At 46.8% G+C, this 144179-nt stretch overlaps 1 protein-coding gene, 1 long non-coding RNA gene and 1 other non-coding gene across 3 annotated transcripts; 1 reads left to right on the top strand and 2 right to left on the bottom strand.

The window, feature by feature from the left end:
• Positions 1-30406: 30406 nt before the first annotated feature.
• On the bottom strand, positions 30407-118405 carry LOC147090042 (uncharacterized). The gene is made up of 3 exons (XR_015075311.1): positions 118283-118405; positions 117556-117657; positions 30407-30511 (listed from the first exon to the last, which is right to left on the bottom strand). It is a non-coding gene; the product is annotated as an uncharacterized LOC147090042 (long non-coding RNA).
• On the top strand, positions 72593-74573 carry LOC147090043 (putative G protein-coupled receptor 139). Its single transcript, XM_085977124.1, has one exon. The coding sequence runs from the start codon at positions 73124-73126 to the stop codon at positions 73940-73942; it is 819 nt and encodes a 272-aa protein (XP_085833250.1). The 5' UTR covers positions 72593-73123; the 3' UTR covers positions 73943-74573.
• Positions 118406-123398: 4993 nt separating the features above from the next.
• On the bottom strand, positions 123399-123471 carry trnav-uac (transfer RNA valine (anticodon UAC)). Its single transcript has one exon. It is a non-coding gene; the product is annotated as a tRNA-Val (tRNA).
• Between the last annotated feature and the right edge of the window lie 20708 nt (positions 123472-144179).

Below are 144179 nucleotides of genomic sequence, written 5' to 3'. Positions count from 1 at the left end.
CAGAATTGTTTTGGATTGGTGGAGTTTTCAATTTCTTCGAGTATTTTGTGGGTATAGTTTTGTGTTTTGTTCCTAATGGTGTGTTTATATCTTTTGAGGGTTTCATTGTATCTAGTACGTAGGTCCGGATTGTTTGGTTGGCGATGCTTTTGGTTTGATATTTTTCTCAGGTCTTTTCTGGCATTTTTGCATTCGTGGTCAAACCATTTCTTATTTTTATTTTGTCTTTTGTGACGCTTCCTCTTCTGTTTCACAAGGTCGGCTTTTACAGCTGCCTCATGGAAGATCATATTTATATCCTCTATGGCCATGTTTACACCATCTCTGGTGATCTCGTATGGGTTTTCTTTAAATTTTGATATTTTACTTGTGAGATCAGGTGACTTTAGTGCTGTGATGAATTTTTCTCCACTGTCTGGGGCCCATCTGTATGTCTGGTTTATTTTATGGAGCTTACTGGGTTCTTTTTTTGTGTCTGTAGTTTGGGCAGAAAGTTTAAGGTACATATTTATTTGGTTATGGTCTGAGAGGGGGGATTGCTGCCTGACAGTGAATGAGTTGATATCGCAGGGGTCCAGGTCAGTGATTGTATAGTCCACCACACTAGACCCAAGAGTTGAGGAGCATGTGAGTCTCCCTAGGGAGTCCCCTCTGAACCTACCGTTAACTATGTACAGGCCTAAGGCTCGGCAGAGTTGCACTACCTCCCTACCGCTTTTATTTATTTCACGATCAAGGTTGTTCCGATTTGCGATGGCTGGTGTGACATCTAAAGGGGTCTGGCCAAACACATGGTTGTTTCCCTGTGGGTCTATGAAGTCAGGTTCACAACCGGTCCTTGCATTTAGGTCCCCACATATTATCACCTTTCCTTGGGCCTGGAAATGGCTGATTTCCATGTGGAGAGTATCAAATAACTCCTCTTCGAAATATGGCGATTCTATTGGAGGTATGTAGATCGCACATAAGTAAACGTCTTTTTTTGCTATTCCTATATTTTTATCTAGTTTTAGCCATACGTGTGATTTTCCCTGTTTTATCGGTGAGATGTGTTTGTCCAGTTCTCCCTTATACCACACCAATATTCCCCCGGAGGTTCTGCCCTTGCGTGTTTTAGTGTTCTTTACTGAGGGCACAATGATTTCATGGTACATTGGAGGACAGTGGGTCGGCACGTCCTTTTGGCACCATTTTTCTGTTAACACAATTATATCAATGTCTTTTATAGCTTTTAGGAATTCAGGGTCTGTACTCTTCATCCCAAAAGTTGAGGAGCGGAGGCCCTGGATATTCCAGCAGCTTATGTGGAAAGAACGCATTTATATAGACTCTCTCTCTGTGAATGTCTCTCTCTCTCTGTGTGAATGTCTCTCTCTCTCTGTGAATGTCTCTGTCTCTCTGTGAATGTCATCTCTCTGTCTTTCAGTGCATGTCTCTCTCTCTGTCTCTGTGTATGTCTCTCTCTCTCTGTCACTCTCAGTGAATGTCTCTCTCTCTCTGTCTCTCTTTGATTGCCTCTCTCTGTCTCCCTCTGAATGTCTCTCTCTGTCTCTCTGTGAATTTCTCTCTGTCTCTGAATTTCTCTCTCTCTGTCTCTGTGAATGTCTCTCTATCTGTCTTTCAGTGAATCTTCTCTCTCATTGTTCTCTGTAAATGTCACACTGTCTCTCTGTAAATGTCTCTCTCTGTCGCTCTATTTATGTCTCTGTCTCTCTGTTTATGTCTCTCTCTCTCTCTGTCTTTCAGTGAATGTCTCTCTCTGTCTCTGTGAATGTCTCGCTCTCTCTGCCTCTCAGTGAATATCTCTCTCTCTCTGCCTCTCAGTGAATGTCTCTCTCTCTCTGTCTCTGTGAATGTCTCTCTCTCTCTGTGAATGTCTCTCTCTCTGTCTCGCTGTGTATGTCTGTCTCTCTCTGTGTCTGTGTATGTCTGACTCTGTCTCTCTGTATGTCTCCCTTTCTGTCTCTTTGTGAATGTCTCTGTCTCTGTCTCTGTCTAGCGGTGTATGTCTCTCTGTCTCTCTGTGTAGTGCTGAGGTTGGGGATGGCATTAAATGGGAAATTAGAGACGTGTACAATTAGGACAGAGCAGTTATCATGGGTGAGTTTTATCTACATATACATTGGTCCAACCAAATTGGTATCAATACTGTGGAGGAGGAATTCCTAGAGTGTATATGGGATGGTTTCTTGGACCAATATGTCGTGGAACAAACTAGAGATCCGGCCATCTTAGACTGGGTATTATGTAATGAGAAACGAATAATTAGCAATCTTATTGTGCGAGGCCCCTTGGGGAGGAGTGATCATAATATGATGGAATTCTTCATTAAGATGGAGAGTGAAGTACTTCACTCAGAGACTAGGGTCCTGAATTTAAATAAAGGAAACTACGCTGGTATGAGGCACGAGTTGTCTAGGATGGATTGTGGAATGTTACTTAAAGGGTTGACGGTGGATAGGCAATGGCAAACATTTAAAGTTCGCATGGATGAAGTACAGCATTTGTTCATCCCTGATTGGCATAAAAATAAAACAAAAAAGGTGACTAAACCGTGGCTAACAAGGGAAATTAGGGATAGCATAATATCCAAGGAGAAGACATATAAATTGGCCAGAAAAAAAAGCAAACCTGTGGATTGGGAGCAGTTTAGGATTCAGCAATGGAGGACAAAGGGATTAATTAAGAGGGGGAAAATAGAGTATGAGATTAAGCTTTCAGGGTACATAAATTCTGACTGTAAAAGCTTTTATAGATATGTGAAGAGAAAAAGATTGGTGAAGTCAAGCGTAGGTCCCTTACAGTCAGAATCAGGGGAATTTATAATGGGGAACACAGAAATGGCAGACCAATTAAATACATACTTTGGTTCTGTCTTCCCAAAGGAGGACACAAATAACCTCCCAGAGATGTCGGGGAAAATAGGGTCAAATAAGAGGGAGGAACTGAACAAAATCAGTATTTGTAGGGAAATGGTGTTAGGGAAATTGACGGGATTGAAGGCCGATAAATCACAGGGCCTGATCCACATCCTGGGGTTCTTGAGGAAGTGGCACTCAAAATTGTAGATGCACTGCTGGTCATCTTCCAAAATTCTATAGACTCTGGAACAGTTCCCATGAATTGGAGGGTAGCTAATGTAACCAAACTATTTTAAAAAAGGAGGTAGAGACAAAAGGGGGAATTATAGACCAGTAAGCCTGACATCGGTAGTGGGGAAAATGCTAGAGTCCATTATAAAAGATGGAATAGCAGAGCACTTGGAAAACAGTGACAGGACCGGACAAAGTCAACATGGATTTACAAAAGGTAAATCATGCTTGACTAATCTACTGGAATTTTTTGAGGATGTAACTGGCCAAATAAATAAGGGAGAACCAGTGGATGTGGTGTATATGGCCTTTCAGAAGGATTTCGATAAGGTCCCACATAAGAGATTAGCATGCAAAGGTAACGCACGTGGGATTGGGTTAAGCTACTGACTTGGATAGAGAACTGGTTGGCAGACAGGAAGCAAAGAGTTGGAATAAATGGGTCTTTTTCCGAGTGGCAGGCAGTGACTAGTGGGGTACCGCAGGGATTAGTGCTAGGACCCCAGCTATTCACAATATATATTAATGATTCAGACGAGGGAACTAGATGTAATATCTCCAAGTTTGCAGATGACACAAAACTGGATGGGCGTGTGTGCTGTGAGGAGGATGCCGAGAAACTCCAGAATGATTTAGACAGGTTGGGTGATTGGGCAGATTCATGGCAGATGCAATTTAATGTGGATAAATGCGAGCTTATCCACTTTGGTGGCAAAAACAGGAAGACACATTATTATCTGAACGGCAATAGATTGGGAAAAGGGGAAGTGCAATGAGACCTGGGTGTTCTTGTGCACCAGTCGCTGAAGGTAAGCATGCAGGTGCAGCAGGCGGTTAAGAAGGTGTGGTAAACCACTGTATTGTATATTGCCACCTCTGGGTGGCGCTGTGTACGGCTGAACCTAACGTACAATAAGGAAAAATGTATGTTTCACACCAAGCGCCTGGCCATCCTCGGCTGCGTGGTGGAGAACGGAGTCATCGGGCCCGACCCCGACAGAATGCGCCCCCTAATGGAGCTACCCCTTCCCCACTGCCAAAAAGCACTGAAGAGATGCCTGGGGTTTTTCTCCTACTACGCCCAGTGGGTGCCCCTCTATGCAGACAAAGCCAGGCCCCTCATCAAAGCCACCTCCTTCCCCCTGACACCAGAGGCGTGTGCAGCCTTCACTCTTATCAAGAACGATATCGCGAAGGCCGCAATGCACGCGGTGGATGAGTCCATCCCCTTCCAAGTGGAGAGCGATGCCTCCGACTTCGCCCTAGCCGCGACCCTTAACCAGGCGGGCAGACCCGTGGCCTTTTTCTCAAGGACCCTCCAGGGCCCCGAGACGAGACACTCCTCCGTCGAAAAGGAGGCCCAGGCTATTGTAGAAGCGGTGCGTCACTGGAGGCATTACCTGGCCGGGAAACGATTTACCCTGCTCACTGACCAGCGTTCAGTAGCTTTTATGTTTAATAATAAGCAGAGGGGTAAAATCAAGAACGACAAGATCTTGAGGTGGAGAATCGAAATCTCCACCTACAATTATGATATCTTGTATCGGCCAGGGAAACTCAATGAGCCCCCAGATGCCCTATCACGTGGTACATGCGCCAACGCGCAGAGTGATAGGCTGCAGTCCCTCCACAATGACCTCTGCCACCCGGGGGTCACCAGGTTTTTCCATTTTATCAAATCCCGTAACCTGCCCTACTCCATCGAGGAGGTCAGGACCATGACCAAGAGCTGCCAAATCTGCGCCGAGTGCAAACCGCACTTCTATAGGCCGGACAGAGCAAGCCTGATCAAGGCCACCCGCCCCTTCGAACGCCTGAGCGTCGATTTTAAAGGGCCCCTCCCCTCCGCTGACCGCAATGTGTACTTCCTCAACATAGTTGATGAGTACACCCGTTTCCCCTTTGCCATCCCTTGCCCAGACATGACCAGTACCACGGTCATCAAGTGTCTGAATGACATCTTCGCTCTGTTCGGGTTCCCCAGCTATATACATAGCGACAGGGGCTCATCGTTCATGAGCGACGAACTTCGGCAGTACCTGCTAACAAGAGGTATCGCCACGAGCAGGACCACCAGTTACAACCCCCGGGGGAACGGCCAGGTGGAAAGGGAGAACGCGACGGTTTGGAAGGCAGTCCTCTTAGCACTAAAATCTAAGGGCCTTCCGACCTCCCGCTGGCAGGAGGTCCTCCCTGCAGCGCTTCACTCCATTCGGTCACTGCTTTGTACTGCCACTAATGCGACCCCTCATGAGAAAATGTTCGTTTTCCCCCGGAAGTCTACATCGGGAACCTCGCTACCGGCATGGTTGACTTCTCCTGGGCCCGTCCTACTGCGGAGGCACGTGAGGACGCATAAAACGGACCCCCTGGTCGAGCGGGTGCACCTCCTGCACGCCAACCCCCAGTATGCCTGGGTAACATACCCAGACGGGCGGGAGGACACGGTCTCCATACGAGATCTCGCACCCTCGGGTACCCCTGAATTACCACCGTTATCCCCCTTACCACCGTTATCCCCCTTACCACTGTTATCCCCCACCACCCCTCCCAACCCAACCCCTGCAGACGGCATGCCAAAGCCCCAGGAATCTTCGCCAACCACCCAGACACCAGACCCGACGTCGGATGCTGCAACACCACCGCCGCCACCACGACGATCAGGACGTCAGACAAGGCCTCCTGATAGACTTAACTTGTAGTACCCTTCACCCCGCCGGACTTCACATTAAACAAGGGGTGAATGTGGTAAACCACTGTATTGTATATTGCCACCTCTGGGTGGCGCTGTGTATGGAGGCATGCCTCAGCTGACTCCACCCACCACTGTGTGGGTTTCGTTCAGACTTGTTCAGTCACTCACGAAGAAGCATGGTCTCTTCTTAGCTAATAAAAGCCTTATTCATCTCTTCTTTCGACTCATCATCTCTTCTTCGACTCATCACCTTTTATGAAGTAATTGATAAGCGTATCAGAAGGCAAATGGTATGTTGGCCTTCGTAGCGAGAGGGTTCGAGTACAGAAACAAGGGTGTCTTGCTGCAGTTGTACAGGGCCTTGGTGAGACCACAGCTTGAGTATTGTGTGCAGTTTTGGTCGCCTTATCTGAGGAAGGATGTTCTTGCCATGGAGAGAGTGCAGCGAAGATTCACCAGACTGATACCTGGGATGGCAGGAATGACGTATGAGGAGAGATTGGGTCAATTAGACTTATATTTGCTAGAGTTTAGAAGAATGAGAGGGGATCTCATTGAAACTTATAAAATTTTAACAGGACTAGACAGACTAGATGCAGGAAGGATGTTCCCGATGGCGGGGGAGTCCAGAACCAAGGGTCACAGTCTAGGGATAGGGGGTAAGCCATTCAGGACAGAGATGGGGAGGAATTTCTTCACCCAAAGAGTAGTGAACCTTTGGAATTCTCAACCACAGAAGGCAGTGGATGCCAATTAATTAAATATATTCAAGAAGGAGTTAGGTATATTTCTTAAGGGTAAAGGGATCAAGGGATAATCGGAGAAAGCAGGGACCGGGTACTGAATTTGGATGATCAGCCATGATCTCATTAAATGGTGGAACAGGCTCAAGGGGCCGAATGGCCTACTCCTGCTCCTACCTTCTATGTTTCTATGTTTCTATGTTTCTATGTCTCTCTCTCTGTATATGTCTCTCTCTATCTGTCTCTTTGTCTATTGCTCTCTGTCTCTGTTTAATGTGAATGTCTCTCTCTCTGTCTCTCTGAATGTCTCTCTCTCTCTCTCTCTCTCTCTGTCTGTCTCTCTTTGAATATCTTTCACTCTGTTTCTCTGTGAATGTCTCTCATAGAGCCATAGAGTCAGATTTATACAGCACAGAAAGAGGCCCTTCGGCCCATCATATCCATGCCGGCCATCAAGCCCTGTCTTTTCTAATCTCATTTTCCAGCACTTGCTCCGTAGCCTTGTATGCTATGGCATTTCAAGTGCTCATCTAAACGCTCCTACTACCTGACTGTCTTGTGCAATCTACTACCTCCACTCCATGGTTCCGCATTGCTTTGAAATCCAGGGTCATCACCGCCTTCAAGCTATGCTCATGGTCTACAAGATCTAAAACGGTGGATTCCTCAGCTCTCTCCATCTTTTAGTTGCCATCCTTGGCTTAGTGGCAACAATCTCATGGGTGCAAATCCCACTCAAGTGACTTGAGCACATAATCCAGGCTGGAAATACTGGGCCCTACTGAGGCAGTGCCGCACTGTCAGAGGTGATTTATTTCGGATAAAACATTAAACCGAGGCCCGTCTGCCCTCGTGCTGGTCATTATGAAGAAGAACATCGGAGTTTCCCCGGTGTCCTGGTTAATTATTTAATAATTATCCAATGAAGAATAAACGTTATCTTTAGGAATAAAAACTCCAATGGAAAAGTGGTGTAACTGTAACTAACAAGAGACGTTAAAGATAAAATTGGATTAAAGGCGCAAGCTGATAATGTTGCCAAAAGGAATATCAAGCCTAGGGATTGGTAGAATTTTAGACTTCAGAAAAGCATGACCAAGAAATTGATAAAGAAAGAGAGATAGAATGAAAGTAAACTTGCGTGAGACATATTAACAGATTGTAAAAGCTTCCAAAGATATGTAAAAAGAGAGAAATTAGTGAAAGTAAACGTGGGTCCCTTACAGGCAGGGCAGGACAAATTATAATGGGGAATAAGGAATTGCTTATTAGTAATTAATAAGTAATTAAAGAAATAATATGTAACTATCTTCACGGAAGAGGACACAAAAAGTACGGAAATAGTGGGGATCTAAGATTCTAGTGACAATGAGAAACTTAAAGAAATTAGTATTAACAACAAAGTAGTACTGGAGAAATTAGTGAGACGAAAAGCTGACAAATTCCTGGACTTGATGGCCGATATCCGTGGGTTTTAAAAGAGATGGCTACAGAGTTACTGGATGCATTGTTTGTGATCTTCCAGAAATCTCTCAATTCTAGAACGTTCCCCACCAATTGGAAGGTAGCAAATATAAGCACGCTATTCAAGAAAGGAGGGAGAGAGAAAACAGGGATCTACAGGCCACCCAGCCTGACATCACTAGTAGAGAAAATGTTAGAATCCATTATTAGGGAAGTGGTAACAGGGCACTTAGAAAATCATAATATAATTGGGCAGATTCAACACAGTATTATGAAAAGGGAAATCGTGTTTGACAAATCTGTTAGAGGTTTTGGGGTTTTATCTAAAAAGCCAGATAAAGGGAGCCAGTGGATTTAGTTTATTTGCATTTTCAAAAAACATTCGATTAAGTGTCACACAAGAGGTTATTAAACAAAATTAGGGCTCATGGAGTGGGAGTTAACGGCCCAGTAATTCTGGTCCCAACGTGTGAGTACGGACGGGGTACTCACGCGTGGGCCCGTTGGAAGTGCCGGATTTCAACATGCACAGCGCATGTGTGGGAAACCGGCATTTCCTTTCCTCTGAACCAAGGGGTTCAGAGGACGAACGCGTGCACGCAGGAGTCTGCGCGTGCGCGCTGAAATTCCTTTTTTCCCCCACAGGTAAGGACTTCATTCTTTAAGGTAAGTGGTCTATTACTTAAAATTATAACATTGTTTCCACAGCTTTATTGTTTTTAAGGACTTTACAGTAAGGTAAGTGTAGTTTTAGACCCGATTTTTAAAAAAATTATTTTTTTCAAAAATTTGATTAATTGTTTAAAATAGTTTTTTAAAGTTATTTATAGTTTATTTAATTATTAGGATGTTTTTAAAAATTTTATTTAAAGTTAAACTAGTCTTTTGGGCGCCCGTACTTTTCATGAGTTTGACAGTTCTTACTATCAAACTCATGAATGAAGTTTCCCCTCCCCTGATTGGCTGCACAGTGCTCACCTGCTCCCAGCCGGCACATCGCACTAACTACGCCGCTGGATCAGGTAAGCACATCGCGCCGACAGCTGAACCGGGCCAGTGACAGGAATTCCAAGCAGGCCCAGGCTTCAGATGTCGGCGCGCCGGGTGAGTGCACATCGGGGGCTTGCACGCGCGGCAAGCCCCCGATCCTAATTTCTGGGCCTATATCGTAGCGTGGATTTTGGTCAATGGACAGAAAACAGAGAGTAGGAATAAATGAGTCATTTAAGGGTTGGCAGGCTGTAACTAGTGGAGTGATGCAATGTTCAGTGCTTGGGCCTCAGCTATTCACAATCTATATCAAGGGGACCGAGAGTAATGTATCCAATTTTGCTGACGATAAGTGGAAAAGTAAGTTGTGAGGAGGATGCAAAGAGGCTGCAAAGGGATAGATACAGTTGAAGTGATTGGGAAAAATACATGGCAGATGGAATATAACGTGGAGAAATGTGAAGTTATCCACTTTGGTAGGAAAGGTGGCAAAGCAGAATATTTTTGTTAAATGGTAGCGATTCCCTCCAGCTGGGTGTATTTAAATCGGGGCTTTGAGAGTTGGACAGAATACCGTGATGTGTAACTCCAAGCAGTGCTAATGGAGATCAGGAGCTACAAGTGGCGTCATGCAATGCTGCCATGTTATTTGTTTCAAATAACAGCGTGCCTGGGGAGAATGAGCGACTTTGATTAACTTCGCGCATTTAAGCAACATTTGTGCATCAACTATGTATTACAAGGTCAGTTGTAAATCAGACATTACTGTGGTTTTTGGCACCCGATTGAAATTAAAGTTTACATATGGGCAATAACAAAACTCATCAGATGCTACAGTTCATTTTAACCTAAGCAGTCAGCGGTAAACTGGCGGGATCGGGTGAAACGCTGGTTTTACACCCTGCTCAATTTTCCGTCGCTGGAGTAATCAGTGGAAAGTAAAATCTGGTGGGCTGCAAACCCAGCATTCGGTTTACAATTACCCTGTAATCCCAGCTGTGATTCACAGCAGTCTGTTGGCTGGCTTTAGAAAGATGAAAACCGATTTCGGGCAGCAATGTCTTATTTACTACAATAAGGATGGCGGATTGCATGCAGCAAGATTCAATGTTATTCACAATCTGACTAACGCGAACACTGTCTGGTTCTCAGGTGAGAAGGCGGTGTGAAGCCATTTTAATTAGGATTTGCCTGAAGCACCAAGCATTAGATAAATTAATCGCATCACCAAAAGCAAGTTACACAGTGATGCCTCCTGCGTTTGTTTGTGGTCTTGGGTGTGGCGGTTTACTTTGTCAATCTATAATCAAACCTGTTGGAATCTACTTTCTAATATTTCCCAAGGAATATGTGGAATTATTTCCAAAAGATATGCCCCCTCTGAATCTGTCTTCACCTTTATTTTCCTCTTCTTTTTCATTCATGGGATGTGGGTGACTCTTACACAGAACCTAATTAAATGAGTAGAGAGTATAAACATTGTACATAGAAGTAAATAGAAGTCACAACATGGAAAAACCGGGATGCAGAATCGGTATGGGTGGAGCTAAGTAATAACAAACGGCAGAATGCACTGATGGGAGTAATGGACAGGCCAACTAACAGTAATGATAGTGTTGGACAGAGTAGAACTGAGGAAATTAGAGCAGCATGTAACAATGGTAATGAAATAATCGTGGCGGACTTTAATCTTCAGATAACTGGGCAAAACAAATTGGCAAAAATAGTTTGGAGGACGAATTCATGCAATGCATTCAAGACAGTTTTCCAGAACAATATTTCGAGGAACCAACGAGGGAACAGTCTACTTTAGATTTTTACCATGTAATGTGACAGGTTTTATATGTAATCTTATGGTAAAGGATCCTCTAGGGTGAATGATCATTTCATATTAAGTTTGAGAGTTATCTGATTTAAGTCTAAACTAGGGTCATAAATTTACAAAGCCACATTTTGACATATGGGTGGGGTGAGTTTGCTATGTTAGATTGTGAAATTTGAATTAAAAAATAATGGTAGAGAAGCAACTGCACAAATTTTTAAAAATCATAATTCTCAACAAATATACAGTCCCTTTAGGAATAAAAATTCCACTGGAAAAGTGGTAGAATCGTAGCTAACTAAAGAAGTTAAGGATAGTATCAGATGAAAAGAAGACGCTTAGAGTGATGACAAAAGGAGTAGTAAGCCTGAGCATTTGGAGCATTTTAACAACCTGCTAAAGTTGACCAAGAAATTTGTACAGAAAGAGAAAAGCGAATAAGAGATTTAAATAGCAAGAACTATAAAAACAGATAGTTAGAGCTTTTACAAATATGTTAAAAGGAAGATGTTAGTGAAAGTAACCGTGGGGCACTGAAGAGGCAGAGACAGGACACATTGCAATGGGGAATAAGGAAATGGCAGGGACATTAAACACATATTTGTGATGTAATAAAACTCACTACTCACTTGGTTTGAGTATAATGCAAGGCTTTAATCAACTTGTTCCAGAACATGGAGGTCTAGTTGTACTTCACTAGTTCCTGTCTTACAAAATGTCCTTGGGCAAGCTGGGCCCACGCCCGAGTATTTATACTCCTTGGACAGCGCCACCAGCTGGCCGTCCAGCGTTATTTCATGAGTAGTTTCTTTATGATGATGAGATTTATAACATTTTGTATCTGTCTTCACATTAGAAGATGCAAAGAACATACCAGAAATTGTGGAGGACCAAGGCTCTAATGAGAGTAAGGAAGTTAAAGTAATTAATATCAGGAAAGGAAAAGCACTGGACAAATTAATAGGACTAAAAGTCAACAAATCACCTGGATCTGATGGCCTACATCTTAGAGTTTTAAAAGAGGTGGGTGCAGAGATAGTTGATGCACTGGTTTTGATTTTCCTGTATTCGTTAGATTCTAGAACAATTCCCGTGGATTAGAAGGTAGCAAATGTAACCCCGCTGTTCAAGAAACGGAGAGCGAAAACAGGAAACTATAGGCTAGTTAGCATGATTTCAGTAGTAGGAAAAATGTCAACATCTATTATTAAGAACATGGTAACAGGGCACTTGGAAAATCAAAATAAGATTAGGCCGAATCAACACGGTTTTATGAAAGGGAAATCATGTTTGACAAACCTATTAGAAATTGTTGAGGGTGTAACTAGCAGTGTCGATCAGGGGGAACCAGTGAATGTAGAATAATTGGATATTCAGAAGGCGTTCGATAAGGTGCGACACAAGAAATTGCCGCAAAATATTAGGGCTCATGGGATTCGGGGTAATATATTAGCACGGATTGAGGATGGTTAACGGACAGAAAACAGAGAGTAGGAATAAACGGGTCATTTTCGGGATGGCAGGATGTAACTAATGGATTGTCAGAAGGATCACTGCTAGGAACTCATCTATTTGCAATCTATATCAATGACTTGGCTGAAGTGACCGAGCTAACATATCCACTTTCGCTGACAGTAAAAAGTTAGGTGAGATAGTGAGCTTTGAGGATGATGCAAAGAGGCTGCAAAGGGATATAGATTAAGTGATTGGGCAGGAAGGTGGCAGATGGAGTATAACGTGGGGACGTGTGAAATTAACCACTTTTTTAGGAAGAATGGAAAAGCATATTTTTTTAAAGGGAAGTGACGAGTAGCAGTTGATATTCAAAGGGTTCGTCTGTCATTGTACACAAATCAAAGAAAGTTAGCATGCAGGTATGGAAGGCATAGAAACATAGAAACATAGAAGATAGGAGCAAGAGTAGGCCATTCGGCCCCTCGAGCCTGCTCCGCCATTCAATGCGATCATGGCTCATCATCCAAATTCAGTACCCTGTCCCTGCCTTCTCCCCATATCCCTTGATCCCTTTAGCCTTGAGAAATATATCCAACTCCTTCTTGAATATATTTAATGAATTGGCCTCAACTGCCTTCTGTGGTAGAGAATTCCACAGGTTCACCACTCTCTGGGTGAAGAAATTCCTCCTCATCTCTGTCCAAAATGGCTCACCCCTTATCCTTAGACTGTGACCCCTCTTTCTGGACTCCCCGACCATCGGGAACATCCTTTCTGCATCTAGTCTGTCTAGTCCTGTTAGAATTTTATAAGTTTCAAAGAGATCCCCTCTCATTCTTCTAAACTCCAGCGAGTACAAGCCCAATCGACCCAATCTCTCCTCATAAGTCATTCCTGCCATCCCAGGTATCAACCTGGTGAATCTTCGCTGCACTCCCTCCATGGCAAGGACATCCTTCCTCAGGTAAGATGACCAAAACTGCACACAACACTCAAGATGTGGTCTCACCAAGGCCCTGTACAACTGCAGCAAGACATCCTTGTTCCTGTACTCAAACCCTCTCGCTACGAAGGCCAACATACCATTTGCCTTCTTAACTGCCTGCTGCACCTGCATGCTTACCTTCAGCGACTGGTGCACAAGGACACCCAAGTCTCGTTGCACTTCCCCTTCTCCCAATCTATTGCCATTCAGATAATAATCTGCCGCCTTGTTTTTGACACCAAAGTGGATAACCTTGCATTTATCCACGTTATATTGCATCTGCCATGCTTCTGCCCAATTACCCAACGTGTCCAAATCATACTGGAGTTTCTCGGCATCCTCCTCACAGCACACATGCCCACCCAGCTTTGTGTCATCTGCAAACTTGGAGACATTACACCTAGTTCCCTCGTCCAGATCATGAATATATATTTTGATTAGCTGGGGTCCAAGGAAGATCCCTGTGGTGCCCCACTAGTCGCTGCCTGCCACTCAGAAAAAGAGCCGTTTATTCCAACTCTTTGCTTTCTGTCTGCCAACCAGTTCTCTATCCAAGTTAATACCTTGCCCCCAATCCCATGTGCCTTAACTTTACATGCTGATCTCTTATGTGGGACCTTATCGAAAGCCTTTTGAAAGTCCAAATACACCACATCCACTGGTTCTCCCTTATCTATTTTACCAGTTACATCGTCAAAAAATTCCAGTAGATTAATCAAACATGATTTACCTTTTGTAAATCCATGTTGACTTTGTCCGATCCGGTCGCTGTTTTCCAAGACCTCTGCTATTACATCTTTTATAATGGACTCTAGCCTTTTCCCCACTACCGATGTCAGGCTTACCGGTCTGTAATTCCCCGCTTTTTCTCTACCACCTTTTTTGAACAGTGGGGTAACATTAGCTACCCACCAATCCATGGGTACTGTTCCGGAGTCTATCGAATTATTGTAACGGGGTTTGGAGTAAAAGAGAAAGGATGTCTTCATGAAATTATACATGGCTTGGTGACCACATCTGGAGTACTGTGTGCAGATTAGGTCTCCGTACCTAATGAAGGTTATACTTGCCTTGGAGCGGGTGCAACAATGTTTAGTAGATTGTTCTCTGGGTTGATGGGATTGCCCTACGAGGAGATAGTGAGTAGAATGTGCATATATTCTCTGGAATTTAGAAGAATGCGAGGTGATCTCAATGAAACATACAACATTCTTACAGGGCTTCACACTGTAAATGCTGTGAGGTTGTTCACAATGGCTGGAAAGTCAACAACTAAAGGGTCATCCTCTCCCAATAAGGTTCGGCCAGCTGGGACTGAGATACGGAGACATTTCTTTACTCAAAGGGTTGTGAACATTTGGAATTCTCTACCCTAGAGGGCGGAGGTTGCTCAGTCGTTGGGTATGTTCAAGACTGAGATTGATACATTGTTGTACACTAAACCAATCAAGGGAGATGGGGATCGGCAGGAAAGAGGAATTGACGTGAAAGTTCAGCAATAATCTTATTGAATGGTGAAGGAGGCTCGAGAGCCCATATGGTCTACTCCTGCTTCTCTTTCTTATGTCATTTTGCCTTTCGGCACAACCCAGTCCCTATTGGTAATTACCCTCCACATTTTGCGGCCCATTGCTCACATTTCTTAACCCGGTTTCCTTCATGTATCACCCATTCTAATCTGGCGAATTGACACAGTTTATTCGCAAACACTAACCCTGGAAATGGATTAAAGTTTTCAGGAGTGAAATTCAACCTCAGAGGGAACGGGCAGAATTGCATCTGCCATTCGTACACGAACATCTCTTCTCAGTTTCTGCCCCATCAATTTCAAACACTCCTTAATCACCGCCTCCTCAAAGAACCCATCTGTGACTCCGTTGTTCTTCCAAACTAGCACGCCATATCCAATCTCACTTTCCTCTCTGAGGTCCTGCAATGTGTTGTCACTTCCTAAATCCGTGCCCATCGCTTCTGTTTTGCACCCTGCTCCGGCACTGACATGGACCCAATCTCGGTGCATCTTCTGTGACTCTGAGACTGATGCAATATCCCTCCTCGTCCTTCTTGAACTCTCTTCGACACAGTCGACCAAACTATCCTCCTCCAACTCCTTCTTTGTTGTTCAGCTCAGTAGGACTGTGCTCCTGTGGTTCCCCTCTCACCTATCCAATGGTCGCCAGTCTCCTGCTCCTAATCCCGGCCTGGACCGTTACCTCTGGAGTTCCCAAAGTGTCTGTCATCGGCCGCTCCAATTCTTCAGTTACATGTTGCGGCTCAGCGACGTCATCTTTTTCTCCACCACTTTTCTCCACCCCTACATTGCCTCTGGTTGTCAGCCTATTTGTTCAACATGCAGTCCTGGATGAGATGCATTTTCCTCCCAGTAAACTGTGGGAAAACCCTTCTAACTTGTATGATAGCCTCTGACATAATCCCGCTCCCTGGCCATTGTATCATGCTGGACATGAACCTCCTATTAAACCCCAGAACAGATGCTTGAGACACCAGATCCCCTCCATCAACTCCACCAGAATCTATCCCTCCTTCATCCTGCTCTCTTTCCCATCGTTCTCCCCTTTCTTCTTCCCTTCCATTCTTTCTTCTGTAATAACAGTGAATGTCAATGGAAGATTGTGGCCTCTGAAGTTATTATTCATAATAATAGTGTCAAAAGGTTATAAAAACAGTTGGTTGTTCCCAGAGGACTGGATGTTGACTCGGGTTTCATTTATTGTGCGGATCCGCAGTATTAGAGGAGTGAACGATCGGAAAATTTGAGAAACTTCAGTTCTTCAGGCATAAAAGGTGATATTATTCAGGTATATAACATGCTAATGGAATGTAAATCGTAATTCCTGAATACTACTTGATGTAATAAAACTCACTACACACTTGGTTCGAGTATAAAGCAAGGCTTTAATCAACTTGTTTCAAAACATGGAGGTCTAGTTGTACTTCACTAGCTCCTTGTCTTACAAAATGTCCCTGGTCAAGCTGGGGCCGCGCCCGAGTATTTATACTCCTTGGATGGCGCCACCAGCTGGCCGTCCAGCGTTTTTTCATGAGTAGTTTCTTGATGAATGATGAGATTTATAACACTACTTTCAACAACATTTCATGTGTATGAGCTGGACTCACAAGTTCAAACTAGTTAAGGCAAATTTAACCTTGCTATCAAGAACATTTTCTTCACAACATGTTCGAATTTAACTTTGATGGCCTGCCATTAATCACCAACAACACCAACTTATATTCTTATAGCACCGTTAGCATAGTAAAATGACCCAAGGCACTTCATAGCACTGTTATGAAACACAATTTGACAACGAGCTACATAAGGACATATTAGGGGAGTTGACCAAATGCTTGATGAAAGAGGTAGATTTTACAGAGCGTCTTAAAGAAGGGAATAGAGGCGGAGAGTTTTCAGGAATTTCAGAGCTTAGGACCTTGGCAGCTGAAGGCACAACCACTAATTGTGCAGCGATTAAAATAGGAGATGCTCATGAGGTCAGAATTAGAGAAGTGCACATATCTCGGATGTTGCATATTGTGGTGAAATTCAATTCTGCTGATTCTTCTTCTTATCGTGTCCACGGACAGCCTATACATAGCCCAGCCAGAACTGGACACATTTTTGCGCCTTGTTGTTGAATTCGGCAAGATCTGCAACAGTGCAGGGTTCCTCTAACGATGGGCATTGCAGGAGATGTTGCATAGTCTGTGCCTCAGTTCCACATTCACAAGTTGTCGGGCTGGTTGAATATCCCCATTTGCTTAGTGACAAATTTGAGCAACCTACACCAGTCCTAAGTCTGTTAAGGCACTTCCAGGTTGCCCAGTTGCAATTAGCTCCTGGGGGAAGGCTTTCGTCAAGTAAAATTTCCATCGCTGTGGGTTGTTCAAGACTGGTGAGCCGGTCTTTCCACAAGGTGATGTGGGCTTCAGATGAGGTTGATTGTAATGGAACAACACTGTTCATGAAGCTCTTTCTTGACTTTAGGCGGCTGGGTGTAGGTGTATGACAATGCAGAGGGTGTCTTTCATCTGATGTTTGACGGAGTCGTTCTTTCTTGCTGGCTACCATTCTTCTTATATCAGGGGGAGCGATACCCGCCAGGATATATAGGCTGTTGGTGTTTGTTGGTTTTAAGCAACCTGTGATAAATCGGCAGCTTGTATTCAGAACGGCATCCATCTTCTTGGCATGAGTAGACCTTTCCCATGCAGGGCAGGCGTATTTGGCAGTGGAATAGCAAAGAGCAAGTGCACTGGTTCGCAATGTTTTCGGGCTTGTTCCCCATCTTGTGTTAGTGAGCTTATTCAGGATGTTGTTTCGTGCGCTCACTTTTGCCTTTGTCTTCTCGATGTGGTTCTTGAAGGTGAGGCATCGGTCAAGGGTGACTCCTAAGTAGATAGGGTGCTCGCAATGCGTCAGTGTTGCTCCACACCAGGTTACTTTCAGCTGGCGTTTGGCTTCACGGTTTCTGAGGTGGAATGCACAATCTTGCGTCTTTGATGGGTTTGCGCGAAGGTGGTTTTCTTCATAGTAGGATTTTAGTCCCTCCAAGGCCTCAGAAAGCGTTTTCTCCACGGTGTTAAAATCAGTGCTTTGGGCAGTGACACATAAGTCATCAGCATATATAAAACGGCGTGTAACACCGTCTATAGGTTGGTCATTCGTGTAGATGTTGTACAGCAGCGGTACAAGCACGCTGCCCTGAGGAAGACCATTCTTCTGAATACGCCACCTGCTGCGCTTCCCACCTAGTTCAACATAGAACCGGCGATTCTGAAGCATGCTTTCTAACAGCTCTGTTAAGTGAATATCTTTTGTCATCTCTAGAATCTTGCAAAGGAGACGTCTATGGTTCACTGTATCGTATGCTGCTGACAGGTCTACAGAAACAGCACCTGTTACCATCCCTTGCTCAAAACCATCTTCGATGTGTTGTGTGAGGTTGAGCAGTTGGCTTGTTGTTGATTTGCCGGGGCGGAAACCTGCTTGCTCTGGAATGATCTTCTCATCTACAGTTGGTGCTATCCTATTGAGTATCAGGCGTTCAAACAGCTTATAGGTGTGGCAAAGCAGTGAAATTGGCCAAAAACTCTTAGGATCTGAGGGATCTTTTCCAGGCTTTAATAGTGCTATTACATGTGCCTTCTGCCAGATATTAGGTAGCTTGTGTGTTGCCAGACAGTGGTTGAACAATTGTAGGAGCCATTTCTTTGCTTTCTGTCCAAAATGCTTTATCTGCTCCGTTGCTATATTGTCAAGACCAACTGCTTTCCCGTGTTTTAGACTAGATATACCAGTTTCCAGCTCTTCCATGGTAAATGGTCTAGTGAAGCCAGGATCATCGCTGTACTTCTTCCTATCTAGTTGTGCTCTTGGTTGTTTCTTGTTGATTTTTCCATTTAGGAGCAACTGGTGTGCAACTTGGTTAGCAGACACATTTGGATGTTGGGCAGCTTTCTTGGGATCACCTCCAAGTTTGTGTATGAGAGACCATGCCTTCTTGCTGTTTTTTGTAAGATCTGTTGTCTCTATCAAGGTGTTCCAGGTGTTTTGACGTTCTTGAGAGATACTTAACATCACCCTCTCACCGGTAGATATTGTTTCCTCTGAGAAGGGGTCAGGTTCAAACATTGAGACATACTCCCAGTAGAGTTCAGCATTCTCTTTGGTGAGACCAGGGATGTAGTGTACTCTGCAGCCTCAGGGGATCTTCCTTCTAGCTGTTTTTGGACAGCTTTTGCAAAGAGGTTGTAGTGCTCAGGTAGTGGTTTAATGCGTTTAACCTTGCGGTCAAGTGCCTGTGTAAAACCATTCCAATCGGCCTTCTTGAAGTTGAAGCGCCTTTTGAATGGTACGACGGTTGGTAACACTGCTGCATTTACCTGGATACCAATAGGACGGTGTTGTGTCTGTGGTATTGGGTCTGTGACAAGCTTCTTACAGAGGCCAGCGATGTCATTGCTGGCAATGGCAAGATCTGGATTATATCTACACTTCCAGCGGGCACTGTGGAAGGAGGCTGGCAATTTAGGATCGTGGATGAGACTAAGCTGGTTAGCGTCCATCCATTCGTCAACTGCTTCTCCATCGTTGTTAGTCTTCTTGTACCCCCCATTGGGTACTGTGGCTATTAAAGTCTCCAATGATGATCTGTGGTTTATTGTGCAGGTTGGGCACAGGGTTAGAGAAGCTGAAATCTGTGCCAGGTGGCTTGTACACTGAGGTCACTACTACTTTGCTCAGCTCTACGGTTAGAATTTCGATGTTGTCCTCCTGAACCAGCTCTAACAAATACAGCACTGCCATATTGTCGATGAGGTCTTTCAATAGCCAGGACCATTCCTGGTATTTTTGGGCGGTTGTTCTCACTTCCTCTATGCGTCTCCTGCAGGCAGAGGACATCACACTCCAACTCATTGCATAATGTAGTGAGGATGTTTTGTTTAGCTACAGAGAACCCTTCAACGTTAGCAGATATAACAGTCAATGCCGGTCTTGAAAAAGACCCGTGTTTCTGACATCGACGACTACTTCCGAATTCTGCTGATGATGATGATCCACAGTGCTACTTGAATACCCAGTTATGAGCTGCTATATATTTTAGTAATTTATCCGACTTAGGACGTTGGTAATCCCATACAACTCGATGGAGGGATTCCTCAGTGTGAAGATGAGACTTCAACCTAGAAATGTGTCTCGGGCGGTGAAACAAAACGGGCGGTTTCGGATCATCCGCCCATAATACGCAGTGCCTGATATTCGGTTCCACTGTCTCTAATAACGCCCACTTGGCACCATTGCGTCAGATGAATTTCTAGGCCTTGGTATCCACAAGGACTTTGCGGTGGTCACTGCTACGAATATTGGCATGAAGCGATGCATCTGCGACAGGTAGATTGGTGAGGGCCAGGCCAATCAGATTGTTTCCTCATGTTCATTCTCTTGCTACCTCGTGCAAAACCATTCTGGCAGCTGTTTCCTTCAGGATGCAACTAGCTCGGTCAGTTGTGGTTCTACCGAGCCACCCTTAGTCATAGAGTCATAGAGTTATACAGCACAGAAAGAGGCCCTTCGGCCCATCGCGTCCGCACCGGCCATCAAGCCCTGCCTAAGCTAATCCCATTTTCCAGCATTTGGTCTGTAGCCTTGTATGCTATGGCATTTCAAGTGCTCATCCAAATGCTTCTTGAATGTTGTGAGGGTTCCTGCCTCTACCACCCTTTCTGGCAGTGAGTTCCAGATTCCAACCACCCTCTGGGTGAAAAAGGTTTTCCTCAAATCCCCTCTAAACCTCCTGCCCCTTACCTTGAAACTATGCCCCCTGGTTATTGACCCCTCTACTAAGGGGAAAAGTTCCTTTCTATCCACCCTATCTATGCCCCTCATAATTTTGTACACCTCAATCAGGTCCCCCCTCAGCCTTCTCTGCTCCAAGGAAAACAACCCCAGCCTGTCCAGTCTTTCTTCATAGCTGAAGCGCTCCAGCCCAGGTAACATCCTGGTAAATCTCCTCTGCACCCTCTCCAAAGCAACCACATCCTTCCTATAGTGTGGCGACCAGAACTGCACACAGTATTCCAGCTGTGGCCTTACCAGCGTTTTGTACAGCTCCATCATAACCTCCCTGCTCTTATATTCTATGCCTCGGCTAATGAAGGCAAGTATCCTATATGCCTTTTTTACCACCTTATCCACCTGTTCTGCTGCCTTCAGGGATCTATGTACATGTACACCAAGGTCCCTCTGACCCTCTGTCTTTCCTAGGGTCCTACCATTCATTGTGTATTCCCTTGCCTTGTTAGTCCGTCCAAAATGCATCACCTTGATGCGCCATCAATTACTCAAAAGACTGAGGTTAAGCGAGTAACAACCAGGCTTTTATTAACTAAAGAATGAAGGTCTAGTCTCGAGTGGTCGACCCGTCCAGAATACTAAGGGACTGGGAGGTAGTCACTTATATACCTGGAATAGTGGGAGGATTCAGCCGAGGCATGTCCAGACCTGTACCTAGTGGAATACACATACACATACAGACAGGTAGAACAGTGGTTTACTACATTCACCCCTTGTTTAAAAATGAGTCCGGCGGGGTGAAGTGTATTTAAAAGTTCGTGTATTGGAGTCTCTCCGGAGGTCTTGTCTGCCGCTGTGATCGACGTGGCGACGGCAGGGGTGGTGGAGCTTCCGGCGTCGCGTCCCGTGTAGGCTGGGGCACTGGAGTGTAGTCCTCGTGGGTGACGGTCCAAGGCGAGCCGGCTGCTGGGGTTGGATATCGGGTCGTGGGGGGGGGTGGTAATGGGTAGTGGGTTACAGTGGTCCCCGAGGGTGTCGTTGGGGGGGGGTGGTAATGGGTAGTGGGTTACAGCGGTCCCCGAGGGTGCGAGGTCTCGTATGGAGACTGTGTCCTCCCTCCCGTCCGGGTACGCAATGTAAGCGTACTGGGGGTTGGCGTGGAGGAGGTCGACCCTCTCGACCAGGGGGTCCATTTTATTGGTCCTCACATGCCTTCTCAGTAGTACCGGCCCTGGGGACGTCAGCCATGGCGGTAACGCTGTCCCCGATGTGGACTTCCTTGGGAGGACAAACATTTTCTCGTGAGGGGTGGCATTGGTGGCAGTGCAGAGCAGTGACCGAATCGAGTGGAGCGCATCGGGGAGCACCTCCTGCCAGCGGGAGGTCGGAAGGCCCCTGGACTTTAAGGCTAGTAGGGCGGCCTTCCAAACTGTTGCATTCTCTCTTTCCACCTGTCCGTTCCCCCGGGGGTTGTAACTGGTGGTCCTGCTTGTGGCTATACCCCTAGCGAGCAGGTACTGGCGGAGTTCGTCGCTCATAAACGATGAGCCCCGGTCGCTATGGATATAGCTGGGGAAACCGAACAGGGTGAAGAGGCTGTTCAGACATTTAATGACCGTGGCACTGGTCATGTCCAGGCAGGGGATAGCGAACGGGAAACGGGAGTACTCGTCAATGATGTTGAGGAAGTACACATTGCGGTCGGAGGAGGGGAGAGGCCCTTTAAAATCGACGCTCAGGCGTTCGAAAGGGTGAGTGGCTTTTATCAGGTGGGCTCTGTCTGGTCTATAAAAGTGCGGTTTGCACTCAGCGCAGACTTGGCAGTTCTTGGTCATTGTCCTGACCTCCTCAATGGAGTAAGGCAGGTTGCGGGCCTTGATGAAGTGGAAGAACCTGTTGACCCCCGGGTGGCAGAGGTCATTGTGGAGGGCCCTCAGCCTATCGACCTGCGTGCTGGTGCAGGTGCCGCGCGATAGGGCATCTGGGGGTTCATTGAGCTTCCCAGGCCGGTACAAGATCTCGTAATTGTAGGTGGAAAGTTCGATTCTCCACCTCAAGATCTTATCATTTTTGATTTTGCCCCTCTGCTTGTTGTTGAACATAAAATCAACTGAACGCTGATCAGTGAGCAGGGTAAATCGTTTTCCGGCCAGGTAGTGCCTCCAATGACGCACAGCCTCCACAATAGCCTGGGCCTCCTTCTCGACCGCGGAGTGTCTGGTCTCCGGGCCCTGGAGGGTCCGTGAGAAGAACGCCACAGGTCTCCCTGCCTGATTAAGGGTGGTGGCCAGAGCGAAGTCGGACGCATCGCTTTCCACCTGGAAGGGGATGGATTCGTCCACTGCGTGCATGGTGGCTTTGGCAATGTCCTCCTTGATACGGTGAAAGGCCGAGCGGGCCTCTGCCAACAGGGGAAAAGAGGTGGATTTGATCAGCGGACGGGCTTTGTCTGCATAGTAGGGGACCCACTGGGCGTAGTAGGAAAAAAACCCGAGGCACCTCTTCAGAGCTTTTAGGCAGTGGGGCAGTGGGAGTTCCATAAGGGGACGCATCCGGTCCGGGTCGGGACCGATGACCCCGTGTTCCACAACACAGCCAAGGATGGCGAGGCGGTCTGTGCGGAATATGCACTTCTCCTTGTTATATGTCAGGTTCAGGAGTTGGGCGGTGCGGAGGAATTTCTCGAGGTTTGCGTCATGGTCCTGCAAGTCATGGCCGCAGATGGTCACATTGTCTAGGTAAGGGAAAGTGGCCTGCAGCGCATTTTGATCGACCATCCGGTCCATCTCCCTTTGGAAGACGGAGACCCCGTTGGTAACGCCAAAGGTAACCCTAAGGAAGTGATAGAGGCGGCCGTTTGCCTCAAAAGCAGTATACTGGCGGTCTTCGGGGCGGATGGGGAGCTGGTGGTACGCTGATTTCAGGTCAATGGTCGAAAAGACGCGGTACTGTGCGATCTGGTTGACCATGTCAGCTATGCGGGGGAGTGGGTAAGCGTCCAGCAGGGTGTAGCGGTTTATTGTTTGGCTGTAGTCGATGACCGGGCGTTGTTTCTCGCCGGTCTTAACGACCACAACCTGGGCTCGCCAGGGGCTGGAGCTGCCCTCAATAATCCCCTCCTTCAGGAGCCGCTCCACTTCGGTTTTGATGAAAACCCTGTCCCCGGCACTGTATCGCCTGCTCTTTGTGGCAATGGGCTTACAGTCGGGGGTGAGGTTAGCAAACAGTGGCGGGGGGTGGGACTCTGAGTGTGGAGAGGTTGCATCTGGTGCGCGGCGGACAATTTGGAGGCTGCTGGCTGCGGACTGTGAGTGGGGGGAGGGGGCCACCGTACGCCATCGTAACGCTTTTGAGGTGGCACTGGAAATCCAACCCCAGCGCAAAGTTGGGGCAGGACCAGGAGTTTAAAATTATTGAACACAGTCCCGTCTACTACTAGTGTCACCACGCAGTAGCCGCCAATGTCCGCTGACTGGGACTCGGCGGCCATAGAAATCTGCTGGTGCGCAGGCAGGACTGGGAGAGAGCAACGCCGCACCGTGTCAGGGTGGATGAAGCTCTCTGCGCTCCCGGAGTCAAAAAGGCAGTTTATTGCATGGCCGTTTACCTTAACGTCCATTTTGGACCAAGCTAGTTGGTGCGGTCTCGTTTGGTCCAGCGTAACAGAGGCCAGCGTAGGGGTCGGTGTGTCGCTGCGGGTATCAGATGGGGGGGGGTTGGCGGCCTGCTGCGTCCCGGCTGGTGTCCAAGATGGCGGCGTCCATGATTCCCATGTGGCTGGAGTCGTCCAAGATGGCTGCTGCTGCGGTGGTTCGCACATGGCTGGGGAGGCCCAAGATGGCGGCCCGCACGGCCCACACGCGGCGCTGTTGGGGGCCCAAGATGGCGGCTCGCACGGCCCACACGCGGCGCTGCTGGCGTTCGGGGTGGCTTTGGCCTTGCAGACGCTAGCGTAGTGTCCCTTTTTCCCGCAGCCCGAGCAGGTCGCATTCTTCGCCGGGCAGCGTGTTCTGGGGTGTTTGGCCTGGCCACAGAAGTAGCATTTCTGGCCTTGGGATACTGCTGTCTGGCTTTGGGACACTGCTGCGGTGGTTGGGCCATTGTTGGGCTGTGGCTGGGGTGGCACGGTGCTATGGGGCTGTCCTACCGTGTCCCAGGTTGTCGTTCCCCGCGGCGTCCATGGTGCAGAGGAGTAGGCATCCATGCCCCGGTAGGCTGCGTCCAGCGTTAGTGCGATTTCGGAGGCTTTGTCGAGGGTGAGGTCACTCTGCTCCAGCAGTCGCTGTCAGGTGTAGTTGGGCCTGTGGCCCGCTACGAAGGCGTCCCGGATCAGTTCCTCCGTGTACTTAGTGGACGTTACCGCCTTACACCCACAGGCCCGGCCAAGCACGGACAGTGCTTGGAGGTATTCCTCAGTCGATTCCCCAGGTTGTTGCTTGCGACTCCCCAGGAGGTGCCTGGCATAAACTTCGTTCACAGGGCGCGTGTACTGGGTCTTGAGGAGCTGGAGGGCGGCTGTGTACGAGGTCGCGTCCCGGATGACTGAGTACACTCGGTGCTTCACCTTGGAGATCAGGACAGACAGTTTGTTCGCATCCGTTACGACCGCAGTGGAGGCAGTCAGGAATGCCTCGAAGCACATGAGCCAGTGAGCAAACTTGGTGGAAGCGTCCGCTTCCCGACTGTCCAGGTCCAGGCATGCTGGTGTGAGGATCTTCTCCATTATAAAAAATTTAGTTAATAAAATTGATGCACCATCAATTACTCAAAAGACTGAGGTTAAGCGAGTAACAATCAGGCTTTTATTAACTAAAGAATGAAGGCCTAGTCTCGAGTGGTCGACCCGTCCAGAATACTAACGGACTGGGAGGTAGTCACTTATATACCTGGAATAGTGGGAGGAGTCAGCCGAGGCATGTCCAGACCTGTACACATACACACACAGACAGGTATAACAGTGGTTTACCACACACCTCACACTTTTCAGGGTTAAATTCCACCCATCTGACCTACCCATCTATATCGTCCTGTAGCCAGAGGCTTCCCGCCTCGCTATTTACCACCCCACCAATTTTCGTGTCATCTACGAACTTACTGATCATACCTTTTACATTCACATCCAAATCATTAATGTAGACCACAAACAGCAAGGGACCCAGCACCAATCCCTGTGGTACCCCACTGGACACAGGCTTCCAGTAACAAAAACAACCTTCGACCATCACCCTCTGCCTTCTGCCACTCAGCCAGTTTTGTATCCAATGTGCCAAGGCACCCTGGATCCCATGGGCTCTTACCTTCCTGACAAGTCTCCTATGCGGGACTTTATCAAAAGCCTTACTGAAATCCATGTAAACCACATCCACTGCACTACCCTCATCCACACACCTAGTCACCCCCTCGAAAAATTCAATCAAATTGGTCAGACATGATCTTCCCTTGACAAAGCCATGCTGGCTATCCCTAATTAATCCCTGCCTCGCCAAGTGGAGACCAATTCTGTCCCTCAGAATTTTTTCCAATAATTTCCCTACCGCTGATGTTAGGCTCACTGGCCTGTAATTCCCTGGTTTATCCCTACTATCCTTCTTGAATAATGGTACTACATTAGCTGTTCTCCAGTCCTCTGGCACATCCCCTGTGGCCAGAGAGGTTCTGAAAATTTGTGTCAGAGCCCCTGCAATCTCCTCCTTTGCCTCCCACAGCAGCCTGGGATACATCTCGTCCGGGCCTGGGGATTGATCCACTTTTACGCCTGCTAAAACCGCTAGTACCTCCTCCCTCTCGATGCTAATATGTTCAAGTATGTCACAAGCGTCCCAGTTTATCCAGGGACATTTTGTAAGACAGGAACTAGTGAAGTACAACTAGACCTCCATGTTCTGAAACAAGTTGATTAAAGCCTTGCTTTATACTCAAACCAAGTGTGTAGCGAGTTTTATTATGTCACTTCCTCTAAGTTTTATTCAAGATGGAAGAATATTAATTCATCAGCTGAGTGAGGATGGTAGGTGGTCATCAGCAACAGGTTTGATTGTCCATATTTGATTTAAAGCCATCAGACTTCATGTGCGCCAGAGTCACTGTTGAGGACGTCCATGGCCACTCCCGCCCGGCTGTATACCCACTTCAGGTGGTTCAAACCTGCCGGTGAGACAGGACGTACCCCCGGATGATGATGGGTCATTGGCTGACAGTTGTCAGTCTGTAAGCTTGATTAGCCCATCGGACAGCTCTCCTTACTTTGGCACCAGTCGCCAGATGTCGGATGAGTTTGCACGGTCTGCTGGACTGGGTGAACTTTTTCGTGTCCGAATTCAAAGCCTCGGTCCATCCGGTTTCTCATTCGCCTTTTCTTTAGCGGTTTAATACAACTGAGTGGGTTGCTGGGCCATTTCAGAGGGCAGTTAAGAGTCAATCACTGGCCAGAGTGAACCAGTTACGACAATACGACAGGTTCGTGGTCATTTTTTTATTCCAGACATTTAGTTTTCTTTTTTATGAGTTGCCATGGTGACATTTGAACTCTCATTCACCGGGTTTGAATGTTAAACCTGTGGATTACGTGTAACATAGGTACTCTGCTATCATAGCCGTGATTTAAAAAGGAACATATAAATGAACAATAATAATGAGAAGATTGATTTTGCAGTACTTTTACATCTTTAATATAGTTCACGCACCGGCTTAAAAACAATTATTACTCATTCTTTTTCTGCCAGTTCAATGGAATTTCCATTGCCGTCTGGCTTATATTCGTACATCAGAGAAACACAGAGACAGGCACAGATCTAGAAGCCTTTGGTCTACTGACTGCTGCTATGGTACACATCATTTGGAACACACCTCAAAACAGTACCGGCACTTCCCCTAATCGGTCTCTCAACATATGTCGAGATTGGAAACCTGATGTTGATTTCTGGTACTGTAACTTCAACCTCCAGCTTAAGCTGGTTCAGTTAGTGACCAAATGAGTGATGAGCAAAGTAAAGCACCGCCCAATAAAAAGATAGATTTCAAACCGGGCCAGAGAACTGTCTCCTAAACGATAGCAAAATACTGCGGATGCTGGAAATCCGAAATAACTACAGAAAACGATGGAAAAACTCAGCAGGCCAGGCAACATCCGTGGAGAGAGAAACAGAGTTGACGTTTCAGGTTGATGACCCTTCATCAGGACTGAGAAAAAAGCAGGAAATGAAACAGATTAAAAGGCCAGTTTGGGGGCTGGGAAATGGGGGAGGGGATGAAAGAACAAAAGGGAAGGCCTGAGAGGTGAAGAGACATTAAGAGATATTCAAGGCGAGACGAGATGGTAATAGGACAGGTAAAGAGACAAAAGATGGCTCTAGATGAAGTGTGAAATGCACTGGCAGAGTGAGAGACAGCTGCCATGTGGGAGAGAGAGGAAAAGGGACAAACCGAAGGTGTGGATAAAAAATATATAAACATGTAATAGGGGCCGAGGTTATGATCTGTGTCCTAAAAGTGGCTAGAAAAGATGAATGGTCTTGACATCAACAGAAGGCTCACACGTGTTTTTACAGAGACACAGCTGTCAACCTGGACACACATATTTGGGAGATAAGATCCATGGAGGTTCTGAAATTGATCCAGAAGGCCAAATACTTGGAAAAATCTGTCAGTCGGAGACACGACACACCGCAGCAGCAGGCAGAGGACGAGTAGCAAACATTTTCAGCCGATGCCTGTCTCTGCCTTTCTCTGAGGTGCAAAGTTTATCCAGAATGTGATGTAAATTCCATTCAGCTGGCACAAGAAGTAAGAGAAGCACCAAAAGAAAATACTGCAGAAGCTGGAAATCTGAAATAAAAACAGAAAATGCTGGAGACATTCAGCAGGTCAGGCAGCATCTGTGAAGACAGCAACAAAGTTAACGTTTCAGGTCGATGACCTTTCGTCAGAACTGGAAAAAAAGCAGGAAATGGAAGAGATTTTAAAGCAAGTTTAGCGGCTGGGAAATGGGGGAGGGGATGAAAGAACAAAAGAGAAGGTCTGTGATAGGATAGAAGGCAGGAGAAGTTAAGAGACATTAAGAGATGTTCAAGGCGAGACGAGATGGTAATAGGACAGGTAAAGAGACAAAGGATGGCTCTGGATGAAGTGTGAATTGTGCTGGCAGAATGAAGGACAGCTGCCATGTGGGAGAGAAGAACAAAAGGCACAAACAAAATGTGTGGATAAAAAATATATATATATGGTAGGGGCCGAGGTTATGGTCTGAAATTGTTACCCAGTTATACTGGAGCAGGTTACAGAATTACATTCCTTGACACATTGTCTCATAATTCATTCACATTACTCCACTGGAAACCTAATTGAATTAATTACTAACTGAAAACAGGCACCAACTCCATACCGTGCTCGTGTTTCCAATGTATTTCCAAAACTCAAAGGGTCTGATATTGTGTGGGTCAAACATTCGTATTTTCCGTATCATGTTTCAAGCCAGATTTAGTTTCCTAATCTGTACTTCCTGTTTTAACTCATCTTTCGCCTTTTGCTTTCAAATTTGGTGGTTTCCCGTCCCGCGGACCTCGCAGTGTCCGAATCTGCTCAGTAAACTTAATTTCAAGGCTCACAAGTGAAGATTCAGCTGTCGGGTGAGGGGTCACGGAGCCACTGTCACCAGAAATGAAACCCCAGCATGAGCTGCCCCATCGGCAGAGGAGACAAGGGACAAAATAACTAAATAGACCCATTCACAGCCCCTGTACATTGGCTAACCTGATAGGCCAATCCTCAGTCTGGTTAGTGATTTTACTGATTTGTTATCTCTGCTTCTCACAGTGACGGTGGCATAGTGGTTAGCACTGTTGCCTCACAGCGCCAGGGACCCGGGTTCGAATCCGGCCTCGGGTGACTGTCTGTGTGGAGTTTGCACATTCTCCCCGTGTTTGCGTGGGTTTCCTCCGGGTGCTCCGGTTTCCTCCCACAGTCCAAAGATGTGCGGGTTAGGTTGATTGGCTATGATAAATTGACCCTTAGTGTTAGGGGGATTAAATACGTGGGGCTACGGGGATAGGGTGGGATATGTGTCGGTGCAGGCTCGATGGGCCGAAATGGCCTCTATCTGCATTGTGGGGTTTCTGTGATTCTGAACTTGGCGGCGATTGTGATCCTGTCCTGTGGAAAGTGCGCTCTCTCCAAATGCATCACCCACTACCTGGTGGCCATGGCGACGGCGGATCTCACGGTGATTGTCTGGAATGTGATATTACATCAGATCGCTGTGCTTTATTGGATGGACTCTTTCCTGCTCTACACTCCAGTGTGCAGATTCATTCCCTTCCTGGCCCCTACTGCCATAGATGTTTCTGAAAACCGAGGCTGTGGTGACAGTGACTTTTGTATTGATTTCTTTGTGGGTTCAATGACGAGACATTTATGAAAGAGAATGTCTTTTAATCTAAAGTCTGTTCAACTCTTTATACAGCATTTACAGGAGACACCATGCTAGTGATGCATCTTGAACAAAACTGAAACTAAACCAAACTGCTTGTCTCTGTCACATGACCTCTGCTGGTCAGGCACAAGCAATCAATACATGCAAACATGCTGGTAGGCATCATAATCAAACAGGCAAATACCATGTCTATTTGCTGATATCATTACATCTCCTTTTCTTAAAACAAAAGTATTTTACTTTTAACTAACAACATGTTTTCTTTGTATTAATCTGCATTTTAACTGTAACACTTAATGAACTTACATTATCATTACCATGATCAAGGTTTTTTAACCTTGCTTTGTGTGTTCACATGAAATATGTCAATACACTAGAACTTGAAGAAAGAATAAGATAACATTACTTCCTTCTATAACAATAGTCCTTAAATTTGCTCAATGAGTCTCTCAGGAGGCTTCACGTGTCTTGAGGATTTTCTGATTGATTGTCCTTGAATCTGAGTTGTTGCCTCAGATGATTGGTTCTGTTGGGGTGAAAATAAATTCACATCTAAACCATGTAAAAGTAAAAAGATGCAGTTTATTATCAGAGCTCTGGGAGAAGCGCCTTAGACCCCGCGGTCTGTGTGAGCACCTTCTCGTTCTCTCTTGGTTGGTACAGCTTTTTATTCTATTTTCATCCAATCACATTGCATTACAATAATCACCTGATCACATTGTATTGCAATAATCACCTGATCACATATGGATTCTTTTCAGTATTAATAAAGGTTAGTTACATCTTACTATGCCTTTGGTCACAGGTCAAATTCCCATGACCCCTATATTCTGCTGTGTCTACAATTTTTAGCTAATGCAGCATATTCCTTATCACTTACGCAAAACGCACATATTCTGTCTGGTCCCACAACTGCGTCTTATCTTGGTTTTTCGAAGCTTCTCACATTGTTCTTTGTTGTAGTTTCGCCTCTTTACGTAAGTCAATTTTTATTGTGATATTTCTTATCTTATTCACTTTCACATGACCCCACTCCTTTGTTCTGAGTTTAATTTTGCTGGCATCACTTAAGTAGTGGTCACCTCGGCTGTCCGAACGCTGAGAGGTTCAATTTAACCCCTTCAATACAATAGCTAATTAATCCTCCCCTGCAATGATTCTGGCAGCTAGGCCCTCGTGACCCTTCTTGGTCTGCAATACTGGGCTGCAGGTCATAGGTTACAGTATCAACAACTCGTTTGTAACTGAGCCCATTCTTTCTGTTCTGTTCCTTATCTCTGCCACCTGTGTTATGACGTCTGGTTCGACAGTTGCTAGGCTGAGGTTTCTTTAATAATCTACGCAAGCCATTTTGTTTCTTTATGTTACTACTTTAAGTTTAGCTGATTTTATTAAATCTTTCTCACAGTTCAGCATTAGCTGTGTGTAGCTTGGTGGCTATGCCTTATCTTATTCTTGTAAGGCTCCAATGTGCAAAGTCCTTGAGCTGTGCAGACTTTTTATCACCACCTGGCTTCTCCTCAGCTCTAGTGAATTCGCACATAACCTCTTTCTCTTTCTCTGTAATTTGTTTGCTTTGCATTTTAAACACTGAGAGGATTTGCTTTTAACCCTTTCAATCCCTCCTGTTGGTCCCGCACCAAATTTAAACTTTGGCTCGGGATACCAACTTCTCTTCCACTTTTATCATCCCCAGGATTACTCCTATACTGATGGCTTAAACTTAGTACCTAAGTTCGTCCTTCCCCTCTGTCTATCTTGTTGTGCTAGGCGTGGTAGTCTGTGAAAATGAACAAAGAACATTACATGTATGTTACTATCGCTATCAGTCATTATCCAGCATTAGCTGCTCGGTTTCTGGCTCAATATTGATTATATCAACTGTAGCAACCGGCACTATTCGGGACGCAGCTGCCCTACAGCATGCTTTCAGAACCGTCATTATAACACAAAATAATACTACAACTATAATGTCAATTATAAGTCCTTATCATTTCTATTTGTCTTTTGATGCTTGATATTCGACCTTGCTGGCATTTATGCTATCTTTTTCCGCTTGCCTGTTGTCGGTCCCTGGTCTAAGAATTAAAACCCATCTTTGAATCTAATAGCTATTTCTTTATTGACTTCTCACAATCGGCTCTTGACTAATCTAGCCAGCTCTTATTGCTCTCTCAACTTGGGCGTTAGTTAGTAGGGAGTCTTGAAGATTTCTCCCTTCCTTACAGTCCATTCCTTTGAGGAGAAGGAGCAACCTCTGACCCCTTACTCAAATTCAATTCACTGTTCCGGTGTTCCAATTCTGCCCCGCCTGGGGTATCCTCTGTTTCTTCTATCTTTCCTGATGTTACCCCGCCTGGGGTCTCCTCTACATCGCTTCGGATCTTCTCTTTTGGTGTGCTCAATTAATTTGTTAGTGCTTGTCAGTCATGGGCATGAGTACCCAATTGGCTTATGTATCAAAGTCTTATTACACACGTTACATATATCAAATACACTATCATTACAAGTTGGATAACTACCAGAGCATGTGAAATAATACAAACCTAAGGGTGTGCTGATGTATTAAGCCCAATATCCCACCAATGTGAGTTGTCCCCTATGCTGTCAATTTCAATATCTATTCTCGAGTTGTCTTGCTCCAAAACATAAAAATGCTTTAGGGAGGAGTTCAGTCGCATCATGAGCTCACTGAAACCCACAAACAACAGGGGAATGTCGTATCCGAGTATCCGAATTGTGCCACATAATTGTGTAGCTCATACTTAAAAACGTGTTGGTTGATGGGACAGGTCCTGTTAGACCCGTAAAGCATGGTAATTGCAGTAGTAGTGACACAGGAGGCACCACTAAAATCACCTCATACTGGATTCGTACTGGTTTTACCCCACGCTCTGTTACCTACAAAACACAATTAATACAGTCACAGTTAAATTCAGTCTTACGATCATATCAAATACATTACAGTTCAACATCTAATCAACAAATCATGGATTTAAAAGATTCTCCAGATCTCTTTTTTGCTCGTATCCATCTTGTCGATAATTCTTACTAAACATGATTTCTCCTTGGCCCTCAATTGTCCCAATCCAGATTCCATGTAACTCTCCACTTCAACTTCAATTTCAATCCCTCTAACAGGCCTTTTGCGTAGCGGTAAGCATCCCCGCCGCTGGGCCAGAAGGAGTAGGGTTTCGAATCCTGCTCCAGACAGTCCCGGCAAGTGGAGTCGGAGCTCCAACTATAAATTCTGGGTGGACATCCAGCGGGATACTTGCGTCCGCGGGTGTGGGTGCCCCCCCCCGTCAGATGAGTTGTGGGAGCCCGTAAAACCCTCACGCCATAGGACTAACCACCCTAATGGCTGGTATGAAGATGGTTATGGTCACGGAAGGAGCGTTAGCGTGGCCAGAAATCCTTCCACCACTTCATACAGTTCCTGAAAGGGAACAGTGTGAGGAAACGTACGACGAGGACCTCTTGCGCAATGCACCTCCTTGGACCCTCAGTCGCAGATGCGAGGGGGCAAATCGTGCAATTGTTAAATTTTTCATTTTATTGACATGTAAAATGTTGGCCCAGTAATTCCGTTCCAAACGCGTGAGTACGGTCGGGGTACTCACGCGTCTGGCCGGAGGAAATGCCGGTTTTCAGCATGCACAGCGCATGCGGGGAAAACCGGCATTTCCTGTCCTCTGAACGAAGGGGTTCAGAGGCAGAACGCGTGCGACTGCACAGGCAGCGCGTGCGCAGTAAAATTCACCGGTTTCATTCATGCTTTCAGTGAGGTTAAGTCCTTACAACTTACACATGAAAAAAGCATGAGTACAGTTGCTCCAGAGGCTGCGGAGGAAGATATATTTTATCCTGGAGCTTCTGAAAGGCAATATTTTTGTTTGGGAAAGGGAGGAAAGTTATTTTAAGAAATGCTGAGGTAAATTTTAAAGTTTATTTTTGTTTTTTAAAACGGGTTTTCAGTACTGTAGGTAGAAGGAGCAATTGTGGCTATGTGAATTGAATTTGCTGTGTTTATTAAATGTGAAAATGACTCCAACATTTTTAAGAAAGAAACTTTTCATTAGTAATATATTCTTTTAAGTAATTATGTATGTATGTTTGTATATATTCCTTTGCGTATATGTATGTATGTATATATTCCTTTACTTATGTGTATGAATGTATGTATTTAATTATGACTTTCAGAGAAAGTAACTTATTGGAAAATCATAATGAAATACATACATTCATACACATAAGTAAAGGAATATATACATACATATACGTAAAGGAATATATACAGACATACATACATAATTACTTAAAAGAATATATTACTGATGAAAAGTTTCGTTCTTAAAAATGTTGGAAATGTTACATTACTCATTTTAGAACAGTCATTTTCACATTTAATAAACACAGCAAATTCAATTCACACAGCCACAATTGCTCCTTCTACCTACAGTACTGAAAACCCGTTTTAAAAAAAATTGAACTTTAAAACTTACCTCAGCATTTCTTAAAATAACTTTCCTCCCTTTCCCAAACAAAAATATTCCTTTCAGAAGCTCCACGATAAAATATATCTTCCTCCGCAGCCTCTGGAGCAACTTTACACATGCTTTTTCATGTGTAAGTTGTAAAGACTTAACCTCACTGAATCCATGAATGAAATCGACGAAGTTCACTGCGCACGCGCTGCCTGTGCAGTCGCACGCTCTGTGCCTCTGAACCCCTTCGTTCAGAGGACAGGAAATGCCGGTTTTCCCCACATGCGCTGTGCATGCTGAAAACCGGCATTTCCTCCGGCCAGACGCGCGAGTACCCCGACCGTACTCACGCATTTGGAACGGAATTACTTAAATGTGAAAATGACTCCAACATTTTTAAGAAAGAAACTTTTCATCAGTAATATATTCTTTTAAGTAATTATGTATGTATGTCTGTATATATTCCTTTGCGTATATGTATGTATGTATATATTCCTTTACTTATGTGTATGAATGTATGTATTTAATTATGACTTTCAGAGAAAGTAACTTTGCATCGGTCCGCTTTTATATTGCCCTCACATGGAGAGCGTTTTCTTGGATTGAACAGCTGTTGACACCATTGCTTCCATGCTCTTTGATTTTATTGTTTAACGCCCTCACCATCAGACGCATTTTAGTGGCCAGTCGGATCCGGAGGAGCCTCCGGGACCGCAGCCATTGTGAGAATGACAAGGACCCTGAGATGAGGAACCGCAGAAGATCCATCCTTTTACTTGTTTCCATATCCGCCAGTTTTATCCTGCTGTGGGTGACCACGGTCGCATATTTCTTATATTATAGAATTATTGCCGCCTTTTACCACAGATCTTTGCGTAGCCCTTTTGCAGCCTTCCAACAAGCGGGGAATTTGTTTCAGCTCCCGAGTCCCTGCACCCACACGGCCATTTACACAGTGAACCAGAGTAAGGTCAGAGAGGAGTTGCTCAATGCGCTCAAATGTCCGTTTACTTTGATTGGAAAATTGGTTAAATAAGGAAAAAGATGAACTGAAGCACAATCTGACTTCAAAATGTCACAACTGAACTCCATCTCACAGCATCCCCATAGTCAGCAATGGGCCTCAGTAACGGGTCCAACAATATGTTTTGCAAATGCATTTGTCTGAATGTTTTACGTCAAAATTAAATTTAACAGCTTGTGGAAAAATGACCCAATGTAATAGTCTGTAATATTGGGCCAACAATTGCGAGCAGAGGCTTCCCGCGGGCAGACGCTCCCCGTCTATTTTAACATCTGCTACATTCAAAATTATATCTGCTCGTTAGTTTAAGGAAATTGTTTAAATAAAGTTGATGAAAAATGCATTTTGCAATTTGGTTTATGAAATATTTCCCCGTAGAATGGAGAAACCTGTTCAACTTTGCATTTTTAATAAATTGTATGTTCGGCTGTTTGGTTTGTCTTTAATACTTATTTGTGCTGAAATGAAATGCCGAAGTTGCTTTTGAGAGCTCATGATTAATTCTGTCCACCGAGGAAGCGAGATTTACTCTGGTTGCAACTGCTAGAAATAGAGCAGATCAACTATCCTAGGTGTTAATTGAGGGCTACATATCCATCAGAGCAAGGGGAAGAACTCCCCTGCTCTCCTCTAAACAATGTCTAGTGAAGTGTTAAATCGCAACATGTCCCACTTAACCATCACCCCAGCGTTCGCTGACCTACATTGGCTCCCTGTTAAGCAACGGCTCAATTGTTAAATGTCAGCCTTGTTTTCAATCCCTCCAGGACGTCACCCCTCCCAATCTATGTAATCTCCTACATCCCTCGGATTTAGCTGCATTCCTCCAATTCTGCCCTTCTGCATGATGTGCCAAATAACAGCCTGAATCCAAGAGGTTAAAGTTTAAAACTAAAGGCTTTTATTAAGTAAGAACAGGGCAACCATCATTCATCACCGACCCAGCCCTTATGAGTAAGACCCAGCTCTTATAAGTAAGACTCACACCAATCTGGAGGATCCAGAGGGGCGGGGCTAGGGAGGAGCATTAATGGTTACACCTGTAGAACATTCCAGACATTAACAAGTACAACAACAACAGACAATACAAATGCCAGAACACAGAGTTATTTCACAACACTGCACAACTCCGGTTTTAATCACTCCACCATTGGCGACTGTGCCTTCAGGAGCAAAGGCACTAAACTCTGAAAATACCCCCTCCCTCCCAAACCTTTCTGCCTCCCCATCTCACTTTCCTTCTTTAAGGCACTCCTTAAAACTAACACTTTGACACAATTTTGGTCACATGACCTAACATCTCTATGAGTTGAATTTCCTCCAGATGGAAGTAATTACTTCAAACATGGCTGTACGATAATAGTCTTGGTCACAGCGCTAAAACCACTGCTCATTGGGTCCACTCTAATCCCCAGTCATGTGTGGCTCAGGCTTTATTCAGTACTTAAAGGGGAGGAGCATTGATGCCACAGCACATTATTGTCAAGCCACCCTCAACTTCAGCTGGAAGAAGACTGCCGTGCAAACACATGCCAGAGCCTCCGCACAGGGAGAGAGCCAGCAGATTTCCCAATGCGGCTCTTTATGCATTGGTCATGGCTGTGGAGAGGAGGCAAAATGTCCTCTTCCCATAAACTGGCAAGACGCCCTCGCCACACACCTTTCGAAGGCCCTGGCAGGAGATAGGCGCCCAAGCGACGGCCAGCACTGTAGTCGCAAGGTCATCCATGAGTTGCCAAAAGACATTTAATGGTGATTGAAGGCTTCAGCAAATGCTATATCCCACCATCTGCACCACAAGCCTCACACACTGCTCAATGCACCACACCCCCAACATCCATCTACCAACTTTCTAAACATATCACCACTCATACATCACAATCATGGTTTCACTTCACCCTCACAACATTACCACTTGCTGCAACACTCACACCCACATCTCACACCTTGCACACACTGACAGCTATTCAACTATGACAGACACATCACCCAACCACATTGCAGCACACTCACTCACACAATTCCCTTTCTCTTCCAGGACACGGTGGTGCATAATTGGAGCGAGTGAGGGGGGAGAAGAAGACGACGACAGAGTGTCACTGAATCTGTCACTCGCAGACACTGGCGAGTATTTTACAGGCTAGTGTAGAAGCAGGATTTGCACAGGGTGAGGCGCCGGGCACAAGTGGTTTGCAGCAAGGGCAGGAGGAAAAGATTGCTCTGGGGCCAGTTCCCCGGAGGAAGAGTTCAGGTGCAAGTTTAGCTGCACACAACTCAGATGAGGATCTCGATGGGGCAGCCTTCAGAAGAAGGGTGATGGACATAGAACATAAGAATATAAGAACATAAGAAATAGGAGCAGGAGCAGGCCATTTGGGCGCTCGAGGCTGCTCTGCCATTTAATGAGATCAGGGCTGATCCGATTTTGGCCTCAACTGCACTTACCTACCCACTCCCGATAACCATTGACTCCCCATTGCTCAAAAATCTCTCTATCTCAGCCTTGAATATATTCAGTGAATCAGCTTCCACAGCTGTCTGGGGTAAAGAATTCAAAAGAATCACGACCCTCTGAGAGAAGAAATTGCTCCTCACCTCCGTTTGAAATGGACCACCCCTAATTCTGTGACTATGCTTCCTCATTCTAGACGCCCCCACGAGGGGAAACATCCTCTCAGCATCTACCCTGTCCAACCCCCTCAGAATCTTAAAGTCAATCACCTCACATTCTTCTAAACTCAATGAGTATAGGCCCAACCTGCTCAAACATTCCTCATAAAACTACCCTCCCATCCCAGGAATCAACCTAATGAACCTTCTCTGATTTGCCTCCAATGCAAATATATCTTTCCTTAAATAAGTGGGACAAAATTGTACGCAGTACTCTAGGTGTGGTCTCACCAGCGCCCTGTTCTGTTGTAGCAAGTCTTCCCTACTTTTATATTCTATCCCCGTTGAAATAAAGGCCAACATAAAGGCAGCACGGTGGCATAGTGGTTAGCACTGTTGCCTCACAGCGCCAGGGACCAGGGTTCGAATCCGGCCTCGGGTGACTGTCTGTGTGGAGTTTGCACATTCTCCCCGTGTTTGCGTGGGCTTCCTCCCGGTGCTCTGGTTTCCTCCCACAGTCCAAAGATGTGCGGGTTAGGTTGATTGGCTATGATAAAAAAAAATTGACCCTTAGTGTTAGGGGGATTAAATAAGTGGGGTTACGGGGATCGGGTGGGATATGTGTCGGTGCAGGCTCGATGGGCCGAAATGGCCTCTATCTGCACTGTGGGGTTTCTGTGATTCCATTTGCCCTCCTAATTACTTGCATGTACACGACTTGCTCGGTGCAATGGCAAGCCTGGCAGAGAGCCTCTTGGCAATGTCAAGGAGAATGGAGGAGTCCGCCTCCAACATTGGCTGTAGCTCTGCTCAGACCTTGGAGCCCAGGATTTCCAGACCAGAAATGTTGGAGAATGCCGAAGAGACAGTGCCAACCCAGACATGATGCAGCGTGTGATGGGCAATGTCGCGGCTGCCGTTGCAGCACAGGCTGAAGTGACTCAATGTGTTAGTGCTGCCACACAAGCTCAGACTGCTGTCATGGAGTCTCTGCTTGCTGCCACCCAAGCTCTGATTGCTCCGATGCAATGTGTCAAGTTGGATTCAAAACTGGCTCGGACAGGAAGCAGAGGGTAATGGTTGATGTGTGTTTTTGTGATTGGAAGGCTGTTTCCAGTGAGGTTCCACAGGGCACAGTACTAGGTCCCTTGCTTTTTTTGTATATATGAAAGATCTTGACTTGAATATAGGGGGTATGATTAAGAAGTTCGCAGATGATACTAAAATCGGCTGTGTGGTTTGTAAGAATTCACAATAATTTACAGTTCTGAAGTTGATTAAAGAATCCCTGGGCGTTGTGCTTTTAAATTTCCAGGGATAAAAATGGCTGTCACCACATGGCCGAAGACAAAGGACAATGCTTTGTTTACAAAGCAATTGAATGCTATTAGCATTTGTTTGTATATCGAGTGGATACATCTAAACTGCAGAAGAGACTTTTGGATCTTGAATGGGAATCCGTTTAAGAACTGAATGGGCTTAAATCACCCAGCACTGGACAATAGAGCAGTTGTATTTCCCTTTTGTTTCAGCCCAGGGAGCTCCAGAAGACACATTAACCCAGTCCAACCACTCTGAGTTAGCCAATCACAGCTTTCTCTTGTGTATTGGACCCTTTGGGTGGGGAATTCTGCACACAGCCCTGGCAGGGCAGAACAGCAGGAGCTCACCAGGTATATAAGATAGCTGCTGAGAAGCTATCACTCTCTTTACTTCGCTGGACCACAGGTGAGCAGGGTGTTCTGACTCCTCGGCAAGGCAACCTAGCAGGAGTTAGGGGGTGGTGATTTAAGGGTAATTGCTAAGATTGTTTAAGTAACATTGGAGCCATTTTATCCCTCGTTTTCACCGTCTGCAACCCCCTGTTATATAGTTTTACTGTAATTACTGTGTTCATGTGGTATAGTTTATTCTTTTGATTGTAGTTTATTTAGGTAATAAAACTTGATTTTTCTCTCATCCAAACCACTTGTCCATTTTAATATAATTAATTATAAGTTCCTCCACTCAGAACTGAAGGAGGGGAAGCGATTCGAAACCGCTGTTTGTAAATTGGTTTAGAGTGCAGCAGCAAAAGCCTGCTGACCAGGTGAATTACCGTAAACCAGGTAAAAGGTTGGAATTGGTCAGAGCTCAGAGGCAAAGGCTGCTGGCCAGGTAAATTACCATCAACCAGTTAAAAGATGCCCCCCCTTACAGGTTGATACTGAAGAATGACGCTGTAGACTTCAGGAAGATATCAATAAATTGGTCAGGTGGGCAGAACAGTGGCAAATGGAATTAAATCCGGAGAAGTGTGAGGTAATGCATTTGGGGAGGGCTAACAAGGAAAGGGAATACACATTAAATTGTAGGAAACTGAGTAGTGTAGAGTAACAAAGAGAACTTGGAGTGCATGTCCACAGATCCCTAATGGTAGCAGGCCAAGTAGATAAGGTGTTTAGAAGGCATACGGAATGCTTGCCTTTATTAGCCGTGGCATAGAATACAAGAGCAGGGGGGTGTTATGCTTCAACTGTATAAAACGATAGTTATGCCTGAGCTAGAGTACTGCGTGCAGTTCTGGTCACCACATTACAGGAAAGATGTGATTGCACTAGAGAGGGTACAGAGGAGATTTACAAAGATTGTCCAGATGTAGAGAATCTTAGCTATGAGGAATGACTGGATAGGCTGTTTTTTTCCCTTGGAACAGAGGAGGCTGATGGCAGAGCTTATTGAGGTGTATAAAGTTATGAGGGGCATAGAAAAAGTGGATAGAAAGGGCCTATTTCCCTTAGCAGAAGGATCAAAAACCAGGGGGCACAGATTTGAAGTAATTGGGGGAAGGTTTAGAGGGGATTTGAGGGGAAATTTCTTCACCCAGAGGGTTGTGGGGGTCTGGAACTCACTGCCTGAAAGGGTGGTAGAGGCAGGAACCCGAACCACATTTAAAAAGTACTTGGATGTGCACTTGGGATGCTGTAACCTGCAGGGCTACGGACCAAGAGCTGGGAAGTGGGATTAGGCTGGATAGCTCTTTGTTGGCCGGCGCGGACACGATGGGCCGAAACAGCCTCCTTCCGTGCTGTAACTTGCTATGATTCTATGCTTTGTTATTAGCTCCCCGGAGGACAAGACAGAACCAGTTTGTCTGGAAGCTGTAATTTGATACTTGCTGCTGGAGAGAAATCAGGATCTCTGTTCTGTCTAATTATACCCAGTCATTGTCACAGCGAGGCTCCAGAAATCACAGTGCTAACCATACTGCATATGACAAGAGACAGGGCCCCCCCTCCCGGGATGGAGCACTCACAGCACTCGTACTGATGAGTTCAGATAGCAAGGGGTGAATTCATGGAGGGATTTCAACATGAGGAGGAGAAATGTAAAATCAAGGTGTTCATGGACCATGAGGCACTATCGGTGACCGAGTACAGGGGTGATGGGTGAATGGGACACGGTGTGTCTGGATACGGGCAGATGAATTTTGGATGAGCTCAAGTTCATTGAGGGTGGAATATGAAAGTCTGGCCAGGAGAACATTGGAATAGTCGGTTCCGGCAAATAACATATCAATGTCAAGTCATGCATGTTGGTAGGACCAACACAGAATACACTCTCTTTCTTAAATATTCATTTACTTATTGCCCATCCCTAGATGCCGTTGAAAGAGTGGCAATGAGCTGTCTTCTTGAGCTGCTGCGGTCTCAGGGCGGGAGGTGGTGGGGTATGTGCAGTGAGTAGAGGGACAATGCGCTGCAAGTGTTGGGGCTGGAAGAACACGATCCAGGCCTAGCGGAGAGAGGGAGAACGTGATCCATCTTCCAATCTGGATGACGTTCTTTCTCTCATTCCCCCGCTTTAGACCTGGTTCACGTTCTTCTCCCTCTCCCCACTGTTCTCACCGGGCGCCCCTCAAGAAGTTCCTGAGCTTCCCCGGCCCCATGAGTTGCTGACCTTCTGCCCCCATGATGCCACCGACCCCCGCCCCCCTCTCCGCCACTGCCATTTTCGGTTTTCTGTTGCTTTGCTAATTTCGTATTCACAAAACCACTGTTCCTTTAATCCCACGGGCTTCAACTTTGATTTTTAAAAACTTTATTACGTTATATTATGTTGAAAGTCCATATATACGCCATCAACCGCAATACGTTCATCCACACTTGCCCTTACTTCATCAAATAATTCAATCAAGTTGTACAAACTCGATTTGTTCTCCTCTCTGACGCTGCATCCTGTTGCCCCACACCCTGCCAAATATATAGGAATGCATCTCTGATATTTATGAATGCATTTGTGTGTAGCTGTGCTAGTTCTAAAGGTAACTGCATGTTGCTGATAAATACATTGGTGCCTGTTTCAGTTATGTTTAAATGTACTTACATGTAATTTAAAAGTAACACATACAGAAATAAATGCCCAGAAAATGCTTTCACAATTAAGATAAATGCATTCACAATAAATGAATAAATAATACAGATACATCTAAGCACACTTGTAACTTGAAGAAGTAAAAATATAGCATTTGCATCTAATAGAAGTCAGAAAAACATGTTTATCTACCACAGATACAAACTGTATGTTTGCAGCAATCACAGCTGCCAGATGTAGCGTTGTTTGATGGTTCAGTGGTTGGAATTCGGTGCAACCGTAGTTCGGGTTTCATTTCCATTCTGATTTTATACAACAGCTGTGTAGCTTATTAAGTGACTTACACTAAAATATAAGCTAACGCCGTGACATGATGAATAATTGTTTTAATCAACATTAATAGGCCGGTAACTTTCTTTTGCAGATTGAAGGAAATGTTAACATATTTCCCGAATGACAGTCAAAACCTTAATATGATTTCTGATTTGTGTGTGACAATATTGCAGACTGTATTAAAAGAATATTAATTTAAAATGTTGATGCGTATCATACCTTGGATCTTATGCAGCCATTGTTAAAAATGAAAGAATAATTGCACTTGCAGAAGAGAAGAAACTCACCCCTGGAGGTTCATATGAAGAGAGATTGAGCCAATACTCGCTGGCATTTAGAAGAATGATAGGTGATCTCATTGAAACATATAAGATTCTGAGGGGCATTGACATGGTAGATGGTGAATGATTGTTTCCCTTGGCTATTGAGTCTAGAACTAGGGTGCATAGACTCAGGATAAGGGGTCGGCCATTTATGATTAAGATGAGGAGGAATTTCTTCACTCAGTTTTGTGAATTATCTATCCCAAAGGGTATTGATTGGTGAGCAATTGTTTATATTCAAGGCTGAGCTATATAGATTTTTGGATTCTAGTCTAATCAAGGAATATGGGGATCGGCGGGAAAGTGGAGTTGAGGTCGAAGATCAGTCATGATCTTCATGAATGGCGGAGCAGGCTCAAAGGGCCCCATGGCCTACTCCTGATCCGATATCTTATGATCTTGCAAATTAATTCTTACGTTCCTGAATACGAAGGCCCCAGTGGGAATTGAAACCAGAATCTCCCTATTTATCCCGCAAATGTTTTGACCACCGAAGCCGCGGAGCCACATCAGGGCTCAAGCAAGTGCTTCCTCTCACTGACCTGTCACTGCCTGTTGGAGCCTGAGCCAGTTTTGCATTTATCCATTTCACTTGTCTATTCCACCATGTGTCCCGATGCTGACTGTGTCTCTGACTGATACCTGGGATGGCAGGAATGACGTATGAGGAGAGATTGGGTCGATTGGGCTTATACTCGCTGGAGTTTAGAAGATTGAGAGGGGATCTCATTGAAACATAAAATTCTAACAGGACGAGACAGACTAGATGCAGGAAGGATGTTCCCGATGGCGGGGGAGTCCAGAACCAGGGGTCACAGTCTAAAGATAAGGGGTAAGCCATTTAGGACAGAGATGAGGAGGAATTTCTTCACCCAGAGAGTGGTGAACCTGTGGAATTCTCTACCACAGAAGGCAGTTCATTAAATATATTCAAGAAGGAGTTAGATATATTTCTTAAAGCTAAAGGGATCAAGGGACATGGGGAGAAGACAGGGACAGGGTACTGAGTTTGGATGATCAGCCATGATTGCATTGAATGGCAGAGCAGGAGCAAGGGTCCGAATGCTCCTATCTTCTATGCTTCTATATGTTGATCTCTGTGACAATCCACAGAGCCAAATAACGCCTAAAATCTGCCTCCTGCTCTCACTCATATCTGCTGCCTGTGGTGCCACGTTCCATATACTAACCACTCTTTGTGTAAATAATTTTCTCCTGAACGCCATATTGGATTTATCAGTGAATGTCTTATATTTGTGACCTACTTAGTGTGGCACAAGAAGACAGGCTGTTGGTGTTGCTTACAGCCCACTGTCAAATAATCGCACTCACTCTCTGTACATGCACATCTGAGGTTGTGTAATAGTTTGGGAGGGGACTAGTGAGGATTGTTTCAATTAGGGGGCAATGGTTGGGTTGAGATGATAGAGTGCCGTTGTGCGGTACTGAGGTGTGGAATATTTGGTGAATTTGTCTGGAGGGAATTTTTCGGCCCAGTTGATTTGCTCCTTCCAGAAAACCAACCCGCCCACCATCGAGGGCAGGTTTTCACTTCTATCGGTTCGTCCCGAGAACCCCAGCTTTAAACAGCAATAAACTTACAGGAAACACACGGCAGGTCATTCAACATTTGTGGAGACAACAGACTTTAGGTTTCTGGACCATTGGCAGGAATATAGGAACCATGTCAAAGGGAATGAAGCATCAAGAAAGGCGAAGGAACTGGTCAACATTTTTTGACGGAAAAGGTCGGAGCGGCAGATTTCTTTTCCATGAAAGGCATCAATGAACGAGTTTCGGTTTTGCTGAAAATATTTGCTGGCCAGCACCAGAACCCATGAACCCGGCTCTGAAACTCCATTTTCGTAGATCTAGAACCTACAAAGTTTCCATTGCAGCCTCAGCTCAATAGAAGTCCAACCCACTCACCATTGCACAAAAGAGTGGATTGGCAGAATGAATATGGAGCGTTTCTGATGATGTGGGACAAGCGTTTTGAAAATTCACTGGGAGTACTGGACTTGAGGAGCTAAAATAAGCTCCTGAGAAATGTACACAGATAGAGTTTAATTTCGTTAAACACAGTATGCTCTCACTCTCTCTCTTTCATTCTCTGTCTTTTCTCTTTGTCTGTCTTTCTTACTCTCGCTCTCACTTCCTTTCTCTCTCTCTATCTCTCTGTCGCACTCCTGATCTCTATCTCTCCATCTCCCTGTAGGGATATAGGCCTAGAAATTCATTGTAGCCACTTTTGGGGCGTTAAAGTCGGGCGGCCGCTAAAGTTTGTGCCCGCCGCCAAATCGAGGCCACTTCTGCGATATTCATTAGCTTCGCCCTAAGAGTTTGCTCGAGCGCTAAAACTGGTGCTGGATGCCTCTCTTTAGGCGCTAAGCCGGAGGTGCTGAGCAAGAGCGCCCAGGCCGGGCGCAGCGCAGGTGCGGCCATCTCGTGATTGACAGCAGACATCCTGGCGCCGGCCAGCTCTTAAGGGGGAAGGGTCGACTTTGTCTGCTGCCACGCCCTGGATAGTGGAGCCCTCCAGCTAGGCCTGAACACTCCTGCTGGACCCAAATAGCGCCTGAAGCCATGCAGAGGGCCCGTGAACGAGCGCAGCGCTTCTCAGAGCGTGATCTGAGTGTGCTGGTTGGTGGTGTGGAGAAGAGGCGCCATATTTTGTACCCGGACAATGGCAGGAAGGCGCCGGTCCGCGCCTACCGGAGAGCCTGGAGGCATGTCGCCAGCAAGGTGTCAGCCAACAGCGAGGTCCCCAGGACCGGTGTCCAATGCCGCAAAAAGTTTAATGACCTCACGCGGATTGTCAGGGTGAGTACCCTTTCCAGTGACGACCTCATCCTTGCATGTGCACCTCACATTATGGGCAAAGGGACCTGAAAGCCCTAATGGCCAGCCCTCATCCAGCAGCTATGGGACAGGCATGAACATCAATTGCACATTCTGCACTTAACACACTGGCCAAGCTATTCCACCATGGGAGGCAGTGCACACAAGATCAGGGCGACACACTGGCCAGGCTATTCCACCATGGGAGGCAGTGCACACAAGATCAGGGCGACACACTGGCCAGGCTATTCCACCATGGGAGGCAGTGCACACAAGATCAGGGTGACACACTGGCCAGGCTATTCCACAATGGGAGGCAGTGCACACAAGATCAGGGCTACACACTGTACTTAGAGGCCATCCTTTCTCTTGCAGGCCAAGCTGGCCAATAATAAGAAGAGCCGGACTGCGACCGGGGGAGGCCGACCCCAGATCCAGCCGCTCACCGAGCTGCAACATCGCGTGGAGCGCATCATGGGTGGCCGGGTGATTGGCCCAGTTGCATGTGGAGATGCCGACCCTGTTCTGGGCACCAATGGTAAGGACATCAATGTTTGGACCTCTCTCGTCCCACTTGCGCATCAGATCTACATCCTTTGCCACTGTCCGACCAATGCGCTGAATGCCACCACTCATGCATCCCTCGCTGACGCCCTCTCCTCACTCTAAAGCTACTCTTGTGCCTTCCTGCTTTCAGATGGTGAGGAGGAGGTCCCTGAACTTGCCAGTGACAGCCCCTCAGAGGAGGAGGAGGAGGAGGAGCAAGAGGAAGGCGGCCCATCAGGGGAACCCTCAGCCGTGGCAACCCATGCCAATGTAGGGGACACATCTTCCCTGGAGGGGAGCGTCGCGGAAGTGTTGGAGGGGAGGGGAGCTCATGGGACCTGCGGCCTGCAGAAATGCGGGAGGGGGGTGCCAGCTCGGCGGCCTTCTCCCCAGAGGGGGGAAGGGTCAGAGGGGAGTCCAATTGCTGGGCCCAGCGGCCTCCAGCAACGCAGGAAGGGTCGGCCAGCTTGGCGGCCTTCTCCCCAGAGGGACAGTCCGGCCTCCAGTCCGGAGATGGTCTTTGCCGAGGAGATGGAACGCCTCGAGGACTTGTCCGCGGACTCGGAGCGCCGGCACACGGAGCTCATGGGGGTAATGGCACGGTTGCCTGAGGCCATCGAGTCCCTCTCTCGGAGTGTCACCGACGTCGGGGCCTCACAGGCCATCAGTTTGGTGGAATTCGGGGCAGAGCAGGCAGCGAGTCGGGCGGCATTCGGGGCAGATCAGGCAGCGAGTCGTGCGGCATTCGGGGCAGCTCAGGCAGCGAGTGGGCAGCTGATCAGTGGTGCCGTGCAGTCACTGGGTGCTCTGATGAGGTCACTGAACAGGTCAACACGGGCACTCACTGCTGCCACACTCGCTGTGTCAGCCAGGCATCGCCAGGGCACCCGGCGCGCTGCAGCAGCACAGCGGTCTGTCCCTCAGCAGATTGGTGCGCATGCTGCAGTGCTGGCCCGGGCGAGTGCCAGTGTCTCAGGTGACCAGCGAGTACCTGCCATCCGCCAGCTTGCTGCCATTCCTCCAGCCGCCACTGCCACTCCCCCAGTGGAGCTGCCAGGAGCTGCTGCAGCGACTGATGCTGGCCAGCCACAGCTGCAGCATTCAACAGCCGCCCGCTCGACGGCCAGACCTCAACTAGGCCGACCCCCAAGGGCATCTGCCGTCATGACATGTGCCCCTCTGGAGCCTGCCCCCAGCCTTGCAGCAGCCAATGGCCTTACTTTAAGGAGGAGCAGCAGGGCGGGCAGGGGCCACACAAAGATGGCCAAGGCATCCACCTAGCGGGCCAAACAGTCGAATGTGTGGCCAGTTGTGTTTGTTTTTTGAGGCCGAGAATTGGATGTTTGTTTTTTGAAGGCCGAGGAAGTGATGTTTGTTTTTTACGAAGGCCGAGGATGACGGCCATTTTAGTTGCACTGTTTTGTTAATCCTCTCCAGGTTGTGGGAGCGAGTAATGTGTTTGAGTGTTTTTTGGGGGTTTCGTCTGTTTTTGGTTTTCATGTGGGAAGGGCCCTGAGTTTGTACAATAAAGCATTTTATTTATTAACATTGTCCATGTTTGATCTTTGAAGTGTTTGTTGCCTTAACCGGCTGAGGGTTTGCGGAGCGGCTGCAATCATGTTCTTTCATTGGCACAAGCCATTCCCTGACAGGGGGCCTAGAAGTGACGTTCAATAAGCCGCCGACGGGCGGCCCTTGGACCTTGTGCCTCCCTCCTGGGCTGGTACTCCTCGTCCTCCTCCTCCTCATGCTCCTCCTGCTCCTCCTCCTGAGGTGGGGGTCCAACGTGAGGTGGCAGTGCCTGAGTCCTGCGGATAGCCAGGTTGTGCAGCATGCAGCAAACGACGACGAATTGGGAGACTCGGTCCTGCGAATACTGGAGGGCACCCCCGGAGCGATCAAGACAGCGGAACCGTTGCTTGAGGATGCCGATTGTTTGTTCTATGATGTTCCTAGTCGCTTGATGGCTCTCGTTGTATGCCTCTTCAGCAGGGGTCGTGGGCGCGCGGAGCGGGGTCATGAGCCAGGTACACAAAGGATAGCCTTTGTCCCCGATAAGCCATCCTCTTGGGGGAGGCTGTGCCTGGAACATGTCAGCCACAGTTGTCTGCCGCAGGATAAAGGCATCGTGGCTGCTGCCTGGAAAGCGGGCATTGACAGCTAGGATGCGCTGCCTGTGGTCACACACCAGCTGTACATTGAGGGAATGGTAGCCCTTCCGGTTGCGGTAATCCTCGGCATGCTCCAGAGGTGCCCGCAAAGCCACATGCGTGCAGTCAATGGCGCCCTGCACCATGGGGAAGCCCGCTATTCTTGCAAATCCCACTGCACACTGCTGCTGCTTGTCCAGGGTCATGGGGAAGGAGATGAATTGATGTCTCCTTCTGAAAAGGGCTTCGGTCACCTGGTGGATGCAGCAATGCACGGCGAACTGGGAGATGTTAGCGATGTCCCCAGCAGCGGATTGGAAGGAGCCGGTGGCATAGAAGTTGAGGGCCACCGTCACCTTCACTGCCACCGACAGAGACGTCCTGCGCATCAGCTGTGACTGCAGATCTCTCTGAAGCAGCTGGCAGATGTCTGCAACCACCTCCCTTCTGAATCGCAGCCTCTTTACACACATCGCGGCAGACATGGTCAGATAGGAGGACTGCTGGAGGTATACCCTGGGTGGGTAAGGCCTCAGTTGGCGACGCCTGTTGCCCCCTCTGCGTCTAGCCAGGGCTGCCACTCTCTCACGGCGTCTGTAAGCCCTTCTGGCATAAGGCTGAAAGTCAGCGTTGGCACCCAATGCAGCCCCCATTATATGCTGGCAAACAATGAGCTCTCAATGAAGGCAAAGATAATTGCTAAGCTCTGGCCTGAGCCAAAAATACCTGTCCTAGTGTTGGTCCAAACCAGTAAGCTCTCCTCCTTGGTCTCTCTCCAAAAAACAGTTGCACAAGAGTGAATGCTGCAAAATGGCTGGCCTTTATAGTGCAGGGTAAGTGCCCTTTAATTAGCGCTCCCCGCGGCCCGCCTCGGCTGTGTACCATTCCACTTCGCAGTCGTTCGGGCCGCCCGGCGCACAATGGGGCGGCGCGAGTGAAGTTCCGGTTCGGGGCGCACAAAGGGCGTTGCACTAGTAAATGACGTCATGATCTGCGCGCGCAGCAGGAAGCGCGCTAAGACTTTGCGCCGGTGCTAAATGTGTACTGAAGTTGGGGCGAGGCGCAGATCGCGCTGCGCCTGGGCGCTAAGCGCCTAGCGCTCGAGATCTACTCCTCCTAAGGCGCTAACGGCTGGCGTGCCCAACTGAATTTCTAGGCCATACACCCTCAACGAAGCCTTGAGATCCGCACCGCCTTTTGGGAAGACCCAAGGCTTGGTGGCCCAGAGTGTCTGCAGAGGGAGGACTGCAGTTTAACAAACTTAAAGCCCCGCAGCAACCAGCGCACAGCACAGGTCATCCTGGAATGTGGAAGTTGCTACCACGTGCAGCGGTTGACAGGAGTACAATAGATGCTGACGTAATAAAACTCACTACACACTTGGCTTGAGTATAAAGCAAGGCTTTAATCAACTTGTTTCAGAACATGGAGGTCTAGTTGTACTTCACTACATAGAAACATAGAAACATAGAAGATAGGAGCAGGAGTAGGACTTTCGGCCCCTCGAGCCTGCTCCACCATTCAATGAGATCATGGCTGATCATCTAATTTCAGTACCCTGTCCCTGCCTTCTCCCCATATCCCTTGATCCCTTTAGCCTTAAGAAATATATCCAACTCCTTCTTGAATATATTTAAAGAATTGGAATTTACTGCCTTCTGTGGTAGAGAATTCCACAGGTTCAACGTTCTCTGGGTGAAGAAATTCCTCCTCATCTCTGTCCTAAATGGCTTGCCCCTTATCCTTAGACTGTGACCCCTGGTTCTGGACTCCCCGACCATCGGGAACATCCTTCCTGTATCTAGTCTGTCTAGTCGTATTAGAATTTTATAAGTTTCAATGAGATCCCTCTCATTCTTCTAAACTCCAGCGAGTATAAGCCCAATCGACCCAATCTCTCCTCATACGTCATTCCTGCCATCCCAGGTATCAGCCTGGTGAATCTTCACTGCACTCCCTCCATGGCAAGAACATCCTTCCTCAGATAAGGCGACCAAAACTGCACACAATACTCAAGATGTGGTCTCACCAAGGCCCTGTACAATTGCAGCAAGACATCCTTGTTCCTGTACTCAAACCCTCTCGCTACGAAGGCCAACATACCATTTCCCTTCTTAACCGCCTGCTGCACCTGCATGCTTACCTTCAGCGACTGGTGCACAAGGACACCCAAGTCTTGTTGCACTTCCCCTTCTCCCATTGCCATTCAGATAATCTGCCTTCATGTTTTTGACACCAAAGTGGATAACCTCGCATTTATCCACGTTATATTGCATCTGCCATGCTTCTGCCCAATCACCCAACCTGTCAAAATCATACTGGAGTTTCTTGGCATCCTCCTCACAGCACACACGCCCACCCAGCTATGTGTTGTCTGCAAACTTGGAGATATTCCATCTAGTTCCCTCGTCCAGATCATTAATATATATTGTGAATAGCTGGGGTCCTAGGACCGATCCCTGCGGTACCCCACTCGCCACTGCCTGCCACTCGGAAAAAGAGCCGTTTATTCCAACTCTTTGCTTTCTGTCTGCCAACCAGTTCTCTATCCAAGTCAATACCTTGCCCCCAATCCCATGTGCCTTAATTTTACACGATAATCTCTTAGTTCCTTGTCTTAGAAAATGTCCCTGGCAAGCTGGGGCCGACGCCCGAGTATTTATACTCCTTGGACGGCGCCACCAGCTGGCCGTCCAGCGTTATTTCCCGAGTAGTTTCTTGATGAATGATGAGATTTATAACAGATGCTTTTGAGGGGACGCTAGATAAACACATGAGGGAGGAAGGAATAGAAGGTTATGTTGATTGGATGAGGTGAAGTAGGGTTCTTACTCTCTCTCCTATATTTCCATTGTTTGTTGCCATATAATGAACTTCCAATAATACTCTATTTCATCTTTTCAATCATTCTGACAGCAGAATTACAATGGCCTTCCTGTATATTGAAGCAACAAAATCAGGAGTGATCTGAGAATCTGTTTTAGTGATACATGTTGACCAGGACACGAGGCGTTTATGGGTTGCCCGTTGAACAACATGTCAAAAATTGCCACTTTTATTTTGCTGCTAAAATTCACAAATGAGGAAAATATCACAAAAACTTCAAAACAAAACGCCCGGCCCCGAATTCAACCCAGAATATCCAGCATTCAAAACAAAACCAGAAACAGTTTAAGCACAGAGCCAAACTTCAGCGATGACCTGGATGACAGGATTTAGAATCTGCCTGTTACAGCGTTCTGACAGGAAACTGCTTTTCTCTTTCTTCCTCTTTTTGTTTCTCTGTGCTTTTCCTTCTTTGTTTACTCGATGTCTCAGCTTCCAGAATCACAACAGGCTCGGGGATATCTCTGAGATGTAGAGTCATAGAGTCATAGAGTTTTACAGCACAGAAAGAGGCCCTTCGGCCCATCGTGTCTGCGCCGCCCATCCATCCCTGTCCAGTCTAATCCCATTTTCCAGCATTTGGTCCATGGCCTTGTATGCCATGGCATTTCAAGTGCTCATCCAAATGCTTCTTGAATGTTGTGAGGGTTCCTGCCTCTACCACCCTTTTAGGCATTGAGTTCCACATTCCAACCACCCTCTGGGTGAAAAAGTTCCTCCTCAAATCCCCTCTAAATCTCCTGCCCCTTACCCTGAATCTATGCCCCCTTGTTATTGACCCCCCTACTAAGGGGAAAAGTTCCTCTTTATCTACCCTATCTATGCCCCTCATCATTTTGTACACCTCAATCAGGTCCCCCCTCAGCCTTCTTTGCTCCAAGGAAAACAACCCCAGCCTGTTTAGTCTTTCTTCATAGCTGAGGCGCTCCATCCCAGGTAACACCCTGGTGAATCTTCTCTGCACCCTCTCCAAAGCAATCACATCCTTCCTATAGTGAGGTGACCAGAACTGCACACAATACTCCAGCTGTGGCCTCACCAGCGTTTTGTACAGCTCCATCATAACCTCCCTGCTCTTATATTCTATGCCTCGGCTAATGAAGGCAAGTATCCCATATGCCTTTTTAGCCACCTTATCTACCTGTTCCGCTGCCTTCAGGGATCTATGTACATGTACACCAAGGTCCCTCTGACCCTCTGTACTTCCTAGGGTCCTACCACTCATTGTGTATTCCCTTGCCTTATTTGTCCGTCCAAAATGCATCACCTCGCACTTTTCAGGGTTAAATTCCATTTGCCACTTTTCCGCCCATCTGACCAACCCGTTTATATCGTCCTGTAGCCTGAGGCTTTCCTCCTCGCAATTTACCACCCCACCAATTTTCGTGTCATCTGCGAACTTACTGATCATACCTTTTACATTCTCATCCAAATCATCTATGTAGATCACAAACAACAAGGGACCCAGCACCGATCCCTGAGGTACCCCACTGGGCACAGGCTTCCAGTCACAAAAGCAACCTTCGACCATCACCCTCTGCCTCCTGCCACTCAGCCAGTTTAGGATCCAACGCGCCAAGGCACCCTGGATCCCATGGGCTCTTACCTTCTTGACCAGTCTCCTATGCGGGACTTTGTCAAAAGCTTTACTGAAGTCCATGTAAACCATGTAGATTCTTTGTTACTTATTAAAAGGACACCCAGGCGGTCCGATTAAAATGATAGGTTTTGCTCCACGAAGCTTGACCCCTATCATTGACCCTGAGTCTTTCTATTGTTCTATTGTCTTGTTCTTCTAAAATCTCGATGCTAATGTTCTGAGCCTCGATTTTAAATATAATATCGCCCAGGTCCAGATGCCTTGCATCCCAGGTTGCTTATTGATTTGGGGGAGGAGATAGCGGAAGGGCTTGCCATAATTTTCCAATCTTCCCTAGATGCGGGTGAGGGGCCTGAGGATTGGAAAGTGGCAAATGTGACAACTTTGTTCAAGAAAGCGTGTAAGGACAATCCTGGATAGGCTGGTTAGTTTAACATCAGTGGTGGGTTAAGTTTTAGAAACAATAATCAAGTAAAAAATTAACGGGCACTTGGAGAGTTTCTGCTAATTAAGGAGAGCCAACATGGATTTGAAAAAGCCAGATCGTGTTTGACTAATCTAATTGAATTTTGGTGAAGTAACAGAGAGGCTTGTTGAAGGGAATGCAATGGATGTTTTTACATGTATTTTCAGAAGGCGTTTGACAAGGTACAACATAGAAGGCTGGTTAACAAAATTGTGGATCTTGGAATAGGTGGATAAGGAATTGGCTTAAGTACAGAAAACAATGAGTTGTGGTAAATGGCTGTTTTGAGACTGGAGGACTGTAGACAGTGGTGTTCCCCAAGTGACAGTGCTGGGGCCATTGCTTTTTTGATATATATATAAAAAACCTGGATTTTGGAATACAGTGTAAAATTTCTAATTTTGCCAATGACACCAAACTTGGGGGTGTGGCAAACAGTGACGATGATACCAATCGATTGCAACAGGACATAGAAAGGCTAGCAGAATGGGCAGACAAGTGGCAGATGAAATTTAATGCCGAGAAGTGTGAGGTGATTCATTTTGACAGGAGGAACAGGGAGAGGCAATATACACTTAATGGCACAGTTTTAAAGAATGTGCAGGGACAGAGGGACCTGGGAGATAATGTGCATAGGTCCCTAAACGTGGCAGGACATATTGAGAGAGTGGTTAACAAAGCTTATGGGATCTTGGGCTTCATAAATAGAGGTATTGTGTAGGAAAGTAGTGTACTTACGCTGAACATTTATAAAACACTGGTTAGGCCACAGCTGGAGTATTGTGTCCAGTTCTGGTCACCACAATTTAGGAACGATGTGAAGGCCCTTGAGAGGGTGCAGAGGAGATTTACCAGATTGGTTCCGGGGATGGGGGATCTTAGCTACAAGGACAGGTTGGAGAAGCTGGATTTGTTTTCATTAGAGAAAAGGAGGTTGAGGGGTGATTTGATAGAGGTGTACAAGATTATAACGGGTTTGGAAATGCTAGACGGGGTAAGGCTGTTCCCACTAGTGGATGTTACAAGGACTAGGGGACACAGATTTAATGTTTTAGGCAAGAGATATAGGGGGGATGCGAGGAAATGCTTTTTTACGCATTCAGTCGTGATGACCTGGAATTCACTGCCGATAGAAGTGGTGGAAGCGGAGACACTCAATCTTTTCAAGGGGAGACTAGATAGGCACTTGAGGGAAATAAACTTGCAGGACTACGGGGATAGAGCGGGGGAATGTGTCTCACTGGATTCCTCCACAGAGTGATGGCACGGACTCGATGGGCCGAATGGCCTCCTTCTGTTTCGTTATTACTCTATGACTCTATGACCTCTTCACGTGTGAGATTTCCTCAGTGTCAGGACCACTTTCCCCACATCCGTTTTGAATTATCATGAAGAAAAATGTGTCCTTGCATTAACGTGTTACAGACACATTCTACTGGAGAGCCGTCGGTACAATGAAGGGACAATTTCGAACGGCCTTTCGGAAATCCTTTGCTCGCTGGCTCCTAAACAAATACAGATTCCAGCCTGTGTTTTATTGCTGCTTAAATTCACGAATCATAAATAAAAGAAAGGCACATCTTGGAGTCGATCTAAACTCCTCTTCATTAGACAGAGGAATAACCCAACTAATCCACGGAACCAAGCCAGGGAACCAAATTACGTCGATTCCTGTTCCCTGAGCTGCAGTTATTGCAGGTCCCTCTGGTTGTGTTTGCCATTGATTCTCCATCTATGGGTTGGTTCTGAATCCGTGAATTTGTGCTGCTTGGTGGGTGAGCGGCAGACGTGAAGATACGTCCTGCCCATGCTCCCAGGTTGAATTGTGGCAGATAATCCAGGCTAATGTGAACAAATGTATTCACATATTTACCTCCCAGTTTCGGCTCATATGGGACTGGATTCCCGCTCTTGCTATTCACTAGACACATGCTCCACACAGAAATGTTGGCAGTTATTTTAAGTGTTGTGCAGTGTCGCCAAGCTGAGAGAATTGGTATTTTTTGTCTAAAAAGCAAGGGCTCGTCCGGGAGATTTGAACCCGGGACATCTCACATTTCAATCCGTGAGTTTCTCTAAGTGATAATATTTGGACCTAAAAAGAGTAATAGATGCTAACTCAAATATCAATTTTAAAACAGCGATCGATAGATTTTTGCTCGTTTAATGTATAAAAGAACTAGCTGGGGTGTCCGGCGTTGCCCAGGCTTTTTTGTAAAACTGGTTATGAGACTGGTGGGCTGGTCACTCTCCTCTCCCCTCCCTCCCCCTCTCCTCTCCCTCCCCCTCTCCTCTCCCTCCCTCCCCCTCTCCTCTCCCTCCCTCCCTCCCCCTCTCCTCTCCCTCCCTCCCCCTCTCCTCTCCCTCCCTCCCTCCCGCTCTCCTCTCCCTCCCTCCCTCCCCCTCTCTCTCTCCCTCCACCTGTCTCTCCCTCCTTTCCTCTGTCTCCCTCCCGCCCCTCTCCCTGCCTAGCGCCTCAGGCCCGGCCCGACTCACCTCGGTACCAGAACGGAGTCAGTCCGACAACGGGAGGTCGGGTGCCCATTGCTCCGAAGCGAGCCCGGGGTTCCTCATGGTTAACGCGGTGGGCCTTTGGACTCGGTTGGCCGGGCGGCAGACAAACGCCTTTCGCTGCAGATTCCCGTGTCCGATTGCGGTCGGGGATGGCTCGTTGGAAAGCCGCGGTTTTCCCAGTCCCGCTCTCAAGGCAAGAGAGAGAGGGGGAAGGAGAGAGAGAGAGAGAGAGGGAAGAGGAGAGGGAAGAGGAGAGAGAGAGAGAGCGTGAGGGAAGGAGATAGTTTTCCTGCGGCCGCCATTTTGTGAGGCACTAACGGGACTTTGAAGGTTTAGGCCCTGCCCACACACACCATGAAATGCCCCCGTGATGCAGCGCACTCCCCCCATAGGATTGGTCAACCTTCACGTCACTCAATGCTAATGAGCAGATTTCCCCCGTATGATTGGCCAACCACTAATGATCGGATGTTTGAACTTTTTTGCATACTGTCGGAACAATTTTTGTCTGACCAAAAAGTAAATATGCATATGACACTCCCCTAATCATAAGCTTTCTTTTGATATAACATATGTGTAGGTACACTCTATAACGTTTGAGAGTATAGCGGACAGACAGACAAGACGGATGGATCCTTTTATATATATAGACTAGCTGGGGGGGGCCGGCGTTGCCAGGGCTTTTTTGGGCCCCGCTCTGTGTCACTCTTTCCCTCCCTGACCCTCTCTCTCTCTCCCTCCCCTTCTCTCTCCCTGCCCCTCTCTCTCCCTGCCCCTCTCTCTCCCTGTCCCTCTCTCTCCCTGCCCCTCTCACTCTCTCTGCCCCCTCTCACTCTCTCTGCCCCCTCTCTCTCTCTCTGCCCCCACTCTCTCTCCCTGCCCCTCTCTCTGTCCCCTCTCTCTCCCCCCCCCTCTCCGCCCTCCTGATCTACGGGGCCAGGCCTGGGCCTGAGTGGCTTGAGACGGCCGATTGCGGCTGGCCGAGCCCGGTTGCCGGGGTAATCCTCTCCGCTCCCCCCTCCCGAGCCCCACCCCCCCACTAACCTGCTCGTTTCCCTCTGCCCGCAATCTGTGGGCCCTGTGTGGAGGTGCGCGTGCGCCATGCAGCGCGAGCGCGAATCAAGCGCGAGCAGCTGCAGTGAGCCCAGCTGTGCGCCCGGCCAGCCTTTACCAAGATGGCTGGCTGCTGGTTCGGAATCAGGCCCAGCGGGACGGCCAGTGCGTAGCTCGGGTGTGGCTGGCAAGGAGAGGCCCAGGCTTCAAGGCCTGAGGCCTGCAGGCAGCAGACCTGGAGAAATTAAACAGATAATGGACTCATTTATTACACACAAATTATATAATGAGTTAGTTGGGCTCCTAAGTACCAAATTTGTGGTGGATAAAATGCCCTCCACACACAGACAAACTGGGGAAAAAAAATCGAGGGAGGAATCAAGATGGCGGCAGCTCAGCTCGGGTCAGAAGCATTAGGCCCGCCCACACACGCAATGTGACGCACCGATTGGTCAACCATCAAGTCACTGAAGTGTAGGATTGGTCAATCATCATGTCACTCAACTGTAGGATGGCCCACCTGCACACGCAATGAACCCGCCCCGTGATGCAGTGATTGGTCGACCGTCGGGTCGCTCGACTATACGATTGGTCAACTTTCATGTCACTCAATGCTAATGAGCGGATAATGAGCAGAATTTTGAAAGTTTTGTGGATACCGTCGGCACAATTTTTGTCTCACCGAAAAGTAAATATGCTTATGACCGTTCCGGAAACGTAAGCTTTCTTTTGATGTAACACACGTGTAGGTACGCTCTATAACTTTTGAGTGTATAGAGGACGGACGGACAGACCTGGCGGTGCCGAGGCTTTTTTGAGGGCATGTTGTTGTTGGAAGAGAGAGAGAGCAACTGGGGGGAAGAGAGAGAGCGAGAGACTGGGGGGAAGAGAGAGAGCGAGACACTGGGGGGAAGAGAGAGAGCGAGAGACTGGTGGGAAGAGAGAGAGCGAGAGACTGGGGGGAAGAGAGAGAGCGAGAGACTGAGGGGAAGAGAGAGAGCGAGAGACTGGGGGGAAGAGAGAAAGCGAGCGACGGGGAAGAGAGAACGAGAGACTGGGGGGAAGAGAGAGAGCTAGAGGCTGGGGGAAGAGAGAGAGCGAGAGACTGGGGGAGAGAGAGAGCGAGAGACTGGGGGGAAGAGAGAGAGCGAGAGACTGGGGGGAAGAGAGAGAGTGAGAGACTGGGGGGAAGAGAGAGAGCGAGAGACTGTGGGGAAGAGAGAGAGAGCGCAAGACTAGGGGGAAGAGAGAGAGCGAGAGACTGGGGGAAGAGAGAGAGCGAGAGACTGGGGGAAGAGAGAGAGCGACTGGGGGAGGGGGAAGGGGAAGGGGGAAGGGGAAGGGTGGGGTGAAGGGGATGTGGGAAGGGGGATGGGGCAGGAGGGGGGAGTGGGAGGGGGGAAGGGGGGAAGGGGGGAGGGAAAGGGGGGAGGGGAGGGGGTGAGGGGGGAGGGAAGGGGAGGGGGGGGAGCGGGGTGGAGGGAGGGGGAGGGAGGGGGGAAGGGGGGAAGGGGGTGTAGGGAAGCGAGAGGGAGGGAAGGGGTTAGGGTAGGGAGGGGGGAGGGCAGGGGAGGTGGGAGAGGGAGGAGGGAGGGAGCGGAGGGAGAGGGGAGGGAGAGGGGGAGGGGGGAGAGAGGGGTGAGGGGGAGAGAGAGAGATGGAGGAGAGAGGGGGAGGGGAGAGAGTGAGGGGGGAGGGGGGAGAGAGAGAGGGGGGAGAGGCTGGGTTGCCGGAGTAACCCTCCTACCCCTCCCGCGGCCCGCCCCTCCTGAGCCCCGGCCTGAGGCGACTTAAGACGGCCGATTGTGGGTGGCCTGGCTGGGTTGCCGGGGTAACCCTCCTCCCCCTCCCAAGCCCCGCCCCCCTGACAATCCCGAGCCCCGCCCCCTCCCCTTACAAGGCCGGGCCTGAGTGGCTTGAGACGGCCGATTGCGGCTGGCCGAGCCCGGTTGCCGGGTTAACCCCCTCCCCCTCCCCCTCCCCTCCCGAGCCCCGCCCCCCTCGAGCCCCGCCCCCCAGCGGGACAGCCGGTGCGTAAGACATGAAACAGATAATAAGAACATAAGAAATAGGAGCAGGAGTAGGCCAATCGGCCCCTCGAGCCTGCTCCGCCATTCAATAAGATCATGGCTGATCTGATGCTAGCCGCCAATCTACTATCACAGAACCATCTCCTGAATCTAACAGAATTAGACACACGAAATAGGAGCAGGATCAGGCTACACGGCCCCTGGGCCCGCTCCGCTACCCACAGGGCCATGACCGATCCGAACCTAGACTCATGTCCAAATTCCTGCCCGCTCCCCGTAACCCTTAATTCCCTTTACTTCTAGGAAACTGTCTATTTCTGTTTTAAATTTATGCAATGATGTAGCTTCTACAGCTTTTTGGGGCAGCATATTCCATGGACCTACCACCCTCTGAGTGAAGTAGTTCCTCCTCACCTCAGTTTTGAAAGAGCAGCCCCTTATTCTAAGACTATGCCCCCTAGTTCTAGTTTCACCCATCATCGGGAACATCCTCCCCGCATCCACCCGATCCAACCCCTTCACAATCTTATATGTTTCAATAAGATCGCCTCTCATTCTTCTGAACTCCAATCAGTAGAGTCCCAATCTACTCAACCTCTCCTCATATGTCCATCCCCTCATCCCCGGGATTAACCGAGTGAACCTTCTTTGTACTGACTCGAGAGCAAGTATGTCTTTTCTTAAGTATGGACATCAAAACTGTATGAAGTATTCCAGGTGCGGTCTCACCAATACCTTGTACAACTGAAGCAATACCTCCCTATTTTTATATTCTATCCCCCTAGCAATGAAAGCCAACATTCCATTGGCCTTCTTAATCACTTGCTGCACCTGCATACTAACCTTTTGAGTTTCGTGCACCAGGACCCCCAGGTCCCTTTGTACTTCAGTACTTTCCAGTTTCTTGCCATTAAGATAATAACTTGCTCTACGATTTTTCCTGCCAAAGTGCATAACCTCACACTTTCCAGTATTGTATTCCATCTGCCAAATCTCTGCCCACTTACTTAGCCTGTCTATGTCCCCTTGCAGGTTTTTAATGTCCTCCTCACTCACTACTTTCCCTCCCATCTTAGTATCATCTGCAAACTTTGATATGTTACACTCGGTCCCCTCCTCCAAATTGTTAATATAGATTGTAAAGAGTTGGGGACCCAGCACTGACCCCTGCAGAACACCACTAGTTACTGATTGCCAGTCTGAGAATGAACCATTTATCCCAACTCTCTGCCTTCTGTTAGATAGCCAATCCTCTATCCATGCCAGAATTTTACCCACAATCCCGTGATTTTTTATCTTAAGCAATAATCTTTTGTGTGGCACCTTGTCAAATGCCTTTTGGAAGTCTAAATACACTACGTCCACTGGTTCCCCTTTATCCACCCTATATGTTACTTCCTCAAAGAACTCCAGCAAATTTGTCAAACATGACTTCCCCTTCATAAAACCATGCTGACTTCATCCTATTAAATTATGATTATCCAAATGTCCTGTTACTGTCTCCTTAATAATGGACTCCAAAATTTTACCTACCACAGATGTTAGGCTAACCAGTCTATAGTTTCCAGCCTTCTGTCTACTGCCCTTTTTAAATAAGGGTGTTACATTAGCAGTTTTCCAGTCTGCCAGGACCATTGCTGAGTCCAGGAAGTTTTGGAAATTTATTACTAATGCATCCACAATCCCTACCGTCACTTCCCTCAAGACCCTAGGATGTAAGCCAACAGGTCCAGGTGATTTATTTGCCTTGAGTCCCATTATTTTACCGAGTACCACTTCCTTAGTGATTTTGATCGTGTTTAGCTCCTCCCCCCCCCTATAGTCCCCTGTTTGTCCAATGTTGGGATATTCTTAGTGTCTTCTACTGTAAAGACTGCTACAAAATATTCATTCAGTGTTTTTGCCATCTCCATATTTCCCACCATTAATTTCCTGGTCTCATCCTCTAAGGGACCAACATTTACTTTAGCCACCCTTTTTATTTTTATATAACTATAATAACTCTTACTATCTGTTTTTATATTTTTTGCTAATTTACTTTCATAATCTATTTCATAATCTATCTTCGCTTTCTTAATCAATCTTTTTGTTATTTTTTGCTGCCTTTTAAAGTTTTCCCAATCCTCTATCCTCCCACTAGATTTGGCTACCTTATATGCCCTTGTTTTTAGTCGAATACTATCCTTAATTTCTTTACTTAGCCATGGATGGCTGTCTTTTCTTTTACACCCTTTTCTTCTCAGTGGAATATATATTTTTTGGAAGTTGTAAAATAACTCCTTAAATGTACACCACTGACCATGTATCGTCTTACCCTTTAATCTATTTTCCCAATCCACTCCTTTATTCAAGCTTAGCACGCTTGTTTGAGATCCAACCTTCTCACCCTCTAATTGAATATGGAATTCAACCAAGTTATGGTCACTCATTCCAAGGGGATCCTTTACTAGGACATTTTTAATTAATCCTGTCTCGTTACACAGGACCAGATCTAAGGTTGCTTGCCCCCTGGTCGGTTCAGTTACATACTGCTCAAGAAACTCATCCCTAATACACTCAATGAACTCATTTATTACACACAAATTATATAATGAGTTAGTTGGGCTCCTAAGTACCAAATTTGTGGTGGATAAAATCCCCTCCACACGTAAAGAAAGTGGGAAAAAAAAATAAACTTACGAATCTAGATGGCTGACACTCAATTCACAATTCACAATTCAAATCGCTTTATTGGCATGATAAGTTACATCTTATGTTGCCAAAGCATCAAAATACATTTATGGTTTAGCACATAAACGCAGTTCTATTCATACAGTGTATGAACAGGTATATCCCTGAGTGTATAAATATACATTCGCATTGTTTATATATATTCTTTTCTTAGTTTACTGGTTGTCCCTCTGTTCATGGCAAGCTGTAACATAGTGTGCCGCCAGTGTTATACAGCTTCTCTCCTCTCCCAGTAGGAATGGGAGTTTTTGGTTGTCATTCAGATTTCTGAAATCAGGGCATATTTGTGAGAATTTTTGGTAGAAATTCTCCCTGATGCCCTGATATTTTCCGCAGGCTGTGAGGAAGTGCATCTCTGTCTCCACTACTCCCTGACTGCAGTGAGAGCATATCCTGTCTTCTCTTGGTAGCCTGGTCTGCCTGTGTCTGCCTTTTTCGATCGCTAGGCTATGTTCGCTAAGTCTGTACCTTGTCAAGGTTCTTCTCAGTTTGTTATCCTTTACCATGGTCACCTCAGTTCAGAATGATAAGGCCCGCCCACACATGCACCGATTGGTCAACCGTCAGGTCACTGAACTGTAGGATTGGTCAATCATCACGTCACTCAACTGTAGGATGGCCCGCCTGCACATGCAATGAACCCGCCCCCGTGATGCAGCAATTGGTCAACCGTCAGGTCGCTCGACTGTACGATTGGTCAACCTTCACATCACTCAATACTAATGAGGGGATAATGAGCGGAATTTTGAACGTTTTTTGGATACCGCCGGCACAATTTTTGTCTCACCGAAAAGTAAATATGCTTATGACCGTTCCGGAATCGTAAGCTTTCTTTTGATGTAAAACACGTGTAGGTACGCTCTATAACTTTTGAGTCTATAGAGGATGGACAGACAGACAGACAGAAGAGCAATTATATATATATAGATAGATCGATAGATAGATAGATATGGAGCCAAGGCCGGTGGATGGAGTTAAGGAACAAATCAGTCAGAACCTCATTGAAAGGCAGAACAGGCTCGAGGGACTGAAGGGTCTACACCTGTTCCTATGTTCAGAAATATTATTGGAAGATTATAGGTTTGAGTCTCGCTGCAGTGGTTTCATACACAGCATGAAAACGTCTCCTAAATGGGCCGCAAATGTTTCACATCCCCCAGTTGAGTGTTCTCATATTTGAATGTTTCTTGATCTTTTCCATTTCTATACAAACCTAATGATATTGCGATCTCTATTTCCCAAACGCTCTCCCACTGAAATATACCCTACTTGCGCCAGCTCATTCACCACTGACGAGCGCCACTACAGAACGATATCCAGCACTGCTCCCTTCCTCGTTGGGCTGGAAACATACAGGTAAAAAAAGCTCTCGTTCACATTTCACCAAATATTCCTCTGCTTTGCCCTTTTCCCTGCTACTTTCCCAGTCTATTTTTGGATAATTGAAACCCCCCATTATATCTACTGTAGAGTTCTTGCATGTTTCTCCAATTGGCCTGTAAATTTGCTCCTCCGTCTTCTGCCCACTATTTGGTGGCTTATAGTAAAAGTGCCAGCAGTGTAATAGCTCCTCTATTATTTGTTAATGATAAACAAAAAGAAAAACGGCAGCGAAAAGTTGGTGAGAGTGAATCAGCTGTCCGTTCTGCACCCCACCTTATTGTATTTAAAATCAATCAATGGGAAATAAATTGGGGTGAGGTGGTATTGGAGATGTGTCACGATGACTCATACCAATGCCATGATTTTTTAAATACTGGTTGACAGCTGGTTAGTTACTTGGAGACAGAGCTGGGTGAATCGCAATCGGATTGGATCATAAGCAGAATGGATGCTGGGAATTTGGTGATAGTGGGATTTCACTGGTCGGTATAAGGTTACTGGACAAAAGATTGGAATTTAGCTTGGTCTTGTAACATAAATTGGGTCTGTGGTGGAACCGTTGGTCAGGATCACAGCTTGCATGTCGTCGTGAAGCAGGTGGAGGTTGGTGACAAACTTTTGAGGGCAGCCGAACATCCCCATCGACACCTGGGAATCCCTGGCACAAGACTGCACAAAGTGGAGGAGAAGAATCTGGGAAGGCGCCGAACACCTTGAGTCTCTTCGCCAGGAGCAAGCGGAAGCCAAGCGCAGGCAGCGCAAGGAGCGCACGTCAACCCAAGCACCCCACCCACCCGCCCCTTCAACCCAAGCACCCCACCCACCCGCCCCTTCAACCCAAGCACCCCACCCACCCGCCCCTTCAACCCCGGCACCCCACCCACCCGCCCCTTCAACCCAAGCACCCCACCCACCCGCCCCTTCAACCCAAGCACCCCACCCACCCGCCCCTTCAACCCCGGCACCCCACCCACCCGCCCCTTCAACCCAAGCACCCCACCCACCCGTCCCTTCAACCACCGTCTGCCCCACCTGTGACAGAGACTGTAGGTCCCGCATTGGACTCATCAGTCACCTGAGAACTCATTTTTAATGTGGAAGCAAGAGAAGCAACATAAAACAAACTGTAAGGTCAGTGGCAGTTAGCAGTTAACACACAATCAGCTGTATATTGTTGCTTGATTACGTGGTAAAAGTCCCGAGCTAGAAGCTGATTAAGCAATAGCAACTTATTTGATTCTGAGAAGGTATATATCAGGCACTAATTTGGATAAGCACAGAGCTTAAGCACAGATCTTGGAGACAGAGCTGGGTAAATCGCAATCAGAGTGGATCACAAGCAAAGTCGAAGCTGGGAATTTGGTGATTGTATGAATTCGGTGGAGATGATGAAGGCGGTTTCTCATGTCCAAATCAAAAGAAGGAGTGAAGCCACAGAACACGAGGATTCAAAGTTAGCAGCTAATATTTAGGATCTTTTTATTTGGTATCGCAATGATTCTTGTTAAGCTTCAGTAGTTTGCATTGAGGAACAAATAAAAACATTGCAGTGTAGTTTATAACTAGATAAAAGCAATTATATAAATCACCTTGAGGCTTACTATTTTATGTTAAGTTTCTTATTAGAATGGAAGGACAGCTGAGACCCATAGGCTGCAATTCCTGCACAATGTAGCAACTTTAGGACAGTTCATGTGAGCCGAAGGCCCATGTTTTCAGGAAGTGAACTCACGCAGAGGGTTACTGAGCTTGGGTGGCAGCTGGATTCACCGCAGGGCAGACGTGTGTCGTGGATCACTGGTTCCAGGACTAGGTCACCCCATAGCCAGATAGAGTTCAGAATAGCCAGTGGGTGGCAATCCAGACAGGTAGGAAGAGTCAGGCAGGGCAGAAATCCTTCGGGGGAGTGGCACACTCAAACAGATATTCAGCATTGAATACTGGTGAGGTTGCCCACACATCAAAGGAGTGCAGACCAGAGACTGGCACCATGAGGCGAGGACTGCACAGGGAGCTACAGAAAGTGTAGGACTGCAGTAGTAAATGGCAATTCATAGTTAGGGGAAAGAGAGGTAGTTCTGCTACTGTGTCCGTGAGGCCCATAAGCTATGTTACTTCCCTGATGAAAGGGTAAGGGACATCACCGAGAGGTTGCAGACTATAATGCAGGGGGGAAGGGAAAGAGACTGAAGTCGTGGTCCATGTCGGAACCAAAGACATATGGAGGAAGAGGGATGAAGTCCTGCAGCCAGAGTTTAAGGAGCTCAGGAGGAAGTGGTTAAGCAGGACCGCAAAGATAATAATCTCGGTATTACTCCATGCGCTAGTAGAAGTACTAATAGGAAGCTATGGCAGGTTAATGCGTGGCTAGTGACGTAGTTCAGCAGGGAGCGCTTCAGATTCCTGGGGTATTGGGACCAATTCTGTGGCAGGAGGGATCTTTTCAACATGGACGAGCTCCATCTGAACAGAGCTGGGATCAATATCATTGTGGGCAGGTTAATCTGTGCTGTGGGGGTGGGTTTAATATAATTCGCCATGGGGTTGGGCACCAGGATGTAATATTAACAAGTAGAAAGAATGCACACAGAGGTTGGGAGAGAGAGTTAGAGTGAGAAATAATACAGAATTAGATGGGGTCATGGAAAATACAACAAGCTCTACGTTAGATTTTGACTGCATATGTGTAAATGTGAAAAGTTTGGTTGAAAATGTTGGTGAGCTGCAGGCACAAGTAGCCACGTGGGAATATGATCTAGTGGTGATAATTAAGATCCGGCTCAAACGGGGGAGGATTGTGGGTGCCTAATATTCTTGGGTATAATGTATTCAGGAAAGATAGGAAATGAATAGAAAGATAAGTGGTAGCAGTTTTGAGGAAGGAAAAAATTGCTGAGCTGGAAAGAGAGAATATGCTCGAGGGATCCAAAACAGAATCTATTTGGTTGGATTTGAGAAACGATAAATGAGCTATTACGCTACTTGGTGTATTTTATAGACCACAAATAGTGGGAAGGAGAGAGAGGAGCAGATTTGCAAATAAATTACATAGAGGCGTATGAGCTACAGAGTAGTGTAAATGGGAGAATTTAATAACCCCGATATTGAATGGGACAGTGATTGTGTTAAGGGCAGAGAAGGGGAGGAATATTTCAAGTGTGTTCAGGAGAATTTTCTTAATCAGTATGTTTCCTGCCCAATGTTGAAGGAGGCATTGCTGGATCTAATCCTAGTGAATGAAATGGGTCAAGTTAAGAATGTTACCGTTGGAGAGCATCTCGGGAATAGTGATCAAAGATCGGGAAGGTTTAGATTATTTCTGGAAAAGGACATTGAGAAATCTAGAATAAAAGTACATATCTGGAGGAGGGCTATATTCAGCGAATTCAGGAGGGATCTATCCCGGATAAACTGGAGTCAAAGACTGGCAGGCAATAATGCAGAGGAGCAATGGTCGGTATTCAAAGAGGAGACGGTTCGATTACAGTCTAGGTGCATTTCCACAAGGAGGAAAACTAAAGCTAGAGCTACCTGGGTGACGAAGGAGTTGGAGAGTTGCATGAAACAGAAAAAGGGGGTGTATGACAGATGTCAGCTGGATAATACAAGGGAGAATCAGTCTGAATGCACAAAGTACAGAGGAGAAGTGGAAAAGGAAATAAGAGGGACAAAGAAACAGCACGGCAAGTGATTGGGGGCTAACATAAATGAGAATCCAACGGTCATCATCAGGCATATTAAAATTAAAGGTTTTGTCAGAGGACTATTTACAACCTATTTTAATGACATGGATGAAGGGACCGAGTGTAATTTAAACAAATTTGCTGATGTTGCAAAGATGTGAGTGAAAGCAAGTTGTGAGGACACGAAGAACCTGCAAAGGGATCTCGACAGGCTCAGTGAATGGACACACATGTGGCAGATGGAGCATAATGTGGGAAAATGTGAGGTTATCCACTTTGTTAGGAAGAATCAAAAAGCTAAATATTATTTAATTTGAGAGAGACTACAAAATGCTGAGGTACAGAGGGATCCGGGGGTCCTTGTAAATGAAACACAAAAAGTTAGCATGCAGGTACGGCAAGTAATTAGGAAGGCAAATGGAATGTTGGCCTTTATTGCAAAGGGAATGGAATATAAAAGTCTTGCTAAAACTGTACAGGGCGTTGGTGAGACCACACCTGGAGCACTGCGTACAGTTTTGGTCTCCTTATTTAAGGAAGGATATACTTGCATTGGAGGCAGTTCAGAGAAGGTTCACTAGGTGGATTCCTGAGATGAAGGGGTTGTCTTCTGAAGAAAGGTTGAGCAGGTTGGGCCTATACTCATTGGAGTTTAGGAGAATGAGAGGTGCTCTTATTGAAACATATACGATTCTGAGGAGGCTTTACAGGGTAGCTGCAGAGAGGATGTTTCCACTCGTTGGGGAATGTAGAAGTAGGGGGCATAGTTTCAGAATAAGGGCTCGCCCATTAAAAACGGAGTATAGCAGGAATTTCTTCTCTCAGATGTTCATGAATCTTTGGAATTCTCTACCCAAGAGAACTGTGGAGACTGGGTCATTGAATATATTTAATTTGGAGATAGACAGATTTTTGAAATAAAGAGGAGTCAAGAGTTATGGGGAGCGGGCAGGAAAGTGGAGTTGAGGCCAGGACCAGATCAGCCATGATATAATTAAATGGCGGAGCAGGCTCGAGGGGCCAAATGGCCTAATCCTGCTGCATTCACAACTCTTCAGATAATGAAGCAGTCCAGGCCCACAGGCAACTAGTCCTGGACAACGTTCTGGCTTAGACTTATAAGTGAAGGTAACATTCATGCCACACAAGTGCCAGGCAATGACTATCTCCAACAAGCGAGATTCTAACCACCGCCATTTGACATTCAAAGGCTTTACCATCGCCGAATCCCCCACCATCAACATCCCGGGGGGCACAATTGACCAGAAACTTAACTGGACCAGCCATATAAATATTGTGTCAACAGGAGCAGGTCAGAGGCTAGGTATTCTGCGGCGGGTGCCTCACCTTCTGACTCCCCAAAGCCTTTCCACTTTCTTCAAGGCACAAGTAAGGAGTTTGATGGAATACTCTCTGGATGAGTGCAGCTCCAACAGTACACAAGAAGCTTGACACCATCCAGCACAGAGCAGCCAGCTTGATTGGCACCCCATCCACCACCTTAAACATTCATTCCCTCCACCACCGGCGTACCGTGGCTGCAGTGTGTACCATCTACAAGATGCACTGCAGCAACTCACCAAGTCTTCTTCGGCAGCACCTCCCAAACCCGCGACCTCTTCCACCTAGAAGGTCAAAATCCTTGAACTCCCTATCTAACAGCACTGTGTGAGTACCTTCACACACGGACTGCAGCGGTTCAAGAAGGTGGCTCACCACCACCTTCTCAAGGGCACTTCGAGATTGGCAATAAATGCTGGCCTTGCCAGCGACGCCCACATCCCAGAAAAATAATTTGAAAATTCCTATTTTCTGATGTTGGTGCTATGGGGACGATTAGGGATCAAAATAGATAGCTATTGTTGTAGGCAGAAGGCATGGCTGAGGGACTAAATGCATACATTTCATGAGTGTTCCCCAAGGAAGATGACTTCTCTGAAGCTATGTTAATCGAGCAGGTTATAGTTGTGTTAATAAATGTTTACAGGGATCACTACCCTATATTTATGGCTTTATAATGGTTTACTTGTTCTACCAGCCTATATAGCTGTGTTTATAGTGGTTTACTGGGATCACTAGCGTATATGTATTATTTTGTAATGGTCTACTGGGATAAACAGCCTGCGTTTATCGTTGATTACTGGGTTTTCCAGCCTATAGTGGTTTACTTCTTTCACCAACATATATAGCGTTGTTTATCTGGTTTACTGGGATTACTCGCCTATATATGTGGCTTTATAGTGGCTTACATGGATCACCAACTTATATATCTGGGTTTATTGGGGACATTCTCCTGTCTAACAGGCTCGGTCTGTAATATAACACGTTCTGCTGTGGTTCCTATATAAGCAGTGTGTATTGGGGTCTGCGGCTCTCAAACACAAGCCTTTATTGCTCAATTAATGAATTTAATTTGGAATAAATGGGATCACTCTTCAAATATAAAAGAGGTGATTAATTCCAAGAGAATCAGCTTTATTCGGTCCACTCTAGTGAATGACTATGCTTATTGTAATCAGAGACCCCGGGATAGGTCATTCTTACATAGACGTCATCCTCCTGTTCATGGTTATTTTTTCAACAAGTGAGAGAAGCTCATGCAATTTCTCCGTCAGTCAGGTAATTAAGCATCCGTTGAACCGTCTTTGCTGCATTCCCCTTATAATTACCCACTAATCCAAACATCCCAATTCTCCTGTCCCACAATCTGCAGCGGAACCTCCTTCATCTCTCCAGTTTCACCCTTCTGTCTCCATCTCGTATCTGATCCCATCCCGTCAATGACACTGAGGAGCAGGACGATCAGGAAATATGCCCCTTTCCATCTAGGGAACATGACCTGCCTCAATCCTGACCTCATCCTATCCATCACTAAAACTCTCATCCTGTCTTGTCCACCTCCCTGATATTGAGCCCATTCCATTTCTGCTGTTCATATCGTATCAGAGAACTAGTCCCACTCTCACACAAACCTTGGCCAATACTACAAAACATAAAGATTATAAATGATATCATCAATTGGAATAGATGTGGCCGGTGGTCATTTTATGTTATTAAACACGGAGCCCAGACTAAACGGTCTGACTGTGTGTTTTAAATTATGGTTACAATTGTGGGGCTTGTATGAGTGTATGAAGGTATAGCTTTAAGCTGGTCTTCGGGGCTTTATCTGGCTGGTAATTGCACTGATCTTATTAAAAGTATTGGAGTGAAAATTGTTGATGTCATCTGTTTGTTCAGTGACTGCAATTAAACCCAGTCAGCAGGGGACCCGATTTTCTGACCGGATGGATTCTCACTCCTATTAATAAGGAGAATCCTCTCAATGTGTCAATCGGAGAATTTTCACCAGCATCAGGACCAAGCAGTTAGTCATCTATTCTTACCGAAAGGGAAATAATGGGTCTTGGTTTTCTGATCAAGCTCAAGATTCTATGGGCAATTTACGGTATACAACCGATTTACTTCCCCGTCCTCGCTGCGGTCGGTGTCCCGGGTAAGTTCCTATCTGCAGCCGGTACATCAGTACTCGGAGGTGACAGCACATGGCGTCTTAGTCCGTGTTTCCAGCTCTTTGTGTTGCTTTGTTTCGTTGCATTACGTTATATAAATGCAAGTTAATGTTACTATTACAACAGTGACTACACGTCAAAAATAATTAATTGGCTGTAAGGATTTTTGAGATGTCCCGAGGTCGTGAACGGCGCTGGATATGTGAGATCCTTCTTCCATTGTCTGTCTTTCTCTCTTTCTTTCTAGTGTTTGTTTGAAGGTGGCCCGTGCTCCACTGATGTGAACTCCCACTCCTTTGACCAGTTCAATGATTGGTCTGTCCTTACTGGTCATTATTACTTAAAGTTCAGGCATTTGTATTAAGATACCATTGTTCATTCAGTCGGCAGCACACGCCATGTCATTCTCTTCATTAAAATGTGAACTTTGTTGTAAATACGTAGTCCGAATATCGGGAGAGAAATTGTTTTCTGACCTCACATGATCTCTTTCTGCAGGATTAGTAATTTAGTTGTACAAATCAATCCGATCAGACCAACCACAAATGCATCGATGGTCCAATCTGTTCAGCTGTCTCACTTTCCAACGCTTCCTGTTCTACGTTAGTGTCAATGTTTCTGAAACGTTACCTTTGAATTCTAAGTTTGCGTTACTGTTTAATATTATTTTGCTCATTTAATGTTCTTATGTAGAATAATGAATTGAATTAACAATTTAATTCCATGATCCTTTGGTAAAGTCCGCCCTATCTCTGATTTGGATCCACAGTGATTGAAAGCGGAGTGTTCTGATAGTGAACTCACTCGATCATGGATTGTGTCGTATTCCCTATCTGAATTAGAAGCCTACTGACTTCACACCATCTGAGTAAATGAACAAGATTAACACCATTTGACTAGAATACAGATAGTTTCTGAAATGCCAGGATGGTATATTATATTGTCAGTCATATTATCCCAACACTTACAGTAAATGGCCATTGCTAATAGTGTTTCCTCTAATAAAATTCAAAGGCTTGCCTGTTAAATGAACTACATTAAATGTTAATTCTCTGCCTTTGTAGTTTTGGTGACCCAGAATATCCGAGCATGGAGCCTAGCGTGTCTGTAACTCGACTCATCCAATGATTGACTATTGGAAATTCAGGAGCAGAGGACCCCGACTGTGCCTCACTTCTCATTTCCAAAACAAGCAGGATTGCACGATTTAATATATAAGACCAGGGGTAGACAGGTGTAAAAATGACATTACGAGCATTGGAGGGGAAGTTTGATTTGTGCAATTTTGCAGAGGAGCTCAAGCCTTGAACTAACGACCATAGTCAATGTATGAGAACAGACACTGGGTTTTATTAACTCAATATTATATTTAGAGGACTCCATCCATTCACACATTCTTCTTACTACCATGCCATTTTTATTAACACATCCCCATCTCAGGAGATTAAGGTGAATTCTAACAGCCCAACAACTAACTCACACACACTGCAATTCAAACTGCAATGTCCCAACTATTCCTTCCCCGCTGGCTCAGTTGCAATTGAGGCTCCCACTTCCCGATTGGTTACTTACTTATTCTAAACTCAGTTTCTGTTTTTAACCGTTTTTCATTTAGGAACATAGGGAATAGACTATTGGAATGTTGGAATAGGCCAATGGAATGTTGGCATTCATTGCTAGGGGGATAGAATATAAAAATAGGGAGGTATTGCTTCAGTTGTACAAGGTATTGGTGAGACCGCACCTGGAATACTGCGTACAGTTTTGGTGTCCATACTGAAGAAAGGACATACTTGCTCTCGAGTCAGTACAAAGAAGGTTCACTCGATTAATCCCGGGGATGAGGGGATGGACATATGAGGAGAGGTTGAGTAGATTGGGACTCTACTCATTGGAGTTCAGAAGAATGAGAGGCGATCTTATTGAAACATATAAGATTGTGAAGGGTTGGATCGGGTGGATGCGGGGAAGATGTTCCCGATGATGGGTGAAACTAGAACTAGGGGGCATAGTCTTAGAATAAGGGGCTGCTCTTTCAAAACTGAGATGAGGAGGAACTACTTCACTCAGAGGGTGGTAGGTCCATGGAATATGCTGCCCCAAAAAGCTGTAGAAGCTACATCATTACATAAATTTAAAACAGAAATAGGCATTGTCCTAGAAGTAAAGGGAATTAAGGGTTACGGGGAGCGGGCAGGAATTTGGACATGAGTCTAGGTTCGGATCGGTCATGGCCCTGTGGGTAGCGGAGCGGGCCCAGGGGCCGTGTAGCCTGATCCTGCTCCTATTTCGTGTATCTAATTCTGTTAGATTCAGGAGATGGTTCTGTGATAGTGGATTGGTGGTTAGGATCAGATCAGCCATGATCTTATTGAATGGCGGAGCAGGCTCGAGGGGCCGATTGGCCTTCTCCTGCTCCTATTTCTTATGTTCTTATGTTCTTATGTACTATTCAGCACCTCGAACCTGAAAACGCATAAAATACGGTTATTGCCCTTTCCCGGTGAGTGGTCTCTCTAGTTTATTCTTGCTCACAGTTAACGTGGTGACGATTGTGATCCTGTCTCGGGGAAAGTGCGGTCTCTCCAAATGTGTCACTCGCTACCTGGTGGCCATGGCAGCGGCAGATCTACTGGTCGTGATCATCGATCTGATATTGAGGCAGATTCCTATTGTTTATCGGGAACAGTTTATCTTTTTGCGGAACGTTGGTGCGTGTAATATCCACGCCATCCTGCTTTATGCAGTCACAGACTGTTCTGTCTGGTTCACAGTCACTTTCACCTTTGATCGATTTGTGGCCATTTGTTGCGACAAGCTGAAATCGAAATATTGCACCGACAAAACGGCGGATGTGGTTCTCGGAACAGTGACGGTGCTGAGCTGTTTGAAGAACATTTTCTGGTACTTTCTTTATACAAGTGAATATTGGCTTTCTAACAGTTCCTGGTTTTGCCGCGTGTCATACGGTGTGTCTCGTTCTCTGGCCTGGGCCATTGTTGAATTAATGCATTACATTTTAACGCCATTTCTTCCATTTCTTTTGATTCTACTGTTCAATGCATTGACGGTCAGACACATTTTAGTGGCCAGCAGAGCCCGCAGGAGACTCCGGGGTCGGAGCAGTGGCGAGAGTCCCAGTGACCCAGAGATGGAGAACCGAAGGAAATCCATGATTGTACTGTTTGTTATATCGGGGAATTTCATAGTGTTATGGGTGGTATTTATGGTCTGTTCTATATTGAGACGATTGGATTATTTGGGATATCCTGTTTCTGTGCCCACATTTCTTCGGGAAATCGGCTTCATGTTCCAACTCCTGAGTTGCTGCACAAACACTTTTATTTATGCAGTGACCCAGAGGAAATTCAGAGAGGAGTTGAGGAACGGAGTGAAATATCCCCTCACAATGATGGTCAAATTAAAAAGATGAGAAGACATAACATTTTCTAACATTTCATGTACTGTAGATTCCACTGTTGGGCTTATTTATGTCTTTATATTTTTTGAAATATTTCACAATCTGGTCCAGTGTTAAAAGTAAGTTAATGTCATAGTTCGGGACCCTGTAGCCATTTGTTACCAAGGACAGGACGCAGACACGACTCAACCACAGATGAAGTTTGAACAAATATCGCCCAGGAGCGATTAGCTGCTTTGGTCATTCCCATGCTGAGCTCGCAGTCCAAATGTACTTTCGGAATGAGACCTTGTTGTGGTTATTTCTTACAATAGTCCAATCTGGAGCGATATCTGGTCAGTCAGTCAGGTGTCTGTTACCTCCATGTTGAACTGTTTATCCGACCTCTGATAACCTTTGAAGGAACACTTTGTGAAAATCGAGACAGACACCAGAAAAATATCAAGGCAGCAGGAAGACTGCGAATCTCTGCACCGTAACTCTGACAGATAGTGAAAAGGAATCAATGTTTGTACATTAAATTGGAATCACACACATGCATTCGTCTAATTCTGTTCTTTATGTTTGGAAACTTCTGGGCAATTGTTGTACTGATGACCCCCAACAAATTATATCGTACTCAGTGATCTGTATGTTTTACCTATTATTGATTAATGCAGTTTAAGAATCGAACTAAAATTCACTTTGCCCATTAAAACTTGGTCCATCATTAGCATGATTTTAAGGGGACACTTAGAGATCTGGGCCAGATGAGAACAGAATTCCTTTGCCACATTCCAGGCTCCGTGTACAGCAACCTCCCGGTCGAGGTACAGTACACAGCCAGATACCGGTACAGAAAACTCTCTGGTCCATTTACAGCAAACTTCTTGGTCGTAGCCCCCTCCCTGGTATCGGTACAACACACTCCCGGCTTCCGGTACAGTACACTCCGAGTCCCGGTACACCATACTCGTGGGTCCTGGAACAGACCGTTCCCGGGGACCAGTGCATCACACTCTCTGGTACCGGGGCACCACACTCCCAGGTTTGGGAACAGACCATTCCTGTGTCCAGGAACAGCATGCTCCCGGATACCGTACAGCACAATCCCTGGTATTGGTAGAACACGCTCCAGGCTCCCGGTACAGCCAACTGTCAGATGCTGATAGAAAACACTTGGTAATCCACCTCCGGAAATAGCAGGTGACCAAAGAGCTGATGGCAGTGACTGGCTTAACTGAACAGGAGAAGAGAACCTTCAGCAGTCCCGAATTTGTTACAGTGTGCAGTTTTTGTTAAGCGTTATACTGAATGCAAATTCCTGCAGTGCATCGCTTACACTAATTACAAATCCTAATCGTAGAATCGTGTAGAATTATCATCAATGTTAAACATTCCTGGAGTCAGTCCTTCCACCATCTCTGTTGTTATTTGTGCCAAAGCTCAAATATTGCTGTTGGCATCAATAGTCCAGCAAGACTTGATACTCTCTCTGTTGCTTTAAGGTCGCATTTATTTCCAACACCAGAGCTCTGATTGGTCCCCTTGGACGACAAGACAAACTCAGCAGGTTCTCTGGAATGTGCAATTAGATCCTCCCTTCCGAAGTAATCAGTTACACTGCGAAATATAATTACAGCCATTCTGAATGCCAGTCTCCAGCCAGAACAGAGCTCACAAAGAACTGACAGGGCTTATCCTCATGGGTTCAGTCCTTCTACCTCCCCCGAAACAAATTCCTAACCTTCCTCCACCCACCACCCCCGCCCCCCGAGTTTGTGACATTTCCCTCCCAGCAAGTTCCTAACACTGGGTTCCTGGCCTTCGCCCCACACAGGTTCCTGACCGTCCCCCACCCCCGGGTTCCTGGCCTTCTCCCCACACAGGTTCCTGACCGTCCCCCACCCCCGGGTTCCTGGCCTTCTCTCCCCACACAGGTTCCTGACCATCCCCCACCCCCGGGTTCCTGGCCTTCTCTCCCCACACAGGTTCCTGACCGTCCCCCACCCCCGGGTTCCTGGCCTTCTCCCCACACAGGTTCCTGACCATCCCCCACCCCCGGGTTCCTGGCCTTCTCTCTCCACACAGGTTCCTGACCATCCCCCACCCCCGGGTTCCTGGCCTTCTCTCCCCACACAGGTTCCTGACCGTCCCCCACCCCCGGGTTCCTGGCCTTCTCTCCCCACACAGGTTCCTGACCGTCCCCCACCCCCGGGTTCCTGGCCTTCTCTCCCCACACAGGTTCCTGACCGTCCCCCACCCCCGGGTTCCTGGCCTTCTCTCCCCACACAGGTTCCTGACCGTCCCCCACCCCCGGGTTCCTGGCCTTCTCTCCCCACACAGGTTCCTGACCATCCCCCACCCCCGGGTTCCTGGCCTTCTCTCCCCACACAGGTTCCTGACCATCCCCCACCCCCGGGTTCCTGGCCTTCTCTCCCCACACAGGTTCCTGACCATCCCCCACCCCCGGGTTCCTGGCCTTCTCTCCCCACACAGGTTCCTGACCATCCCCCACCCCCGGGTTCCTGGCCTTCTCTCCCCACACAGGTTCCTGACCATCCCCCACCCCCGGGTTCCTGGCCTTCTCCCCACACAGGTTCCTGACCGTCCCCCACCCCCGGGTTCCTGGCCTTCTCCCCACACAGGTTCCTGACCATCCCCCACCCCCGGGTTCCTGGCCTTCTCTCCCCACACAGGTTCCTGACCATCCCCCACCCCCGGGTTCCTGGCCTTCTCCCCACACAGGTTCCTGACCATCCCCCACCCCCGGGTTCCTGGCCTTCTCCCCACACAGGTTCCTGACCATCCCCCACCCCCGGGTTCCTGGCCTTCTCTCCCCACACAGGTTCCTGACCATCCCCCACCCCCGGGTTCCTGGCCTTCTCTCCCCACACAGGTTCCTGACCATCCCCCACCCCCGGGTTCCTGGCCTTCTCCCCACACAGGTTCCTGACCATCCCCCACCCCCGGGTTCCTGGCCTTCTCTCCCCACACAGGTTCCTGACCATCCCCCACCCCCGGGTTCCTGGCCTTCTCCCCCCACAGGTTCCTGACCATCCCCCACCCCCGGGTTCCTGGCCTTCTCTCCCCACACAGGTTCCTGACCGTCCCCCACCCCCGGGTTCCTGGCCTTCTCTCCCCACACAGGTTCCTGACCATCCCCCACCCCCGGGTTCCTGGCCTTCTCTCCCCACACAGGTTCCTGACCGTCCCCCACCCCCGGGTTCCTGGCCTTCTCTCCCCACACAGGTTCCTGACCATCCCCCACCCCCGGGTTCCTGGCCTTCTCCCCCCACAGGTTCCTGACCATCCCCCACCCCCGGGTTCCTGGCCTTCTCTCCCCACACAGGTTCCTGACCGTCCCCCACCCCCGGGTTCCTGGCCTTCTCCCCCCACAGGTTCCTGACCATCCCCCACCCCCGGGTTCCTGGCCTTCTCTCCCCACACAGGTTCCTGACCATCCCCCACCCCCGGGTTCCTGGCCTTCTCCCCACACAGGTTCCTGACCATCCCCCACCCCCGGGTTCCTGGCCTTCTCCCCACACAGGTTCCTGACCGTCCCCCACCCCCGGGTTCCTGGCCTTCTCTCCCCACACAGGTTCCTGACCATCCCCCACCCCCGGGTTCCTGGCCTTCTCTCCCCACACAGGTTCCTGACCATCCCCCACCCCCGGGTTCCTGGCCTTCTCCCCACACAGGTTCCTGACCATCCCCCACCCCCGGGTTCCTGGCCTTCTCCCCACACAGGTTCCTGACCGTCCCCCACCCCCGGGTTCCTGGCCTTCTCTCCCCACACAGGTTCCTGACCATCCCCCACCCCCGGGTTCCTGGCCTTCTCTCCACACAGGTTCCTGACCATCCCCCACCCCCGGGTTCCTGGCCTTCGCCCCACACAGGTTCCTGACCGTCCCCCACCCCCGGGTTCCTGGCCTTCTCTCCCCACACAGGTTCCTGACCATCCCCCACCCCCGGGTTCCTGGCCTTCTCCCCACACACAGGTTCCTGACCGTCCCCCACCCCCGGGTTCCTGGCCTTCTCTCCCCACACAGGTTCCTGACCATCCCCCACCCCCGGGTTCCTGGCCTTCTCCCCACACACAGGTTCCTGAGCATCCCCCACCCCCGGGTTCCTGGCCTTCTCCCCACACACAGGTTCCTGACCGTCCCCCACCCCCGGGTTCCTGGCCTTCTCTCCCCACACAGGTTCCTGACCGTCCCCCACCCCCGGGTTCCTGGCCTTCTCTCCCCACACAGGTTCCTGACCGTCCCCCACCCCCGGGTTCCTGGCCTTCTCTCCCCACACAGGTTCCTGACCATCCCCCACCCCCGGGTTCCTGGCCTTCTCCCCACACAGGTTCCTGACCATCCCCCACCCCCGGGTTCCTGGCCTTCTCTCTCCACACACGTTCCTGACCATCCCCCACCCCCGGGTTCCTGGCCTTCGCCCCACACAGGTTCCTGACCGTCCCCCACCCCCGGGTTCCTGGCCTTCTCTCCCCACACAGGTTCCTGACCGTCCCCCAACCCCGGGTTCCTGGCCTTCTCCCCACACAGGTTCCTGACCATCCCCCACCCCCGGGTTCCTGGCCTTCTCTCCCCACACAGGTTCCTGACCGTCCCCCACCCCCGGGTTCCTGGCCTTCTCTCCCCACACAGGTTCCTGACCGTCCCCCACCCCCGGGTTCCTGGCCTTCGCCCCACACAGGTTCCTGACCATCCCCCACCCCCGGGTTCCTGGCCTTCTCCCCACACAGGTTCCTGACCGTCCCCCACCCCCGGGTTCCTGGCCTTCTCTCCCCACACAGGTTCCTGACCATCCCCCACCCCCGGGTTCCTGGCCTTCTCCCCACACAGGTTCCTGACCATCCCCCACCCCCGGGTTCCTGGCCTTCTCTCCCCACACAGGTTCCTGACCATCCCCCAGCCCCCGGGTTCCTGGCCTTCTCTCCCCACACAGGTTCCTGACCGTCCCCCACCCCTGGGTTCCTGGCCTTCTCCCCACACAGGTTCCTGACCATCCCCCACCCCCGGGTTCCTGGCCTTCTCTCCCCACACAGGTTCCTGACCGTCCCCCACCCCCGGGTTCCTGGCCTTCTCTCCCCACACAGGTTCCTGACCGTCCCCCACCCCCGGGTTCCTGGCCTTCTCCCCACACAGGTTCCTGACCATCCCCCACCCCCGGGTTCCTGGCCTTCTCTCCCCACACAGGTTCCTGACCATCCCCCACCCCCGGGTTCCTGGCCTTCTCTCCCCACACAGGTTCCTGACCATCCCCCACCACCGGGTTCCTGGCCTTCTCACCCCACACAGGTTCCTGACCATCCCCCACCCCCGGGTTCCTGGCCTTCTCCCAACACAGGTTCCTGACCATCCCCCACCCCCGGGTTCCTGGCCTTCTCTCCCCACACAGGTTCCTGACCATCCCCCACCCCCGGGTTCCTGGCCTTCTCCCCACACAGGTTCCTGACCGTCCCCCAGCCCCGGGTTCCTGGCCTTCTCTCCCCACACAGGTTCCTGACCATCCCCCACCCCCGGGTTCCTGGCCTTCTCTCCCCACACAGGTTCCTGACCATCCCCCACCCCCGGGTTCCTGGCCTTCTCTCCCACACAGGTTCCTGACCGTCCCCCACCCCCGGGTTCCTGGCCTTCTCCCCACACAGGTTCCTGACCGTCCCCCACCCCCGGGTTCCTGGCCTTCTCTCCCCACACAGGTTCCTGACCATCCCCCACCCCCAGGTTCCTGGCCTTCTCTCCCCACACAGGTTCCTGACCATCCCCCACCCCCGGGTTCCTGGCCTTCTCTCCCCACACAGGTTCCTGACCGTCCCCCACCCCCGGGTTCCTGGCCTTCTCTCCCCACACAGGTTCCTGACCATCCCCCACCCCCGGGTTCCTGGCCTTCTCCCCACACAGGTTCCTGACCGTCCCCCACCCCCGGGTTCCTGGCCTTCTCTCCCCACACAGGTTCCTGACCATCCCCCACCCCCGGGTTCCTGGCCTTCTCTCCCCACACAGGTTCCTGACCATCCCCCACCCCCGGGTTCCTGGCCTTCTCCCCACACAGGTTCCTGACCTTCCCCCACCCCCGGGTTCCTGGCCTTCTCTCCCCACACAGGTTCCTGACCTTCCCCCACCCCCCGGGTTCCTGGCCTTCTCTCCCCACACAGGTTCCTGACCTTCCCCCACCCCCGGGTTCCTGGCCTTCTCTCCCCACACAGGTTCCTGACCATCCCCCACCCCCGGGTTCCTGGCCTTCTCTCCCCACACAGGTTCCTGACCATCCCCCACCCCCGGGTTCCTGGCCTTCTCTCCCCACACAGGTTCCTGACCATCCCCCACCCCCGGGTTCCTGGCCTTGGTTCCTGACCGTCCCCCACCCCCGGGTTCCTGGCCTTCTCTCCCCACACAGGTTCCTGACCATCCCCCACCCCCGGGTTCCTGGCCTTCTCCCCACACAGGTTCCTGACCTTCCCCCACCCCCGGGTTCCTGGCCTTCTCTCCCACACAGGTTCCTGACCATCCCCCACCCCCGGGTTCCTGGCCTTCTCTCCCCACACAGGTTCCTGACCATCCCCCACCCCCGGGTTCCTGGCCTTCTCTCCCCACACAGGTTCCTGACCATCCCCCACCCCCGGGTTCCTGGCCTTCTCCCCACACAGGTTCCTGACCTTCCCCCACCCCCGGGTTCCTGGCCTTCTCCCCACACAGGTTCCTGACCGTCCCCCCACCCCCGGGTTCCTGGCCTTTTCCCCACACAGGTTCCTGACCATCCCCCACCCCCGGGTTCCTGCCCTTCTCTCCCCACACAGGTTCCTGACCCTCCCCCACCCCCGGGGTTCCTGGCCTTCTCCCCACACAGGTTCCTGACCATCCCCACCCCCCGGGTTCCTGGCCTTCTCTCTCCACACAGGTTCCTGACCTTCCCCCACCCCCGGGTTCCTGGCCTTCTCCCCACACAGGTTCCTGACCGTCCCCCACCCCCGGGTTCCTGGCCTTCTCTCCACACACACAGGTTCCTGACCATCCCCCACCCCCGGGTTCCTGGCCTTCTCTCCCCACACAGGTTCCTGACCATCCCCACCCCCGGGTTCCTGGCCTTCTCTCTCCACACAGGTTCCTGACCGTCCCCCACCCCCGGGTTCCTGGCCTTCTCCCCACACAGGTTCCTGACCATCCCCCACCCCCGGGTTCCTGGCCTTCTCTCCCCACACAGGTTCCTGACCGTCCCCCACCCCCGGGTTCCTGGCCTTCTCTCCCCACACAGGTTCCTGACCGTCCCCCACCCCCGGGTTCCTGGCCTTCTCTCCCCACACAGGTTCCTGACCATCCCCCACCCCCGGGTTCCTGGCCTTCTCTCCCCACACAGGTTCCTGACCATCCCCCACCCCTGGGTTCCTGGCCTTCTCTCCCCACACAGGTTCCTGACCATCCCCCCACCCCCGGGTTCCTGGCCTTCTCTCCCCACACAGTTTCCTGACCTTCCCCCACCCCCAGGTTCCTGGCCTTCTCTCCCCACACAGGTTCCTGACCGTCCCCCACCCCCGGGTTCCTGGCCTTCTCTCCCCACACAGGTTCCTGACCATCCCCCCACCCCCGGGTTCCTGGCCTTCTCCCCACACAGGTTCCTGACCATCCCCCACCCCCGGGTTCCTGGCCTTCTCCCCACACAGGTTCCTGACCATCCCCCACCCCCGGGTTCCTGGCCTTCTCCCCACACAGGTTCCTGACCATCCCCCACCCCCGGGTTCCTGGCCTTCTCTCCCCACACAGGTTCCTGACCTTCCCCCACCCCCGGGTTCCTGGCCTTCTCTCCCACACAGGTTCCTGACCATCCCCCACCCCTGTCTTCCTGGCCTTCTCTCCACACAGGTTCCTGACCATCCCCCACCCCCGGGTTCCTGGCCTTCTCCCCACACAGGTTCCTGACCATCCCCCACCCCCGGGTTCCTGGCCTTCTCTCCCCACACAGGTTCCTGACCGTCCCCCACCCCCGGGTTCCTGGCCTTCGCCCCGTACACATTCCTGCTCTTACCACCCGCCCCTTCCGCATAGATGAGGCATTTTATGTGGGTCACGGATTGTTAACAGTTTCATTGGTTATGAAGTGAATAGTGGTAGTGTCATGACTTCCGGATTTTGACCAGTCCAATGACACACGCACCGAGCTTGCCGAGAAATAAATCACTTCTAGAGGCAGGAGACGGAATAACGTGGTGCAGGTGTAAAGTGTGATGAGTTTGGAAGAATGTGCACTACGTTCTCACTCTCATCCCCTTACTTTAGACCGAGATCATATTATTCCCCAAGTCCACTGTCTCCCCGTGCTCTTAACCCCGCGATTTCCTAACCCCCTCTCCCACCCCTCCAAACCTCTCTCTTCCTCTTCGATCCGCTCTCTCCCCTTCGATCTTCTCACCCCCAGCTCTCTCTCTACCCTCCTCTCTATCTATCTCTGCCCTCCCATCTCCCCTCTCTCTCTGGTCTCCTGTCCCTCCCCCTCCTCTCTCTTGCCCCCTCTCACTCTCTCACTCCCCATCTCTTACTCTTCCCCACCGCCTTCTCTCCCCCTCTCTCTCCAACTCTCGCTGTCCCCCTCTCTCTGCCCCCTCTATCTCCCCTCTCTCCCCCACCTGTCTCTCCCGTCCTCCTCTCTCCCCCCACCTATTTCATTCCACACATCTCTCTCTCACCCCTCTCTCTCTCAACGTTCTCTCTTTCCCCTTCTCTTGCTCCCTCCAAACTCTCTCCACCAATACAGTCTCTCTCTACCCCATCCGATTCCCTCTCTCTCTTCTGTCCCCCGGGAACCAATGGCTCCCGTGACCTTCTTCTTTCGGAGCCGATGAACGCTTGGACCACAATGCAGTTCGCAACTGTTGGGTACTGTGCATGCGCAGAAGGAGATCGGGTGCACATGTGAGCCTCCGGGATACAGTGCGCATGCCCTGAATCCCGCAAAGGTGTTCGTGCAGATAATCACAGCGTTAATTTAATCCAGTTGTTTTTATGTGATGTGTTAAATGCATTAATACACATTGTTTTAACTGGATTAATACTGTGTGTTAAATGGTTTAAAAATCGGTCTGCACAATGATTGCATTACATCGGATTACATAGGATAAACGGCACAGGAACAGGCCATTCAGCCCAACTAACCCATGCCAGAGTTTATGTTCCACTGGAGCCTCCTCCCGTATTTCCTCATCTAAATCTATCAGCATAACCCTCTATTCCCTGCTCCCTCATATGTGTGTCCAGCCTCCCCTTAAATGTATCTGTACTAGTCGCTTCAACCACTCCCTGTGGTAGCGAGTTCCAAATTCTCACCCCTCCCTGGGTAAAGATGTTTCTTCTGAATAATCTATTGGATTTCTGGGTGACTATCTTATATTGATGTCCTCCAGTTATGCTCTTCTCCACAAGTGGAAACATTCTCTCTGCATCCACTCATTCAAAATCTTTCACAATTTTAAAGACCTCTATTCGGTCACCCCTCAGCCGTCTCTTTTCAAGAGAAAAGAGACCCAGCCTCTTCATCATTTCCTAGTATACATACCCTCGCATTTCTGGTGTCATCCTTGTAAATCTTCCCTGTACCTTCTCCAGTGCCTCTGTATCCTTTATATAAAATGGCGAACAGAACTGTACACAGTACTCCAAGTGTTGTCTAACCAATGTTCGATACAGCTTTAGTATAGCTTGCCTACTTATCAATTATATCTTGCTGGAAATAAACCCTAGTAATTGGTTTGCTTTTTTATGACCTTGCCAACCTGTGTCGCAACTTTTAGTGATTTGTGTATTTGTACTCCGAGATCCCTTTGTTCCTCTACCCCACCTAGACTCGCACCCTCCAAGTGATAAGTGACCTCCCTATTCTTCCTTCCAAAATGTAATACCTCACATTTTTCTGTGTTGAACTTCGTTTGCCAATTATTTGCCTATTCTGCAAATTTATTTAATGTCCTCCTGTAATATCTTGCAGTCCTCCTCAGTATGGACTATCCCACACAATTTGGTGTCATCTGATAATTTAGAAATTGTGTTTTTGATTCCAAAGTCTAAATCGTTAATGTAAATTGTGAACAACCATGGTCCCAGCAATACCCAGCTTCTGCCACTGTGAATAGCTACCCCTTTACTATCACTCTCTGCTTTCTGTCTTGAACGCCGGCTAGCAATCCATTCTGCTACTTGTCCCCTGACTCCGCATTAGTCATAGAGTCATAGAGCAATACAGCACGGATAGAGGCCCTTCGGCCCATCGTGTCCGCGCCGGCCATCAAGCCCTGTCTAATCTAATCCCATATTCCAGCATTTGGCCCGTAGCCTTGTATGCTATGGCATTTCAAGTGCACATCCAAATGCTTCTTAAATGTTGTGAGGGTTTCTGCCTCCACAACCCTTTCAGGCAGTGAGTTCCAGACTCCAACCACCCTCTGGGTGAAAAAGTTCTTTCTCAAATCCCCTCTAAACCTCCTGCCCTTTACCTTGAATCTATGCCCCCTAGTTATTGACCCCTCTACTAAGGGAAAAAGCTCCTCAGCATCCATCCTATCTATGCCCCTCATAATTTTGTACACCTCAATCATGTCACCCCTCAGCCTCCTCTGCTCCAAGGAAAACAAACACAATCTGCCCAGTCTCTCTTCATAGCTGAAGCGCTCCAGCCCTGGTAACATCCTGGTGAACCTCCTCTGCACCCTCTCTAACGCGATCGCATCCTTCCTGTAGTGTGGCGACCAGAACTGCACACAGTATTCCAGCTGTGGCCTAACCAGTGTTTTATACAGCTCCATCATAACCTCCTTGCTCTTATATTCAATGCCTCGGCTAATGAAGGCAAGTATCCCATATGCCTTTTTTACCACCTTATCCACCTGTTCCGCCGCCTTCAGGGATCTGTGTACTTGCACACCCAGATCCCTCTGACCCTCCATCTTGCCTAGGGTCTTTCCATTCATTGTGTATTCCTTTGCCTTGTTAGTCCCCCCAAAGTGCATCACCTCGCACTTTTCCAGGTTAAATTCCATTTGCCACTGTTCCGCCCATCTGACCAACCCATCTATATCGTCCTGCAGACTGAGGCTACCCTCCTCGCTATTTACCACCCTACCAATTTTTGTATCATCTACGAACTTACTGATCATACCCTTTACATTCATATCCAAGTCATTAATATAGACGACAAACAGCAAGGGACCCAGCACCGATCCCTGTGGTACCCCACTGGCCACAGGCTTCCAGTCGCAAAAACAACCTTCGACCATCACCCTTCTGCCTTCTGCCACTAAGCCAGTTTTGTATCCAATGTGCCAAGGCACCCTGGATTCCATGGGCTCTTACCTTCTTGACCAGTCTCCTGTGCGGGACTTTATCGAAGGCCTTACTGAAATCCATGTATACCACATCCACTGCGTTACCCTCATCCACATACCTAGTCACCCCCTCAAAAAATTCAATCAAATTAGTCAGACATGATCTTCCCTTGACAAAGCCATGTTGACTATCCCTGATTAATCCTTGCCTCTCCAAGTGGAGACAAATTTTGTCCCTCAGGATTTTTTCCAATAATTTTCCTACCACTGATGTTAGGCTCACTGGCCTGTAGTTCCCCGGTTTTTCCCTACTACCCTTCTTGAATAATGGTACTACATTAGCGGTTCTGCAGTCCTCTGGCACATCCCCTGTGGCCAGAGAGGTCCTGAATATATGTGTTAGAGCCCCCGCAATCTCCTCCTTTGCCTCACACAGCAGCCTGGGATACATTTCATCCGGGCCTGGGGATTTATCCATTTTTAGGCCAGCTAAAACCGCCAATACCTCCTCCCTCTCGATGTTAATATGTTCGAGCATATCACAGTCCCCCCGCCCTATTTCTATGTCTACATCGTCCTTCTCCATAGTGAAAACAGATGCAAAAAATTCATTTAGAACCCCTCCTACATCTTCCGGCTCCACACACAGATTGCCACTTTTGTCCCTAATGGGCCCTATTTTTTCCCTAGCTATCCTCTTACCCTTAATATACTTATAAAACATCTTCGGATTTTCCTTTATTTTGCTCGCCAGTGTTATTTCATGGCCCCTCCTTGATCTCCTAATTTCTTTTTTAAGTATCCCCCTGCACTTTTTGTACTCCTCTAGGGCTTCCTCCGTCTTTAGACTTTTGTATCTACCAAAAGCCCTGCTTTTTTCCTAATCCATTCTCGTATATCCCCTGACATCCAAGGTTCCCTGTGGTTTTTGGAACCACCCTTGACCTTTACGGGAACATGTTCGGATAAGTGGGAGGTGAGGGTGTGTTTTTTGCTCTGTTTTATTCCCCACTCCCAGGCTTAGACAGCACTGCGGAGGCGGAGCAGCGAGACGAGTCAACCAAACAGGCTCCACAGACAGTATTCAAGGAGGAGGTTGGTGATCAGCTGGTTGGTTGGTTTTCTTCCTTCTCTTCTCTTTCATACCTTTAAGTTGGTAAGTCCTATTGAATAGTGGTGTGATATTATCATATATATCCGGGCAGGGTCTTCATAACTAATAATAAGAAATTTAATTAATTATATAGAATGGAGCAGGTGATGTGTTACTGTTGCGAGATGTGGGAGCCGGTGAACCCCATTGAGGCTAACGGTGATTACATCTGCGACAAGTGTTTGCTGCTAGAGGAACTCAAGTTCCATGTTATGGAGCTTGAGACCGAGCTTCGGACACTGCGACACATCAGGGAGGGGGAGAAGTTCCTGGACTCTATGTTTCAGGAGATGGTCACACCTATGAAGTTAATTACTGCAGATGTAGTCCGTGGTCAGGGACAGGACGGTGTGACTACGAGTGAGGAAGGTACAGGGATCCAGGATGTAGTGTTGAAGGAGACGCAGCCCTTGTTCTTGTCCAGCAGGATCGAGGTTCTTACTCCCTGTGAGGGCGGGAGCGGGGACTGCAGGGAGGATGAGCAACCTGGCCACAGCACCGTGGTACAGGGGGCCATTCAAGTGGAGGGAGTAAAAAGAAATGTTGTAGTGGTAGGGGATAGTATCATTAGGGGGATAGATAGGGTTCTCTGCAGTCAAGAGCGGGAGTCCCGAAGGCTGTGTTGCCTGCCTGGTGCCAGGGTTAAGGACATCTCTTCTGGGCTGGAAAGAAACTTGCAGTGGGAGGGGGAGGATCCAGTTGTCATGGTCCATGTTGGTACAAACGACGTAGATAGGACAAGGAAGACGGTTCTGTTAAAGGAGTATGAGCAGCTAGGGGTCAAATTAAAAAACAGAACCTCAAGGGTAATAATCTCTGGGTTATTACCTGAGCCACGAGCGAATTTGGCTAGGATAAATAAAATTAAAGAGTTAAATGCGTGGCTCAAAGACTGGTGTGGGAGAAATGGGTTTTGCTTCTTGGGACACTGGCACCAGTACTGGGACAGGAGGGAGCTGTTCTGTTGGGACGGACTCCACTTGGCCAGTGCTGGGACTAGAGTCCTGGCGAATCATATAACTAGGGCTGTAGAGAGGGCTTTAAACTAATTAGTGGGGGGGAGGTTTCTAGAGAGCAAATCATAGAAATGACAACAGAGAAGGTCATAGACTTAGGTAGCAGTGGGGGAATTAAAAAACAGAATGTGTCAGGAAGGGACAGAAGGTATGGAGTAAAAAGTAAAGTACTAAAAAGGGAAAAAACAGGAACTAAGTGTTACAAAACATATTTGAAAGTTCTTTATCTGAATGCACATAGCATTCGTAACAAAATGAATGAGTTAACGGCACAAATAATGACCTATGGGTATGATCTTGTGGCCATTACAGAAACATGGCTGCAGGGTGACCATGACTGGGAATTAAACATACCAGGTTATTTAACAATCAGGAAGGACAGGCAGGAAGGGAGAGGAGGTGGGGTGGCTATGTTAATAAAGGAAGGAATCACTATAATACAGAGAAATGATATTGGGTCAAAGGAGCACGATAGTGAAACAGTTTGGGTGGAGGTAAGGAATAATAAGGGGAAAAAAACACCAGTGGGTGTAGTCTATAGGCCTCCGAACAGTTGCAACTCTGTTGGACGGAGTATTAATCAGGAAATAGTTGAGGCTTGTAATAAGGGAACAGCTATAATTATGGGGGATTTTAATTATCATAATAACTGGACAAATCAAATTGGGCAGAGCAGCCTTGAGGAAGAGTTCATTGAGTGTATTAGGGATGGGTTTCTTGAGCAGTATGTAACTGAACCGACCAGGGGGCAAGCAACCTTAGATTTGGTCCTGTGTAATGAGACAGGATTAATTAAAAATGTCCTAGTAAAGGATCCCCTTGGAATGAGTGACCATAACATGGTTGAGTTCCATATTCAATTAGAGGGTGAGAAGGTTGGATCTCAAACAAGCGTGCTGAGCTTGAATAAAGGAGACTATGAAGGTATGAGAGCGGAATTAATGAGAGTGGACTGGGAAAATAGATTAAAGGGTAAGACGGTACATGACCAGTGGTGTACATTTAAGGAGTTATTTTACAACTTCCAAAAAAAGATATTCCACTGAGGAAAAAAGGGTGTAAAAGAAAAGATAGCCATCCGTGACTAAGTAAAGTAATTAAGGATAGTATCCGACTAAAAACAAGGGCATATAAGGTAGCCAAATCTAGTGGGAGGATGGAAGATTGGGAAGTCTTTAAAAGACAGCAAAAAATAACAAAAAGATTGATTAAGAAAGGGAAGATAGATTATGAAAGTAAATTAGCAAAAAATATAAAAACAGACAGTAAAAGTTTCTATAGTTATATAAAAAGAAAAAGGGTGGCTAAAGTAAATGTTGGTCCCTTAGAGGATGAGACCGGGAAATTAATGGTGGGAAACATGGAGATGGCAAAAACACTGAACAATTATTTTGTATCAGTCTTTACAGTAGAGGACACTAAGAATATCCCAACACTGGACAAACAGGGGGCTCTAGGGGGGGAGGAACTAAATACAATTAAAATCACTAAGGAAGTGGTACTTGGTAAAGTAATGGGACTCAAGGCGGATACATCCCCTGGACCTGATGGCTTGCATCCCAGGGTCTTGAGGGAAGTAGCGGTAGGGATTGTGGATGCATTGGTAATAATTTTCCAAAACTCACTGGACTCAGCAAAGGTCCCGGCAGATTGGAAAACTGCTAATGTAACACCATTATTTAAAAAGGGTAGTAGGCAGAAGGCTGGAAACTATAGACCTGTTAGCCTAACATCTGTGGTTGGTAAAATGTTAGAGTCCATTATTAAGGAGACAGTAACGGGACATTTGGATAAACACAATTTAATAGGGCAAACTCAGCATGGTTTCATGAAGGGGAAGTCATGTTTAACAAATTTGCTTGAGTTTTTTGAGGAAGTAACATACAGGGTGGATAAAGGGGAACCAGTGGACGTAGTGTATTTAGACTTCCAAAAGGCATTTGACAAGGTGCCACACAAAAGATTATTGCTCAAGATAAAAAATCACGGGATTGGGGGTAATATTCTGGCATGGGTGGAGGATTGGCTCTCTAACAGAAAGCAGAGAGTTGGGATAAATGGTTCGTTCTCAGATTGGCAACCAGTAACTAGTGGTGTTCCGCACGGGTCAGTGCTGGGTCCCCAACTCTTTACAATCTATATTAACGATTTGGAGGAGGGGACCGAGTGTAACATATCAAAGTTTGCAGATGATACAAAGATGGGACGGAAAGTAATGAGTGAGGAGGACATAAAAAACCTGCAAAGGGACATAGACAGGCTAAGTAAGTGGGCAGAGATTTGGCAGATGGAATACAATACTGGAAAGTGTGAAGTTATGCACTTTGGCAGGAAAAATCATAGAGCAAGTTATTATCTTAATGGCAAGAAACTGGAAAGTACTGTAGTACAAAGGGATCTGGGGGTCCTGGTGCACGAAACTCAAAAAGTTAGTATGCAGGTGCAGCAAGTGATCAAGAAGGCCAATGGAATGTTGGCTTTTATTGCTAGGGGGTTGGAATATAAAAACAGGGAGGTATTGCTGCAGTTGTACAAGGTATTGGTGAGGCCGCACCTGGAATACTGCATACAGTTTTGGTGTCCATACTTAAGAAAAGACATACTTGCTCTCGAGTCAGTACAAAGAAGGTTCACTCGGTTAATCCCGGGGATGAGTCATAGAGTCATAGAGTCATAGAGTAATACAGCACGGATAGAGGCCCTTCGGCCCATCGTGTCCGCGCCGGCCATCAAGCCCTGTCTAATCTAATCCCATATTCCAGCATTTGGCCCGTAGCCTTGTATGCTATGGCATTTCAAGTGCACATCCAAATGCTTCTTAAATGTTGTGAGGGTTTCTACCTCCACAACCCTTTCAGGCAGTGAGTTCCAGACTCCAACCACCCTCTGGGTGAAAAAGTTCTTTCTCAAATCCCCTCTAAACCTCCCGCCCTTTACCTTGAATCTATGCCCCCTAGTTATTGACCCCTCTACTAAGGGAAAAAGCTCCTCAGCATCCATTCTATCTATGCCCCTCATAATTTTGTACACCTCAATCATGTCCCCCCTCAGCCTCCTCAGCTCCAAGGAAAACAAACCCAACCTGCCCAGTCTCTCTTCATAGCTGAAGCGCTCCAGCCCTGGTAACATCCTGGTGAAACTCCTCTGCACCCTCTCTAACGCGATCACATCCTTCCTGTAGTGTGGCGACCAGAACTGCACACAATATTCCAGCTGTGGCCTAACCAGTGTTTTATACAGCTCCATCATAACCTCCTTGCTCTTATATTCAATGCCTCGGCTAATGAAGGCAAGTATCCCATATGCCTTTTTTACCACCTTATCCACCTGTTCCGCCGCCTTCAGGGATCTGTGTACTTGCACACCCAGATCCCTCTGACCCTCCATCTTGCCTAGGGTCTTTCCATTCATTGTGTATTCCTTTGCCTTGTTAGTCCCCCCAAAGTGCATCACCTCGCACTTTTCCGGGTTAAATTCCATTTGCCACTGTTCCGCCCATCTGACCAACCCATCTATATCGTCCTGCAGACTGAGGCTACCCTCCTCGCTATTCACCACCCTACCAATTTTTGTATCATCCGCGAACTTACTGATCATACCCTTTACATTCATATCCAAGTCATTAATGTAGACCAGAAACATATGACCTCATATGGTCATATGAGGAGAGGTTGAGTGGATTGGGACTCTACTCATTGGAGTTCAGAAGAATGAGAGGCGATCTTATTGAAACATATAAGATTGTGAAGGGGCTTGATCGGGTGGATGCGGTGAGGATGTTCCCAATGATGGGTGAAACTAGAACTAGGGGGCATAATCTTAAAATAAGGGGCTGCTCATTCAAAACTGAGATGAGGAGAAACTTCTTCACTCAGAGGGTGGTAGGTTTGTGGAATTTGCTGCCCCAGAAAGCTGTGGAAGCTACATCATTAAATAAATTTAAAACAGAAATAGATAGTTTCCTAGAAGTAAAGGGAATAAAGGGTTACGGGGAGCGGGCAGGAAATTGGACATGAGTCTGGGTTCGGAATGGTCATGGCCCTGTGGGTAGTGGAGCGGGCCCAGGGGCCGTGTAGCCTTGTTCTGCTCCTACTGTGTTCTAATTCTGTTAGATTTCAGGAGATGGTTTTATTCCTGTTCCTGGCTGGGGTGGAGATCGCCTTTACAGAAGGTAAGTACTGTAGAAAATATAGGGACAGAGTGATCTCCTGGAAGAATTTCGATCGCCTAGATGGGTCGGAGAGGAATTTCCCAGATTTTTTTCTCCCAAATTGGCCATTGGGTCTTTATCTGGTTTTTCGCCTCTCCCGGGAGATCACATGGGTTCGGGTGGATGCAGAGTGATAGAAGATTTGAGGTTAGGATCAGATCAGCCATGATCTTATTGAATGGTGGAGCAGGCTCGAGGGGCCGATTGGCCTACTCCTGCTCCTATTTCTTATGTTCTTATGTTCTTATGTTGCCATTGTATGATCTCAATCTCCCTTCTGAAAGCCTCCCATTGCTCCGATGCGGATTTTCCTACAAGTAGCTGATCCCAGTCCATTTTGGCCAGATCCTGCCTTATCCTATTAAAATCGGCCTTCCCCCAATTTAGAACCTTTATTTCCGGCCCATCCCTGTCCTTTTCCATGACCACCTTAAATCTTACCATATTATGGTCACGATCACCAAAGTGCTCACCTACTAGCACTTTTTCCACTTGGCCGGCCACATTCCCTAGAATTAGGTCCAGTACCGCCCCCTCTCTTGTAGGACTTTCTACATGCTGGCTCAAAAAGCTCTCCTGGATGCACTTTAAGAATTCTACACCCTCTGTGCCTTTCACACTCTGACTATCCCAGTTAATATTGGGGAAGTTGAAATCCCCCATTATTATTACCCTATTATTTGCACATTTCTCTGAGATTTGCCTACATATCTGTTCCTCTATCTCCCCCTGACTGTTTGGAGGCCTATAGTACACTCCCAGCAAAGTGCTTGCCCCCTTTTTGTTTTTAAGCTCCACCCATATGGCCTCATTAGAGGACCCTGCTAATATATCATCCCTCCTTACTGCAGTAGTTGACTCCTTAATTAATATTGCGACACCCCCTCCTCTTATACCTCCCCCTCTGTCTCGCCTGAAGATTCTGTACCCCGGAATATTGAGCTGCCAGCCTTGCCCCTCCCTCAACCATGTCTCCGTGATAGCAACAATATCATACTCCCATGTGTTTATCAACACCTTCAGTTCATCCACCTTATTTGCAAGACTCCTTGCATTAAAATAGATGCCATCCAGCCTTGCCCTTATATATTTGCCCTGTCTACCAAGCTGACTTGTTTTTTTCTCTATAATTGGCAGCACATCCCCCCCTATTTCAGCTCCCCTCTGTATCCCATCCCCCTGCCAAGTTAGTTTAAACCCCCCCCAACAGTGCTAGCAAACCTCCCCGCAAGGATATTTGTCCCGCTCTGGTTCAGGTGCAACCCGTCCGACTTGTACAAGTCCCACCTTTCCCAGAAGCAGGCCCAGTGATCCAGGAAAGTAAAACCCTCCCCCCTACACCAACTCTTTAGCCATGCATTCATCTGCTCTATCCTCCCATTCCTATACTTACTAGCACGTGGCACTGGGAGTAATCCACATCCCCCCCTATTTCAGCTCCCCTCTGTATCCCATCCCCCTGCCAAGTTAGTTTAAACCCCCCCCAACAGTGCTAGCAAACCTCCCCGCAAGGATATTTGTCCCGCTCTGGTTCATTCGCATTCTCTGACCTTGTTCATTAGTCTATTATAGGATACCTTATCGAAGGCCTTTTGAAAATCTAGATCAATTATATCTACTGTGGTCAGCGGCAATAGGTGTGATGAGCGAAAAGGGCTTAATACAGAACAGGATGCAGGTGGGAGTTTTGTACAATATAGGCCCCAAAATTCCGTTCCCTACGGGTGTGTACGCGCTGTGTACTCACCCGTAGGGCCAGCGGAAGTGCCGATTCACGCATGCACTGCGCATGCGCTGGAAACCGGAACTTAAGTTCTCTGAAGAAAGGAGTTTGCAGGTCAAACACCTGCACTGGAGAGGCAGCGCGTACACCTGGAACTTCTGTTTTATTCGAGGTTGATGCAGTCCGGGTAAGTCGGCAGCAGCTGCACCTGGAAAAGCAGGTGCAAGGCCTGCTTTTAACAAGGTAAGAGGTGATATCAGCAAAAGAATTAGTTACCATTTTAAAATACTTTAAAGAAAGGTAAGTTTATTTTTAGCCCCATTAAAAACTAAAATTATTTTTTTGAAAAATTTAAATTTTTGTTTGAAATAGTTTAAGTAATTTATAGATATTTTAAAAATGTGATTTTTAAAAAATATTTATTTGAAGTCTTACTTAGGTTTTGGGGCTAATCTCTATTCATAGATTTGACCGGTCTTCCTGTCAGATCTATGCATGGAGATTCCCTGCTCTGATTGGCTCCCCATGGCCCACGTGATCCCAGGGATGCGCGAACACTGCGCACCGGCAGTTGGAGGAGGCACATCAATGGAATTCTCTGACGGGCCAGATCATCACGGTCGGCGCGGTTCTTTTGTTCTTTTGCCCAACTGGCCCAGAAATTCGGATCGGGGGCTCCCTGCGGGTGTAAGCCTCCGACCTGCACTTACCTAGCGTGCCAGCCGTTGAAACATAGAAACATAGAAACATACAAGATTGGAGCAAGAGTAGGCCATTCGGCCCATCGAGCCTGCTCCGCCATTCAATGCGATCATGGCTGATCATACAAATTCAGTACCCTGTCCCTGCTTTCTCCCCATACCCCTTGATCTCTTTAGCCTTAAGAAATATATCCAACTCCTTCTTGAATATATTTAAAGAATTGGCTTCTACTGCCTTCTGTGGTAGAGAATTCCACAGGTTCACCATTCTCTGGGTGAAGAAATTCCTCCTCATCTCAGTCCTAAATGGCTCACCCCTTATCCTTAGACTGTGACCCCTGGTTCTGGACTCCCCGACCATCGGGAACATCCTTCCTAAATCGAGTCTGTCCAGTCCTGTCAGAATTTTATAAGTTTCAATGAGTTGAGCTGTGGGCCCCTGTGGAATTGCGATCCTGGCCTGCTCCAGCTGCCGGTGTGCAGTGCTTGCTATCCCAGGGGCGCAGTTAGTTCGATGCGTCCCCTGGGATCACGTGGGCCATGGGGAGCCAATCAGAGCAGGGAATGCCCATTCATAAGTTTGACAGGAAGATCTGTCAAAACTTATAAATACTACGGCCCCAAAATATTCACTAAATCTTCAAATACATTTTTAAAAAACATCACATTTTTTAAATAAACTGTAAATTACATTAAATAACTATTTTAAACAATGATTTAAATTTTTGAAAAAAATAATTTTATTTTCTAACGGGGCTAAAAATAAACTTACCTTTCTTTAAAGTATTTAAATATAATAAACCTGTGGAAAAAATGTTTTCAATGTGTAAAATGAAATATGGTTAACAGTTCATCACATTCAAAGGGCAAAATCCGTTATTGAAGAGTGTTTCGTCTTTTTTCATTCTGTAAATTATTATAATCGGTTATTTAATGGTGTTTGCAAAAGATTCAACTTCCAATAGTGACGGCAAAATTAGGGCTCGTTTGGGATTTCAACCGCAGACTCCACCGAAGCGAAAATCGGCCGCCGAGAACGCCGGTTCAAACCTGGCCGAGGGAGGAGGTAACTATTGTAAAACCATTTAGTGTTTGTGCCTATTCTTAGTGAGCTGTTAGGGTGTTAATGTATCCGGGCTGCAGGAGGCCACCCCAGGTTCAGCAGAGGAGTCTCTGCATTAGTTCACGTGGAAACAGTATTTTCCCCTTCTCTCTTCCTCTTCTCTATATCCATGCACTTTTATTTCTATCTTTATTCCCACAGTCTCAGTTTCCTGAATCATAACACGGTGCTGTCATTTTTGGAGACGCGCTTTCTTTCTTACTTATTGAAAGGACACCCAGACGGACCGATTGAAACTGCAATTTCAATCCTGTCGCTCTCCCTGTGCTTTTCTATTAATCTGTGTTGTTCTGCTTCCACATTCTCAATGAGAAAGTTCCGAGCCTCAATTTTTAAATAAAGTAAGGCCCACCTCTTCAAGGAGCGACACGCGAGCGGGAGATTCCCTAAATCAGCGACACATTTCCCCAAATCCTCCTTACAGTACCGCAACCAAAACTGTGTCCTATATGGAAATATCATTGAGAATTACTTCACTCACTGTGACGCTGCCCTTTGAGTGGCACAATTCGCCTGTCAATGCTAATTTTATTTGTACTTAAACAAACATGTAAATTATTCCAGTTTTCATAATTACTAATCTTGAATGGGTAAAACATATAAAATTGCCTCCAGCCCCTTTCGAACCGTTCAGTTGTCTTGTGTTAGCTGAACGCGATAAACACCACACGCCGGAAACCCTCCAGCACTCGGGTGCATTGCAGCGACTCCATAGGAACAGGAGGAGGACATTCAGCCCCTCAAGCCTGCTCCGTCATTCAATTAGATCAGAGCTGGTCTGTATCTTCACTCCATCTGCCCGCTTCGTTTCCGTAACCCTTAATCACCTTAACCAACAAAAATCTATCGACAGTAGCGGCAATCTTCAGCCTGAAACCAGCTGCACTCCCGGATCCCGAGAGAAAAGGCCACCCTGCAGATCAATGAATTACACTTCTGAACTTCAGGGATTCGGAGATTCCAGGGTTTAACAGGGAGCAAAAGATGAAATGGGCCTCACTGTGGATCAGTTTTCTCTCACTCAATGGTATCTGATTAGTGAAGTGAAATAAAGAACAATCAAAAAGCCACTTTAGCGCTATTGACAGCAGAATAAACCAGCCATCGCTCTCGTTTTCCAGTCGTAACGAAGGTTAATCGGCTTGAAAGGGTCACTCTGTTTCTTTATCCACAGATACTGCCTGACCTCGAGAGAATTTCCAGCATTTTCCGTTTTTATTGCAGATTTATAGAAATTTTCTTTTGTTATTTTTGACTAAATCTGTCGGTTGTTCATCGGCAACACGTTTAATCAATAATGTTCTCGCCCGGGCTCGAACTGTGAACCTTTACGCGTGTAGTGAACATGACAACCGCTACACTAGGGGAACCGCTACCTACAGCTGTTCAACACAGGGGAACTGACCTGTGAACTCCCTCTGTGCTGATTGGTTCACCTTAAACAGCATCACTCAATATAAAGGATGAGCTCACAAAGATCAGGCGCAGTGCAGTCTGGTCAACGCCAGCCCCTCCTTTCTCATTCAACAGAGGAAGAAGAGACATGGACCGGAGTCAGACACCACAAACTTTAATTAAAGGCACAAATACGAGTAACATTATTATGTCCGTGTATAATTGAGACACGGACAGCAGGAGTTGATCATAACAAGTCTTTACTGAATGGCGACAATTGGGAAACTGAGACTACAGAGGGCTGCTAGCGCCTTTTATACAGGGGTGGTCACTGCCGGTACTGCAGTCTGAGACCAGTTATTCCCTTAAAGGTACATACACAACACACATACTTCCAAATCGTTTCACTGAAAGATTCTTTCACTTGATGTAAAAGCTGATTGCGTTGAATCTGAAAATGAGCACCCTGGGATATTGTGTTTACTATTGATTCTATTCTCTGTGAGCTGTGATGCTGAGGTTTCCGTAGTGTATCACGTTCGCCTCACACGCGAAAAGTCCCCGGTTCGAGCCCGGGCGGAAGCATTTCATTCGCCAGGATTTTATTCTGTGCCGTAACCACTCCTGTTAATGTTAACAAAAGTTGCCCCAGATTGCTCCCGTCTGGTAAGAGATACCGAAGCATATGGTCTCGTACCAGCAGGTTTCGAAACAGCTTCTACCCCCAGGCCATAAGACTCATGAACGAATAATTTATTATTATTTATTACTGTTGTTTTATTTATTATTACTGTATTTCTATTAGTGTTTTTATCATTGCTATGCCATATTTATTCAAATGTTGGGAGGACTTGTAAAAATCAACATTACATTGTGCAGTACACACATTTGCTGCATATATGACAAAATTGAATTCAATTGAATTGAATTGAATTGAATAAGCAATGAACATTTTAAACCAGACTCCTAAAATACAATGTGTAAAATGAGATATGGTTAACAGTTCATCACATGCAAAGAGCAAAATGCGTTATTGAAGTGTGTTTCGCCTGTCTTTCATTCCGTAAATTATGGTAATGGATTAGTTAATGGTGATTGCAAAAAAATCAACTGCAAGTCCAATAGTGGCGGCCAAATTAGGGCTCGTTTGGGATTGGAACCGCGGACTTCTCGGAAATTTAAACAACCATAGAAGCGAAAATCGGACGCCGAGAACGCCGGCTCAAAACCATCCGAATGAGGAGCTAACCATTGTAAAACCATCTTGTGTGTGTGGCTATTCTTGATGACCAGAGCACTTGAGACCGAGAAAGTGTCTTTGCCTTTTCGACCTGTCTTTTGAAGCGCCGCCCGGCCCCACTCCTACAGTTAATGAGCTGTTAGGACCTTAATGTATCCGGGCTGCAGGAGGTCGCCCCAGGCGCAGCAGAGGCGTCTCTGCATTAGTTCCCGTGGAAACAGTATTTTCCCCTTCTCTCTTCCTCTTCTCTATATCCATGTGCTTTTATTCCTCTATTTCTACCCCCGTCTCAGTTTCCTGAATCATAACACGGTGCTGTCATTTTTGGAGACGCGCTTTCTTTCTTACTTATTGAAAGGACACCCAGACGGACCGATTGAAACTGCAATTTCAATCCTGTCGCTCTCCCTGTGCTTTTCTATTAATCTGTGTTGTTCTGCTTCCACATTCTCAATGTGAAAGTTCCCAGCCACAATTTTAAATAAAATAAGTCCCACCTCTTCAAGTAGCAACACGCGAGCGGGTGATTCCCTAAATCAGCGCCAACTTTCCCCAAATCCTCCTTACAGCACCGCATCCCAAACTGTGTCGTATATGGAAATACCATTGGGAATAACTTCGCTCGCTGTATCACTGACATTTGAATGGCATATTTCGCCTGTCAATGCGGGTTTGATTTATACTTAAACACACATGCACATTATTCCAATTTCATGTTTACTAAACGTGAATGGAGAAAAGGCATTAAATTGCCTCCACCCACTATCGAACCGTTGAGTTTTCGTGTGTTAGCGGAATGCGATAAACACTACACACCGGAAACCCTCCAGCGCTCGGGGGCATTGCATTGCAGCAACTCAATAGGGACTGGAGGAGGCCATTCAGCCCCTCGAGCCTGTTCCGACATTCAATTAGATCAAGGCTGATCTGCATCTTCACTTCATCTACCCGCTTTGTTTCCGTAACCCTTAATCACCTTACCCAACAGAAATCTACCGACAGTAACGACAACCTTCAGCCTGAAACCAGCTCCTCTTCCGGATCCCGACAGAAAACGCTTCTTACTGATGGCCACCCTGCAGATTAATGCATTACATTTCTGAACTTCAGTGCTTCAGAGATTCCAGGGTTTAAAAACATATGTTTCCACCCGGGCGCGAATGTGATAATCGCTACACTGCGGACACCGCCGGGTCAATAGCAGCAGCAATGGTGAACTGACTCAGTGAACTCCCTCTGCGCTGATCAGCAATGTGTTCGCTCACTTTAAACAACTTCTGTCCCACACTGAAGGCTGTCAGTCCTTCTCCTCCACTGCCCTTTACAAAAATGTCACTGATTCCCCCCCACACCCCTAACGTGTTCCCTTCCACACCCTCACAGTGGGGCCGCTGGGGCTCCTCCTGTCTCCCCGCGATCAGCGACCTCACACAGTTTGTAAAATTAAACCCGGAACAAGCATCCCGGAAGAGAGTCAGTCAGTTAACTCTGTAGCAGAAAGCAGTGGGTTCATTAAATGTGATTAAAGCAATTATTAATCGTCTCACAGGCTTGAATTATTTTTATGCAGTGAACTGTTGTCAAATATTTCGTCAAGATGAATTCCTTGATTGAGAATCGTCACCGGGTGACTTCCATTCGACCACCAGGGACAACCTATGACACTTGTACATATATCAACTGAATATAGAGAGGAAGCTATCGAGACCTCGTGTTGCTCCAGGTCAAAACTCTGCGTGTTCAAACTACGTTGTGGTCACGGTCATTTTACAGCTCATGAGACTGGATAATTAGTATGTTCTTTGTTAACTCACAACAATGAGAACTTTTATTAGATGTACTTTTTTTATATTCGTTCCTGGGATGTAGGTCTCACTGGCAAGGCCAGCATTTATTGCCCATCCCTAAGGTAGTGGTCAGCCACTGTGGTCGTCTATCACAACTCACAGATCTACACCATAGAATCAGACACTGGTTCCAGCACAGAAGGAGACCATTCGGCCCGTCCAGACCGTGCCGGCTGTCTGCAAGAGCACTTCAGCTAATCCCACTGTCCCGCCCTTTTCCCGTAGCCCTGCACATTGTTTTTTCTCTTCAGGTACTTATCCAATATTTACATGTATCTGTGATTTTTATTCATTTATTTGGGTGAATCTGTCTCATTCAAAAAACATGTTCTGGCTATTTATTTCTGCCTTACTTTTAAATTGCACACAAATACATATATATGAACTCAGATACACACACATACATTGACAAATAACACGCAGATACAATCACAGTTAGTCATCGCCAGCGCACTGATACACACAAAATCCATTTAGAAGAATCACAGTTTCAAACACAGACATTTATATATTAATAACCCGATGCATATAATAAAAATAAAGAAAATAAATGTACAACTGACACACAAGGGGGGACTGGATAGGCACTTGTGGGAAATAAACGAGCAGGGCTACGGGGATATAGTGCGGGAGTGGGACTGACTGGATTGCTCTACAGAGAGCCGGCACGGACTTGATGGGCCGAATGGCCTCCTTCTGTGCCATTATGACTCTATGACTCTCTGACATGCAAAGGATCGCACTCAGAACACAAACACTCACTTTATGTAGAAACATGCCACCCATGTACACACACTCACAGTTCATATTGTCACATGAAGCTGTTTCCATTTCTGTGTAAACCAACACTCCAAAAGTTTAATTGTTTTTCACTTGCTGTCCACCCTGTTGTGTATTTCGAGTAGTTTCCTACTTGCACACTGGCGATTCTGGGGCTGGGTGCGGGTCATAAGCACTCAACATTTTAAATCAGACTCCTAGTATACAATGAGAAAGTGATAAAAGTTCATCACACGCTCAGGGCTAAATACATGATTGAAGTTCTACAAAATAACTTGATGGATTAATTAATTATGTTTAAAACAATGATTATTTTTTCTACATGATATGCATGTAATTAATTTTAGCAGGTTTTGAATTAAAAACTGTTACTCCCCTGACCTGGAATCAAATCCAAGAGAACGCTGAATCCCACCCACTAGGGAACGTTGCACTGCTCCATCACAATATTTATCAATGGATGTTAGTCGATTCAGAGTAAATACAAGTATGGAATAGTGAAATACTGCGGATGCTGGAAATCTGACATAAAAACAGAAAATGCTGGAAGCACTCAGCAGGTCAGGCAGCATCTGTGGAGAGGGAAACAGAGTTAACGTTTCAGGTCGATGGACTTTCGTCAGAACTGGAAAAAGTTAGAGGTTCTAACCAAATGGGGGAGAGGAGGAAACAACGTCTGTGAGAAGGGGGAGGGCAGGAGAGATTAAATGACAAAAGGGGTGACGGTGCGAGGCAAAATGGGATGGTAATGGGACAAGTAAAGGAAGGAGAGATGGGTCTAGGGGAAGTGTAAATGGCAGAATCATCAACAGCTGCCATCTGAAAAAAACTGGGGCAAAGGTTATGGTGCGACATTGTTCAACTCGATCTTGAGTCCCGACGGCTGCACAATTATAAACTACAGATTTCTGACTTGTATTACATGTAAATGCATTTCATGACTCTGTTGCTTACAAATATTTTTACATTTATTTGTGATCTTTAGTTCGATGACCTGTCGTCATTAATTCTATATATAGATATATAGAACTGGAAGAGGCCAGTGCACCGTGTGAGAATACATTTGATTTGTGGCTGTTTTATAGTCGGTATGAGGGAAACAGAAGAGGTTGGAGCATTTTAATGAGGTTTCGATTGAAGATAGATGCTCCCCAATAAATGACAAAATATTTCAGATACATGTAAATAGATCTGTAAACCGCAGAGTCATGAAATGCTTTTACATTTAAACATGTAAACATTCAAAAATGAATTTGTATCCAATACGGATTGACTGGTTCTATTTAAAATGATCGCATCAGTTTACTTCAGTTTTCCCTGGTAGTCTAGTAGTTAGGATTCGGCGCACTCACCATCGCAGCACAGGTTAGATTCCCGGTCAGGGAAATCATTTTTGTAACAGTTTTATATTAAATTTAACTAATTTTTAAATTTCTAACATGCATCTAATGAGAAAAAATGTTTTAATTAGCATTAATTAACCGATAATCTTAATGTACAGAATGAAATAAATGCTAAAGATACTTCAATAACGTATTTTATGCTTTCTATGAGTGAGTGCGAGTCAGCAGAGAGTGCTGTGAGTTTGGGTAAGTGAGAGAGTTCTTTAATGGTTATTACTCTTTAAATCATTTAGAGTAGTGCAAATTGTTAGTGGTAATTGCCAGTAGTTTCTTGATAATATTACTTAAGCAGTTTAATAAAGGGGGAAAGTTAAATATTTGGGATTCTGTTGGTTTAAGAAGAGTAAAACAAGGTAACACTGCAGTAGGAGTTAATTGGCAGGCAGTGAAAACCAGTTCTCTAACCAATCAGCAGGGTTGACTCATTTGGCTACAAACAAACAGTATAAAAAGACCAGTGCCAGTGCGAGCAGCACTGAGTGTGAGTCAGCAGAGAGTGCTGTGAGTTTGGGTAAGTGAGAGAGTTAGGGTAAGTGGGGTGTTAGGTGCTGCTTCTGTTTTGTTTCTGGCCTTGTTTTTCCTGCCAGTCTCAGGATTAGCAGACATCGCGGAGGCGGAGCAGCGAGGCGAGGCCCAGTCGAGGCAGCCAGGAGCAGCAGCGGGTGTTGAGCCGAGTCGGAGCAGCGAGGCGAGGCAGCCTAAACAGGCTCCACAGGCAACATTCCAAGGGGAGGCCAGAATTCAAAAGCGACATCACAGCCAAGCTGGTAGGTGATTGGCTGGTTGGTGGGTACTTTTCCCTCCCTTTTAAACCTTTATAAGTTGGAAAGTTCAATTAAATAGGGGTGTGATATTCATCATCTAAAATCGGGGCAGAGGTTATTTAAAAATAATATTAATGAATTGAATTAATTACATAGAATGGGAGAGCAGGTGATGTGTTACTGCTGCAATATGTGGGAGCTGGTGGACACCATTGATGTTCGCAGTGATTACATTTGCAGTAAGTGCTGGCTGCTCAAGGAACTCCGGCTCCGTGTTGATGAGCTGGAGTCCGAGCTTCAAACACTGAGACACATAAGGGAGGGGGAGAGTTACCTGGACTCTGTGTTCCAGGAAGTAGTCACACCAATTAGATTAACTAATTCAGATGTAGTCCGTGGTCAGGGACAGAAGGGTGTGACTATGAGTGAGGCAGGTACGGGGATCCAGGAGGTAGTGTTGGAGGAGCCACAGCCCTTGCTCTTGTCCAACAGGTTTGAGGCTCTTACTCCCTGTGAGGACGGGAATGGGGACTGCACGGAGGATAAGCAACCTGGCCACAGCACCGTGGAATGAGGGGCCATTCAAGTGGGGAGAGTAAAAATAAATGTTGTAGTGGTACGGGATAGTATCATCAGGGGGATAGATAGGGTTCTTTGCAGCCGAGATCGAGAGTCCCGAAGGTTGTGTTGCCTGCCCGGTGCCAGGGTTAAGGACATCTCCTCTGGGCTGGAGAGAAACTTGGAGTGGGAGGGGGAGGATCCAATTGTCGTGGTCCATGTTGGTACCAATGACATAGATAGGACAAGGGAAGAGGTTCTGCTGAGGGAGTATGAGCAGCTAGGGGCCAAATTAAAAAGCAGAACCACAAGGGTAATAATCTCTGGTTACTACCTGAGCCACGAGCAAATTTGGCTAGGGTAAATAAAATCAGAGAGTTAAATGCGTGGCTCAAAGACTGGTGTGGGAGAAATGGGTTTTGCTTCTTGGGACACTGGCACCAGTACTGGGACAGGACAGAACTGTTCTGTTGGGACGGACTTCACTTGGCCAGTGCTGGGACTAGAATCCTGGCGAATTGAATAATTGGGCTGTAGAGAGGGCTTTAAACTAATTAGTGGGGAGGAGGTTTCAAGAGAACGAAAAATAAAAATGTCAGCGGAGAAGGAAATAGAGCAAGGTAGCATGGGGGAATTAAAAACCAGAGCGTGTTAGGAAGGGACAGAATATATAAAGATAAAGGTAAAGTAGTAAAGGGGGTAAAAGCAGGAATAAATTGTCACAAAACATATTTAAAAGTTCTTTATCTGAATGCACGCAGCATTCGTAACAAAATAGACGAGTTGACGGTACAAATAACTACAGATGGGTATGATCTGGTGGCCATTATGGAGACATGGCTGCAGGGTGACCATGACTGGGAACAAAACATCCAGGGGTATTTGACTATTAGGAAGGACAGACAGGAAGGAAAGGGAGGTGGGATGGCTGTGTTAATAAAGGATGGAATCACTGCAATAGTGAGAAATGATATTTGGTCAAAGGATCAGGATAGTGAAACGGTTTGGGTGGAGATTAGGAATAATAAGGGGAAAAAGTCACTAGTGGGCATGGTCTATAGGCCTCCTAACATTTGCAACTCTGTTGGTCGGAGTATAAATCAGGAAATAGTTGAGGCTTGTAATAAGGGAACAGCTATAATCATGGGAGATTTTAACTTTCATATTGACTGGACAAATCAAATTGGGCAGGGCAGCCTTGAGGAAGAGTTCATAGAGTGCAATGGTATGGGTTCCTTGAGCAGTATGTTACCGAACCAACCAGGGGGCAGGCAATCTTAGATCTGGTCCTGTGTAATGAGACAGGATTAATAAAAAATGTCCTAGTAAAGGATCCCATTGGAATGAGTGACCATAACATGGTTGAATTCCAAATTCAGTTGGAGGGGGAGAGAGTTGGATCTCAAACCAGTGTACTAAGCTTAAATAAAGGAGCCTATGAAGGTATGAGAGCAGAGTTGACTAAAGTGGACTGGGAAAATAGATTAAGGTGTAAGACGGTACATGAGCAGTGGTGTACATTCAAGGAGATATTTCACAACTTTCAAGAAAAATATATTCCACTGAGGAAAAAGGGGCATAAAAGAAAAGATAGCCATCCATGGCTAAGTAAAGTAATAAAGGATAGTGGGCTAAAAATTTGGTATCGCCGCGCCAGGTCTTTAGTGCCCGAAATTTTGCGCTCGCCCGGATTCCCGTAGCGCCCGCCTGAAATTCAGTTGCGCCGCCCCAAGACGGAGGCGGGCGCTATTGCAGGGTTTGGCCGCCTCGTTTGGGGTGATGAAAGTCAGTTTCAGGCGTCCAGCTGCCGCTGCGGCACCCGATGCGGTGCGGCAGGCTGGGGTACTGCAGGCCTCCTCCTTCTCTTAAGGAGGAGCTGCCTGCAGCCGTGAGATCGCCGCTGGATTCCCCTGGCAAATGAGCCTGGCACCACGGAGAAGTGCCGGGCTCGCGGGAGTCAGACACCAATGCCGCGGGGGGGTGGTGCAGGTGTCCGGGGAGGGAGGTGTGGTCAGGCGGCCGCCGGGAAAGCGGCCGGCCACCCCTCCACCTTTATGCGCCGGCCTCTCAGAGCTGCAAGGCACCGTTTTTCAAACGCTGTTTGCGGCCGCTACGGGCGAGGCGGCCGCAACTGAATTTGGCCATCGGCATGGAATAGCATTGGAACCGGGGCGCTGCGCACACTGATGATGTCATCGGTGCCGGCGCAGCGCTACCGGCTAACGCCGATGTTAGGGACCAACTGAATTTTGGGCGCTAAAAAACTTCCGGCGCAATCCACTCTATAGCCAATAAATGGGCGCCAACGCGACTGAATTTGTAGGCCAGTATCCGACTGAAAACAAGGGCATATAAATAGCCAAATCAATGGGAGGATAGAAGATTGGGAAGCATTTAAAAGCCAGCAAAGAATAACTAAAAGATTAATTAAGAAAGGGAAGATAGCTTATGAAAGTAAACTAGCAAAAAATATAAAAACAGATAGCAAGAGTTTCTACAGCTATATAAAAAGAAAAAGGGTGGCTAAAGTGAATGTTGGTCCCTCAGAGGATGAGACCGGGAAATTAGTAGTGGGGAACATGGAGATGGCAGAAACACAGAATAAATATTTTGTATCAGTCTTTACAGTAGAGGACACTAAAAATATCCCAACACTGGACAAACAGGGGGCTATGGGGGGAGGAGCTAAACACGATTAAAATCACTAAGGAGATGGTACTCGGTAAGATAATGGGGCTTAAGGCGGATAAATCCCCTGGACCTGATGGCTTACATCCTAGGGTCTTGAGAGAAGTAGCGGTAGGGATTGCGGATGCATTGGTGGTAATTTTCCAAAACTCCCTGGATTCAGGAAAGGTCCCAGCAGATTGGAAAACTGCTAATGTAATGCCCTTATTTAAAAAGGGAGGTAGACAAAAGGCTGGAAACTGTAGACCAGTTAGCCTAACATCTGTGGTTGGTAAAATGTTGGAGTCCATTATTAAGGAAGCAGTAACAGGACATTTGGATAAACATAATTTAATAGGACAGAGTCAGCATGGTTTTATGCAGGGGAAGTCATGTTTGACAAAGTTGCTTGAATTCTTTGAGGATGTAACAAACAGGGTGGATAAAGGGGAACCAGTGGATGTGGTGTATTAGGACTTCCAAAAGGCATTTGACAAGGTGCCACACAAAAGATTACTGCACAAGATAAAATATCACGGGATTGGGGCAATATACTGGCATGGGTGGAAGATTGGCTATCTAACAGAAAACAGAGAGTTGGGATAAATGGTTCATTCTCGGGTTGGCAATCAGTAACTAGTGGTGTTCTGCAGTGGTCGGTGCTGGGACCCCAACTCTTTACAATCTATATTAACGATTTGGAGGAGGGGACCAAGTGCAATATATCCAAGTTTGCCGACGATACAAAGATGGGAGGGAAAGCAGTGAGTGAGGAGGACATAAAAAACCTGCAAAAAGACATAGACAGGCTAAGTGAGTGGGCAGAGGTTTGGCAGATGGAATATAATGTTGGAAAGTGTGAGGTTATGCACTTTGGCAGAAAAAATCAAAGAGCAAGTTATTATCTAAATGGAGAGAAACTGCAAAGTGCTACAGTACAAAGGGGTCTGGGGGTCCTGGTGCATGAAACACAGAAGGTTAGTATGCAGGTACAGCAGGTGATCAGGAAGGCCAACGGAGTCTTGGCTTTTTTGCAAGGAGGTTGGAGTATAAAAGCATGGAAGTCTTGCTTCAGTTATACAGGGTACTGGTGAGGCCACACCTGGAATATTGTGTACAGTTTTGGTTTCCATATTTAAGAAAAGATATACTTGCTCTCGAGGCAGTTCAGAGAAGGTTCACTCGGTTGATTCCGGAGATGAGGGGGTTGACGTATGAGGAAAGGTTGAGTAGGTTGGGCCTCTACTCATTGGAATTCAGAAGAATGAGAGGCGATCTTATTGAAACATATAAGATTGTGAGGGGGCTTGATCGGGTGGATGCGGTGAGGATGTTTCCACTGATGGGTGAGACTAGAACTAGGGGGCATAATCTTAGAATAAGGGGCTGCCCTTTCAAAACTGAGATGAGGAGAAACTTCTTCACTCAGAGAGTGGTGAATCTATGGAATTTGCTGCCTCAGAGAGCTGTGGAAGCTGCGATATTAAATAAATTTAAAACGGAGATAGACAGTTTCCTAGCTGATAAGGGAATTAGGGGTTACGGGGAGCGGGCAGGGAAGTGGACGTGAGTCTAGGTTCCGATCAGCCATGATCCTATTGAATGGCGGAGCAGGCCCGAGGGGCCGTATGGCCTACTCCTGCTCCTACTTCTTATGTTCTTATGTTCTTATGTTCTATGTGATGGACTGTTCCGCATATCTCATTTTACACCATGGCCCGGATTTTACGGTGCTTCCGACAGCGAATGCACAGCATAGGCTGTCGGAACCCTTCAGAACGACACACAAGTTCCAGGCTTCCGCACGCCTGAAAACCCAGAATTTGCGATCTGTCCAGTTTCGCTTGAAAAGATCCACCACATCCGCTACAACACCACTTTTGCTTTTGCAGAGTTGGGCTACCTATTGCCCAGCGAACGCCCACGAAGCCCTAACACCTGGTAATAGCCAGCGTAAGGCCTTATTTTACCAGTGTAAGGGTTAAAATAAATATTAAAATATTTTTTTTAATGATATAAACATATACATACATTTAAAAATAGTGTAGGTAAATTTTGGCCCGTTTTAAAATGTTTAAATTTATATCTCAAACAATAACATTTTATTTTAAGTGCTGAATTAAATTCATTAATTTGAACATGTGTTCCTTTATTTTTATTTCTGTGGTGTGAAATGTTATTTATTTGGAGATTTCGATTTTGCTCATGGGGATTCCGTACATAAATGGAATCCCCATCGGCATCATAGTGATCCCCCTTTTTGATTGGTTGGCTTGGCCCACGTGATCCCAGCAATGCTTGCAAACCGTGTGGGCCCCTGGGATCCGTGTGCCTGCCCGCCAGCAGGCCCAGGGCGGCAAAAGTACGAAGCTCCACAGACACCAGGTAAGTTCATATTTATTTCTTGATCCGGAGGTGTAAGCCAACTGCAAGCCTCTGATCGCAATTTCCAGGCCCATTGTATTTCAGGAGTCTGGTTTAAAATGTACATTGCTTATGACACCAGGAATGTGGGGCAACTTTTGTTAAATTGAACAGGACCGGTTATTGCACAGAATAACATTTTCTGGAACATAATGTTTCCACCTGGGTTTGAAACGGGGACCTTTGCCTTTAAGGTGAACAGTGAATATTGATGAGGGCGATGGTTCCACTGAGGTGTACAACCACAGCCCATGGCACCACGGGAGGTTCAGCTGTACAGTGGGGGCGGTGAGAACGAGGGAGATGAGGAAAGCTATAATGATAGGGGATTTAATATTTCTGTACTCACTCATGGTGCCACATGTGAATGAATATAGAAATAGGAGGATAGAACAGATGAATGCGTGGCTGGAGAGATGGTGCAGAAGGGAGGGCTTTAGATTCCTGGGACATTGGGACCGGTTCTGGGGGAGGTGAAACCTGTACAGGCCGGACGGGTTCCACCTAAAAGAGCCGGGACCAATATCTTGGCAGGGCTGTTTGCAAGTGCTGTTGGGGAGGTTTTAAACGCATTTGGCAGGGGGATGGGCGCCAGGATGTAGCATTAGAAAGGGGAAACATGGCACCCAAAAATTGGGAGATACAGAATGCACTAGAGTAAGAGACAGTACGTTAAAATGTGTGGTCAGACTAAGAGAAAATACAAGAAGGTCTAAGATGGGTTTATAGTGCATTTATGTAAATGAACGAAGTGTGGTAAATAAGGTTGGTGAGCTGAAGGGGCAAATAGCCAAATGGGAGTATGATGTTGCAGTGATAAGGGAGACCTGGTTCTAAAAATGGCAGGATTGGGTCCTAAATATTCCTGGATATAAGGTGCTTCAGTAAAGAAAGCAAAGGAAAGAAAGCAGGTGGGGTGGCAGTATTGATTAAGGAGAATATTACAGTGTTGGAGAGAGAGGAGACCTGGCGGGGTCAGGGACAGAATCTATTTGGTTAGATTTAATAATCAATAGATGTACCAATACACTACTAGGTTTATTCTATAGATAACCTACTAGTGGCAAAGATATAGAGGAGCAAATTTCCAGGGAAAATACAGAAAGGTGCAAGAACTATAGAGTACTGATGATGGGGGACTTCAATTATCCTAATATAGACTGGGAGAGTAATAGTGTAAAGGAGAGGGAGAATAATTTCTGAAGGGTGTCAGGAGAACTTTCTTGATCATTGTGTTTCTTCACCAACGAGGGAGGAGGCATTGCTGGATCTGGTTCTGGGGAATGAGGTGGGTCAAGTGGATCAAGCTTCAGTAGGGGAACATGTGGGGCAGAGTGATCATCATAGTATATGGTTTAGGTTAGCTATGGAAAAGGAGAAAGAGCAACCTCGAGTCAAAATACTTAACTGGACGAACGCCAATTTCAGTGGGTTGCAAATGGGTCTGTCCCAGGTAAACTGGAATCAAAGATTGGCAGGAAAAACAGTAATCGAACAATGGGCTGCCTTTAAAGAGGAGACGGTTCGGGTACAGTCGAGGTACATTCCCACGAGGGGGAAAGGTAGGTCAACAAAAGCCAGAGCTCCCTGGATGACGAAAGAGATAGAGTGTAAGATAAAGCAGAAAAAGGGCCTGTGACAGATGTCTGGTCGAGAACCAAAGTGAGAACCAGGCTGAATACAAATCGTTCAGAGGGGAAGTGAAAAAGAAATACAAGGGGCAAAGAGGGAGTATGAGAACAGACTGACAGCTAATATAAAATGAAATTCAAAATCTTCTATTGGTATATAAATAGTAAACGGGTGGTGAGAGGAGCGGTTGGGCTGATTAGGGAAAAGAGGGAGCGCTAAACATGGAGGCAGAGGGTATGGCTGAGGTACGATTTGAGTATTTTGCATCTGCCTTTAACAAGAAAGAAAATGCTGACAAAGTCATATTGAAAAAGGAGGTAGTTGAGATATTGGATGGGTTAAAATTGATAAAGAGGAGATACTTGAAAGGCTGGCTGTATTTACGTACATTAGTCACCAGGACTGTATGAAATGCATCCTAGGATTCTGAGGGAAGTAAAGGTGGAAATTGTGGAGGTACTTGCCATAATCTTCCAATACTCATTGGATGCGGGGGTGGTGCCAGAGGACTGGAGAATTGTAAATGTTACACCCTTGTTGAAATAAGTGTATAAGGATAAACCCAGCAACTACAGGCCAGTCAGCTTACCGTGGGTAGTGAGGAAGCTTTTCCAAATGGTAATCCGGGACAAAATGAAAATCACTTGGACAATTGTGGATTAATTAAGAAAAGTCTGCATTGATTTGATAAAGGCAAATAGGCATTTAGCAAATTGATTGATGAGGTTGTCATACGTGTCTTCACACTGTTCCCTTTGGGGAACTGTATGAAGTGGTGGAAGGATTTCTGGCTGCAATTAACACTCCTTCCATGGCTGTAACCATCCTTGTACCAGCCATTAGGGTGGTTAGTCCTATGGTGGGAGGATTTTACAGGCTCCCACAACCCATACGAGGGGGGGGGCCGCCCATACCCATGGACACAAGTATCTCACTGGATGTCAACCCAGAATTTAGAGCCAGAACTCCGACTCCACTTGCTGGGACTGTCTGGAGTGGGGTTTGAAACACCTACACCTTCTGGCCCAGCGGCAAGGATGCTACCGCTATGCCAAAGGCCCACTCCCGTTTGCTGAGGTGAAAGTGAGGGTTGATGAGGTAAATGCGGTTGCTACGGTGTACATGGACTTTCAAAAGGCATTTTAAAAAGTGCCACATAACAGGCTTGCCAGCAAAGTTGAAGCCCATGGAATAAAAGGGACAGTGGCAGCTTGGAGGCGAAATTGGCTAAGTGACAGGAAACAGAGAGTAGTGATGAACGGTTGTTTTTTCAAACTGCAGATAGGTATACAGTGGTGTTACCCAGGGATCGGTACTAGGACCACGGCTCTTCTTGATATATATTAATGATTTGGAGTTAGGTGTACATGGCACAATTTCAAAATTTGCATATGATACCAAATTTGGAAGTATAGTGAACAGTGAGGAGGATAATGATAGGCCTCAAGAGGACATGGGCAGGCTGGTGGAATGGGTGGACAAATGGCAGATGAAGTTTATGCAGAAAACTGCAAAGTGATACATTTTGATAAGAAGGATGAGGAGGGGCAATATAAAGTAAAGGATACATTTCCAAAGAGGGTGCATGAACAGAGAGGCCTGGGGGTATATGTGCACAAATCATTGAAGGTTCAAGGACCGATTGAGAAAGCGGTTAAAAAAGCGTACGGAATCCTGGTCTTTATAAATAGAGGCATGGAGCAGAATAGCAAGGAAGTTATGATAAACCTTTATAAAACATTGGTTCAGCCACAACTGGAGTATTGTGCCCAATTCTGAGCACCGAACTGTAGGAAGGAATTGAAGGCCTTGGCGAGGGTGCAGAAAAGGTTTACAGGAATGGTACCAGGGATGAGGGACTTCAGTTACGTGGATAGACTGGAGAAGCTGGGGTTGTTCTCCTTACAGCAGAGAAGATTGAGAGGAGATTAGATAGAGGTGTTCAAAATCATGAGGTGTCTGGACAAAGCAGATAGAGGGAATCAGTTATCATAGGTGGACGTGTCGAGAACCAGAGGACACAGATTTAAGGTGATTGGCGGAAGGTCCAAAGGTGACATGAGGAGAAACTGTTTTACGCAGTGAGTGGTTAGGATCTGGAATGACCTGCCTGAAAGGGCGAGGGAGACAAATTCAATCGTGGCTTTCAAAAGGGAATTAGATAAGCACCTAAAAGAGAAAGAAATGCAGGGCTATGGGGAAAGGGCGGGGGAGTGGGTCTAGATGAAGTGTTCTTGCAGCGAGACGGCACGGGCTCGATGGGCCCAATGGCCTCCTCCTGTGCCGTAACCATTCTATGATTCTCCGATTCTATGATAACCGCTACACGACAGAAACATCTACTTTATCGTCAACACAAAATAGAATCAGTAGCGAGCATAAAATCCCAAGGTGCTCATTTTCAATTTTACCACGGACAGCTTTTAAATAAAGTGAAATAATTTTTCAGTGAAACGATTTGTAAGTAAGTGTTACTCCTATTTATGCCTTTAATTAAAGTTTGTGGTTTCTGATTCCCGTCCATGTCTCTTCTTCCCCTGTTGAGTAAGAAAGGAAGGGTTTGATTCCTAAAGTACTGTGTGTAAAATGAGAAATGGGTAACAGCTAACATGCAAAGCACAAAACAAATGATTGAAGTATCGACTCTCCCTCGGTTAGCATTTCTTTCATTGTGGAAAAAAAGATTATCGGTTAATTAGTGATGCTTTCCCGTGAAAGCAAGACAAAAGCTTAACAAAAGACATGCGGTGAGTGATGGGTTAGCGCTGCTTCTGCTGCTGTTGACACCCGGTGGGAGTGGGCGGAGGTTTTAAAGCCCTTTTATTGAGGAACGTTCATGTATTCAAACATCTGAATTGCCCTTTGTTGAACAAGCGGCGCAATGGTATCGCGTCTGAGTCATAGAAACATAGAAGATAGGAGCAGCAGTAGGCCATTCGGCCCCTCGAGTCTGCTCCGCCATTCAATGCAATCATGGCTGATCATCCAATTTCAGTACCCGGTCCCTGCTTTCTCTCCATATCCTTTAGCCTTCAGAAATATATCCAAATCCTTCTTGAATATATTTAATGAATTGGCTTCTACTGCCTTCTGTGGTAGAGAATTCCATAGGTTCACCACTCTCTGGGTGAAGAAATTCCTCCTCATTTCTGTCCTAAATGGCCTACCCTTTATCCTTAGACTGTGACCCCTGGTTCTGGACTCCCCGACCATCAGGAACATTCTTCCTGCATCTAGTCTGTCCAGTCCTGTCAGAATTTTATAAGTTTCAATGAGATCCCCTCTCATTCTTCTAAACTCCAGCGAGTACAAGCCCAATCGTCCCAATCTCTCCTCATACGTCATTCTTGCCATCCCAGGTATCAGCCTGGTGAATCTTCGCTGAACTCCTTCCATGGCAAGAACATCCTTCCTCAGATAAGGTGACCAAAACTGCACACAATACTCAATGTGTGGTCTCACCAAGGCCCTGTACAACTGCAGCAAGACATCCTTGTTCCTGTACTCAAACCCTCTCGCTACGAAGACCAACATACCATTTGCCTTCTTAACTGCCTGCTGCACCTGCATGCTTACCTTCAGCGACTGGTGCACAAGGACACCCAGGTCTCATTGCACTTCTCCTTCTCCCAATCTATTGCCATTCAGATAATAACCTGCCTTCCTGTTTTTGCCACCAAAGTGGATAACCTCGCATTTATCCACATTATATTGCATCTGCCATGTTTTTGCCCAATCACCCAACCTGCCCAAATCATCCTGTAGTTTCTCGGCATCCTCCTCACAGCACACACACCCCCCCAGCTTTGTGTCATCTGCAAACTTGGAGATATTACATCTAGTTCCCTTGTCTAGATCATTAATATATATTGTGAATAGCTGGGGTCCAAGGACCGATCCCTGCGGCACCCCACTAGTCACTGCCTGCCACTCAGAAAAAGAGCCGTTTATTCCAACTCTTTGCTTTCTGTCTGCCAACCAGTTCTCTATCCAAGTCAATACCTTGCCCCCAATCCCATGTGCCTTATATTTACATGCTAATCTCTTATGCGGGACCTTATCGAAAGCCTTCTGAAAGTCCAAATACACCACATCCACTGGTTCTCCCTTAACTATTTTACCAGTTACATCCTCAAAAAATTCCAGTAGATTAGTCAAGCACGATTTACCTTTTGTAAATCCATGTTGACTTTGTCCGATCCTGTCACTGTTTTCCAAGTGCTCTGCTATTACATCTTTTATAATGGACTCTAGCATTTTCCCCACTAACGATGTCAGGCTTACCGGTCTATAATTCCCCGTTTTCTCTCTACCACCTTTTTTGAATAGTGGGGTAACATTAGCTACTCTCCAATCCATGGTTACTGTTCCAATTCCATCGAATGTTGGAAGATGATCAGCAATGCATCTACTATTTCTAGGGCCACTTCCTTAAGTACCCTAGGATGTAGATTATCAGGCCCTGGGGATTTATCCGCCTTCAATCCCATCAATTTCCCTAACACAATTTCCCTACAAATACTGATTTCTTTCAGTTCCTCCCTTTCATTAGACCCTTTGTTCCCCGACATCTCTGGGAGGTTATTTGTGTCCTCCTTTGTGAAGACAGAACCAAAGTATGTATTTAATTGATCTTCCATTTCTTTGTTCCCCATTATAAATTCCCCTGATTCTGACTGCAAGGGACCTACGCTTGACTTCACCAATCTTTTTCTCTTCACATATCTATAAAAGCTTTTACAGTCAGTTTTTATGTTCCCTGCAAGCTTACTCTCATATTCAATTTTCCCCTTCTTAATTAATCCCTTTGTCCTCCTTTGTTGAATCCTAAACTGCTCCCAATCCTCAATTTACTGCTTTTTCTGGCCAATTTATATGTCCTCTCCTTGGACCTTATGCTATCCCTAATTTCCCTTGTTAGCCACGGTTGAGTCACCTTTTTTGTTTTATTTTTATGCCAAACTGGGATGAACAAATTCTGTAGCTCATCCATTCGGTCTTTGAATGTTTGCCATTGCCTATCCACCGTCAACCCTTTGAGTGCCATTCCCCAATCAATCCTACCCAACTCGAGCCTTAGACCATCGTAGTTTCCTTTATTTAAATTCAGGACCCTAGTCTCTGAGTCAACTACTTCATTTTCCATCTTAATGAAGAATTATATGATATTATGATCACTCCGACCCAAGGGGCCTCGTACAACAAGATTGCTAATTAGTCCTTTCTCGTTACATAATGCCCAGTCTAAGATGGCCTGATCTCTGGTTGGTTCCTCGACATATTGGTCCAGGAAACCATCCTGTAAGCACTCCAGGAATTCCTCCTCCACAGTATTGTTACTAATTTGGTTAACCCAATCTATATGTAGATTAAAGTCACCCATGATGACTGCTGTGCCCTTATTGCACGCTTCTCTAATTTCCCTTTTATTGCCATCCCCAACCTCTGCATTACTGTTTGGGGGTCTGTATACCACTCCCACTAACATTTTCTCCCGCTTGGTATTTCTCAGTTCTACCCATACAGATTCCACATCATCAGAGCTAATATCCTTCCTTACAATTGTGTTAATTCCTTCTTTAACCAGCAATGCTACCCCACCTCCCTTTCCTTTTTGCCTATCTTTCTTGAATATTGAATACCCCTGGATGTTGAGTTCCCAGCCTTGGCCACCCTGGAGCCATGTTTCCGTAATCCCAATCAAATCATAGTTGTGCAGCTAATTCATCCACCTTATTACAAATGCTCCTCGCATTAAGACACAAGGCTTGTTTTTTAACGCTCTTAGACCTATTAGAATTATTATTTACTGTGGCCGTGTTTGATTTAAACTGTTGATTTCTCTGTCTGCCACTTTTGTTTTTCTCCTTCCTATCTTTTGCTTTTATCCTTGTTTCCCTTTCCTCTGTCTCCCTGCTCAGGTTCCCAACCCCCTGCCATTTTAGTTTAAACCCTCCCCCAGAGCACATCACAAAGACTGCGTGTTCAAATCACGTCGGGGTCACAACTTCTCTGGATAAAGCCGGAACTTAATAAGTTAATAACTTAATAAGTTATTTGCTGTATCACAATAACCAGACCCTTCTCTCACTGTTTCCCCAGTGTCAGGGGGAGAAGCACCAGAATTAGTCATTTATTTAATGCTGGAATTTTTTGAGGAAGTAACTGGTAAAATAGATGGGGGAGAGCCAGTGGATGTGGTGTACCTTGACTTCCAGAAAGCCTTCGATAAGGTTCCACACAAAAGATTATCATGCAAAATTAAGGCTCATGGAATTGGGGGCAAAGTATTAACGTGGATAGAGAACTGGCTGGCGGATAGAAAACAGAGAGTTGGAATAAACGGCTCGTTTTCGGAGTGGCAGGCAGTGACCAGCGGGGTGCTGCAAGGATCTGTCCTGGGACCCCAGCTGTTCACAATATATATAAATGATCTGGATCAGGGAATTGGATGCAATATTTCCAAATTCGCCGACGACACTAAACTAGGAGGAGGGGTGGGCTCTGATGAGGATGTCAGGAGGCTACAGTGCGATTTGGACAGGTTGGGGGAATGGGCGGATACGTGGCAGATGCACTATAATGTGGATAAATGCGAGGTTATCCACTTTGGGGGTAAAAACAGGAGGGTAGATTATTATCTAAATGGCAATAGATTGGGAGATGGGAAGTGCAGAGGGACCTGGGTGTTCTTGTGCACCAGTCACTGAAGGAGAGCATGCAGGTGCAACAGGCGATTAAGAAGGCAAATGGTATGTTGGCCTTCATATCAAGGGGGTTCGAGTATAGGAATAGGGATACCTTACTACAGCTGTACAAGGTGCTGGTGAGACCGCATCTGGAGTATTGTGTACAGTTTTGGTCGCCCCATCTGCGGAAGGATGTTCTTGCCATGGAAAGAGTGCAATGGCGATTCACCAGGCTGATACCTGGAATGGCGGGAATGACCTACGAAGAGAGATTAAATAGTTTGGGCTTGTACTCACTGGAGTTTAGAAGATTGAGAGGGGATCTCATCGAAACATATAAAATTATGGCAGGCCTGGACAGGCTGAATTCAGAGAGAATGTTTCCAATGGCCAGGGAGCACAGAACCAGGGGCCACAGTCTAAAAATAGCGGGCAAATCATTTAAAACAGAGATGAGGAAGAATTTCTTCACTCAAAGAGTGGTGAGCCTGTGGAATTCCCTGCCACAGAGGGCTGTGAAGGCTAATTCAATAAATATTTTCAAGAGAGAATTGGATATATTTCTGAAGGCTAAGGGGATTAAGGGTTACGGAGAAAAGGCGGGGACGGGGTACTGAACTGGTAAGATCAGCTATGATCTCAGACGAAGATCAGCCATGATCTCATTGAATGGCGGAGCAGGCTCGAAGGGCCGAATGGCCTACTCCTGTTCCTATCTCTATGTTTCTATGACAAGACATGAACACAGGTATTTGTTCAAAATCAACCTGTAGGTGGAAAAAGGAAAGGCTCAGCAGTGAGAATGGCCGAGTGGTCTAATGCAGTGCATTCAGATGGCCGATTTCATCCAGAAGCGTGGGTTCGAATCCCACTTCGGACATTTGTTGTCTTTGATTATTCAGTGGAACTCATTTCTTTTGACACCACTGTGAACTGCTTTGGCACATTCCTTAAAAGTGGGATTCAGCGATTCAACTGCTCGCTTAACATTTCCATCTGACCTTGTACCGAAAGTGGAGATGTTTCCGCAGTGTAGTTGCTATCATGTTCGTGGAAACATTGGAACTTGCTCCTCATGCAAGCCCAAGAGCGTATTTGCTCTCCTGTGAAAAGACATAAGAACGTAATAATGAAAGAATTAGGAGCAGGAGTAAGCCATGTGGCCCCTCCAGCCTCCTCCAATCAGATCATGGCTGACCTTCGACCTCAGCGCCACTTTCCTGCCCTATCTCCTTATCCCTTGATTCCACAACAGTCCAAAAATCTATCGATCTCAGCCTTGAATCTATTTGATTAAAACAAGTGTGAAGCATCTCACAAGTATGAATTATTTGTGTCAATTGAATTACAAATAGGAATTTCTTGTAATAGAAATCGCATCCAGGCTGTGGTGGTAAAAATGGCGAATCCTAACCACTAGACCTCCAGAGAACGTGATAGACACTTAGTGCGAAAGTTTTAAGTATACTTTGCTTAGAATCATGCATACGAATTGTACAAACTTGTTCAATTAAACATTAGAAAAAATGGAATAATTTCCAGTTGTGGTTCAATATTAATAAAGTCCAGTATCTCACAGTCCTGTTATATGTGCTGTTTCTCAGTACAGTACTCGACACAATGTCTCTCACTCCCTCCTGTTTCCAGCCCTAACGGTGCAGAAAGCTGAACATTCCAGCTACTTTCAGCTGATTTGTGAGAGATTATTAAAGAATTCTGCAGCGCTACCTCGGTTCACAACAGCAGAGCTATGCCGCCTTTCAGCAGCGGAAACAATCCTATCGATTATTCGCTCTTCCCCAGCTCCAGAGTGAGTGAGGCCGGGACAAGCAGCAACATTCCAGCCCCACACTCTCCAATTAGCCAATGCCGGCGAAGAGCAGCGAATACAGCCTCAATCAGCGGGTTACCGCCTGTCCCTGGGGTGCAAGATACCACGGACCGGGCCAAAGCTCCCCATACACCGAACAAAGGCTCAGCAATACACGGGGAGATTATATCCCGGTCACTGAGCCTCCGAGCAGCATTTACAAACTACCGACGTGAGTGACATTCCTTTGGGCCTCAATGGGGAAATCCCGGGCAGAAACAATTCCTGGGAACTTGCTCCACAGTCACAGTGCAGTCTGGTCAAGGTCAAACCCTTCCTTTCTTATTCAACAGATGGAGAACAGACGTGAACGGGAGTCAAGACACCAGAAAGTTTAATTAAAGGCACAAATACAAGTAAAACTACTTTCCAAATGTTTTCACTGAAAATGTTGCCTCAGATTCCTGGTGTTATCAGCAATGAACAGCTTAAGCTAAACACCTAAAAAGGTGTTGAACATTTTGTTTCTGGGTGGGCTCAAACCACCAACCTTTCAGTTAACAGCCGAACACACTAACCGATTGCGCCACAGGGACTACACACCATAAACAACGCAAGATACCTGAAACATGGTTGTCAGGGAGTTAAAGCCTCAGATTGCTGCGACCGGAATAACAATCGTCCACCATCAGTTTTACATTTCCAACATAAAGGGTTGGACATTGATTGTGGATACCTGGAAGCAGTCTGGTCCCGAACACTGCAGACACATCCATGTCATCGCCAACCAACTCTGCCGCAACCGGTGCGCTCTCCCTTCGATTCTTCCTCTTTGTGCCGAAATATTCTGATCGTCGCGAAACCAGTATTGGGTTTTAATCCCTGCTCTGCAGTAAGTCTGAACCATTCTCCCATCAGGGAACAGCTATGATAATTGGGTATATATATATAAGTACTAGCTGAAGTGCCCGGCGGTGCCGAGGCTTTTTCGAGGGCATGTTGTTGTTGGAAGAGAGAGAGAGAGTGACTGGGGGGAAGAGAGAGAGCGACTGGGGGGGGAGAGAGAGAGCGACTCGGGGGAAGAGAGAGAGCGACTGGGGGGAAGAGATGTGTGGGTTAGGATGACTGGCTATGATAAATTGACCCTTAGTGTTAGGGGGATTAAATACGTGGGGTTATGAGGATAGGGTGGGATATGTGGTGGTTACGGGGATCGGGTGGGATGTGTGTCGGTGCAGGCTCGATGGGCCGAGATGGCCTCTATCTGCACTGTGGGGTTTCTGTGATTCTGTGAAGAGAGAGAGCGACTGGGGGGAAGAGAGAGAGCGACTGGGGGGAAGAGAGAGAGCGACTGGGGGGAAGAGAGAGAGCGACTGGGGGGAAGAGAGAGAGCGACTGGGGGGAAGAGAGAGCGCGACCGGGGGGAAGAGAGAGAGCGACTGGGGGGAAGAGAGAGAGCGACTGGGGGGAAGAGAGAGAGCGACGGGGGGAAGAGAGAGAGCGACTGGGGGGAAGAGAGAGTGCGACTGGGGGGAAGAGAGAGAGCGACTGGGGGGAAGAGAGGGAGGGCGGGGAGGGAGGCGGGGGGGAGGGGAGGGAGGGAGGGGAGGTAGGGCGGGGGGGTGAGGGAGGGGGAGGGGAGGGAGGGAGGGAGGGGAGGGGGGGGAGGGAAGGGAGGGGAGGGAGGGTGGGGGGGAGGGAGGGGTGGGGGGAAGCAGGGAGGAGGAGGGGAGGGGGAGAGTCCCCGAGCCCCCTGATCCCCGTCCCCCCAAACTCCCGAGCCCCCGATCCCCACCCCCCCCGAACTCCCGAGGTTGGCCCCCCCCGAGGCTCGCCCCCCCCAACCAAGCACCGAACTCCGGAGGCCCGATCTTCCGAGCTGGCTTGCAGACCGCCGATTGCGGCTGTGCGAGACGGCCGGCGGGCCCGGTTGCCGGGGTAACCCTTCACGCTCACCAAGCCCCGGCCGAGACCCGCACTCCCGAGAGCCCCGCCCCCCCCGCCCCGCAAGTCCCGAGAGCCCCGCTCTCCGAGCCCCACCCCCCCGGCCGAGCCGGCTTGAAGTCCACCGATTGCGGCTGAGAGAGACGGCCGGCGGGATCGGTTGCCGGGGTAACCCGCGCAGTCTGTGAAAGCAACAGAAAAATTTTTTTTTTTAAAAAGCTGCCACGGAGAAGGAACGCGCATTCTTGCTGAAAACACCAAAAGTTATTTTTATTTAAAACGGCTGTTAAGAAGATGGGACACCATCTTCATTGTGTTTTAACGTTTTAGACATTGTGTTTTTACGTTTTACACGTTAAAAAAAATCGCTCCTAACAAATAAACACACAGAAGGTGAGAATAAAGATGGCGGCCACTCACCTCAGTTCAGAACGATAAGGCCCGCCCACACACGCACTGATTGGTGGACCATCAGGTCACCAAAGCATAGGATTGGTCAATCGTCCCGTCACTCGACCGTAGAAGGGCCCGGCCGCACACGCCAGCAACCCGGCGTACGATTGGTCGACGTCGAGGTCACTCTGTCGCTAATGAGCGGATAATGAGATGCTAATGAGCGGAATGTTGAAGGTTTTTCGGATACCGCCGGCGCGATTTTAGCCCGGCCGAAACGTAAATACGCTTAAGACCATTTTGGAAAGGTAAGCTTTCTTTCGACGTAACGCACGCGTAGGTACGCTCTATAACTTTCGAGCGTATAGCCGGACAAGCGCACACCCGAGGACAGACAGAAGGACAGGCAGAAGGACAGACAGAAGGACAGACAGACAGAAGTTTTGCTTTATATATATAGATATAAATATCAGCACATTGATAAGTAAAGCATGTGGCACAACGGTAGAGCGTCTGACTTCAGGTCTGCAGGTGGGTGTATAAATCACGTCAGTGTCTAGGCTAGTTTTACAGCTCCTATGATTTATTTTATCACAATAATGAGAACTTGTGTCAGTTGCATTTTTTACATTCGTTCCTGGGATGTAGGCCTTGCTGGCAAGGCCAGCATTTATTGCCCATCCGTAAGGTGGTGGTGAGCCGGTTTTGTCGCATTTCACGACTTACAGATCTACATCATAGAATCATAGAATGGTTACAGCACAGAAGGAGGCCATTCGGCCCATCCAGCACATGCCTGCTCGCTGCAAGAGCGCTTTAGCAAGTTCCACTCTCACGCCCTTTCCCCGTACCCCTACAATACGTCTTTTGTTTCAGGTACTTATCCAATATTAACATGTATCTCTATTATTTATTCATTTATTCGGTTGAATCTGTCTCATTCAAAAGCTATATTTCTGTCTTACTTTTCAATTACACCGAAATACATTGATACAGAACACAGATAAGCACAATTACATTGATTAACAGATTTAGCGTTTCTGGTCGATGACCATTCGCCATTGATTCTACAGATACATATATAGAACTGGAACACGCAACGTGTGAAACGACATTTCATTTGCGGCATTGCACTTTTACCTCCTCCCTCCCACTGTCCAGGGCCCCAAACAATTCTTCCAGGTGAAACAGCGATTTCTTTGTACTTCTTGCAATTTAGCATACTGTATTCGATGCTCACGATGTGATCTCCTCTACATTGGGGAGACCTAACGCAGATTGGGTGACCACTTTTTGCAACACCTCCGTTCAGTCCGTAAGCGCGACCCCGAGCTTCCGGTCGCCGGTCACTTTCATTCTCTCCACTCCCACTCTGAACCTCTCTGTCCTCGGCCTCTTGCACTGTTCCAACGAAGCTCAACGTGAGCTCGAGGAACAGCACCTCATCGTTCCATTAACACTTTACAGGCTTCTGGACTCAACATCGAGTTCACCAATTTCAGACTATAACCTCGGCCCCTATATTTTCCCCCTTGTTTTCTCACGTGGCAGCTGCTGATGATTCTACCACCCACATTTACACCTCAGCGAACGTCATCTTTATTTCTTAACTTGTCCCATTACCAACTCCTTTTGCATTGCACCATCATCCCGTTTGTCTTTTAATCTCTCCTGCCTTCCAGCCTACCAAAAGAATGGTTCCAGGGATGAGAGAATTCAGGTATGTGGATATAATGTAGAAACTGGGGTTGTTCTCCTTAGAGCAGAGAAGATTGAGAGCTGATTTGATAGAGCTGTTCAAGATCATGAGGGGTCCAGGCAGCGTTGGTAGAGAAAACCTTTTCCCATTGGCAGAAGGGGCGAGAACCAGAGGACACAGATTTAAGGTGATTGACAGAAGGTCCAAAGGTGACATGAGGAAAAACGTTGTTTCGAAGTGAGTGGTTATGATCTGGAATGCTCTGCCTGAAAGGGTGGCGGAGGCTGATTCAATCTTGGCTTTCAAATGTGAATTAGAAGGAAAAATACATGCAGGGCTACGGGGAAAGGGCGAGGGAGTGGGACTAGCTGAAGTGCTCTTGCAGCGAGCCGGTACGGGCTCGACGGGACAATGGCCACCTTCTGTGCCGTAACCATTCTATGATTCTCCAATTCTATAATAAGCGCTACACTACAGAAACCTTTGGTTTATCATCAACACAAAATAGAATCAGAAGCGAATATAAAATCCATGGTGCTCATTTTCAGATTCAACGTGGTCAGCTTTTACATCAAGTGAAAGAATTTTACAGTGAAATGATTTGGACGTAAGTATTACTCGTATTTGTGCCTTTAATGAAAGTTTGAGGCGTCTAACTGCTGTATATATCCCTGCTACCTCTGTTGAATAAGAAAGGACGGGTTTGACGTTGACCAGACTGCACTGCGGCTGATTATGTGAGCTCATGCTTTATATTGAGTGATGCTGTTTAAGGTGAATCAATCAGCACAGAGGGAGTTCACTGGTCAGTTCCCCTGTGTTGAAAACGTTCAGGCAGCGTTTCTCGTGGTGTAGTGGTTGTCTCGTTCGATTCGCACATGAAAGGTTTCCGGTTCGAGCTCTGGCTACGACTTGAACTTGCTATGGATCAACAGCCAGATTATCCAAAATTTAGAATCAACCCGCTGGTTGTTCATTTATAGCAAGTTTAAACATAATGTTCCTGCCCGGGCTCGAACCGGGGACCTTTCACGTGTAAAGCGAACGTGATAACCACTACACTACGGGAACGACTGTGAGCATGCTTTTAACAGGGGGGAACTGACCAGTGAACTCGCTCTGTGCTGATTGGTTCACCTTAAACAGCATCACTCAATATAAAGGATGAGCTCACAAAGATCAGGCGCAGTGCAGTCTGGTCAACGTCAGCCCCTCCTTTCTCATTCAACAGAGGAAGAAGAGACATGGACCGGAGTCAGACACCACAAACTTTAATTAAAGGCACAAATACGAGTTACACATACTTCCAAATATTTGCACAGAAAAATGTCAGGCTTACCGGTCTATAATTCCCCGTTTTCTCTCTACCACCTTTTTTGAATAGTGGGGTAACATTAGCTACCCTCCAATCCATGGGAACTGTTCCAGAATCTATAGATTTTTGGAAGATGACCAGCAATGCATCCATTATTTCTAGGGCCACTTCCTTAAGTACCCTAGGATGTAGATTATCAGGCCCTGGGGATTTATCGGCCTTCAATCCCGTCAATTTCCCTAACACCATTTCCCTACAAATACTGATTTCTTTCAGTTCCTCCATCTCATTAGACCCTATGTTCCCCGACATCTCTGGGAGGTTATTTGTGTCCTCCTTTGTGAAGACAGAACCAAAGTATGTATTTAATTGGTCTGCCATTTCTTTGTTCCCCATTATAAATTCCCCTGATTCTGACTGCAAGGGACCTACGCTTGACTTCACCAATCTTTTTCTCCACATATCTATAAAAGCGTTTACAGTCAGTTTTTATGTTCCTTGAAAGATTACTCTCATACTCTATTTCCCCTTCTTAATTAATCCCTTTGTCCTCCTTTGCTGAATCTTAAACTGCTCCCAATCCTCAGGTTTCCTGCTTTTCCTGGACAATTTATATGTCCTCTCCTAAGAAGGGACATGAGCGGGAGTCCGACGCCACAAACTTTAATTAAAGGCACAAGTACGAGTAACACATACTTCCAAATCGTTTCACTGAAAAATTCTTTCACTTGATGTAAAAGCCTTTTCTGACTGGATCCGTGAGTGCAGCTGCGTCGAATCTGAAAATGAGCACCGTGGGTTATTTTGTTCACTACTGATTTTATTCTCTGTGAGCTGTGAAGCAGAGGCTTCTGTAGTGTAGCAAAAGGTTCCCAGTTCGAGCCCGGGCTGAAAAATTCCATTCGTCAGGATCTTATTCTGTGCAGTGACCAATCCTGTTAATTTTAACAAAAGTTGCCCCAGATTTCTGCTTTCATAAGCAATGAGCATTTTAAACGAGATTCCTAAAATACAATGTGTAAAATGAGATATGGTTAACAGTTCATTACTTACAAAGGGCAAAATGCGTTTTTGAAGTGTGTTTCGCCTTTCTTTCATTCTGTAAATTATGGTAATCAGTTATTCATTGATGATTGCAACAGAAGCCTTCTAATTTGGTGTCAGACGCGCTACCATTGCGCCATGAGGTCTGGACAGCTTCCTTCACATATTCAGGTTGATATATATACACAAGTATCATCGCTGGTCCCTGGTGGTCCACTGGATCTCACCCGGTTTCGATTCTCAATCAAGCAATTCATCGTGACAAAAGATTTGGGAACAGTTCATTGCATAAACATAGTTTAAGTCTGTGAGACGAGTAACAATTGCTTTAATCACTGCTAATAACCCATTACTTTCTGTTACAGATTTAGGTTACAGACTCTCTTTGCGGGAGACGAGTTCTGGGTAATTTTACAAACTGGGTGAGATCGCTGATGGCAGGGAGTCAGTGGGAACCTCAGCGGCCCCACTGTCAGGGTGTGGAAGAGAACTCGTTAGGGGTGTGAGGGGGTATCAGTGACATTTTTAGTAAAGGGCAGCGGAGGAGAAGGACTGAGAGCTTTCAGTGTGGGACAGGAGTTGTTTAAAGTGAGGCAACACATTGCCGATCAGCACAGAGGGAGTTCACTGAGTCAGTTTCCCCTCTGCTAATAATAAAGAGCCGGCGGTTCCCGCAGTGTAGCGGTCATCACGTTCAAGCCCGGGTGGAAACATAAGTTGTTGAACTTGCTGTGGCAAACAATCAGAGGCAAGTTTATTCTCCTGGAAAAGTGCAACAGCGGCATCTCCCTTATTCTTTAATTGTTCTTTATTTCACTTCACTAATCAGATAACTTTGAGTAGGCCTGAGAGCGGCGGCGGCAGACCTGCAAGGAACCAGGTGGCGGTGAGGATTTAACGAAGCGGCGAGTAATCTAAGTGCGACGTCACCAGAAAGCAGGTAAGTGATTGGTTGGTGAGTATTTCTCTCTGTTTTAAACTTAAACTGTGTGGTTTAAAGTTTCTAGGGTCACGGTGGTGCAGCGGGGACTGTTGGTAAACCAGGGCCCTTAATTATATCATTTAACTGTCGTGTAATTGGTGGGATTGATTTGATTTAATTTAATTAAAATTAATTAAAGGGTAAGTCATGGCAGGAGAGCTCGGCCCCGTGTTATGCTCCTCCTGCGCTATGTGGGAACTCAGGGACACTTCCTGTGTACCTAACGACCATGTGTGCAGGAAGAGCATCCAGCTGCAGCTACTGGCAGACCGCATTGCAGTGCGGGAGCTGTGATTGGATACATACTGGACCATTCACAATGCTTAGGACGTCGTGGATATCATGTTTAAGCAGTTGGTCACACCGCAGGCAAAGGTTGCACAGGCAAAAAGGGAATGGGTGACCAACAGGCAGAGTAGTAGGCGCAGGCAGGTAGTGCAGGAGTCCCCTGTGGACATCCCCCTCTCAAACAGATATACCACTTTGAATACCGTTGAGGGGGATGGCTTATCAGAGGAAGGCAGCAGCAGCCAACTTCCTGGCACCATGGGTGGTTCTGCTGCACAGGACGGGAGGAAAAAGAGGGGTCGAGCTATAGTAATAGGGGATTCTATTGTAGGGGGAATAGATAGGGAGTTCTGCGGCTGCAAACGAGACTCCAGGATGGTGTGTTGCCTCCCTGGTGCAAGGGTCAAGGATGTCTCAGAGCAGCTGCAGAATATTTTGGAAGGGGAGGGTGAATAGCCGGTTGTCATGGTGCATATAGGTACCAACGATATAGGTAAAAAATGGGATGAGGTCCTAAAAGATGAATATAGGGAGTTAGGAGGTAAATTAAAAAGCAGGACCTCAAAGGTAGTAATCTCAGGGTTGCTACCAGTGCCACTTGCTAGTCAAAGTAGAAATAGAAGGATATTTCAGATGAATACGTGGCTAGAAGAATGGTGCAAGGAGGAGGGATTCAAATTCCAGGGACATTGGAACCGGTTCTGGGGGAGGTGGGACCAGAACAAACTGGACGGTTTGCACCTGGGCAGGGCCGGGACCGATGTCCTCGGGGGAGTGTTTGCTAGTGCTCTGGGGGAGGGTTTAAATTAAAATGGCAGGGGGTTGGGAACCTGAAAATGGAGACAGAGGAAAGGGAAACAAGGATAAAAGCAAAAGATAGAAAGGAGAAAAACAAAAGGGCAGTCAGAGAAATCAACGGTTTAAATCAAACATGGCCACAGTAAATAATAATTCTAATAAGCATAAGAGGATTAAAATAACAAACCTGAAGGCTTTACGTCTTAATGCAAGGAGCATTCATAATAAGGTGGATGAATTCATTGTGCAAATAGAGGTAAACGAATATGATTTGATTGGGATTACAGAAACATGGCTCCAGGGTGGCCAAGGCTGGGAACTCAACATCCAGGGGTATTCAATATTCAGGAAAGATAGGCAAAAAGGAAAGGGAGGTTGGGTAGCATTGCTGGTTAAAGAGGGGATTAACATAATTGTAAAGAAGGATATTAGCTCTGATGATGTGGAATCTGTATGGGTAGAACTGAGAAATACCAAGGGGCAGAAAACGTTCGTGAGAGTGGTATATAGACCTCCAAACAGTAATGCAGAGTTTGGGGATGGCATTAAAAGGGAAATTAGAGAAGCGTGCAATAAGGGCACAGCAGTCATCATGGGTGACTTAAATCTACATATAGATTGGGCTAACCAAATTAGTAACAATACTGTGGAGCAGGAATTCCTGGAGTGTTTACGGGATGGTTTCCTAGACCAATATGTCGAGGAACCAACTGGAGATCAAGCCATCTTAGACTGGGTATTATGTAATGAGAAAGGATTAATTCGCAATCTTGTTGTACGAGGCCCCCTGGGTCAGAGCGATCATAATATGATCGAATTCTTCATTAAGATGGAGAATGAAGTAGTTGACTCAGAGACAAGGGTCCTCAATTTAAATAAAGGAAAGTACGATGGTATGAGACACGAGTTGGGTAGGATTGATTGGGGAATGTCTCTCAAAGGGTTGACGGTGGATAGGCAATGGCAAACATTCAAAGGCCGAATGGATGAGCTACAGAATTTGTTCATCCCAGTTTGGCATAAAAAAAAACAAAAAAGTGACTCAACCGTGGCTAACAACGGAAATTTCTACGTCCTCTCCTTGGATCTTATACTATCCCTAATTTCCCTTGTTAGCCACGGTTGAGTCAACTTTTTTGTTTTATCTATATAGGGCTAGATTTTCAATATAGACAGTTTTGGGGCGCTAACCTTAGCGCCTGCCCGAAGTTAGCGCCCGCCCCAAAGTAGCGCCCCGTTGCCGGAAATTCAGTGTCTTCGCCCTAAGAGTTTGGTGGAGCGCTAAAAGAGGCGTTCCACTACTATCTTTAGGCGCTAAGCCGGCGGTGCAGAGCGCAGCGCCCGAGCTCGGGCACAGCGCACGGCAGACACTCTGGTGCCAGTGAGCTCTTAAAGGGGAAGGGTGCATGTGTTTCTGGAGGAGGAGGAGGAGGAGGAGGAGGAGGAGGAGGAGGAGGGAGGAGGAGGAGGTGGAGGTGGTGGTGGTGGTGGCCGGAAACATAAATACACCGTTCACAACAACACACTGGATCCTTCCACACAACACATGCAGACTGCCGTTTATAGTGCAGGAGGAGTGCCCTTTAATTTGCGCTCCCCAGGGTGTGTTGCGTTCCATTTTACAAACGCTCTGGACGCCAGCCGCACAATGGGGCGGTCCGACTGAAGTTTGCAATCGGGGCGGCCAAAGGGCGTTGCACGAGGATGTGACGTCATTTTCTGCGCGCGCATCCGGGCAGCCGCTAAACTTTGCGCCGGCGCTAACGGCCAACTTAATTTGGGGCGGGGCGCAAACTGCGCTGCGCCCGGGCGCTACACGAATAGCGCCCGAAAATCACTTCTCTTAAGGCGCTAACTGCTGGCGCAAGCAACTGAAAATCTAGCCCATAGTCTCTTGAAACAGCGATACAGAATACACTTCCTTGATTGCTGTAAAATGCGTGCTGTTTCAAAGTCAGCAGGAAATGACTAGTCCTTCCTATCAACATTTACACTTGCTGATTGACACTTTAAATGTTTCCAACATTTAACTACAGTGTCAGGACAGTCACTGTTATTATCAATCTTCCGTGTATCTTCTTGCCCACTTCATCTCCCTAACAAACTTAGCTTATCCCAGGCACGGCTGTCAATCAATTATTTGCCTATGTGAAAAATGCAACATTTGAAACTTAGCAACGTGAGGAAGACTGGATTCAGAGAGTGCCTGGGCAGTGATAACTTAACCTGAGCATTAAGATATTCATTAGGCCTGAGCCCTTCCTGTATTGCTCAGTAGCCCACTGAGTGAGGAACTGAGAGACCACAGGCTGGGCATGGAGCCTGGGCATTTTCAGTTCTGTGTGGGGCTCAGCACCATACCTGCTGAAGATTGAACTTGACATTATTACAGCTTGGCTCGTGATCAGTGCGGCTCAGTGAGGCTTCGGCCCGTCTCTCCCTTCCACACCCATCAGTGCGGAGAAAAGAACAGGGAATTTTACACATGTGTTGTGTAACTTTATTTGAACATTTCAGTGCATTTCACGCTGTGTCCAACACGGTGAGGTCCCCCGTGCTGTGTCAGCTTTGTACCTTTATCAACACTCCAGCTTTGCATTAACACAACCTGAGCTCCGAGATCTGGCCGGGCCACATTGACCGAAGTGAGGGCGGGAGGGCCAATTCCACCGGGGGCAAGAAAATCCTCCAAAAGAACAACACAACAGCAAGTTTGCTGTGAAGCTGAAATAGCTCAGTTGGGAGAGCTTTAGACTGAAGATCTAAAGGTTCCTGGGTTTCGGCAGGTTTTAGTTATATTTGCCTCCCTCACTATCAGAGGAGCGAATCAGGAGAGATTTTCCGCTCCTGACCCCACGTCTCCCAAAGGAACGGGAGTGAAACCACATCTGACCCGCCAGATCCTGCTCCAACCACTCGCTGCAGGTTTGAATCCAGTCGGGGTCCCACCGACTGTTTTTATACCAGGACTGAGGGAGGGGCTGTTCAGCGGTGGTGCTGTGGCAATACCACTGGTTGTCCCTTACATTGAGGTACATAATTCCCTTTAACTTACCTTACTGTATGTTTAACTTACCTTTTGGGGCCATTGCCCCTTTAAGACGCGCCCTAGCGTGCTGACGTCATGTCACGCACAACGTGCTGTGCGTGCGCCGGCACAGCCTGGCCTAGCGTCTTTGGCCTCAACGGCCAGCCGACGGGAGCGACGCGATCTTCCGCTCCCGCGGCAAGCACCGGCACAGCCCGGCCTCCCGACTTCGGCCTCAACGGCCAGCGATGCAACGACGCGCATCACGTGATGCCCTAAGCGCGGGAAACGCGAACAACGTGATGACGTCACAACACAAACGCGATGATGTCATCACGCTCCCCACAGGACTGCGAACTCAGTCCTCGTGGAGTCCCCGCTGGGACAAGACGTACAGTCAGCCATCTTACCTGCTATCTTACCTGCTGTAATTAGCCTGTTCCTGTAAATAAACAACTTATTTATAGTTCGTCGAAGTCAAACTCTCTCATTTAGTGGCGATCTACACGAACCGCTACAGTGCGATAATAATTTTTAGAATGAGGTTTGTTAGATTAAAGAGCTCTTTTACTGTTACTTTCGATTTACACTCTGCCCTGTTGTATATAGGGACAATGTTTAAGCGATGTGGTGTGTTCAAAGTTTGTGCAGTACCGCGGTCACCCAGTGTGAACCTGAAAGATAATCCCCCCAGCCTGGGTTCAAGCCTGTCCAATAGGTGCATTGTGGCCGGGTTAGCTCAGTCGGTGAGTGTGTGGTGCTAATAACGCCAAAGTCGCGTGTTCGATCCCTGTATGGGCCATTAGCTTAACTTTACATTTTTTTCCGAAAATTTAAAATACAAACCTTTTAAGTACGCCAACCCACACAGAATCTCACGGGGGATTTATTTGGATTAACATCCACTGCACCTTTGCCACCGGGGCTGAGAGACACATCTTTCTGTTTATTTGTCTTTCTGGGTTTGCTGTTGAAAGTTGAACAGGCGGCCTGTTCCCGATAATGGTCACAGGCAGGTGAAAGACAGACAGAGCGACTCTGACCCCGCGAGATGGGCAAAAGGCTTCAGTTCAGGACAAATGCATCAATGAAATGTTTGCCGGCACCGAGAGAGACAACATCCAGAGAAAACCACAGGAGGAAATCGATTTCAAGTGGATGCCTACTCGCACTTGGGGCCGTGCTTTCGCGAACACGTCTGTTGTGTCCTCACCTAAAAAATGTCATTATGTCCGAACAGTTTGCCTGGCGCGAAAGTATCTAAATTTCAAAGGAGCAGGCAGGAAAGACTGCATTGCTGTGCTTGGCAGCTTCCCTGGTGGTCTAGTGGTTAGGATTCGGCGCTCTCACCGCCGCGGTCCGGGTTCGATTCCCCAGAGAACGGTGTGTTTTGAATTGCCACCATTCAACGCGCCTGTACGGAGCAATGCTCACCCGATGATCCAAACTTACAACTTTCCACACAGCTGCTTCAACATCATCCTTGAAACAGCAATAGAAAATACACTTCCTTGATTGCTGTAAAATACATGCTGTTTCAAACTCAGCAGGAAATGATTAGCTCTTTCTGTCAACATTTACACCTTGCTGATTGACACTTTAAGTGTTGCCAACATTTAACTACAGTGTCAGGACAGTCACGGTTATTATCAGTCTTCCGTGTATCTTCTTGCCCACTTTATCTCCCTAACAAACTTACCTTATCCCAGGCACGGCAGTCAATCAATTCGTTGCCAGTGTGAAAAATGCAACATTTGAAACTTAGCAACGTGAGGAAGACTGGATTGAGAAAGGGCCTGGGCAGTGATAACTTAACCTGAGCATTAAGATCTTCATTAGGCCTGAGCCCTTCCTGAATTGCTCAGTAGCCCACTGAGTGAGGAACTGAGAGACCACAGGCCGGGCATGGAGCCTGGGCATTTTCAGTTCTGTGTGGGGCTCAGCACCATACCTGCTGAAGATTGAACTTGACATCATTACAGCTTGGCTCGTGATCAGTGCGGCTCAGTGAGACTTCGGCCCGTCTCTCTCTTCACAACCCATCAGTGCGGAGAAAAGAACGGGAATTTTACACATGTGTTGTGTTCTAAACATAGTTATAGAAGATAGGAGCAGGAGTAGGCCATTCGGCCCCTCGAGCCTGCTCCGCCATTCAATGAGATCATGACTGATCATCCAAATTCAGTACCCTGTCCCTGCCTTCTCCCCATATCCCTTGATCCCTTTAGCGTTATGAAATGTATCTACCTCCTTCTTGAATACATCTGATGAATTTGCGTCTACAGCCTTCTGTGGTAGAGATTTCCACAGGTTCACCACTCTCTGGGTGAAGAAATTCCACCTCATCTCTATCCTAAATGGCTTACCACTTATCCTTAAACTGTGAGCCCTGGTTCTGGACTCCCCGACAATCAGGAAAATCCTTCCCGCATCTACTCTGTCCAGTCCTGTCAGAATTTTATAAGTTTCAATGAGATCCCCTCTCATTCTTCTAAACTCCAGTGAGTATAAGCCCAATCGACCCAATCTCTCCTCATACGTCATTCCTGCCATCCCAAGTATCAGCCTGGTGAATCTTCGCTACACTCCCTCCATGGCAAGAACATCCTTCCTCAGATAAGGCGACCGAAACTGCATACAATACACAAGATGTGGTCTCACCAAGGCCCTGTACAACTGCAGCAAGACATCCTTGTTCCTGTACTCATACCCGCTCGCTACGAAGGCCAACATACCATTTGCCTTCTTAACCGCCTGCTGCACCTGCATGCTTACCTTCAGTGACTGGTGCACCAGGACACCCAGGTCTCGTTGCACTTCCCCTTCTCCCAATCAATTGCTATTCAGATAATAAACTGCCTTCCTGTTTTTGACACCAAAGTGTATAACCTCGCATTTATCCACGTTATATTGTATCTGCCATGCTTCTGCCCAATCACCCAACCTGTCCAAATCATACTGGAGTTTCTTGGCATCCTCCTCACAGCACACACGCCCACCCAGCTTTGTGTCATCTGCAAACTTGGAGATATTACATCTAGTTCCCTCGTCTAGATCATTGATATATATTGTGAATAGCTGGGGTCCAAGGACCGATCCCTGCGGTACCCCACTAGTCATTGCCTGCCACTCGGAAAAAGACCCATTTATTCCAACTCTTTGCTTTCTGTCTGCCAAGCAGTTCTCTATCCAAGTCAATACCTTGCCCCCAATCCCATGTGCCTTAACTTTACACGCTAATCTCTTATGCGGGACCTTATCGAACGCCTTTTGAAAGTCCATATACACTACATCCACTGGTTCGCCCTTATCTATTTTACCAGTTACATCCTCAAAAAATTCCAGTAGATTATTCAAGCATGATTTACCCTTTGTAAATCCATGTTGACTTTGCCCGATCCGGTCAGTGATTTCCAAGTGCTCTGCTATTACATCTTTTGTAATGGACTCTAGCATTTTCCCCACTACCGATGTCAGGCTTACCGGTCTGTAATTCCCCATTTTCTCTCTACCACCTTTTTTGAACAGTGGGGTAACATTAGCTACCCTCCAATCCATGGGAACTGTTCCACGAGTCTATCGAATTTTGGAAGATGACCAGCAATGCATCTACTATTTCTAGGGCCACTTCCTTAAGTACACTAGGATGTAGATTATCAGGCCCTGGTGATTTATCGGCCTTCAATCCCGTCAATTTCCCTAACACCATTTCCCTACAAATACTGATTTCTTTCAGTTCCTCCCTTTCATTAATCCTTATGTTCCCTGACATTTCTGGGAGGTTATTTGTGTCCTCCTTGGTGAAGACAGAACCAAAGTATGTATTTAATTGGTCTGCCATTTCTTTGTTCCCCATTATAAATTCCCCTGATTCTGACATGCAAGGGACCTACGCTTGACTTCACCAATCTTTTTCTCTTCCCATATCTATAAAAGTTTATACAGTCAGTTTTTTATGTTCCCTGCAAGCTAACTCTCATACTTTATTTCCCCCCACTTAATTAATCCCGTTGTCCTCCTTTGTTGACTCCTAAACTGCTCCCAATCCTCAGGTTTACTGCTTTTTCTGGCCAATATATATATCCTCTCCTTGGATCTTATGCTATCCCTAATTTCCCTTGTTAGCCACGGTTGAGTCACTTTTTTGTTTATTGTAATGCCAAACTGGGATGAACAAATTCTGTAGTTCCTCCATGCGATCTTTGAATGTTTGCCATTGCCTATCCACCGTCAACCCTTTGAGTGACATTCCCCAATCAATTCTACCCAACTCGTGCCTCATACCATTGTAGTTTCCTTTATTTAAATTCAGGACCCTAGTCTCTGAGTCAACTACTTCACTCTCCATCTTAATGAAGAATTCGATCATATTATGATCGCTCCAACGCAAGGGGCCTCGTACAACAAGATTGCTAATTAATCCTTTCTAATTACATAATACCCCGTCCAAGATGGCTTGATCTGTAGTTGGTTCCTCGACATATTGTTCCAGGAAACCATCCCATATACACTCCAGGAATTCCTCCTCCACAGCATTGTTACTAATTTGGTCAGCCCAATCTATATGTAGATTAAAGTCACCCATGATAACTGCTGTGCCCTTATTGCACGCTTCTCTAATTTCCCTTTTATTGCCATCCCCAACCTCCACATTACTGTTTGGAGGTCTATATACCACTACCACTAACGTTTTCTGCCCCTTGGTATTACTCAGTTCTACCCATACAGATTCCACACCATCAGAGCTAATATCCTTCCTTACTATTGTGTTAATCTCCTCTCTAACCAGCAATGCTACCCCACCTCCTTTTCCTTTTTGTCTACTTTTCCTGAATATTGAATACCCCTGGATGATGAGTTCCTAGCCTTGGCCACCCTGGAGCCATGTTTCCGTAATCTCAATCATATCATCTTTGTTTACCTCTATTTGCGCAGCTAATTAATCCACCTTATTACGAATGCTCCTTGCATTAAGACACAAAGCCTTCAGGCTTGTTTTTTAATGCTTTTAAACCTGCAGCTGTTCACACACAGAATAAACAGAGCCAGAGAGACAGACAGAATCGGGAAACACTGGGAAATAGACAATAGATATTGACAAGGAATAAAAGCGCTTTGCGATCAGAAAATTGCCTGAACCCCTGTGGTTAATGAAAGGGCTTTTGATGCTTGATTTCCTTACACACCTTGGAAGTCAGGAGAACCTGGTTCGTGGTTTGCAGAACAAGTTATACCCCAGGGGCCGAGCCACCAGGCGCCTGGCTGCAATCCCCGAGAAGGACATGCAAATTTGTCCAGCTCAGCTGACTCAGTCCGTGGAGTATGAGACTCTAAATCACAGGATCGCTGGTTCGAGTCCCACGTTGGGCGAGTGCTTTTTGTTCAACTTTTATGTTGCTTTCACGGAAAAGCATCATTAATTAACCGATAGTCTTCTTTTGCACAATGAAAGAAATGATAACTGAGCGAGAATTGAAACGTCAATCATTTGTTTTGTGCTTTGCATGTTAACTGTTACCCATGTCTCATTTTACACACTGCGCTTTAGGAGTCTGGTTTAAAGTGCTCATTGCTGATGACACCAGGAATCTGGGGAACTTTGGTCAAATTGAACAGGACCGGTTATTTCTACCGTGGTACAGAAAATAGAATCAGCAATGAACATCAAATCCCATGGTGCTCACTTTCAGATTCAACGCAGTCAGATTTGAAATGAAGTGAAAGAATTTTACAGTGAAAAGATTTGGAAGTGTTACTGGTATTTGTGCTTTGAATTAAAGTTTCTGGCGCCTGACTCCCGTTCATGTCTCTGAATAAGAAAGGAGGGGCTTGACGTTGACCAGACTGCACTGCGCCTGCTGTTTCTGAGCTCATCCTTTATATTGAGCCGTTTCTTTACTCCGATCTCCGTGAATACTTTGCATCATCAACTTTTTGTTAGTTCGAACACTTGTCTCACCGCGGGCGCTGCCTGGCATTTTGATTACCATTTTCAATCCGTTTCTTAAAAAACGAAACTAATTGTAGCCATGATATTAGTTTAGCAGTGAGAAATTTTTCGAGGGCACCTTTTAATTTTTCAATAATCTATTCCTATCAGCGACACGACCCGGATTCGATTCCCGGTTAGGGAAGTAATTTTGATATCAATGTTTTTAATTAATGAATGTGAAGTAATTTTATTAAATTAATAACATGAATCTAATGTGAATAAATAAGAACTGTTTTAGTCACCATTAATTAACCAATAACTTTCTTTTGCAGAATGTAAGAAGTGATATTATGGTTATTGAGGGACAGTTGAAACTTTAGTCATTTATTTTGCTCATTGCATCATTTTGCAAACCACTGCACTACGGAAACTTAGGCTAAATGGGCAACTTCTGCACTGAATCTACGATTCCATAAAAAAGTTATTAAAATTTGACTCTCATCCGGCAAACATGTTAGCATTTCCTTCAGTGTGCAACTAAAATTTTTGTGGGTTAATAAAAACAATTATTAAGAGTCTCACAGACTTCAATTGTCTTTGTCAGAACGGAATTCCCTGACTGGGAATCAAACCTGATTGATTCCTGTGATGATAACGGTTGTCCTTTTCAGCTCCTGATTGCGGATATTCCTCTGATTAAACATGAACAAAATGCAACATCTCACAGCCCCGGCCTCGGTTAACACCAACAGATCTCGGCCGCATTTCAGACCCGGAAACAAACCCATTAATTATTCGCTATTTCCCAGCTCCAGAGCTCAGATTGTTATTGTCCATCCCTTGAGCTGCAAGATACCAGTGACCCGGGCCAAACCTCCCCATACACTGAGCACAGGCTCAGGAAAACCCCGGGGGAGATGATATCCCGGTCACTGAGCCTCCGAGCAGCATTGGACAAGCACCCAGACTGAAACTTTCTCAATGCGGAAGTGATAACTTGCAATTGAGCTTTCTGATTGTAAGAATGGCCGAGCGATCTAGGCACTGCGTTTAACTCCCTGTTTTTCTGAAAGCGTGGGTTCGAATCCCACTTCTGACATTCCTTATTATGAATTAGTCGGCGGAGCTCACCTTTTTGACGCCGATAAGAGGTGCTCTGGGACATCCCTTAAAAGTGGGATTCAGCGGTTCACCCGCTCGCTTAACATTTCAATCTGACCTGGTATTGAAAGTGGAGACGATTCCGCAGAGTAGCAGCTATCACGTTCGCGGAAACATTTTGTTGGAACTTGCGCCTGATGAATGTCCAGGGGTGAGATTGCTCTCCTGTGTAAGGACATAAAAACATAAGAACGAAAGAATTAAGAGCAAAAGTAGCCCATATATTGTGTAAAATTAGATATAAGAACATAAGAACATAAGAAATAGGAGCAGGAGTAGGCCAATCGGCCCTTCGAGCCTGCTCCACCATTCAATAAGATCATGGCTGATCTAATCCTAACCGCCAATCTACTATCACAGAACCATCTCCTGAATCTAACAGAATTAGACACACGAAATAGGAGCAGGATCAGGCTACACGGCTCCTGGGCCCGCTCCGCTACCCACAGGGCCATGACCGATCCGAACCTAGACTCATGTCCAAATTCCTGCCCGCTCCCCATAACCCTTAATTCCCTTTACTTCTAGGAAACTGTCTATTTCTGTTTTAAATTTATGTAATGATGTAGCTCCTACAGCTTTTTGGGGCAGCATATTCCATGGACCTACCACCCTCTGAGTGAAGTAGTTCCTCCTCATCTCAGTTTTGAAAGAGCAGCCCCTTATTCTAAGACTATGCCCCCTAGTTCTAGTTTCACCCATCATCGGGAACATCCTCCCTGCATCCACCCGATCCAACCCCTTCACAATCTTATATGTTTCAATAAGATCGCCTCTCATTCTTCTGAACTCTAATGAGTAGAGTCCCAATCTACTCAACCTCTCCTCATATGTCCATCCCCTCATCCCCGGGATTAACCGAGTGAACCTTCTTTGTACTGACTTGAGAGCAAGTATGTCCTTTCTTAAGTATGGACACCAAAACTGTACGCAGTATTCCAGGTGCGGTCTCACCAATACCTTGTACAACTGAAGCAATACCTCCCTATTTTTATATTCTATCCCCCTAGCAATGAAAGCCAACATTCCATTGGCCTTCTTAATCACTTGCTGCACCTGCATACTAACCTATTGAGTTTCGTGCACCAGGACCCCCAGATCCCTTTGTACTTCAGTACTTTCCAGTTTCTTGCCATTAAGATAATAACTTGCTCTACGATTTTTCCTGCCAAAGTGCATAACCTCACACTTTCCAGTATTGTATTCCATCTGCTAAATCTCTGCCCACTTACTAAGCCTGTCTATGTCCCCTTGCAGGTTTTTATGTCCTCCTCACTCACTACTTTCCCTCCCATCTTAGTATCATCTGCAAACTTTGATATGTTACACTCGGTCCCCTCCTCCAAATCGGTAATATAGATTGTAAAGAGTTGGGGACCCAGCACTGACCCCTGCAGAACACCACTAGTTACTGATTGCCAGTCTGAGAATGAACCATTTATCCCAACTCTCTGCCTTCTGTTAGATAGCCAATCCTCTATCCATGCCAGAATATTACCCCCAATCCCGTAATTTTTTATCTTAAGCAATAATCTTTTGTGTGGCACCTTGTCAAATGCCTTTTGGAAGTCTAAATACACTACATAGATACATAGATACATAGAAGATAGGAGCAGGAGTAGGCCATTCGGCCCTTCGTGCCTGCTCCGCCATTTAATGAGATCATGGCTGATCCTTTAATTCAGTATCCCGTCCCCGCCTTCTCTCCGTAACCCTTAACCCCTTTTGCCCGTAGAAATATATCTAATTCCCTCTTAAATATATTTAATGAGCTGGCGTACACTGCCCTCTGTGGCAATGAGTTCCACAGGTTCACCACTCTCTGAGTGAAGAAATTCCCCCTCATCTCTGTCCTAAATGGTTTAGCCCTTATCCTTAAATTATGTCCTCTAGTTCTGTTCTCACCCGCCAAGGGAAACATTCCTTCTGCATCCAGTCTGTCTAGACCTGTCAGAATTTTATACACTTCTATGAGGTCCCCTCTCAATCTTCTAAACTCCAGTGTGTACATCCCTAAACTACATAGTCTCTCCTCATAGGTCATTCCCGCCATTCCTGGTATCAGCCTGGTGAATCGCCGCTGCACCCCCTCCATGGCAAGAACATCCTTCCTCAGATGAGGCGACCAAAACTGTACACAGTACTCGAGGTGTGGTCTCACCAGTGCCCTGTACAGCTGCAGCAAGGTATCCCTGTTCCTGTATTCTAACCCTTTTGCTATGAAGGCCAGCATACCGTTTGCCTTCTTGACCGCCTGTTGCACCTGCATGCTCGCCTTCAGTGACTGGTGCACAAGAACACCCAGGTCTCTCTGTACTTCCCCCTCTCCCAATCTATTGCCATTTAAATAATAATTTGCCCTCCCGTTCCTGCACCCAAGGTGGATAACTTCGCACTTGTCCACATTATAGTGCATCTGCCATTTATCCGCCCAATCGCCCAGTCTGTCCAAATCGCTCTGGAGCTTCCTGGTCTCTTCCTCTGAGCCCACCCCACCTCCTAGTTTAGTGTCGTCTGCAAATTTGGAAATGCTGCATCCGACTCCCTGATCCAGGTCATTAATGTAAATTGTGAACAGCTGGGGGCCCAGGACAGATCCCTGTGGTACCCCACTTGTTACTGCCTGCCATTCAGAAAATGAGCCGTTTATTCCAACTCTCTGTTTTCTATCTGACAGCCAGTTCCCTATCCACGCCAAAACTTTCCCCTTTATCCCATGAGCCTCAATTTTCCATGCTAATCTTTTATGTGGGACCTTATCGAAGGCCTTTTGGAAGTCCAGGTACACCACATCTACTGGCTCTCCCCCATCTATTCTACCAGTTACTCCCTCAAAAAATTCCAATAGATTAGTCAAGCATGATTTACCCTTTGTAAATCCATGTTGACTCTGTCCTATCCTGTCCCCATTTGCTAAGTGCTCCGCTATTTCATCCTTAATGATGGACTCCAGCATTTTGCCCACAACTGATGTAAGGCTTACAGGTCTGTAATTACCTGCTTTTTCCCTACCCCCCTTTTTGAATAGTGGGGTAACGTTAGCTACCCTCCAATCCATCGGCACTGTTCCCGAGTCTAATGAATTCTGAAAAATCATCCTTAGTGCATCCGCTATCTCTAGGGCCACCTCCTTCAGTACCCTAGGATGCATGTTATCAGGCCCTGGGGATTTGTCCACCTTCAATCCCTTTAGCTTCCTTAACACCATATCCTTAGAGATATTGATTTGCGTCAGTTCCTCCTTTGCCAATGTCCCTATTTTTCCCGATATCCCAGGGAGGTTTTTTGTGTCTTCCTTCGTAAAGACTACGTCCACTGGTTCCCCTTTATCCACCCTATATGTTACTTCCTCAAAGAACTCCAGCAAATTTGTCAAACATGACTTCCCCTTCATAAAACCATGCTGACTTTGTCCTATTAAATTATGATTATCCAAATGTCCTGTTACTGTCTCCTTAATAATGGACTCCAAAACTTTACCTACCTCAGATGTTAGGCTAACCGGTCTATAGTTTCCAGCCTTCTGTCTACTGCCCTTTTTAAATAAGGGTGTTACATTAGCAGTTTTCCAGTCTGCCGGGACCTTTGCCGAGTCCAGGGAGTTTTGGAAAATTATTACCAATGCATCCACAATCCCTACCGCCACTTCCCTCAAGACCCTAGGATGTAAGCCATCAGGTCCAGGTGATTTATCCGCCTTGAGTCCCATTATTTTACCGAGTAACACTATGGGTAACAGTTAACATGCAAACCCCAAATAAAATTATGAAGTATCGACTCTCGCTCAGTTTTCATTTCTTTCATTGCGCAAAAGACGATTATCGGTTAATTAATGATACTTTACCGTTAAAGCAACATGAAAGTTGAACAAAAACACACTCGCCCCACGTGGGGCTCGAACCCACGATCCTGAGATTAAGTACCGACTGAGCTAGCCGGGCCTGCAAAAGCTGCGCGTCCTTGTCACTCATTGCAGCCAGGTGCCTGGTGGCTCCGCCCGAGGGGTTTAACTTGTTCGGCAAACCACGAACCAGGTGCTCCTGAATTCCAGCATCAAAAGCTTTTTCATTAACCACAGGGATTCAGGCAATTTTCTAATCGCAAAGCGCTTTTAGCTCTTGTCAATATCTCTTGTCTATTTCCCGGTGTTATCCCGATTCTGTCTGCCTCTCTGGCTCTGTTAATATGTGTGTGGCCACCTGTCGGTTATAGAACCTATCAATCATAGAAGCATAGAATGGTTATAGCACTGAAGAAGTCCATTCGGCCCATCGAGCCCCTGCCAGCTCTCTGCAAGAGCACTTCAGCTAGTCCCGCCCTTTCCCCATAGCTCCGCAAATTGTTTCCCTTTAGGTACTTATCCAATTCCCCTTTGAAAGGTGCCATTGAATCTGCCTCCACCACCCTTTCAGGCAGTGTATTCCAGATCTTAACCAATAGCTGTGTAAAAATGTTTTTCCTCATGTCGCTTTTGGTGCTTTTGCCAATCACCTTAAATCGGTGTCCTCTGATTTTCGACCATCCTGTCAATGGGAATAGTTTCCCTCTTATCTACTCTGTACAGAACCCTCATGATCTTGAAAACCTCTATCAAATCTCCTCTCATCTTCTTTGCTCCAAGGAGATCAACCCCAGCTTCTCCAGTCTATCAACGTAACTGCAGCCCCTCATCCCTGGAACCAGCACGGTGGCATAGTGGTTAGCACTGTTGCCTCACAGCGCCAGGGACCCGGGTTCGAATCCGGCCTCGGGTGACTGGCTTTGTGGAGTTTGCACATTCTCCCCGTGTTTGTGTGGGTTTCCTCCGGGTGCTCTGGTTTCCTCCCACAGCCCAAAGATGTGTGGGTTAGGATGATTGGCTATGATAATTTGACCCTTAGTGTTAGGGGGATTAAATATGTGGGGTTACAGGGATAGGGTGGGATATGTGTTGGGGTTACGGGGATCGGGTGGGATATGTGTCGGTGCAGGCTCGATGGGCCGAAATGGCCTCTATCTGCACTGTGGGGTTTCTGTGATTTCTGTGAATATCTTCTGCACCCTCCCTATAGCCTTCACATCCGTTCTAAAGTGTGGTGCCTAGATATGGACGCAGTGCTCCATTTGGGGCCAAATCAGTGTTTTATAAAGGTTCATTATAATTTCTACACTTTTGTACTCTATCCATCTATTCATGAAGCCCAGGATCCAGTAAGCATTATTAACTGCTTTCTCAATCGGCACTGCCACCTTCAACGATTTGTGCACATATATCCCCAGGTCTCTCTGTTGGTGTACCCCCTTCAGGATTCTAACATTTAGTTTAGATTTCCTCTCCTCATTCTTCCTACCAAAATGTATCACTTGACACTTTTCCGCATTAAATTTCATCTGCCATGTGTCCGGCCATTTCACCAGCCTGTCTGTGTCTTCCTGAAGTCTATCACACTCCTGATAACTGTTCACTATACTTCCAAGTTTTGTTTCATCTGTAAATTTTGTAATTGTGCCCTGTACACCCACATCCAATTCATTAATATATATCAAGAAAAGCAGTGATCCTAGCACCGACCCGTTTACTGATGAGACAAAGCTAGATGGGGCAGTAAGCTGTGAGGAGAACACAAATAGTCTTAAAGGGATATAGGTAGACTAAGTGAGTGGGCAGTAAGGTGGCAGATGGAGTATATTGTGGGGAAATGTGAGGTTATTCTCTTTGGTAGGAAGAATAGAAAAACAAAATATTTGTTAAAGGATAAGAAACTTTCAAATGTTGGTGTTCAGAGAGATGTGGGTGTCCTCGTGCAAGTAACACTGAAAGCTAGCGTGCAGGTACAGCAAGCAATAAGGAAGGCAAATGGCATGTTGGCCTTTATTGCAAGGGGTTGGAGCATAAGTGTAAGGAAGTCTTGCTCCAATTGTACAGGGCCTTGGTGAGACCACACCTGGAGTACTGTGCACAGTTCTGGTCTCCTTATCGAAGGAAGGATATACTTGCCTTGGAGGCGGTGCAACGAAGGTTCACTAGATTGATTCCTGGGATGAGAGGGTTGTCCTATGATGAGAGATTGTGTAGATTGGGCCGATACTCTCTGGAGTTTAGCAGAATGAGAGGTGATCTCATTGAAACATACAAGATTCTGAGGGGGATTGACAGGGTAGATGCTGGGAGGTTGTTTCACCTGGCTGGAGTGTCTAGATCTAGGGGGCAGAGTCTCAGGTTAAGGGGTTGGCCATTTAGGACTGAGATGAGGAGACATTTCTTCACTCGGAGGGTTGTGAATCTGTGGAATTCTCTGCCCCAGAGGGCTGTGAATGCTGAGTCTTTGAATATATTCAAGGCTGAGATCAATAGAATTTTGGGATTTCAATGACTCAGGTACAAGGACACCCAGCTCCTTTAAGCATCTGCATTCACCAATCTTTCACCATTTAGGAAATACTCTGCCTTTTTGATTTCTACAAAGTGGATAAATTCACATTTATTCACATTCTAATCCATCTGCCATGTCCTGGCCCACTCACTAAACCTCAATAAGATCATTGTAATGATCAATAACATGTCATTCTATAGTGGACACTAGGTGGAGCCGTAGAGCTGTATATAGCTGTATGTATAAGACTACACTACCCAGCTGTATATATATTAAGACTACATTACCCATGAGGCACTAGGCTACCCACAAGGCAGCAGTCAAGATGGCAGCCTGCACACAGGAGCACACATGCTGCATCTCTACAGATACTGTGCCTAGAGAACGTGTACTGAATAAATGTAAGGGGTCTTTTTAACGAGCTTGTGGTGTGCGAGATCGATTCTTGATTTCACACTGCTCGTGAGCGGTTTCGAAGTGCTCCCCCCTCACTGATTCTAGACACTGGACTTATTGCCAGACTACCTTGATGTGTTGGCCCAACTTGTGACTCGGAAGACAAATGGATCAGGTGAGACAAGGTAAGTTTTAAAATTAATGGTTTCTTTATTTATAAGGAGAGTAAAAACACAGGGAACAAACAAACAACACAGACAAAATCATTAACACGCCTCCCAATGGGAACTAAAATTGAACACACAAGAATTACTTTGAGTATCTTAAAATACATCAATTCATTAGCTGCGGTATAATAAAACGGGGGTGGGGAAAGCGCGCGGTACAACGAAGGATAAATAACACTCCCGATTACAAAACCCTTAATATTAAAACCCTCCCGTCTCTAAAGTATCCCTCTACTAGGTCAGCTAGGTGGAGTT

Source organism: Somniosus microcephalus, unplaced genomic scaffold (assembly GCF_052327205.1).
Source record: "Somniosus microcephalus isolate GS21.2 unplaced genomic scaffold, FLI_Smic_1.0 unresolved_chr4, whole genome shotgun sequence".
NCBI lineage: Eukaryota > Metazoa > Chordata > Chondrichthyes > Squaliformes > Somniosidae > Somniosus > Somniosus microcephalus.
This window is presented reverse-complemented; position numbering and strand designations above follow the sequence as displayed.

Excerpts from the sequence above, each read along its gene's own strand:
- LOC147090043 (XM_085977124.1), top strand. The coding sequence starts at position 73,124 with ATGGCAGCGGCAGATCTACTGGTCGTGATCATCGATCTGATATTGAGG.